Here is a 144,179-nt window from a genome sequence, read left to right as displayed (position 1 = left end):
ACCCAATTTATATCTTCGAAAATTGGAAGTCAAGAAGATTAAACTTGTTTAAATTATGTTTTCACTGGTGTGAACATATGCGGGATATAAATGCTCAAGAAGAATTTCGAGGAAGAAAACCCCAGAAAATTCCTGTCACGAGAAATGAAAGAGTTAATTATGACAGACGCTTTAAAGATCTACGGACACCTATGAAAATATAATCACTCTAATATGCATTAAAAATCATAGAAATAAGGTGCAACTACCGTCAAAATCCATCAAAGACTGACCATTTTACAAGTCTTTTCTTAATTCTGGGTTTAATTTATGAATAAACATTAGCTAATTAAGGACATTGATGATGTCAATGGAGTGACTGCCTAATTTTCTTTTATGTTATTCCTTTGTTTTTGCAACCTTCGTTTCAAGGACACTGAAGACAGGTTTGTGGCCTAAGGCGATTTATTGAATTTGTCTTCTTTGACAAGAGTAACACATTATTCAAATGATATATAGTCCTATACGGGCTTGTAATTACGGGTTAACTTATTAAGGGCTAGAATTGAGACTTTTTTTGAGCGCAACAGTTTATGTCATAATTTGAACATATCTAGTGAGTTTCCCAGATTTATCAAAACTTCAAATGTGTATATCTTGGAAACGAAAAAGAGCTTTCGAAAATTTCAACAGATTTTGAATGAGATTATCAAACACAACAAATAAACTGAATATGGGGCAAATTGGGTAGGTGTTTGTAGTACTTTAATAGGGAAATCCATATCAGTCTCTTATGTGAAAACTATATAAGCTTATGTTCGTGAATGAAATTAATTAGGTTAATGTTGTAAATTATATCGGTCTATTATACGCGTGTTACGCAAACGACATGGGAATCAATGTTTCTGAAGTTGCATACATTAACATGAACGGATGTGTGGTATAGCCATATGATTGTGTGCATGGGTAGGCTGGATGGTTCGCAGGTATATGATGTGTGTTCAGGGTATCTAGGTAATCCGCACATCTCTGGAAAAGGAAAGCCATATTTTCCTCAAATTTAAACTATAGAGAAGAATAAAACTATGGTCAGCTATAATTATGGTGAAACTCTTTCCTCAAGTTTAACTGTTTCCATCTGAAGGAATTATCTGGATCCCTTCTCCTCGGCGTCTTGAAACCTTCTGGCAGTACTGTCGCCATTTTTGTGGTTAAACGGAGCATAAGAAATCGCGAGAAATAATATGTTAGCCATTTCTTAGGTTGGTCGAGTTCGGTGGAATTAACCATACAGGCTTGTTAAAGACATGGGACCTTCTTTTTTCTTTTCTTATTCGAAATAAGTGTCCAGAACCACGGTAGCACTGCCTCCTCAGTTGATTGTTTTTATATTATGCAACTGCAGTTCACAACTTATAGGTTGGTACAGTAACTGCTCTCAACATTTCCATAGTCAGAGAGGTCCAGTTGTTTTGTTTTGTTTTTTGGTGATCTCTATCACATTAGTCAGAAGTATGAAGATGATTTCGGTCGATATCTCTGACGTCACCAAAGCGAAGGTATCGGTTTTAGCTAAGATAAATATTGAGAATAAAATTAAAGCTTAAATGACTTTTCATATACACTTTTTCCTTTCATAGTATACAGCAAAACATTCAAGAGGGTTTTCAATCTAGTGAGAGCGCAAACTTGACTGAATCTTTTCGGAAGAATTTCAATTTCGATTGAAATTTTGCTATGCGTCGAATTCACAACAAATGGCGGTTTACCAGTAAAGGACTAAATGCGGATTTAAAAAAATAATATAGTAATATATAATTATTACCAAACTATCAAACAGGTATTCAACTCAACATATTTTAAATCTAATTTAGAGAAATCAATATCGTGTAAAGAGGTTCTCTCTGAGATTAGAATTATCGTGTTAGTGATGTCACAAATGATGATATCTCAAGAGAAGTATGATTATAGATTAACAAAAACTACTGCCCGATTATTGAGTAAGAATATTATAATTTATTTATTAACTATTTCTTATTAATGATGTTACACGAGTGCTTCAATATAACCTCTGTTTTCAAACTATAATATCACTATTTCGAATAGTTTTGGGTTTGGAAATTTACCTCAGGTTATCTGATTAGATTTGAATCTATTAAATTAAGACGACACATATGCTTAACGCATGTAATGCGTTTCTTTATGCAACAGAACCCTACAGCTCTTTGTTTTTAACTTTGACACCCGCTTCTGTAATATTTCTTTTCAATTCTACTGTGAACTTTGGGCTGGATGCTTTTAGCGAGTTCCCGGTATAACTTACGATCAACAACCCTTTTCTTTTTAATCTCTTGTTCTTTGTCCTCTTAATAAACTTTACCCTCATTGGAGAGTGATAAATAACGAGCCTTCATCCTCTTTTCTTCCCCCAGTTCTCTCTCTCCCTCTCTCATCTATGACTAAATTAAAAAAGATTACAATTCTAGCATAGAATCTTTAAGTTCTTAGAGGGAAGTAGCCCAATCTGCTAGCGAGACAATTTGTCTACCAACAAAGTAATTCGTAAATTGGAGAAACAGATTAAAACTGACAGAAAATTTAGCTTTTAATGGCACTCTAAAGAAGATTACAAACAATGTTAATAACATCGGAATGAGGAAGAAACAGAATGAAAGTTCTATATTAACGAATTATTGCAATATCGGCATGCCTTCAAAATATGCAGAGGTTTATTGTTGGGTGGTGTAGAGGCTTACCGTCAGCACGTGACTGTGAACAAAACAACAGATATACAGGGCGATAACTGCGTAGTTAATATCGATAGTTTAATTAAAATAAATGAGTTTCGATGGTCTGGTATAATTATTATGACTGTTGCAGAAGAGGATCTTGTTTAAAACAAAACACGAAGTGCGGAACACAAGACACTGTACTAGTGAGTAACGTGTACTTTTGGAGAGGGTATAGTGTTATAAAATGCAACGTTTTCCTTTTAAACTGAAAAGTGACTGGTAGGTTTTAAATATGATTTGATTCTTTAACGATCAAGCGAGGATACTAAAATGTTCTTATGATGTGATAATATAAGGTATTGCGATGACGTCATTTTTTAGTTACGTGAGACACAATTCCAAGCATTATCTTTAGCTTATATGATAGAGAACTTTGTGCAAAAACAACTCCCCGCAATATCTTAGTTCCGTTTGGGTGATATCATAATTTAAAAGTCAGTGACAGGGGCGAATTTGTTTTTCCCAAACAGGTTTGCAATTATCTGTAAATCGTCGCTCATGATTGGTCGGAAAAGTTACGTCATCACCATTGAAACCTTCACTTCACGGTTACCAAATGTTTAGTCCTTATATGCACGGTGTTTATTCAATTGTTTTCTATGTATATGATTTACCCCAATGGCGATACATATAATTCAACAGAAACATTGTGTATATTAAGCCTTGATTATTCGCGTATACCATTTTCCAAATTTTAGACAGGAAAATCCAGACTAACTTGAGGCCTAATCTCGTCGCACTCTCGTATTGTACCGATTCAAACTATTGCTGATGTCATGTTTTGTTGCGTACATTCATTCAAGACTCGTGAACTCGCGTCGTGAAGTTGATTTTAGTGTACCCCATTCCACGAAACGAATTCGTATTTCAATTGAATGGCTCACGCATCTTGGATAACGTAAACACGAACCCAATGGAATGTAGCGTATGCATCATAAGTAAGGTCAACATTTTGATCCAAGCATTAAAGGTAACGTTAGGGCGTTTGGATAGGAAACCCCGTATAACTAGACTTAAAAGAATTGTCTGGTAGCCCTTACTAAGTGTAACAAGTCAAGAAACAAACAAAAAATAATTCTGTTTAGCTTAAGCACCATGTTTCAGTGACGTCAATTAACTCATTCATGTTTTGACATTTTAAGACCCATGGACCTTATATCATTCTTCTGATTCAGTGTATATCTTCCAACTTCCAAGCAATGGTCATTATTGATGCTGACGTCACGAGCATCTGATTGGCTGATTGCAAACCAGTTTGGGGGAGAATCGCGCGGAGGGGAGTGGGGGGGATCTCTCATGGGATAGGAAAAAGTGCGTTCTGCAAGTAAAAGGTAACGCATATTCCAGGAGCAATGTGAAGCCAGTGGGGATGCGATTAGCTAAGGGAGGTGAAGTGTTATTATTGATGGCGAGATATCTTAGGAAGGGTGGCGTATTGGGGTGGGGGGGTCGTACTCAATTCGGACCGTGACCACGCATTTAATCCTCATCTCAAATCATGATTTCCCTCCGATGCAATGTTTTTCGGAGCAATTCTAACCTGCAGTGCAGCACAAAATATGGATCGCTTTGGTTGGGATTATTGGGTGAAGGTTCCTCTAGTCATATACTTTTCCCCCATATATTTCGTGTGGAGAGATTTTGGCGGGAGGGGGAGGGGGGAGTCCGGGTAATAGATTTGAGGCCGTTTACACGACACTGTTAGTAGCGATAACATGGCTACAAGCAACTTTGTCTTCCTGTAATACATATACCTAAACTGGCCGCGAATAAAACATATTCTTTGAAAAGTAATACAAACACATGGATAAAAGTTTATGATTTGTTTTTTTCTCGCTCATTTATTCTCAATCCTTCTTTCAACATTATATGAGTATCCGTTCACAATTCGGTACAAACTTATACATTATCACAAAATGAGTACGGTAATAAAGATCTTAACGTTTATGAACTATTAAAAAGTTGAACCAGACAAAAAATGATATAGTACATGTACTCTTGAGCACAAGGCACCTGTAATTTAATTCCTGTTAAGTGTATAGAAATACATCAAAATTAGTCTATAATTTAATAACCTCACAATATACACGCTTAAAACTAATTGTTCTTTGTACACATGCTGCACTTATAATAACAAATAGTGAGAATTCACTCTCTGCAGAGTGTTACTGCTGTAAGGGATGAACTTCAATGATTTCTAAGATTGAAAAAAATCCTGTATACAAATAGAGCTTTAAATAAGATTTCCACAAAAAAAGTTCTATTAAATCTTAGAGCTGAATTTGATTGAAGCCACTCTTCGGTAAAAGTGAAATTCACTCTTTAAAAATGTTATCATTATGTGCACTCTCAAATAGTGATTGCACTCTTCAGAACTAAAAGCGTGAATTCACTCTTTAGAACTAAAAGAGGGATTTCACTCTTTAGAACTAAGAGTGTATCTTATATATGAAGTTATTCGTACCTTCATATGTAGATATATATATATTGCCATCGAATGTATATCATACTTAACGTTATACAATTCTCAAGGTTTTCAAAGATATTGGAAAGGGTTGAAATAAACAATAAATTTGTTCCACTTCCAATCAAATATACGCGGTACCCCTGCTGACGGGATTTTTCCTATTATTATTACTACTATTATTATTATCATTATTATTTACGTTTTTGCTTCCTATATTCCATACATTTTCTGAGTTAAATAACAAGGTAAACTATACAATATTTTTGCTTCATAAATGTGATCCATAAATCAGATGGTAAACCTCGCATTAATACAAGTTAGCCGATCCACAATTTTTTGTTTTGAAGTTTTGAAACTATTTAACGATACTTTAACATGAGCTTATTGGAACAAGCAGGGAAGGAAGGTAAGATAGAAGAAGGAAAAAAAAACGAAAAATACCGTTACATTTAAATGTCAAATAACCTCGCTTTTAATAATAAAGGAGGAATAAAGAAAAGGTCGTTTGGAATAAAAATCAAGGTGCTAAGTGTTAAAAGCCATTAGATGCTTATGCTTTCAATTTTCTTTTAGGCATTTTTTCTCGCTTTTACAAAGTCATGTATGCCTTCTGGGCGACACGAACCGATCATAATATCAAGGTGAATTCTTCCTCTCTTCCCGTTTTTACCTTGTTTTTTACTCCTTTTTTATCTCTCATTTGGTGAAATAAATTGATCACTTAGAAATTGCTCTTATAAATCATTTAAATTCCTTTTCAATTTATCTGCCTTATTTTGTTCTTTTTTTCTTTTTACATTTTCTTTGTTGAAATGAAGATAATAATTGCAGAAGTGAGGGCTAAGGAACTTTGCCCATAAAAGTGATAAAGTCTGGTTGGTGAAATATAATAAATGATGAAAAATAAAGATAATCCTTTTAGTGAAGTTGTAATCTATTTTGAGTCAGTGAGGAAAATAAATTTAATAGTTCTTGGTAAGGAAAGTGATCAAATGGGGGCTTAGAAAAGTACCTTAATAAAGGCGATAAGAATGTTGCCGCATTTTTGTGGCCTTTTTTTTCGGGGTCATGTGGTAGGCGGGGTGGGGGAGGGAGGGCTAAGGATAGAATCACATGTAGTATCTCCTCACTAGTACCCTCATCACATGACAATGAAGAACTCGTCATATCATCCTCAAAAGGCCAAGTTTCCCGTGTACGGGAAGAGGTGGTAAGGGGAAGGGAGGTGAGAGGTGGTAAGGGGAAGGGAGGGGGAGAGGTGATAAGGGGGAGGGAGGGGAGGGGTGGTAAGGGGGAAGGGCGCTAGTGTATCAGTTCGGTGAAATCAGATTCCATTTTTTCGTGCGCAGGCTCAGCATATGTATACTTTAGATTAAGAATTATTTTACTTAAAAACGGCAAAGATTCATCTCATTAGTAGATTTAGATACAGCCAAATCTTGTTGGATGGAAGACCAAAAAAACTTTGAACCGTTCAAATAATTCGAAAAATCTATTAATCAGCTTTTTTTTTCTTCATATAAAGGTATATCCATCAATTTCTAAAGCATATGATAAATGTAACACAAGACTCAGTCATGCATCAAAATCTTGACCACAGCGTAAAACGAATGGAACAAAACACACCCCCGTATTCGAAACTTTGTGGTTTTAAGCGACACGTGGTAATCTAGTCACTTCACATTACCGCAGTATACACACAAAAGTCTGACATGAGCGACTCGACTCAAGACCTACCACAGAATGTGTTTAGGAGAGTTTTCTATTTATAATTTTCGTATTGAAATGTCCTACTTTATCAGTTTCTTTGTCTCATTCTTAACAAAGTAAAAATGAATTCCTTAACGAGAAAGAATATCAACAAGACCGAAACATCGTTTGAAATAATTATGGCGCAAAATAAGAAAATTCATAAAAAATAAATAAATAAATAAATGGTAAACAGTGTTAACGTAACAACAAAACCAAATGAAAATAGTATTGGATATGGATCAGTGCTTTAAGGTCATTGGAAATCCAGAAATAAATAACATTGCACTCTAATCGGATAAGTTTTGTTTTTGTTACTTATTTTTTCCTGAAAATATTAAAGAAAAAAAAGTTGGAAATGGTAAACAGTATGAATGATATCAAAGGATAAACAAATGAAATTACAATTTTGTTTTTTGTTAAATTTGTTGCACAATTTATTCAATGGAATTAATTTGTAGGCTTTAATTTTTGGTCAGGTATATCGTGACGTCATAATGTCACACTTGCACGACCCGTGTGGAATGTATATGTTGTCAACAAAAACGACTTTATCAAGTATAATGAAAAACAAAATAGCGAAGTGAAAATTACCAATACCAATAGAAGAAAGAAACAGATAAAGCAGTAAGAAAAATAATAAAGAAATGAAATGATCAAAAGGAGGGTTTTAAATTTATGCTTAAAACTTAAAACATTAAAATAATACGCCTTCTTTCCCATGCATTCCCTACAAATGTTCCATTCCAATGTCTATTCAAGTTTCTCGATGTTTTCTGACATAAGGCGAATGTCACTTAGCAACTATTAAAACATTTAATACGTTAACAAAGTACAAAAATATTATTTATATCTATATATATATGTATATAGATATATGTATATTCATATTGTCAATAAGAACATGTTACAATCATGTAGGTTTGTTATTGTTACAATTACGAAGTCTAAATAAATACGTACTCATATGTTTAACGTTGAAATTGATGTTTTGTCTTCGATTTTAAATTTTTTTCTTTTATTCGTTTTCCGTTTTTCGTTTTCTTTTTTGTCAACATAAATACAACGCAGGGAAGTTACAATATACATTAATGAAAGCATCTTTTAAATATATTTACAGCTTAAATAACAAAGACTTTATCTCATGTTATTTCTACCTCATTGTGTTGGAATGTACATGTATGCATTTAAGCCAATCAAAGCACTCGTATGTGATAAATAAAAGACAAAAAAAACGAAGAAACTTTACAAAAGAAATATATAAATAAGAAAAAATATGTTACGTTACTTTCTTTTATTCTTGATTTTTTTACTTGTTAATTTACTCCCTGCTAATAGGTGCAACTATTTTGTCTACATAAACCAAACCGTAAAACAATGTTTAGACAAAAGTAACATTAAAGGAGGCAATAGTTTATAATATTGTTAATCAAAACGAGATCTTGTAGACTATATACCCGAGGAACCATTAAATTGCGGCTATGTGTGATATATATATGGTGCATGACTCGGGTAAGGTTCCAGCATTCATTGTGCCAATAATATACACTTTAACATCCTCCGTTTATAATATTACAATTAGTATCACATTTTTTCATCGGTTCGGTTTATTAATCAAGGTGACAAAGTGACTAAGTGAAGATGTTTATGTAAAGACATAAACACCATCCAAAAAAAAAGAAGAAGAAGATAAACAAGAGAACATAAGAGAAGATGAGAAGACCAACCATGAAAACACTAAGACCACCCTAAAAACTACTTTTTGAATTTCGAGTAAAGGCTCCTAGGAATGCCGAATATAAGTCTATATAGCGTGTTAGGCTACAGGGCTCTCATATTAGAAGACATCGAACGTATTAGTATAGGCACTGAATGAATAAACCCAAAGTTACCCTCTTTCCTTCCCTCCCCTCCCCTCCCCTACCCTCCCCTCCCCTACCCTTCCATTCCCTTCCCTTCCCCTCACCTCACCTCACCTCACCGCCTCCATCTCCATTCACCGAATGACTGGCTGATTTAAACCAATACCGTCTCGTTTACTATTTAAAGGTAACAAGGATATTCATAGACTATGAATAATTATTAAACTATTGCTTCATGTTGAGAAACGTTTGATACAGTGCCGTAAAGACACCGTTATACAAAGGATTAAAAGAATCTGGCCATTTTTTTTTTCTCTGTAAGAAATTATGTTGTATGAATATATAATAATTCCAACCACAAGTTAGCCTTATATAAAAAGATATATAGAAAAGTTGCGGACAAGAAACTGTTTCCACCAAGCTTTCACCAAGAAATTATATCATATATTCCCTGCCAATGGTCACTTTGTGTGAAGTTTGCTCAATTGCAGATGATTTTACCCGTTGTTAAACTTAAAAGGGCTGTGCTATACCATGTATGTGCATTTATGCGTGTGTGTATAAAGACGTCCTCCGTTGTCTATGCAATCTCTCTAACACCCTCCCGCCCGCCCACCCCACCCCCCCCCCGCTCTCAGTCTTCCCTCCCACACTCTACCCCTCTCTCTAAATCAGCACCGACTTTTATCCTGGAATATTTTGTACATCATGATAGTGATCAACTTTGGCAAGATTTTTTCATAGCTGATATTAACATTTGCATTTAAATACAGAAAAGGGGGTATTAAAGCTATACATAATAAGTTCGATCAATTGATAAATTGATTGATAGATTGGTGTTGATTTATTCTAAAGTACAATTTGTTATGAACTGCAACTGGGAATGTTAGAAATGATTGTGTATATTTAAGAATTTTGGATCAGATCAAAACGCATTGTGATAAAATTAAAATTTAGTTTTCTTTGACAAATAAATAGAAACAAATAAATAAATAAATAAATAAACAACTAAAATAAATAATGAAATAATTCAAGTAGGGATGGAATGTAATCAAATGAATAGCACCGTAAGGCAAGAGCACAAGAAAACATGATTCATTTACCGAAATGTGATCACAAACAAATATTACATTTTTGAATCTATTAGAGAAATAGCATCAGGTGAAAGAAAGTATATCGCATATGACAACAATTTCTCCCTTCATTATAACTTATTTCGATCATGTGTTTCTAATATTCGTATTAAAAGACAATATTTGGTGAAATAACTTAGCAAGTTTAATGGTTCATGCATGGTTCATCAATTTCGATTATACTTTTTAATACCATATCACGAATCTATTGTACGTTGTTTTGTTGTTGTTATTGCTGTAACGTATACATTACTACTGCAGCAGTGCATTAAAACAATGCAGATAGTTTATTTTGAATTTGTCACGGGGTATTGTTCTTTTAATTGCTTTGATTGGACATTTTTATTTCAAACTTGATCGAAACACTATTTTCACATCATTGTTGTAAATGTCATATTGTTATGAAAGACCCTTAGGCCATGCATTTTAATCCAGATGTCCATATTGTAACAGCGTACATAACTACATTACAATGATTTTTTTTTGGGTGGGGGGGGGGGGGTTGGGGGGCCTCCTTATTCGTCTGTCTCTTCTTAGAACTGAAGATGGTGTTATTAACAAATACATATATGTTCAGTCTACTTAGATACAAACAAAATTTACTAAGGCACAGACTGTAGTAAAGTCAATACCGCTGAATAATCGGTCTTTGTAACTAACAATTCAACTTACTAAACTTGAAAGTTAGTATATTTTCAAACGAACAGAAGAGAAAAACCACACAATTCTGTTTTCTTTTTCTTCTTCGACATGCCCTGAATCGGTTTCGTTTATCTATAGAAATATGCTGCCGGCCTTAGAATCACCTCTTGCAGAAAGATTTTCATAAAATATTTTGCAAGGAAGTAACTCCCAATTATCCCGTCACGTACAACATATACCGTTACATGACGTCATAAACAGGTTTACACATAGTTTAAGATGCTGCTCGCGTGTTAATTTGTTGTCCCTATACCTATCGCAGCGATTTAGCAAAGCATCTTCATCGTTTTTTTTTTAATGTTTTTTCTTTTTTTTCTTTCAACTATTGCCCCCTCCTTTCTTACCATGGAAAAAAAAGATCATTTTATGAAACTTAGTTTAGTTTTATATTATTTGCTTATAATTAAAAACCCTTTTCATTTAGGCCTATTTATGAAGGCCATCGTTGTGTTACTAAATCCATAAATGAATATTAGAAGAAAGTGAATGTATTCTTCAAGTTTTCAAACCGTTGCATGAATTACGCATATTTATATTCTAGTTTCCTTCAGTCCCAGTAAAAAACAACATTTTCCCTCTTGATTATTATTTTGTTTTAACCGACTAGCAACTAATAGGACATGTGTGCTCTCTCGATGATGGTTTTCATTCTAAATATACAGTCAAATTAATTTTCATAACTTTCTTCCAAAATATCGAAACTATTAAAATTCTTGACCTACGAGCATACCTTTATAATCCGACATAGTTTTCAAATTCAAAGACAGAAAAGCCAACATCATTGGTCAATCCTTTCCCGGCGTTCTTTGTCCTTGTTTTTCTCTCTTCCTCCTCCTCCCCCCAAATATTTCTACCCCACCGGCTCGAAATTGATACAGTAAACTTTAAGTTTGGTTTGTTTGCCAAGCTCTCACTAAATGCTCGCTCAAATCACCGAGAGAAACCTATGCCATGGCAAAACGGTACGCCTTGGTAAACAAAGCGTCACCTGTCCTTCTGATGGAATCTTGAGGGTCATATCACCTGCAAGCTTGGTTAAATATTGAAAAATAAAAGGCAACTCTAAAGACAAATTGAAAAAGGAGCGTTACATGCATGCGCCTGTTGGCTTTATATGGAATAGGAGAAAATAAGCACATCCAGCCGACCGTTATCAAGGTTATATATGAGTTTTTTTTCTTCTTCTTCTATTCGCGGATTATTAAACGCTTCGTTTTTCTTTCTTTTCTTTTTTTCCTTTATTTTTTTTATTTTTTATATAAACCCAAACAGTGTCTTTCTATAAAGGAATTTGCTCTTTGCTGTCCGGCGAGGTCAAAAAGCGATCCTGATTGGTTTGTTTCTACCTTCAGTGTTTAGTCTTTTTTTTTGGCGGATTGAATAAAACAAAATTAGATGACCATTATCGCCTTTGTACTATAAGCTACAGGATAGCTAGACTTTTGTGTGGTATATAACACCGTAACTGGGTAATACTCTCTTCGTATATAGTACTAGAGGAATTTGCGACAGAATACAAAAACATTCAGGGGATTTGAAGATGAACAAGAAAGGAATTTAGAAAAGTTTCAAGACAAAGGAAGTCTCATTGTGGTAGAACAACACCATGCATGGAGCGTGATTCCATTGATAAAGTAATGGTAACAAAGATTTACACAAAAGTCGCTACTTGTTGGTTTGCTTGCCGCGGTAACTTTATAAAAACAGAAACAAAAAAAATAAAATAATTACAGGAGTTTGATTCTCAAATTCAAATAACAAGGTAATTTTCCCCGCATAACTCGTCGAGAAGAAAAAGGAACCGAACACAAACTGCTTTTCTGAATAATATTCACAACTTATTTTGTTCCTTATATAGCGTGATTCTTGAGACTGGGTCAAAACCCTGACTTTTAATAGGCAAAAGTTGTTGGTAGAATAGCAAAATTGAAATCGTTTGAAAGAAGTTAAGATGATCTATTTTATTTGACTTATGTTAGTAACGACTAAGTTAATAGACGTTAGGAGAAAGTGCACAAAGTTAATCCCGATAAAATATCAAAATTAAAAAAAAAAAACTCAATCTACAGGTATAGACTGAATAATACCTGCCAAACGATTAGATTGAAATATATAGCGATTAGATTGAATTCGCATGGCTATGAAATACAGAGACACGGGCTTTATTTAAATGTTTGGTAATGTAGTGTAATATATTTCCTTGTGTTTTAACTTGATTGTCCTGGCCTTAAAATGTTTTTAAACAAAGAAGTTGAAAGATAATTTAAATTAAGATTACGCGTTTGCCATTATAGTGCCTTAAGTGGAAACAGTCAAATATTTATTCGGAACTGCTTTTGTGTCCCTATGATGAGGTCTTACGTAATCGTAACGGCAGATCAAGCACCTCTTGAACACCCCCCCCCCCGACCCCGGCCCACCCGTCTCAACCACCACACCCCTCCTCCCCTCACTCCAACCACAAGGCATTGCAAATGAAAAAACGAAGGAACCATAACTAATATCGAGTATCAATATTGTTTTCCCGACATTTTGGAACTTTCAAAGTCAATAGGTTAATAATAATTATTTTAAAAAAATCCTCAGTGATAGGTATGATTTTTGTTTTCTTGTAATAAACTATAGGAAATGACAACGTATTTTACAATAGTAATAATAAAAAAAATGATGATAATAATAGTAATAGTAGTGGTAAGTTATTAAAAAGTTATGGTTTAATTTACATTCTTGTGGGTACATTCAAAAGAAGAGTACGCCTATGTTCGGTAGGGTGTCGCTTATCGATATGACCAGCTAAAGACATGGAATCAGAGAAGATAGTGGAACAGTACTTACAGGGGTACAAATGTGGGCTGAGATTAGGATGATCCAGATTATCCACTGTATGATGATGGTGACGTCTCTCGTGTTGAGATAACGCCACAGCGTCTCCGAAAGCCAGGCCACATATTCGACACTTGACGATCGATGATTCGAAGCTCGGTTGGTGTCCCGAGATTGCATGGGTAAACATATGCTTTGTTCTATGGATGAGACTGCCGAAGACCTTACCGCAATAGTGGCACGGGTAGACATCTTCTTCGTTGTGCTGTTGGAGGTGTTTCCGTAAGTTGGCTGGTCTTCGAAATTTCTTATTGCATTGCTCACAAGGGTAGAAAGTATCTTCCTTCTTCGCTTCCTCCTGATTCGATTCCGGTCCGAGTAATTTCGAGATGCAGTGTTGCTTTAACTGTTGATCTCCAGGCGGGGTGGTTGCTCCTACATCTGTCCTGTCCCTACCTGCAGCGTTTGCTGTCTCTTCTAGCTCAATGTCCGTGAGTGTCCGTTGTGGTCGAGCAACAGGTCTTGGTTTGTGCCAACGACGATGTGACGCCAGGTTGGCAGGACAGTTGAATACTTTATCACATTCTGGGCACCGGTATTCTACATGAACGATACGAGAGCATTTATGTTGTGCTAACGAGAAAGGATCCTGGTACTGTTCTTTACACAACTTGCACATAAAATCACCACCGAGACCTAGACTTTTACCCCCAGAAGATGTCTCTTCCTCGTTTTCGTCATCGCTGAGTTGTTTGATGATTGTACCGTGGACCGGTGAACGATTGTCATCGTCAAACGTTATACGTCGAGCAGCTTTTGGTTTCTTGGGTTTACTACCGATGGATTTACGAGGAGGATCCTGACGATCCATCTCGTCCGCAGGACGCTTACTTGGTCGAGATAGAGGAGGAGCACTTAACGGTATCCTAGCAACAGGAAGACCAGGAGAGGAGGGATAACTTCCTCCTTCAACTGGTAATGATGAAAGTAAACTGTTCATGGCTGAAGAAGTTTCGAAGCAATTTTTCTCGACCACCTCTTCCTCCCCCTCCTCCTCCTTGGAGGGGGTCATAGACTGTGGACACGGACTGTGTCCATAGCCAGAGTCCGGCGAATTAAACGGTTGTGAATAGGTCTCCCTCGCTGTGGACGATAGATCAAGAAGACAGTCATCGTCAATGGAACGGACGCGGTAAGATATGGAAGGTGCGCGCTTGCTGCGCTTGACCAAGAAACCTCGAGGCATGATTACATAAGATATGAATGCGTCGATCCTTAAAATGAAAGATATAACAGCCAAGTATGAAATCAAGAAGCAAAGTTATCATCCGCTTAACATTCGGGGTTTTGCGAATATCGTCTCAGTGTTGTTGTATTGTTCAATCAATCTATCAACCAATCAGTCAATAAATCGATCGTTCTCGATATCAAATAATCAGCAAAATGTTCATATTCATATGGAATCTTAACAAATTTGGTTCCTCTCACGGGTAAAAGATTGAAGGTGATGGTACCGATGTATGAAAGGAGCCACTCTTGGTAGCGTTCGTAACTACAACCAAAAAACAAATGCTACTACATTCGATGTTAAATGATCAGTAAAAGAATCCGCTGATTTAAAATGTATCCAATATTAAGACGACACCAGGCAGGCTGGCGGATTGAATGACATAAATCTTCAAGGATGATCACAAAAAGTTCACAAGTTGTCTTGATCTTCATGTATATTAATTGTTTAGTCGTAAAAATAGAAATTACTGAAACACACAACTGAAACTTGCCTCACAAAAATGAAATCAGCTTTTGATGGAAATTAACAGTCACCTATCCTGATAAACGGCACAAGTGCACACCTATACTTGCGGGTGAAGCCGAAAGAAAATATCGAAAAGACTTGAAATCACGAAAAGAAAAATGATTTCTCATTGTAAGAAACAATAACTCAGCTTCAACTTCCAGAACAAAAACTCCGGAGTAAAAAAAGCAGACGAATTTCTTTCTGTCTCCGAACTCTCTCTCCACCTCTGTGTCTCTTTCTCGGTCGTTCGTGCACCCGTGGTACTTGCACCAAGACACATCTATGAGCGATAACCTCTCCGCTTCATCCTTCTGACACATTTATAATCAAACCACGATCCTAAAATGATTTTTTTTTTCTCTCCCTCCAAGAAAAATTATTGTTGTCTGCCGCTGAATGTGATCCAGTCTTTAACAAAAAAAGAGGGAGAAGATGACTCGTGGTGTTACCGTAGCAACGCGCACGCGATCTCTCTATCGCGATCTCCGATTGGCTAGAGGTGGGATTTCTTTGCCCAGTGGCTGGCGGGCAAGCAGGAATGTAACAGGTCTTTCATCAAATCCGTGCCACGCGCCAGGACAGACTGTAATGAGTTTGCCTCTAACGCGTATTGACTCTTTTGTTAAAGCGACAGGAGCAAAGGGGCTTTGCATTGCTTCAGATGAAGCTTCCATACCCGGTTCACTCCCCGCAAGCTATCCGGTTGCCTTTGTTTGCTGACAACCGGGAGCTGAGGAATGAAAATCGGGCTAATTATTCATTTCTTCATCGTTGTCCTCCTAAAGAGAGTTGTTTTTTATTTTTTTTTTAATTCTTGTCTTGTTTTTTGTTTTTTTTGGTGAGTTTATTTGCCATGCCTTTGAAGCTTAAGACTTATTGAACAAGGCTGATGGGAAAAGAGAAAGAGAGAGAGAAGGGAGGGAGAAAAATAGGAAGTAAGAAGAAGAAGAAAACAGAAAAGCAAAATAATAAAGAAATCTGAGGTTTCTGCTGTAGTAAACCAGGAAGGTCGGGTTAATTTCAAACAGGGATAATTAAAAAGGTCTAGGTTGCTAAGGTGACGATTGAATTTGAAAGAGGGACTGAAGTTGTTATTGAAGGAATTTGTCGATTCTGTCAGTTTGACGATCACGACATAATTTATTATCTCCTCTTATATACGTTTCCAAGATTCTTATTAGGGAATGCAAAAGGAAAAATATGAGCCCTCCTTTATCGTTACGGATATTAAAGATATTTATTTTATTCATAAAAAAGTAGGCCTCAGCGATGTTTAGTTGCTTTCGTTTATGACAATAGGAAGTGGGGCATTTTGTATGAGGGTATCGATCGCTGAAATCCAGTATTGGTATCGTCATATTTAATATAAAGTAATTATTATAAAATAACTTAGGTTGTTATTGGAAGCAACGAAAATATGAAACTATGCTTCGAGGGGGGGTTGTCAATATTTGTTCATCCTTTGTTACACTACTTATCTAGTGACCTTCTGCCCTACATCATTGATTGAAGTTACAGGCCTAGTTGACTTTTTAAACTTAATTAACGGTGAGCGAAAATTATATACGTCTAGATCATATTTTAAATAAGTTACTCGGAGATATTTTTTTTATAGGATTTTTAACAATTTGAGGGGGCAGGGGGGGAGGGATTGCCGGTGAAGTCGGGTGTCTTGAATGACGTCAGTATATCACATTATATTTACACAATGTTACAGATCTGTAGTATACATGAGAACCGTGCAGTTCATTACGTATACACATGCTACTCATAACGCAACAGGTCACTGTGTCATGTGATACATATCGTATTATGATGTATACGTACGAGTCGTACATATATATGTAGCATACGGAAAAGCATTGATGCTGGTTAGGCCTACGTAAACTATGTCATTATTATACATCAGTTGAGTCGGATAAATTTGAATTGGATGCTTTTCGTTGTTAAACAAAGTATATCCAAAATACATTTATACATGTGAAGACTTCATCAAGTTTATATGTTTCGTCACAAAACAAACATTAGGCAAGGCTTGATATATTTTAAATAAATATGGCACTTTTCTGTTCGCACTATATGGTATCACACATTGCACAAAGTGGCATATTCGTCAGTTTTCATTGAATGAATTTATTGATTAACATCTCGTAAACAATGTTAAAATATTACCTAACAGCCTTTGGAGGAAGATTTTCCTGACTTAACAACTCTATCAAATAAGGCATTGGTGATGTTTAGGTCTCTAAATTTATAGCTGCTAGAACTTCCGCCGTCAATAGAAGTTTCTTAAGTCATATAATAATGTCTGTTTTTGTAAATCTGTTTTGATTCCACTATGTCACATCGTTAGAAACAATGCACAGATCCCAATCAAATATTATTTTACCTGTGGGTATTTAGACCTACCTTTATCTTCTTAAACAGGCTGATAATAATAATACTTTCAGCTTCGTCGTTTCAAAAAGTACAAAGCCATTTTCGTCCCTGTTTACTGAAATATTGTTTATGGTATACGAATCATATACGGTACTCCTCATAGCAAGAATTTCAGCAGTCTTAAGCTAGTGCTTGATTAACACACCTATGTCTTTATATACCGGTATATAGGCATATATATATATCTATATATATATCTATATATATATATATATATATAGGCATATATATGCCTATATAGGTCTTTATATAGTCCTATATATATATATATATATATATATATATATATATATATATATATATATATATATATATATATATATATATATATTTATATATATTACTATTATTATTATTATTATTAAAGTATATTTATATATACATATATACTGAATGGACATATTGTTTTTTGCTTATTTGCTAATAATATTGCTAGATTGTTAAGTACAGTGTATAATCAAATACTTATCTGTTCAAGTCATTGTCATCTCCAAAAGTACAACTCCCCCTATATAGTTTATTTTGTGTTCATTACAGAAATAAAATTTTGAAGTACCTCTGCAAGACATGGCTCTTAAACCACCTCACTTTGATACAATTTTGAAGATATTGCTTAAGGCAATTATTTTACATTCCATTAAGCTGACGAGCCTTTTCAAAAATATATAGATATTTTTTTTTCAAATAGGATTAAAAGTTTCTCTTAACAAATACATCTCGATGTATATAGTGTCTAGGTTTTATTTATCGAAATCTTCAATTTTTCTGATGTTTTCTGTTAAGTGGGAACACTTGATGGTATCCTTTTTGATTTTGGCATCGAACATTTTTATTTTCACAAAGAAGAAGAAAAAGAAGAAGAAAAGGGCGATAAGAGCAATGAGACTAACAATAAGTTTACGTCATTCTTGGTATACAAATAGCAATTGATTTGCTTATTTTTTTTTTTATCTCTGGTAAAAGTACAAAGTACTGATGTTAAAGTTTAAAAAATGTTTCTTGGCTTGGCGAGCTTGGTTTTCGTAAGAAATGAAAGAAACTATATAAGAATGGAATTGGCAGAAGTACAGGTGAGGGAGGGGGGGGGGGGGTGGGTGTGCACGGTTCCCTGTATTTGCTATATGAAAATAACATTTTTGTGTAGATAACTTAAGTTTATACTGTCGATTGATATATACCGTATATATTTTTATTATAGTTAAATCGGTATACATCGTATCAAAAAGTGGGAAGATGTAATGAAAACCTCTCAGTTATACGTGAATACGTGTTTGGATAAAACGATTGCTAAATACCACACTTTTCTGAGTTATCAATTTTGAAATAATAATCAGTGCACGCTCTTATAACTCTTGCAACGCGTCAAATGAAATATACACGCCCCTATTCAAACCCTCCCTTCGCCCATGCGTTATCTTTTCTTATGACCCAGCACTTCATGAATGTTCCGAAGAACCACCCATGGACATCGACTCCACCCCCACCCCACTCCCCCCCCCCCCTCTGCCATACTTCAATATATATATCCTTACTACCGTATTATATATACAAGCAATCAATAGATTAAAAGTAGACGTGAAGACCTGAAAGGGCGATAGTGGTAGAGGGGATGGAGGGGGTAAACACGATGCTGAATATATGATAACCCCCTTCATATACAGACTTGAATTTACATCCTTTTCAGTATATTGTTAATGTACGCCAAAGCCAACAATATCCACGTACTGTGTACAGCTACATAACAACCGTTTCAATAAAATACTTTTATTCTGCATAAGATTTTTCATAAGTCACTCTTTTTGTTGTAGTTGTTGTTGCCGTCGTATTTTATTTTTTTCTTTCCCTTTTTTTCCACTTCCTCTTTTGTTTGCCTGTCATATGTAAAACGTACACTAATCGGCTATACACGGTGATAATGTACTACGTCCCTCTCTCAGGCTCTATATATATGCATAGAGATATAGAGAGAGGGAGAGAGGAGTGTTCTATAGGCAGACCCACACAAAGCCCTCTAATCTATAGAACACTTCAGAATGGGCGGCCCTGCGGGGTGTTGTGAGAGGGCGACCTCTTTTAATATAGACTGTTGTAACAGCTTTGTATTCTTTGTGGTACTACCATCCACGCGACTGGCACGCGACTAAACCAAGATAAATTGTTGACTGTAAGAATGCGAACGTTGAAGGCTACAGTCGTTTCAATGACACAAAGGATTTTGTAAACGTAAGCAGGTGATAATAACTTCGCTTGAACATCTCGTGGATGGGGGGATAAAGAGGAACCATGCAGGGAACGTCACAACAACATCCAGTATAGTAATTTAGACGTTTGGAAATGGAAACTAGGTATGGTAAGAGAGGTTCAACACACCCCGTCCTATAATCATATAAATGTATATATATATATATATATATATATATATATATATATATATATATATATATATATATATATATATATATATATATATATATATATATATATATATATATATATATATATATATATATATATATATATATATTATATAGAAAATCCACGTGTACTTAAAAGCAGAGGAAAGCATAGGAAAGCATAGATATGACTCATATTTGACAACTAAGGAGTGTCTTTTTTTTAGAAAATATATATATTGGAATTTTCCAAGACCTTCGTCAGCAATACGTGGCAGTGGAATGAAAAGTACAAAATGCAACAAAATGAAAGTATGACGCTAGATAAGTAAGATGGGCACTGAAGGAATTAATACCAAATAAACTATGACTATACAGGAAGTGGATTAAGGAACGAAGAAAGAACGGATTACATTTGTTTGTGGAACTGGTAGTTGTTTAGGGAACCCAAGTCTTTGTCGAGGCCGGCGATGTGACACTTAGTACGTTCAGTTACGGATATGAAGACGATTAGTCTGTAGTTAAATCGCTTAACGTACCCCCCCCCCAATTGCTAGCTTTTCGTCAACCCCCAACCTTAGATGTCTATTTACTTCCTCCAGACTTCCTTACACAGTTTCCACCTCCGCAGGTGATTTCTGTTGCGGAAAACCTGAGTGCCAAATATGCCCCCATATTTCCCCGGGCACTGTGGTTAAAATTCCCAATATTGACTATTGTCTAACACCTCTTCTCTCCCTCTCTTGTGATTCTAGCCATGTCATTTACATATTCTACAGTGTTCTTTGTAAAGAGGGCAATTATGTAGGTGAAACAGGTTCTCGGTTCCGCTTACATTTTAATAATCACAAAAAAATCAATTCGATGATTTTGCAGGATTCCCCGTTTCCGAACATTTCAATCTTCATATAATAAAAAAAAAATAAGAAAAAATAATAATAATAATCATTATAATCATAATCATAACCATAATCATAATCATGATGATGATGATGATGATGATGATGATGATGATGATGATGATGATGATGATGATGATGATGATGATGATGATGATGATGATGATGATGATGATGATGATGATGATGATGATGATGATGATGATGATGATGATGATGATGATGATGATGATGATGATGATGATGATGATGATGATGATGATGATGATGATGATGATGATGATGATGATGATGATGATGATGATGATGATGATAATAATAATAAAGGCTTATAATCACAACTACTACAGAAAACTGTTTGCACTGCTGTGCTGGGAAACAACTAAATAAATCTCAAAGTAACGATACAAAAGTTAAACCTGGTCGAGATTCTGGCTGAAATCAGAACCATTGACAAATAAATAGTGTTTTAATTGCCTCTTAAAAGTAGCAGCATATTGGACTTCTTTAGTAGACATTCTCTCAAAAACCTAAACTGTATTTTAATTGCCTGGAACTTCAGGAACCTTATCTTCTATTTAAACATAACTTAAGTCTTAACATGTCTTAGTCCAAGAAAAAACGAAGTTTTGAGTGTCCGAAATATATTATATAGCTAGTTCTGTTTTAAGATATTCAGCTTTAAAAATTTATGTAAAATATCTTTAATACTCATTTGAGGCTAAAATGATGATGACGTCAGCTCCTCACTGCAGATTTAAATGTTCACGTTGATTATTTTATAAATTCTAATAATTTATCCAAAATATTTTCTTTTCTTTTCATATAAACGATATATCACCCTTAAGACCATTTTTACTTGGGCGATTTTTTTAATGTATATAATATGTTATTTCAGGCCTTAGAGGTGTTACGGTATGTTTTCTTGTTGAGTTTTGTCTTAAGGAGCTGACCTTATGCGTGTGTTTACAACTTGTAGTCCAGCAACATAAACTTCCAGCCTCAGATGTTTAAAGGGTCGTTTCGGACACATTAAAAGTGATATAAAAATACATCCTGGACTGTTAACAGGTTTTCATGAAGGTCAAAATGTCAAAAGTGATTTTATGCCTAACGTCAGTCGTTTAAGTGTTCGTGCCATGAGATTATGGTAATTCAGTACAAACATACATACAGCTTTAAAGTTTAATATGATAGCTACTTCATTTTGAGATTAATTAAAACCAGTCTGGCTCTTCACGTTCCTTACCTTTGGAATAAAGAATAAACATTTATAGACCTCTCAAACAATCAAAGTAAGTTATGAGAGATGATGTTTCAATTATAAACTTCGTTGGCACACAAGTTATGTACCAATTGTAAATGATATATCATACAAGTTATGTAAATACACATTTTAAGTCAAGTTCTGTATGTAAATCTTACATGATCATATTAAACCGAGTTACCGTTTATATATATATATATATATATATATATATATATATATATATATATATATATATAAATATATATATATAAATATATATATATTTTAAGTCATTATTCATATTTAAGTCAAGTTCTGTATGTAAAACTTACATGATCATGTTAAACCGACTTACCGTTTATATATATATATATATATATATATATATATATATATATATATATACATATATATATATATATATATATATATATATTTATATATATATATATATATATAAATATATATAGCCTATATATATTTATATATATATATATATGTATAAATATATATATATTTTAAGTCATTATTCATATTTAAGTCAAGTTCTGTATGTAAAACTTACATGATCATGTTAAACCGACTTACCGTTTATATATATATATATATATATATATATATATACATATATATATATATATATTTATATATATATTATATATATATATATATATATATATATATATATATATATATATATATATATATATTTATATATATATATATATATATATATATATATATACATATACATAGAAGTAGAGAAAGTATATAATCTAGTATAACTCTACTGTAACTTACAATGTTGTTTCGGATAGAATAAGCTAAGGAAAAGGTGAAGAAAGTGTTTTCCCTTAAGGCAGTAATGCTGTCTACTAATTAATTTTTATACTCATATCCAGGTCTCGCATAAACCCCATGGGAGTCCGTGCACGGTTGGGGGGGGGGGTAACCATTCCCTACATGCGCATGTATACGTTACCTTCGATTTATATCTGTAAATCTGTAAATGTTTACCTGCATCTCATAAAATTTGATTCGCTGTTCTTTTTTATGTAGATAACATTGAAAACGATATAATTAACATAAATGTTCATTGACGGGATACAATATTGAAAATAAATCTTTATTTGCACATAATAAATTATGTTCGTTACAAGTATATATGAGGACGCGATAACTTTTAATAATATTTTATACCTACTTCTTTCTTTTTCTTTCTGGAATACAGACGTCTAGGCGGAAATATTATATTAAAAACTGAAATAATTAGTCATACGATACAAACCATTTAGACACTTTCAAAATTAATCATCAAAAAAGATGATTTGTTTCTGAAAGATCTCTCTACATTTTCCTTCAAAATTTGCTTTGTATACCGTATATAGGCCATACTGAACCTTGCTCATTTTTATTAATAATAGGCATATATGCAAAGCAGTGATAAAGCCATATGACGATAAAAAATATCAATATGGAAACTTTATAAGAAAATTCTAAGAATAGATATATTTACCTCAAAGTATATTTACAATGCTTGTGGTGATAATAATAACAAAAAAAAAATTGTAATAATATAAAGAGACAGCAGAAAACCTCCTCGTTTATACCGTATTATGTTGAGTTAATATATTACTTGTCGAATCACTTGAATGGCCAATTCAAAGGAACATTTCTGTCTCAATAGATACATCTTACTGAGAGTACGAAGGCCGCACACGTGAGTTTGAAACCGATCATCTCTAAACACTATAAAAGACAATTAAAATGAACAACAAAGGTTTTCTTATCGTCATGTGTTTCTTTAAACTGATCATTGTGTACAAATTATCAATCTTGATAGAAGCAACCACGGCTTCGAGATTCTACATTATTAAAAAAAAAAAAAAGTCGCTCGCTTCAAGATTATTACTACCTCATAAAAAATCATAGCCTGAGTTTAGTTCATTTTGTGCGATTACTGATTTTTAATTGTTCCTCTTGTAAACATATAAGACGAAATGAACCATAATCCTCGGCTCCTCGGTCGAAGAGTCTTGTCAAGTCAAAATTAACGTTACATTAATAAATGAATCAATTATTGCTTGCCAGTGTTTAACGACAAGGCTTTCTTATATAGCCTTTTCTGAATTGCATACAAGATGGCGGTTGTGTTATTGCTTATAGGTATAGTAGAAGATGTAGAAAGAAAAGTACCGTATATGAACAAGATTATCGAGTTCGAGGGAGAGGGGAGGGGGTGTAAGAGGGCGAGAAGGGGGTGAGGGGATGTAAGAGGAGGAGGGGTGAGAGGGTGCACGAGGGTGAGAAGGGGTGAGGGAGTGTCCAAAGATCAGTAAAATGTCTGCTATATAATCATTGCATTTATAGGTCTTTATGATCACATTTTCAAACGGTGACGCCCCACCCTCCACCGTATCCCTGCTCCTAGTAGAATGTGTCCAATTGTCAATATGACAATTGACCTAGTTTGACGTCAGGTCGTTGAGTCTATGCTGTGAGACTGAAATTTCAGTTTATGGATTGGGGGGGGGGGGCAAAATACTTCTAAGGGCAGTGGTACACGTAACTTTGGTTTGAAGGGGAAAACCACAAAATCACCCAAAACTGCCCCGACAAAGTGGACCCCCTGTGCAGTTTGTACTACATATTCTAGTATTTGAATGTTTTTCAACAAAAGAACTTTTTTTAAATTGCAAAAGGGCACTTTCATATTTTGTAAAAAGGGGTACTTTTGAGGTTTTCATGACCTGTCCATGGCCCCTACCCACCGGACTCGACTTCATCGCCCTTGTTTATTTGTAGAACTGTGCAATTCTATACAACATTTAATCATTCGAGATCATATATATATATATATATATATATATCTATATATATATATATATATATATATATATATATATATATATATATATATATATATATATATATATATATATATATATATAGAAGTGATTGGTCATTTCATAAATAGCTACCTTTTTCTGCATTATTTACAAATCTATAGACTGACCTGTCTATAAACAATTTATCTGTGATTTCAAATGCATTTGAAACTTCAAACTTCTACGCTAAGATATCGAAAATGAGACAACGTGAGGTAAGAAAAACAGATTTAGGACGGTTGAGCAAATCGTTCGATATATGCCAGATCTTAAATATATATTGAAATGGAAAAGTAGATTATTCCGAGGAGAGGGGAGGGTGGGCCGGGGTTAGCCATAATATTCAGTAATATCGAATTATTTCCCATTGACCGAGCATTTCTTCTTTCTTGTGAACCCATAGGAGTAATATATATGTTGAAAATCACTTTCAAGAGAATGTTTGTTATCCTAAAGATCACATTCGCTTCACGCTATATATACTGCAGTGGTTCTTTACATGTGGGCCTATATGTCATAGCGTTATGCGGTCCTCTTTAGCGTATTTTATGTAGCTTGAATCAATTCGTGCAGAAACATAGATGAATTTTGTCTACTGCGGCAAATATTGAATATTAAATTCCAGTGAACAACAGACCTAAAATTACTTGTACGAGTCAAAGTTCACTGGGTACTTTGCTTAAATTACAACTTTTAATCTTTTTTCTTTCTTTTTTAACAGGCAGTTATTTTTACGACACTTAGCGACTTCGAATGTGGGAGCAGCCAGCAAGGGCTTATGGATTACAACATTCACATCCGATGGCTTCCAATTCAACATTGTAATATCTTTTCAATTTAGAAAGTCAGATGGGAAAACCGTAGATTGCTCTTAAATGCAACAAAAAAAACCCACCTTACCATGACCCGGCCCGGGATCGAACCCCGAACCTCCCGATTGCTAAGCTTCATTGCTTCAGATACCACACCGCCTTTGTCCAGTCGGCCACAGCATTGTTATGAAGTCGTTGAACTATAAGGGGGAGACCCTGCGCATGCCCACAAGACAGTATAAAAACCAATCAGATATTACCTTCCTCCAAACCATTACAGCCGTTAATATATAAATAAATAAATGAAACGAAATTTAAGCAAATAATTCACAAACGTTGTACCAAAGTCACGATCTGAAAATTATTAATCCGTCCACCCGTCCGCTCGTCCATCCGTCCGTCCGTTCGTCCATCCATTTATCTATTTTGGTTCTTTTTTTCTCTTCTCTTTTTATCTTGTTAAAGAGCGTTCTAGAAATAATCAAACCCGACACCGTCTGTTAAGACAACCTTTCATTATCATTATTCCATAATTGCTATATAACTTGACAAATTTCAATTAATAATGAAAAACTTCTTGATAATAACTAGGTATTAAGTTCGTCGTGCATCAGGTTTGAGTCTGCATTTGCATCTGACGTTTTTGTAAATAAAATACTATTATTTACTTTAAATTCCGAGGCTATATCAGAATTTGGAGCCATCCATAGATTGTTTAATTAAAGCAATTCGTATTTCATTATGTGTATGTATTGTTTTTAATGAGACAACTCGACTATGTGTAAGGGCACTAATGAGGGCTCACGGGACATTTAAGTGTTTTGGAAATGAAAGAAATAAAAACATTTCACTTTTGAAAACTACGATTCTTTACACTTTGTTAAAAAATAAATTGAAAAAAATCTTGAAATAGTCGACCGACATATACATATATAATGGTCAAATGAGATTTAACACCAATTTGTTTAGGAGCAGAAGAGAATCTCAAAAAGATCATATTTCCAATTTGTCCGTTTTTGAAAAACTCTTTAAATTTTAATTAGAATATTTATTTTCCTCGACAGAGTTGATTTTTTTTCCCTCCAGTAACGTTATAATTAAAATGTACCTTCATTCAGTTAGAACACTCCGTTAAAGCTTCATAACATTTAATGAATAAAGTGCATCCGCTCCATGGACGAACAGTTTCTTGGAAAGGCTTCGTTAATGAGTGTGATGGATACTTCATGCATTAATTAGTGAACTGTTTATCTTCTTGGGCCGATCCATGCCGAGTTAGCACTATACGTTTGCTTTTTACGTGATGCGCCCGGTGGGGGGAAAACTATAGCACGTCGCGGTCAAATGTCATTGCAAGCACACACATAGTTCCTCCACGCATGTACAGTATATGCCTATATACGTAAGAAGAACGGTGAGTACTGTTTGAATAATTACGAATCTCTGACTAGTCTGTGAAAACTAATCAAAAAACGTCTTCATGAGTACCCCGGGAAGACCCCACCCCCCCCCACCTGCTCTCCTGTCCTTGTCCCTATACCTGCCACTCCACTCCCTTCCGCTGTATCCTCCACACACACACTTAGGCTACACTCACTTACACATATATATATATATAAAAATATATATATACATATGCAACAGGAAGTGAACATCTGAATCTTTGTTATAGATATATATATATATATATATATATATATATATATATATATATATATATATATATATATATATATATATATATATATATATATATATATATATATATATCAAATATCTATTTTGGACACGTCATCCCATACGTACAAGCTTCTAGCTGCAATACTGCCCTCGTTAACTATCACATCTCCGAGCTCTTAAAGTGGCTTTTCAGTTGGGTTTTATAAGCTTTGTGTGTCACAAGTCATTCACAGTTTGATTCTATGCAGAAAAGTTTGTTTCCTACTAATTTAATGACATTTTTCTGCCATTGGTAACCCTGTGATTTCTTTTGCGTTTTTCTGTCGTATTTGTGCATATTTTTCGGTAGTTTAAGAAACACTACGTTCTAGTTCTTTGATCTTTGTTTACCACTTAGTAAACCAGAATGCTTGGTATGACTTTGGTCATAACAATGTAAATACAGGCCAGTAGCAAGGAATTCTGAACTACTTGTGTGTCCTGTAACCTTCGTAGCTAGTGGCACAGATGGGAGGGAGGATGTGGGTGGGGGGGGGGCACAGTAGTCTGCACCATAGGCGTAGGAGCTCAATTTGATTGGGGGGGGGGCTGTAACGACTTGCCCGAAAAATATAACTAGAATTTTTCCTGCGCTCCGCGCGCTTTCAACATGTTAATGTGCATATCATATAAGCATGCATCGGTTATTATAATCGCATGCCAATAACATACAACCATTAGCCGTGTTTATTACCTTTCCATATTGGTTATAATTATTGGGGAAGTCGTTACAATAATAATGGTAATAATAATATCAGTTTAACCATTGAAAAACACATTGCAAATTATTTTTCTTTCAGTAGGTGCCCGAAAAATTCTCAGCATATTGCCCGAATTTTCACATTATGTTTTGGTTGGGGGCTGCAGCCCCCCAGACCCCCCCCCCCGCCTCCTACGCCTATGGTATGCACTGGGGGACGGTCCCATGTGTCCCGGCTTGGTTACGGGTATGCACAAATGTCGCTGGTTAAAGATGAACCGGGGAGATTTGTGTTGATTTCTCGACCCCTCATCTCCATATAATAAATCACATGCATGCATTTCATTTGTACTATCTTTATATTTAAGTTTAATTTTTTTTTAGTCATTTCGTCATTTTTTTTTTACCGGTGATCTATATCACACTAACAAACAAAGAGGGTAAAAGGCAGATTAAGACAGCTATATATATTATATTAAACTTTCACATATCAGTTATAGCATCCTTATTCAAGAATATTGATTGGAAAATATTACCCATCTGTAAACGAATTGAATAGAATGAAGAGTGGGATCAATATGTTATTATCAAAGATATTAAGCCGTAATGGAATCGCTTCACTTTATTTCACGAAAATCTTTTCGATACAATGGCAGATGCATCAAAAGAAGAAAGGAAGAAAAAGGAACAAAAGAAGAAGAAAAGCCACATAGGCCAAAAACTGGACACCTAAATTGAAAGGTTTTTCTTGTGTATGTGGATATGAGAAATTAGGTGTAGGTTTTCCCGATATTAATATGAGTGGAACTTCTGTTTTGCATCTTTTAATTCATCCACAACCACACCTCATAATCAAAACAATACTTCTATTTTTATGACGATTAAAAAAGGAATATACGACGTCTATAACTAAAGCCAATATGAGGATGCAGTGGTCGCACTGTGTTAGACTAAATAGTCCAGCCAATTTCAATGATAAGCCTAAGATGTCAAAAGAAATGTTTCTCAAAAGTTAAAAGTGATAAAACTTATACAATTGACTTCGTTTTTTCGAATGTTTGAATGAATATGCATATGTATATATATGAATATGACTACGAATATTTGTATCAGTATTAGTATTAATATTATTATTAGTATCAGTATACTATTATTAGTATTTCCATCCATTCTAAACTATGTAGTATAAGTACGATATTCAACTATCTCTGTTAGATTATTAGTGGTAGTACTAATTACTCAGTATGAGACTATTAGAAGTTGTATTAAATTACTAACATTAGTATTAGGATTATTAATATTTGTATGATATTATTAACATAAGCTATTACTGTTCATATTAAACTACAAGAATAAGTATTGACTTAAGCATTAATATTATATTATTAGCATTACGTTCTATTATCAGTGATAGTGTAGTAGTACCAGATAACATTCGTATTAGACTACACGCATGCATCATATCTCTAGTATTGCACTTTTAGCATTATTATTATATTGGTATGACAATAAGACTATTACTATTAACATTAGCATAGATCTATTCATATTCGCTTTAGCATTAGTATGAGATTATTAGTATTACTATAAGGCTATAGAATAATCATTAGTATAGGACTTGTAATATTCGTATTAGACTATCCACATTAGTTTTAGACAGTTAGTATTGCTCGTTTAGCATTAGTATGAGATTATTAGTATTACTATAAGGCTATTAGAATAATCATTAGTATATAGGACTTGTAATATTCGTATTAGACTATCCACATTAGTTTTAGACAGTTAGTATTGCTCGTTTAGCATTAGTATGAGATTATTAGTATTACTATAAGGCTATAGAATAATCATTAAAATAGGACTTGTAATATTCGTATTAGACTATCCACATTAGTTTTAGACAGTTAGTATTGCTCGTTTAGCATTAGTATGAGATTATTAGTATTACTATAAGGCTATAGAATAATCATTAATATAGGACTTCTAATATTCGTATTAGACTATCCACATTAGTTTTAGACAGTTAGTATTGCTCGTTTAGCATTAGTATGAGATTATTAGTATTACTATAAGGCTATTAGAATAATCATTAGTATAGGACTTGTAATATTCGTATGAGACTATCCACATTAGTTTTAGACAGTTAGTATTGCTCGTTTAGCATTAGTATGAGATTATTAGTATTACTATAAGGCTATTAGAATAATCATTAATATAGGACTTGTAATATTCGTATTAGACTATCCACATTAGTTTTAGACAGTTAGTATTGCTCGTTTAGCATTAGTATGAGATTATTAGTATTACTATAAGGCTATTAGAATAATCATTAAAATAGGACTTGTAATATTCGTATTAGACTATCCACATTAGTTTTAGACAGTTAGTATTGCTCGTTTAGCATTAGTATGAGATTATTAGTATTACTATAAGGCTATAGAATAATCATTAGTATAGGACTTGTAATATTCGTATTAGACTATCCACATTAGTTTTAGACAGTTAGTATTGCTCGTTTAGCATTAGTATGAGATTATTAGTATTACTATAAGGCTATTAGAATAATCATTAGTATAGGACTTGTAATATTCGTATGAGACTATCCACATTAGTTTTAGACAGTTAGTATTGCTCGTTTAGCATTAGTATGAGATTATTAGTATTACTATAAGGCTATAGAATAATCATTAGTATAGGACTTCTAATATTCGTATTAGACTATCCACATTAGTTTTAGACAGTTAGTATTGCTCGTTTAGCATTAGTATGAGATTATTAGTATTACTATAAGGCTATTAGAATAATCATTAGTATAGGACTTGTAATATTCGTATTAGACTATCCACATTAGTTTTAGACAGTTAGTATTGCTCGTTTAGCATTAGTATGAGATTATTAGTATTACTATAAGGCTATTAGAATAATCATTAGTATAGGACTTGTAATATTCGTATTAGACTATCCACATTAGTTTTAGACAGTTAGTATTGCTCGTTTAGCATTAGTATGAGATTATTAGTATTACTATAAGGCTATTAGAATAATCATTAGTATAGGACTTGTAATATTCGTATTAGACTATCCACATTAGTTTTAGACAGTTAGTATTGCTCGTTTAGCATTAGTATGAGATTATTAGTATTACTATAAGGCTATAGAATAATCATTAGTATAGGACTTGTAATATTCGTATGAGGCTATCCACATTAGTTTTAGACAGTTAGTATTGCTCGTTTAGCATTAGTATGAGATTATTAGTATTACTATAAGGCTATTAGAATAATCATTAGTATAGGACTTGTAATATTCGTATGAGACTATCCACATTACTGAGTTTAAGACCACTAGTATTGCACATTTAGCATTAGTATGAGAGTATTAAAGTATCACTATAAGACTGTTAGCATTAACGTCGGTACAGGACTTTATGTCTACATTTGCCTTGGAAGTAGTTTCTGGTGTCAAGTGTATCGCCTTTGGAAGTACAATAGGTATTGTCTTTCGGTATTTAGTACTGCCTACATTTATCTTGTTACATATACCTATACTGTTTATAGACCTACTTAGCATTGTTATATAGTTCAACAGCACCCCGACACCGATGGTCAAAATGGTTGTTACTCACGGCGCCTCTATATGCAAACTATACGTGCATATGCACGTGCTAAGCAATTGTCTTGAACAAAACTATACCACGTTCGTCTAAACAATGAGGATGCATATCATGTAATTAATACGTCTTCTTTTGAATCTAATAAATCATGACAACAGCTTTATTCCCCCTCCCATTTTTGGGGGTTCTATTATCATGATCATTAAGTATTATTATCATGCATGTCTACCCCACAAGGCAAACTCCCATCGGACCTAGTTTGAATGGATCACGCTTTGTATTCTTAGAATTTTTCAATTTTTAAATGATATTCGCCTGAAATATTTGCTTAATTGTCCTGATTGTTTGCATAAAGTACACAACATAAAATACTCAAAGGGACAAAGGTTTCGTCTCGCGCATAATTTCTTAAGACCGTCTCTTCGTGAGCATTGAACATATTAAAGGGAATAACATGCATGTCAAGAAAAGAAAAAAAGATTTTTTTTTTTTTCAATGACAGCGAAAAGCTGTTCTTGTTCAATGTACGATCACCATCTTCTATCAGTCGATAAATTTGATGATTGAAATGTATACACTCCTATAAAAAAAAAAAAACTGCGATAAAAAAAAAAAGAATTTATAACCCACGAAGAAGTCCTTGAAAAGGCTACAAACTCATTTACTTGTATACCGTATAGCTGTTCTTATATGTTTCTGTATGTGTATATATAGGCCTATGCCTGCCCGAAGGTCGTTGATAGAGTCGAAATCAGTACTTTTAGGCATCAATGAAAATTAAACTATTGTGTGCGCATCGAGCCTGAAAATCTTTTACTTATCGAGCGTAAGGACTCGTTCTTTCACATCAATACAAATGTGACATTTATTCCTCGTATGTAATATCAATTGAAGGAAAAGAACTTTGTTTGTAAGGTCTGAATAAAAAAATAACAAAACGTTAAGATTAATAAATGTGCTACTGCTTAAATTCAATGGACTCAGAAAGCTGAAAATATCAAATGTTTAAAAAAAAAGAAGTTAAACCAGATGAAGTCACTTTAGGCTACAACTATCGTGAACAAGACACTGAAAACTGACCTCCCAATGCACTTTTTTTTTTTTTTTTTGGTGGGGAGTTGCAAAGAGTGAAAATGATCAGTGGAAGAGGGGGTGGGATAGATGTGGCGAGGGAGGGGTAAGACAGAAACAAAAGACCTGGAACGAAAATAAAAAACTTTATACAAACCATCGACTTATATCTAAACTGATATGAACTAACTTAAGTAAAACAATTCCATTCGTTTACCCTGTCATTCCAATTTAGTATTTTTGTGGATGTAATTTAATTTCAAAGACTTCCAGGGGTTAATGACAAACGAGAGTCGTTGACGATTGAATAATGTATTGCAGGATTCGACAGAAGCGGCGTGAGAGGGTTTAATCTGGAGGAACTTCAAAGGGCAAAGGTCATGACATTTGACTTTGAATATAGGGGGAAGGATGGGGAATCACAAAATCACATCAAACCGCCCCACAAATGTAACACTATGTGCATCTTGTTCCACAAATTCTACTATTTTAATTATTTTCCCAAAAAACGGCACTTTTTGGTATTACTATCTTCATCCTTTCATTTTGCAACAAAAGGGCACTTTCTAATCACATTTTTTTTAATTTTCTCAACAACCGGATAAAAATTAAAATAGCAAATAATTACTTTTCATGACTTATATTCTTAAAACTGCCAAAAAAAAATTCGAGGAAATATTGACTGGTTTTGTTAATAAGTGAAAATCGTTTCAATGTCTGTCCTTAATCTCGACGAACATAAATCATTCTTGCTTGGGTCAAGATTAAAAATAAAAGTAAGTTTACTTAAAACATCGATCATCAAAAATCAATCAATCAATTAAAACTAAAAAAAAACCCCTGAAAATCTGATCATCATATTGACACAATCTGTCCAAACGTTTACACTTATTGTTCGCAAACTTATCTGGGTTGAAAGATGATTCGATTTTCTTTACTGACAAACAACCCCAAAACTAACCAACCTTAAAACGATACGAAAAGAAAATACAATTGAAACGTTATTTAGCACATTTTTTAAAGCATTTTCCAACAAATTGATTGACAAGTTTCAATGAAAATGTCTGAATATGGTATATACAAGTATACAATGTAAATTTTCTTTTTAATACTTTCAGAGTTTTCTCGCTATGAATGCTGGGAGATGTAAATATACACCGACGTTACTTCGTTTTCTTTATATCTTTACACATGGAATCGCGACAAAACATTTTGTAATGAAATGCTGCGCACAACGCTGACTTCGTGCCAAGTTTTGTCTTTCTTTATTTAAAATGTCAAAATCGATGAAAAAACATAAATAAAGCTGTCTCTGCGCGTGGTATGAAGTGTGTCGAAGTGGCAGTGTAGTAAGATGACAAACAATAGCATGGCTATTCCAGGAAATATTTTGGAAGCATGCACCCTCATGCCCAGTACGCTATCGATTTGTTATTTATATATGTATGTTTTGACAGGCTTTGTTACCGTTCGAGCAAGAGAACACGAGTTCATCTCTCCTCTTCCTGTGTAAATGATGTTCGATCCATGCGTTTCAATTTTACGTTTGTAGTTTTTTTTTTGTGGATTTTATGGATCCATTTTTATTGTAATTTTTCTTTCTTTCTCTTTCTGTTTTATTACTTATATAGCCTATATGTTTTTTTTTGTAAGAAAGAGCAAATTTTTTTTAAATTTCGCTAAACCGGTGATGCGTATAAGATATACAAAACAAAGATAGTATAATAGGCCTACTTCTCCTGCACGCTGTACGATTTGAAGAAATCAGCCTACTTAAAAAACTAACAGTGCAAATACATGCTTAATGGGCGCTTATTAATAATATGTCCTTAACAACACGTGACCTTTAAAGTACGATTATTATTTTTATTATATTTTTGTAGTGATTTTCTTAAAATATTTATGTTAGAAAAAAGACCTTGTTTCTTAATTGATATCATGATAATATTATATAATCAATGATTTCTCGACACGCAATGTATCGATCTCACATAGGAAGACAGCTTTTGACAAATAATTCATTGCATTTAGCATAATACTTGAAAACATCCGGTCATGCCGTATATCATTACAAGGTTTCCCTATACATAAATCGATTACTGATCACAATTTAAGTGTTTTTAGGTTCACTGATAAATATTGTTGATTCATTTACAGAGGAAAGTACTTTCAGATTGCTTAGTTTGTTTTAGAAAATCATGAACAGAAAGAGAAGCATATTCTGCTAAGTCGTATAGTAAATTAACTGCACACATTGTCAAAACTGTATAAAAGATGATAACTTTGCCTCAACATTCTACCCCCCCCCCCTTACACCACCCGCACCCCCTCTCGCTTTAATACCCACAATTAAATGTCTCTACTCCCCCGCCTAAGTACCCATAATTTAACACCTCCAACCCCGCCTCAGTACCCAATATTATACGCTACTACATGCAGCATTTTGATCATAGAGAACTCAAAGGGATGAAAAATGATAGAAATAGATATGACCGGAGGTGAGCAGATTTGGTAATTCTAGCATATCTTGTGAGACAAGTGACTCCATTGAAGGCTCTTCTTACTCTGCTAAACGCGAGAGCAGTAATAAAATAATAATAATAATAATAATAAAAAAATATATAAAAAAACAAGGTCATTTCATTCATTGTTCACTGAACTTTTCCACTTTGCTTGATCTGACGTCAGATGAAAGTGTAAAACCCCATTTTTGTCTAAATAATTCCTCAATGCTTCGGTCATACACGCATCATTGAAATAACTTTGACATTTGTGAAAGCTACTCAAGCGAGTAACTATACATATCTACAACATAACATATTAACGTTATAGCATATCTCAACTAATTAAAATACGTGGGCTTTCAAACTGTTTGCTTTCTTTCCGTAAAAAGATGAAATATTTGGCATCTCGCTTCTGTTTCTCATATTTTTCGATCCTTTAGTCCAATGAAGCATTTTCGTCGTTACCTTTAACAACATTTACTTTTACAACAGTCAACCTCAATAAATACAAGACAAAAAAAAAAAGAAGATATAATATATTAAAAAAAAAGAAGAAGAAGAAAACTCGTACATTACTTCCTCTCTATGTTATGGTAGATTAATATTATTTCATTTAGAAAGATCGTGAAGTCAAAAAAGGCAGAAGCGAACTACCCCTAATGGTATTTGTGTAGTTAATTTAGTATAGCAAATACCTAAGCGTATTTGCGTTAGAGACGCAGCGCGGTGTTTCCATGATCAGAACATCGATTTTATTTGCGCCCTATTTAACAAGCCTCTGTCAAATTTTACAAAAGAAGCCCAACAAAAAATACAAGAAAAAAAGAAAGAAGAGATAAAGAAGAATATAAATCTCCGGTAGTTTGTCAAGAAGTAAATAGGCGGTGTGCATCGCATAATTGTTACATATTTGTATACACCATCGAGAAGACAAGTACTCATGGAACGCCGATTGCGTGCAGTCGGTTTACTCCAGGCTTACAGCAATTTTCGATATAAAAGGATTCTTTATTAGTATCCTGAGAATGGAACCTATATAAGAGCATGAGTAACTTGATACGAGCTTGTGTATTGATTTTATTGGATCTGACGCTCCTTTTGTTGACAATAATCCATTCATGATCAGTAATCTAAGTTTTACAATGGATGCCTGTCTCTTCAACAGAACCAATAAGAAAATATGGTACCAGATTCATAATGAACAGATCTTGATGAAAAGCAGGAAAAACCAGTCGGAACAACAACAAAATCTTCAATTGTGTCCTTCAAACATTATGTGAACGCCCTGTGTGTCTGTATAAGAATTAAGCCTCAATAAAGAAAGAACTCAATTCTTGTGAAAATCTCGGTTAAAAAAGTTAGGACTCGTAATTTATGATTTATTTGATGATGCCTTTTTTTATTTTTTTTTATATAGTTTTTCCCATCAGGTTAGTTTTTATTAAAGTGATTTTTCCCTTTACTGTTACTTCCTCACGTATTGTTTCGATTCAACGATAAACACTCTGGACTTGTTTCTAACCTTGTAAATATGATACTCAAACCCTTTGTTTGATATAAGTTGAGGGCGGAGAAATATCTGACAGTTTGTATGAACTTCATTGCCAAACTTGAAAGAAAATATGATATAAGAAAATACTAGTTAAAAATACCTTTAAAACGATATAAAATAAAATTAGACTCAAATCAGCAATGTTAAGTCCTATGACATCTGTAATCCATCTTCTTCACCGAATAAGGATTTCTTTCTTTTCTTTGAAGATATCGGACAACTTTTAATTATGACGAAATTGATAAAAACAAATTAGACATTTTTTTTGCTTCTTCTGTCAAAAGAATATTACATATGGGATTAATAACATTCAATTGTGGCACTACTCCACCTATTTTCTTGATCTTTTCATATGATAACAATATCCAAGCATCATCGAACTAGCACTTTGATCAAGTTGAATGTTACAAAACTTGGCATCATTTGACATTTTGAATTGGTTACCTTTCCGAACGATACAAACGCCTAAGGCTAAAGATACTTTGATACCGTAAAGGCTATAGAGTTAAATATATGGAAATGCTCCGAAGAAGGAATGTTTAATCATATCTTCAGGGGTGGGGGGGGGGTGAGGGAAGGAGACCAGTATCCAGGGAACCAACCCTTCCAACTCCACCAGAAAATTAGTTATTAGCACAATCAAGATGTAGGCCTAAGTATACATCTAAATTGGATGACCATTATATGCTTCCGATTACACCATTACACCAATTACACGTGCACATAGTCCCCCCCCCCCCCTTTCGAACCCATCCCCCATTCCTCCCCACTCTCATACCATCACTAGCTTCAAAGTTTGACTTTTTTTTAATTCCATATGTAGCTAAAATAATTGATTGCCTTACTTTTATCAATTTTTTAAATCAAAAGAAATGGCTTACTATACACACGATCGTCTGCCAAAAATGCCATGAGAAGAGATTTTAGGACAACAAAACTCAATAAACAACATGCAGACAAAGTAATAAACATGTACATGCAAACAAAAGCTTATCAAGCCGATACAATCTATAGCCTATACATCTTTTGGAAAGGCTCCATACCTCTCAAAATCGACTTTCCGAAGTTTTATTCAAAAGGAAATTGTATCATCTCCAATTGTACAAAGAATTCGTTGGTCCTTCTTTTGTGTTTGTGTATATATGTGTGTACGTGTGTATGTATTTCTGTCGTTCCCGGTCCATGGTTAATAAATTAAGTCTCATGATTCCGCTATTCGTGCGATCCATACAGCTCATGACTCAGTCTATAATACCTGATTTCTATACGGCAATAAGTTATTACCCTTTCTGTTTTTCCGACAGTTTTTATGTTGTCTTTTGGTGATCTTCTCTCTATCTATCTCTCTCTCTTCAACTCTCTTATTTTTTTCTGCGTTGTAATGCATTTTATCGATTAATTTTTATATCTTCAGATACCTTTGTCAGATATCTTCACAAAGGTATATGACTGAACGATTTCTATTGTAACGTTCTTTTTACTATAGCCATATATATATGTATTGTAATGATATTTTATTATTGCATTCACAATTTATAATAATGTATAAGAAGAGACAAGTATTGATATACGGTTGAATAGTTGGGGTAAACCTATCGATTTTTTTCTTCTGTTTCGATCAGGATAAATCTTCCTCTTTATTCGAAAAGCAAGCAAAAACTATGGAAGAGGAGAAAGAGACAAGCAGACAATATGAGATAGATTGACGGACACGGCCTGATGGCTTTTCCTAAGATCACGCGGAGGCCGATTTGATTACTCTTTATTACCAAAAGAAAGAAAGAAAGATAGGGAAAAAAATCACTAAATCAGGCTTCAGAAATAAACTCATTTTGTGATGTTATGAAAAAATATTGATCTTCTACCTGAAGATGGTGATGCTGGTACGTATAGGCCCCAGTTATCATCATCATCATTGTATGATGGTATTGTAACAACGTGATAAACCGTAGAGGTCAAAGATAGATATTGATGCATTCCGCATATATATGTGCGGAATGCATCATCACATAATGAATGAGCTAGGCTTGTGGGTTTCAGGCTATTGACAATGTTTTTTTCAAATTTGTTACTTTCACCAAATAAGGAAGTGTCGCATTTTATAGAGTTCATCGTATAAACACAAACTAACATAAAATGTAAACGAGAGGAGCCGGAAGGGGGCACCCCCCCCCCGGCCACACACACACAATCATGTGAAAACCGAGAAAATGTTTCCATTTAGAAGTACCGTTTTTCTATTATGATAATAAACCTACGGTAGCTTAAAAGTGCCATCAACATAAGAAAAACTTTGCCCCATAAGTTGACATTTTTTCAGGAAATTGTTTCGATAACAAGATAAAGGGGCGGGTATTGAGGGCAGTGCATGGGACATTGATTTGATGAATTTTGTGGATTGCTCCATCAAATCAATGCCACATGCACTGCACCTACCCGCCCTTTGCCAGCCCTTCATATTGTATAAACATATAAAATATCCTACTGCATTTACGTATTTCATCCCTCGCCCAGACCCCATTTCCCTATAACCCCTCGCGCTAGATACCCCCACTCTCCCTCCACGCTCTCTTCACCTTCAAAATTGCGATCGACAGTGAGTCAACTGATCTTGAAGTTCTTAAGCTGAAACATATTTGTTTCATCCTGTAAAGTTATTACATACATATCGTCTATAATATAATGGTATATAAACGATGTCATTTACTGTATACGTTTCTATGCACGATATCTTTACCAAAATTATATTTTATGTAATTCCTTTGTTCTATATAACCAATCCATTAGATTTGCTTTATTACCTTAAAAAATTGTAAGTTATATATGATTATGACACCATTGCTTTTATATGATATATGATATATTTTATATTTCCTTTATCCACTTTAGGCTCTGATGGTTCAGCTATGCGACGTGGCAAATATTTCCTGATTAACATCCTGCAGTAAAATGATTGATCACGGCAGTGTTTTTGGCCAAGAAAGTTTACCTCTTGAAAAATTGCACTACAATCTTTAATTTAAGAAATGAACTAATACGGCATCATATATGCTGTTTTTGACACGCTCACCTGATCAGAATGTAGGAAAATAACAGTAAGCTTTGTTTAGAAAGAAAGGACTGTACTTTAGATCACCGATGTCGAGTTGGCGACCGATATATAAATAAGAATATTATCTTAAACTTGAAGATACGTCAGCACTGCAGGGGCTTTACTTTTCAGGCGGTGAGGGGGCTATGGCACCCTCGCACCTCCTTCGCCCTTCCCCATCCCCAAATTAGAGTTTCCCGACCGTTGTTGGTATAAACTTGATTTCAAGTATGTGTGTATCAAACAGTAACATTGCTATGTGCTTAAATGAAACAAAATTTGATGAGTGAACAACTAAAGATGGTAAGTCGAAACATTATATACGTGCATTGTTCTGTTTTCAAGGGGGAGGGAGGGGAGGGAGGGGAGGGAGGGGAGGGAGGGGAGGGAGGGGAGGGAGGGGAGGGAGGGGAGGGAGGGGAGGGAGGGGAGGGAGGGGAGGGAGGGAGGGGAGGGAGGGGAGGGAGGGGAGGGAGGGGAGGGAGGGGAGGGAGGGGAGGGGGCACGAAAAGTGCAAAATTGAAATGTCATTGTCATTTGTAAATTCAGTTAATGCAATATATATGTAATATATAATATTTCCATACATATGACGTAATCGAATACAGACTTTTATTACGAACTTGGTTTTGTTGAGGAACAGGTTGCCATACTGCTTGCAGTGGCGTGAAATATTCAAAGCTTTCCAGTTTGTATTAACTTGTGATTAAAGACGTAAATGAGTCTGGGCAACAGAATGTTTTAACAAAAAAGAGGAAGAATTAAAACCAACATTTATTTTTAAGCGAAATGCTACAAAAAACTGTTAGAACGATCATCGTTTCTGGCAAACATGGTTCTAATTAGGGTAGTCAAACTAGCTTCAGACTATATATAAGGTCAATCTAGGGTCACTAAAAGTGTCAGGGTAAGTATTTTGCATGTCTTAGCTATAGCTTAATTTATGAGGGAAAATGTGAACTGTTTTCTTTCCTGCAGGAGTTGAAGGATTTTAAAGAGCCAAAAACTTATCAGCCTTGATCATGCTCAGCAACATATTCAAATAATGCCCTATTATGTTCATAGTTCATTCAACGACTTCGAAAGCTCTTTAATTAACTCTTTTTCAAATCCAACATTAATTTCGTTTCTGATTTAGCTATAAAGTTTTACTATCTCCGTATTTGAGTGCATGTGTGTGTTTTAAAGAGATCTATAATTTCCTTCATAAAATACAATGTTAGTGTTTTAAAATTTACCGACATCAACAGGGGAATTCCCAAGAGTGTCCGACTGTATACTTTATTTCTCCTCTGTGAGGGGACTTTATTCTCAGAAGGCACAATGTAAGTCTAAAGCGCTTCCTATAATTCGCCCTTTGTCGCACGCATTGACCATCGCAATCACTTTGTAATATGTATTACACCAAACATTAATCAGCTAAAGACTCGCAATTCCATGCATCCAAAAAGGCGTTGACAATAAAATCTCAAATTTAATAGTTAAACTTTTTAATACTTTTCCCCCCTTCTTGCATAGTTTATGAAATATCTTTGCACTCGTCTTCGCATGAATGCAACGTACTAACTAGATATATATATATTTTTTTCTTTCTCATATAGCACATAAAAAATGATTGTTCACCAAGCTGTGAAAGTCACGCAGAGTAATCTATTGGCGCTATCCGTGTTCGAACCACCATTTGAAGTTGAAGACGAGTTTTTGTCGCTAACCCGAGGGCGAAATAATCATGCACCGAAATATTGACTAACTTTACGTTCATTTTGACAAGATTTCCAAAAATTTGGATGATTTACAATTTTGATTCTTGGTTGTTTGGTAGGGAAGTCACGACATCTTTCAATCAGATTAAAATCTGAAGACAGATGAAGAAAGAAGAAAACAACGTTGCAAAAGTAATAATTTAATGAAAACGAGATACCTTTGACAGAGATAATGGTGTCATATCGTGAATATAAAATCACTCTCCGTTTTGATCGAGGGCTTTTCTCACCAAAATTATTCTTTGAATTATGAAAGCATAACGAACTGCAATTTCGTTAAAAAATTAATTTCTTTCCGTAATACATAGCTCACACACACGCATATATATATATATATATATATATATATATATATATATATATATATATATATATATATATATATATATATATATATATATGCGTGTGTGTGTGTGAGTCTATGTATTACGGAGATAAATATATATATATATATATTCATTGCAGATTATATGTGACTTTTTCTAATGCATAATGCTTAAACATAGAAACAACAAAAAATACATAATCGATCAAAATGCGACACACTTAGTTCGCAAAGGTTAGAGGTATATTCTACGCCGCTATTCTACGTATAATTTTTGGCTTTTATTATATCCTCTCCACACAACCTACCATCCATTCCCCCTTCTTCTCCCCCAACATGTAAGTAGAACAGTATATAAAAAAATCCTTATTGTAGGTATTAGTATGAAAAGACTGCATAAATTACTGTACACACAGATGGTCAGGTAATTTCCCTACAGTCCTACATGAGTCCTCTGAAGTGGGTTTCCACATACATGTACTGTATGCAGTACAATCGTACACCTATGTGTTACGGAGAAGAAATGAATGTTTTGAACTAAATTGCCGTTTGTTATGCAGTGGGTGTCCCATGCATGTACTATATTTTACAGTCGTACACTTTGTTAGTTGGTCAATATGTTGGCAGAGTGTAATCATCTAACTGCTTGCGAGTTGGCTGCTTCATTCGTTCCCATTAAACTTGCCAATTCGTCTCGGGGGGAATAATGATTCCCATTCACACACCCCACCCCACGGGGAGGGTGGGGATGGTCGGACCACGGTGAGAATTATGTCACCGGGTCTCCTTTTTGAAGGCTTCATAATATATATACACTCTTATAAATTAAGAATAAAAATGAAATAAGAATACATTATTCTTTATCTGATATTTTTTCTCGAGCTCATTCTTAAACCGGGAGTTTTACACAATAACACCGCTGAAAGCACCGATATACTTCTCTCCTTCATTCTAACCAGATAACTAGTATCTCCATGGATGAGTAAACATCACGTTCCGTGATAATATTCAAGTTTTTGCAATATTGATAAAACTATATACAGCAAGTATACGTAAGATTTTTTTTCTTTCTTCAGAGCATGTACATCTATAGCGTCGCATTATTTACAATCTGTCAGAAAGAAAAATGAAATTTTCATAATAATAAATGCAATTTAAAAAAGTTCCAAAAGTTCTTAATAGCTTCGAAAATGAATTTAAATTCAGAACCGTTTAACGTTTAAGAACATTTTCATTTTAGATCAAGTATGTAACGCGGTCATGTGTTGTTTGAGACGTTATGAATTGCATTTGCATATGAGTAATTTTGATATTCGTTAGTGAAAATTGCAACTTAACCCTTACTTCGGTGCCAAAAAAAAAAATCCCACGTGACCTGATATTATTTCAGCTTTCAAAGTATTCTGAAAATATTACAAAAAGAAAAGAAGAAAAAATGCTCACCATGGTGTCAATAAATTTCCATACAAAATACACTCTTTATTCGTTTATCATCCATAACGAAAGCAACTTATAGGCTTGATATCTTAATCTTTTTAACAAGTGGAATATAATTTACATATATTTAGCGAAAGATAAATGGACTCTGTGGAATGTTTGGCCTAATTGCTTTGTTTATAAAAATTAAAGTAGGTAATTTATGTTTACGTAAATGTTACGAATATAGAATCGTACACCACCACGGTGATTATACGTGCGCCAGATGAAGAACCCATTCATATAACAACTTTAGCTCTGGCAGTTAGTATAAAAGCCGAATAGAGAAATATTATATAAACTTCATAATGATGAACATGCCTGCAGTGATTAAGATCTTTAAAAATATACCACAGGGGCGGATCCAGGGGGGGGGGGCCCGGGGGGCCCGGGCCCCCCCTTTTTGAAAATCCTATTTTTTTTTTTTTTTTTTTTTTTTTTTTACCGCGCTCGAGGGGCCTGAAATTGCAGACATGAGATCCATATTTTCAGGCTAGGTACATGCTGCTTAGAATACTCGGGAAGTGCCGTTTCCGGCCATCTGGGGGGTTTGTAAAGCCAAAAATTTTCTTGTACGCTCCGCGCCAACCAATGATGGCGCTCCGCTTAGATATTCTTACGTTCAGGCGCGGCTGGACCAGTCAGACCCCCCCCCCCCCTGTCACAAATCCTGCATCCGCCCCTGATATGTCATTGAATATTCCACAAAACAACTTTTTATGTCCACGAAACTGTCGAAACATGATTTTCACTACTGGTAGAGATATAAAATATTGGGAATTCTGAATTTCCTGCAAACATGCGGCTGTGCCTGTTCAATACTCACTACTGTATCGCCTTAAAAAATGATGAGTGGAAATAGTTTCTCCAGGACCGTATCGTATCGTGGGTATCGAGTGCGTCTGATATACGAACGTACGTAGTACGTACGTCTATGATGATATGCACTGTACTGTACTGATAAAAACATAGGTGAATTTCACTCCATGGGAGTGATCACTGAGCACATTCCGGTATAAGAGTGAATTTCCACTCCATTTGAGTAAATCTTAACTCCTAATAGAGTTATATTCACTCATATTAGGAGTGAGGGTTAACTCCAATAGAGTTAAATTTTACTCTTAATTTGAAGTGCGCCGAGTGATCACTCCAATGGAATGAAATCCACTCATTTGTTTTTAGAGTGTTGCTAGATATATGATGAAGAAATTTACATACCAATACATGTTATCGGTCATCGATTGGCACAAAAAGCCAGATTCTGATGACAGCTGCCTCAAGAAACCCAATAAATGGCCTAATAAGCACCGAGCCATCAATGTGGACCATTACCAAAACATCGATGCGTGTTAGTCTTCCACCCCCTTCCTCTAATGCTATTTAAGTCCACATGTGGGCATATCCTGCAAATCTACCGGTAGCCCACAGGGGTTTGAGTTGGGAGAAAGGCCTTGACAGCTTGAAACGACAAATGATGCCAACTTCCCTCAAGTTAAAAGTCTGGCTGAGTTGGCGAGGCCAGTCAGCATGAAAGAGAAAAAACTTTTTTTGCATTTCTGTCACCAAAGTTGCACATCTTTTTGGTTGCTATTTTGCCTCACAGGTGCCATCTCCTGCGATCTGGGGGGTGCTGAAATCTCAAATTTTCTCTGTACGCTCCGCGCCAACCAAGGTGGCGCTCCGCTTAGATAGTAAACTCCGCCCCCCCCCCCACAAGAAAGAACAGCCCCCCATGGCCCCCCACTCAAAAAATCCTAGCTACGCCACTGTGCGTGAAATTTTTTGTAAAATAAATTTGCAAAAAGAGTACACCATTATTCTGATAAAGTGAAGGTGAGAGGGGCACTCTGACTGCATCAATAGTCTCCATCTGGAAGGGGGCATCCAAGATGAAATGGCCTGGAGTAGCCTGGTAAAAAGTAATTTGCATCACCACCTACTCCCCAAAGACGTAAATCCCAGCTCATTGCTCGAAATTCCCAAATTAATATATGCCCGGCAAACCATGAATACATGATTTATTGGAAATAAATTTTACTCCAAACTTTCACGAAAAGTAGCACCAGATTGCACCGAGGACCTCCATATTTTGTGAAATTTTCCCAAAGGGGAGGGGGGCACCCACTCCCCTTAGACCCCTCCCCCAGGACGACGATTACGCATTTCCCATCTGGGCCCCCCCTTCGGCGAAATCCTGGATCCGCCACTGTACCAAAACCTTTTGTTCCGTTTTAGAGATACCATGGTTTAAAAGAAGTCAAGTCCTAGGAACAAGCCATTTACATGCTATGTGAAATCTGTTACTTTTGCCTTGTTTCTTTGTTCGTGTTTTCAAGATGAACGTCAACAGTGTTGTTACTGATAACAATATCAGGTCAGGTAAATCTTCGATATGTAAAACCAAGCATTTGAAAAAAATCTATCTATAGAAACACACATTAAAAAAAATATCGTTATAGTTAAAGAAAGACGTTATAATCCAAGCGTGAGTGGCGCGGTGACGTCATGTGTAGACTTGCTCAAGTCATCAGTCTATAGGGTCTGAAGGAACGTTGCAATCGAGATGTATATATCTCTCTCGCTGGAGAATAATATTTCCTTAGCTAGATGGGAGTCATGTCAATGTGGTTCTCCAGCCTTTTTTTTTACAGAAGGCACTACTATCATATCTGTCCTATGTAATGTGTACTGTTTATAGTTCTCGAAATCCTTGTAACACGATTGCGTGAAAGCACTCACAAGCAGGTATATCCAACAGTGCTTTTCAAATGTACTTATGATACCATATGTGTGTATGTTGTAAACATCCGGGTAACAAGATGCGTTCATTATTGTGTGCAAAGTTTAAGAATGCTTTCGTTTTTGGTTTAAGTTTCAATTTGATCAATCATGGTAAAGGCCCTAAGTTAGATCTTTCTTAATTTAAGTCTAATCACTTGTCAGATGTGACTTTTGTTAAAATATATTTTGTGACTGACATTCAGGGACAAAACAGAAGCAAACTTAAAAAAGATATCTAGATGTGAGTCCGCCCCCTGAGCCTTCGCAAGGGCTTCGCCCCTGGACCCAAGGGGCGCAAGGCGGGCCCGTGGATCCCACCCAAGGCTTTGCGCCAAGGCGCTCGCGGTGTGCGATACACGCACACTCCTTCGGTGTTGTCCATGCTCAGTCACTTATGTCTCCGGGCCCCCTCCCCCACAATTTTCAATTGGAATTGACGCCCCTGATCCAGTCCGTTGCATTGAAACAAATAAAAAACGAACTTCATTCGAGTAATCCAACTCGTAAATATATAATATAATATACAATTTACAAAAACGCGCGTTGGCTCTGGCGTGATGGCATATACGCCAACGGTCAGGTTTAATTTCGTCACGCGGACTTGCTGATCTTCTGAACGACGATCGTCTGGTGCCGAAGTTGATCGATGACGGTATGCAATGATTTCATGATGTATTTCATCTAAAGTCAAGTGCGGAGAACATTTACATCATGCACCATCTGCACCACATGCTTAAGTCTTTTGCAAACAAGCCGAGCGGTCTCTCGTAGATCAACAAATCCGAAGCAAGTGTTATTGGGTGCACGAGAGGGTCGTTACTAGGAAAATGGAACACTGAGCAAAAACCCCTCGTAAGATAATGATTGGATTCATTGTCCAAATTCAAGCAATAAAGATCATGTCGTTAGGAAGAGAAACGCTAATAAAACCCCGACAAATTAGCACGAAGACTGTGGGAAACAACTGCGCGTTTCCCCCACTTCTATAGGCTAAATGGTGTAAGGTCAATAAGGAGTACATATTTACTAGCAAAGAAAAATATCACATTTCAAAAAAATCGTGTTCGAAAGAGGAAGTGCGTTGTTTACAGAGGTGCGTAGCAATCGCTGTTATGCATGCAACATGTGATACAAGAGAAGCAAATCTGTAGAAGCTCAGCTAATGATGCTCAGCTAAGGGTCTGTCTGAGAAATTTGTTTTGATTAGTAATATTTCTGAGCAGTTTATCCATTTGTTTGTGCGAAAAAATATAAGACATAAGCGGGATAACGGTGTCACATTTGAGCCAGTTGATGTCGAATGACTTTGGCCTTATCTAATAGTAATATATACGGGGTTTGTCCAACTCAGAATGGGTAATCTACATGTTTCCATTCTTCAGATAAGGTATAGGTAGAAGGTTTTCACTGTTTTATATTGTTGATTTCAGATGACTCTTGACCTCCAATAAAATCGATAACATGACGCTAACATGATTGAAAAAGGTTTTCGGTGGGGTTCTACAATATTTAAAAAAAAAGTACTTAGCAAGCGCCGTAGAAACGTGATTATGATAACGAAGACAATATCACACTACACTATACTTGACTTCACCGCGCTCATGCCTTATATTGTTAGATAGGCTAATAATGTTGCATAACCGTCGGATCTCATCATGGCCAGCCAGTGTTTGACAAGCAATAGATCGTTTTAATTATGATTACTGGTAAACTATGCCCATTGCAAAAACAAAGAACCAACAGTATATATAGGTACTTCGTAGTTTTAATTCATGCAATATACGAAACGTACAAAAAAGTATTCATCTGCTAAAGCTGCTAAAATGTTGTGGATATCACGTTTGAATTGTGCTAACCCAAAATTGCCTCACGACTGTTGCACCCATACAATAATAAAAGAACTACCTGCAACTTGTTTACAATCGACGTACCACAGAGAAACGTTAAAGAGCTGAATTCGGAGTCGGCTCCAACAATATAGGTCATTCTCACATGTGGTCCTCCCTCACAAAACCTATTGAAAAGTTCAAATTGCAAATCTGACAAGTAGTCCTTTTACAGAGAACTTGATGACATCGAACTAGATGTGAGGCCCGAATAACTAGTGAATATTTGACTTGTGGAATTATTTCCCAAAACGACGGGAAAATTAAGATAGAAGATCTTTGGCTACTCAAACCAAAACGCATATACTGATCATGAATACTAAAAGTTGATAGACAAATTTCACTGAAGTTCACTGAAACTTAACTCACACAAAACACTCACGAAATTTCAGTCACATCGACTCGGAAGAAAAAATTACGAAATGGAATTCAATCAACGCAGTGGCAAAAAGTGGCAGAATCGCACGACCCCTATAGCTCAGCTGAAAGCTTTCAGCTAAAAATGGGGGGGGGGGGGGTCAATCTTATTAAGTAAAAGTTGCTATCAAAATTGTGGACGAGGGAATTTCGGAGAGAAAGAAACCACAAACAAAATGTTTTGCGGTCTCACAGACTTAGAGGCTTAGAGCGAATAATCTAAACTAATTGTGCAATTTTTTTCACACTATTTTCGTGATGACAGGATATTACACAATCCCCAGTTGGTTAGTAAAATTTGGAAATAGCACACGCAGCCCGGTCCGTTCCACTTTTTCAAGTAACGAAGTGAAAGAAAGAAAAAATCACGTTCTACTTATCTGCTGTCATCATTGCATGGAAAAGGTGTACTAATGTTCTCGATCGACTAAATCATACTTGACAGGTCTTCTTTAACGAAATCCTCTAAAACTGCTTTGAGACGGTTAAATAATTACATTACACGATATGTGTTAGATACAGTAAGTTTTCTCCTATTTCTAGTTATTCTTTGTATTGCACTAGTGCTAGTACCAATGACTGCTCTGTTTACTTGGTACATGACTACTATACTGTGGCAACTATGTACCAGTTTCGCGAATATTGTAGCCGTCTGCTACGTACACTACTACTTCAATGTTAAACTAGACCTATCCTTTGACCTAGGCCTATATCTGTTTTGTATCGTCTTCGAAAACACATATTTTATGTAAAGGCTCACAGTATAACATATGTGGAGCGTTCAGGAAGGTTGCAACCCAGTTATAAAGATCAAGTGTTTATGGGCCTAGGGGCCTACTGTTCATGGGGCTACTGTTCATGTTAATGAGTAGGCTGAGGTCCCTCAACTAGTGCAGAGCTATAGTTTATGTTTGATTTAATGCCAGTGAAGCTCTGTTTTAAGGATAGAAATCAAAACATTTGTTACATTATATCATGCATGACAGTTCATTGATAATTTTTGCCAACATTTTTCATAGGAAAGTGACCTCCTATTAACCAAAGTAAGACTATACTAGACATATCATAGTCTACCTTGACAACAAAAATTTGTTTCCTGACTTACAAGTGGGCCACTTGTGAAAATTGTCCATTAAAGCCATATTATTATGCATGCCTTTATAAAACATGGAAAAACCTAATCATGACAGCCTTAATTGTCTCTTTCAGTTTTGTGATCATTTCATTTGAGAAACATTAGACACAGATGCTTGGTAAAATGTCTGGGTTCATTGATTGCCACTGCCATCTTGCATCAACAGACTTCAAAGAGGTATGGTACAATCATCTCATGAAAAATAACCAAGTCCTTCGTCGCTTGTATCTGCATCAAACAACTGACTCACGTATATATTTATCTTAAAATATAGAGAAGATAATAAAAGACAGGGTTATATCTCTCAAAAGTATTATGCAAGTTAAAACACTCCTGTGGTCTGAAGGAAGTGTGTTTTGGATTGTAATAGATCTCTAACATACATCATGCAAATATGTATGTCATATATTTTTTCAGTTACATTGCTATTAGAATTTGATGAGAAAGACATAGCCGTACGCTGAAATTTCACAGAAATTTTGGTTGATGATCCGATGGCCCTTAAAAATTTTGCCCTGATATTACATTTTAGACGTGTAAACTCTGAGAAAGTCTGTCATCTCTTTTATTGCTTTCAATTTTTGTTTTCAGGATATCCATGAAGTTATCTCCAGAGCAAAGAAGGTTTGTTTTCTCTCCATATGTGTTAAACCAGCTGGTTTACACTTGCTACCGTATGTAATGTCCGTTGAGCACTAAGAAAATATAGATCCCCTTATCAGAAGCGACCGTATAGGTTATCGTCATAAACTGTACTGTTAACACTGATATATTACTGTAGCTTAGTAGGAAGAGCCCAGAACTCTTTGAAATCCTGCTGTTTGCCCTCTCAATGTTATATTTTCATGAAGCCCCAGCCAGTTTTCCATGGAGTGTTTGATTTATGCAAAGCAGATTAACAGGTAAAGGCTGCTGTGTTTACCGACTAGTTGTGTCGTTTTGTTTGAACAAGTGGACACTCAGTTTCGGAGAATACAATGAAGTGAGCAGCTTGAGTGAATTTAATGGGGATATTGTTATGGAACAAACATGCAAGCCACTGCTTAAATAGCTACCATCGGTCACATATCAAATACATAATAAATTGGCAGTATTGGGAATCCTTTAAACAGTTTCCAAGAAATACTGACAGATGTCTATGACATAGGTTAGTTCAACTTCTTAATATTGACTAAGTTATTTCTGCACCATCGCTTGTCTTCTTAGCATAGTTGAAAAGAAAATTGTTATTTACTATATAAAAATATATATTTTACTATAAACTTGTTCATTGTATAGTCATTGATTGTATAATGCAAGATATATGCACGTGCTCATTTTAGTGTGTGAGAATACAAAAGAATCTGGAAGATAAATCAAATAACTGAACAGTCCGTTGATTTTTTAACCCATGTATCTGATTTAATGTCCCACTCATGTCATGGTTATAAAAACAAACTTGTTTAATTCTAATAATATGTGAAATATTAATACATGATTTTTATGATACTGTGAAGTGTATACTATGTAGATATTATCAGTAGGTTTTATTTTAGCTTTATTCTAACTATAAACTCTTTATATTATGTGAGGTTTTAGTGACAAACTCTGTAATCACAAAAATACAAAAGTTTGTCAAGCCTTTAAATTCTCAAATGTTTTGCCACATGCTAAAAAAAATGCCAGTGCTTAAAAGAATACTGGCTTGAATCAAGTTTTCACTGGCATTCTCCCAAATTACAACATATATGACACCCCTCCTCTTTAAAATCTTGGACCCACCCTTGTTTACTTGCCATGTTTGCCTTTTAATTACTGACGATCAACGGATTGATCATACTTTCTGTTTTTTTTACTCTGTAAATTACAGACTGGAGTCAGATGTGCCTTGGTGGTCCCTGATTTAAAATATGAATTACCATTAGTCTGCGACCTTGCTAAGACGTATCCTGACTTCATAGCTCCGGCCCTGGGAATCCACCCTGTCCAGGTAAATTAGAGACTAGGAGTGTTTAGAGTGGTGAGCACTGAGCGGACAGGACTATTTTTCTCATGATATTATATTTTCCATAATTTTTGCCCCCTCCGTTTTTGACAGTTATTCAAGGGAGATGGGAGGTCGTACTCATTTAAAGCCTTTCCAATTCCGAGCTTCTCATTTGATCGTTTATATATGCTACTGGTGCTCCCATAGCAACCGGCCCTTTCTGACCTTGGGTCAATCTTATCTTTGCGTTCTGGTTAAAATACCCATGACAGTGTCAATGACTGTAATGCAATAAAAAAATATAAGGCATTATACAACACCTAATTTTATTCCGGCCATTTGATTGGTCAATTGCTCGTCGATTGCATGCAAAATCCGCTCTATTGCACTCTATGAAATAGAACCATGTGTTATACTTTTTTGATAGCACTTTTTTCAATGGTAAGAGAGCAGAGAAAGCTGTCTGTTCAAAACAATCTGTTGCATGAGTGCATTTTACATCCAACTATATCCAAATTTGAAGGTGTTGTATAAAACAAATAATGAATGGTTTCCATTCGTGCAATAGTGCAAATATTTCATTCGTTGAAAGATGTAATTTGTTCCATTCAACTCGGCTGCGCCTTGTTGAATGGAACATTCCATCTTTCAACGAATGAAATATTTGCACTATTGCACGAATGGAAACCATTCATTATTTGTATAATATCAGATGATTATATTGCAGAATAGTTATCCAGTCACCTCTCTCTCTTTCTTTCATAAGCACCATCAGATGTACTTCCCAAGTTACAAGGGAGTGGGGTCCAAACAACTTAGCCTTTAGTTGTTGTCATACATGTGTTTATTAATTATTTGCAGCTCAGTCTTCTTTGTTACAGTCTTTGTCTTTTTTTCTCATTTGCAATATTTCAGGGATCGTCTCCGGATAACTTGAGAAGTGTTTCATGGGATGATTTTGAAGGAGTGACGGAATTAATCACAGAATACAAAGAAAACATTGTCGCCATTGGGGAGGCAAGTTAAAATCTTTCATTCAACTAGTTCCCCATTTCACTTGGAATTGTATGATAATTAATATTATTCATTTGAAGAAAGTGTGAAATATTTCATTGTATTTGTTACACACACACACATAATTGATTGAATGAACATATATATATATTGAGTGAATATATATATATATATATATAATTATCTATATATATAATTTCAACCCCCCCCCCAACCCAAATTGCTTTATTTGAAAAACTACAAAGCAGCAATTTTAGAAGTTTTGTTAATCTTGAAAGAAGAATTCTCACATTTGATTAATAGAATGTTATTTTAGTTGGCATTTATCCTCATAAATGTAACAACTTCCCATCTAAAGATAATCCTTTCCTCTTGTCTTGTTTCCAGATTGGATTAGATTTCACTCCGAGATTTATTAAATCAGACTCAGATAAACAAACTCAAAGGGATATTTTCAAGAAACAGATTCAGTTGGCAAAGAGCCTTAACCTGCCAGTGTAAGTTCATTCATGAATAATAGAAGAAAAAAAAACAGGGATATATTCGGAAAAACAGATACAGCTGGCTAAAAGCCTTTACCTGCCAACTTGTTCAGTCATAGAATCATAGTAACAAGTACAAGCATTTTGCACATGTTGAACTTAAATTAAACTAAAAGTTTTGTATATTGATTCAATATGATCATTTTATGGGAATTAAAAATGTTAAGATCAATGAATTTGTTTGATATTATTAGGTTATTTGAAGGTTTTGATGTGAATTGATTATTCATATGCTATGAGATATGTCTGACACTATTCTAAAATTGTGGAATTTGGAGTATATTTCATAAGTATATACATAAGTTCATAAGTGTATTCATTTATTCATCAGTATATTCATATTCATAATGCAAACTACATACTAATTAAGAAAGAAAAAGGAAAAAATCATATTATTGTGGGTGGTGTAAACTGTCAGCACAAAATTAATGTTGCTTGCGTTTCTGGAAGGAAAGTTCTACTAGAGCATTTAAAAACAGTGCTACAATGGGTTTTACATCCTAACAATGTAACCTTTGTGGTGAAGAGGGGGAGGGTGTGAGACATGGTTCCCCATGAAGGACCCCTGCTTTGCTCACATGAAGTGAATTGCTGTCTCTCTCATACCAAAATTCTCCAAAATTTACCTCCCCTCTACCCCCCCCCCTCCCATCCACACAGCAGATCTCTTCTCCATCAACACATTAAATTGTTTGTGCCACAACTGAGTTTATACACATGAAGCATACCCTATCAAATCAACTCAATAACAACCAATGTTGATCTATTAATGAGTTGATTCTTAGCTTTGAACTAATTAATTTGATTTGCTGTTCACCTATTAAAAAATAAACACAATCGTTTTGATCATATTTTCTTTTCAAATCCTTTAACCGTGTAGTAACGTACATTCACGATCTGCTGGGAGACCTGCCATTGAACTGCTCAAATCAGAAGGTGATTAGAAGCCCGAAACGGTCGTAAATAATGTTTATAACAATCTACCATCTCCTGTTGTTTTGAACCTTAATATCTCTTTGTCATCAAAGGCAATCTGCCAAGGCCTATAAACCAGAATATAACTGGTTCATAAAATTATGGAAATTGATAATTATTAAATATTAACAAATTAACAGGTGATGACAGGGGGGGGAAGTTATTACGGTGAACATCATTGAATGACAGGCTTGAGAGTTGTGTAGGCAAGTCAACATGTCAACTCCATTCGTTAGTATCATTAGTTTTCAGTTCTCCTGCATCAAGTACATACTTCTTATCAGGTGATACAGACTGTGAAAAGCCAAGTTTTTCGTCCCCATTTTGGGAGTCAGAGAAATGACGTTTGATTTAATAATGCTTATATTGACTCTCCATGACACCATATAGGCTCTGCCCTCTGTTTCACTGCTGAAATTTGCATCAAAGATTAGAACTAAAATGTGCAATTATGCACCTCCTACCCCCCCCCCCCTCCCCAAGGTCATTCCAACCTTTAAATGTTACATCAGATACAGTATTTCATCATTAAAAATCCAAAGTTGCCATTTGGTTTTAAATTTTAGCATTTGAGATAACTTTTAGTCTAAAAACTGTCAAAGTATGTACTTTCCGGCACTTTTCTTTCTAAGTATTGGTGTTTCTTTTCTATCCATTGTTAGTGTCCTTTCTAATGTAGTTGAAGGTCTTGTACTTTTTGAAATATTGATCTTTCAGGAGCTGAGATGGTATTACTTCATGCCTTTGATGGTAGGCCTTCGATTGCAATGCAAGGCGTTCAAGCAGGATATTATTTTTCAATACCGCCCTCTATCGTCAGAAGTGAACAGGTGAGAACAAAACACTTTTGACACACACATTGAATTTATGGTAACGTTACATTGTGCGAAAAAAGGGTACCCAAGTTTGCAAGTGAGTGAGCTGGGATACAAAAATGGGATGCAAAAACAGGTCTCTATATTTAGGATAGCTTTTGATGAGTTGTAGATGTAAATCTTGTGCCCACTATATTCATTAACAATTGTCTTTGTGTGAATATATAACCATCAATTTAAATTCCGTTTTATGAAATTCTGGAAGCATTTCTAGCAGAGTATTTTATGTTTTTTTACATCTCAGTGGCATAAACCCATGGTAGGGAAGGGGTGGGTCGGGGGTTGTAAAATGTGCCATCACAAAATGTTGGTGCCCCTCATAAATCCAACAGTGTCCTTTTATCCTTGAATTTGTTGTAGAAGATGACTATGATAACGAAGAAATGGGGGCAGCAGTCACATTTAGAGTTCTAGTTGTGATGGTAAAACTTCTGCAATATACTGCCTGATTCACAGATTCATTTCATGTTGGGAAATAATGCTTCCTTTTTTGTTTGCATCTTTTACACAAGAAGCAGAAACTCGTGAAACAGCTTCCCTTGGAGAAACTTTGCCTGGAAACCGACTCACCGGCACTAGCAGCAGAGAAGCAAACCAGAAACGAACCGTGCAACATCACAATCTGCTGCGACTATATCGCTAAGGTGAAGAACATAACACCAGAGGAGGTACAGAGGGTCACAACTGCCAATGCACTCAAGTTATTCCCAAAACTGGACAAGTTTTTTGATGTTTGAAAGTAAAAATGGCAAACCAAGATTCTTTAAGATATCACAGTGGTGTGAACAAAACTTCACACAGTGAGTAGAACGGTCGACAAGGGACTGCTGAATGACTAGTCATGGGAAGATTGAAAATTGAGCCATCTGCCCAACATTATTAGCCTCGCTCACATATTTGCTGTTAATGGGGCTTTGAGGCCTTCTGGCATACCTGTCTGGAACTGGTGCACTATGGGTCCAAGGCAAAGAACCAGGGTGAGGTGCCAAATACGCTGATTTCTTTGTGGTCATGAAGAATGCTAGTTTGTCCGATATGCCTCTAAGTCCAAGTCCTCAGCACTGCCAGTTGGATCACTGAGTCGATAGCATTATATGCACCAGCCCCCCCCCCCCCCTGTTGAAAGCTGACCATGTCTTTTCTTTTAAGTGAGGGCGCTATTCTAAATTTGAAAGGGTTGCTGAGCTGCATTTGGACCAGCACACCAAGTCCATCTTCCTGTTGACACAACTCATTAGATTCTTGTCAAGTGTCCTGGGCAAAGCATTTGCTATGACACTAAACCATCTTGCAGGGAAAACACCCAGTAGCAAATTTTGAAAAATGATCGTGATTATCAACGAAACTGAGCAACAAACCAACTGGAAATGATAAGACTGGGCCTTACAAGTCTGCAGTAATGTGGAGGTCCATATGAAAAAAAGCAGATCAAGCGTTCCGCGTTCTTCTTTGAACTAGTTGCAAACTTTTGTGGTCTTAATTCTATCTTTTAAGAAAGATCAAAAATATAGTATAATGGGTATTGAAATTCTCTTTAAGCTGTGGTGTACACTTTAACTTGGTACAGAGTGTAGAAACTATAAGATGATGTGGTTAAGCTACACCAACAGTATCTCTTGTACCTTTATATAACTCCACTACTGCCTTCTGGAACACATCGTAGCCCTTCTGGAGTGTTATTCATTCTTGCTTTGATAGATGGGGTGGGTTCGAAGAGATACCAATGTGGAGTGGAGAAATGTAATTTTTCAACACAGTGGTTCTGGAATATCATTTAAGCCTTTTTTCTTCTTTTATATTACATTTGGAGAGGATAACATTAACGTGCAATAAAATAAGTGACAAACAAAGATCATGTTTATTTTAATCACTCTCGTTTGTTTGAAATAAAGGAATGACAACAAGAATAACATTTCATCTAATTTTTTTCTCATGTATTATCTACTTCAATGTTCATAGTTAATATTTTTTATATAAAGTATACTTAAGAAATAGCACCAATGACAGGGCAAAGAAATATCCACACCTGTCATATCTCATTCTTAATTTGTGTTCAAAAATGTGAAACATGTACACAGCAGTTGAGCAAAGAATTACATCAAACCATGATTATACTACATTTATTACAATTTTTAAATAATGTGTAACTAGGTCAACTAAAACCAACCTGCTATAAAATTTTGTTTCAACAAGATAGTTTCAATTTAGTTGCTAGTATGTGTAGTGATATTCATACTACTACTCAATGACATAGCCTAGGTTGTCTCACTGTACATACTAGCAATGACATAGCCTAGGCTGTCTCACTATACATAAGCAAAGACATAGCCTAGGTTGTCTCTCTTTACATGCAATTTAATAGGTAGATACACCAGAAGGAATGAATTTACAGAATACTGGAAGTTTCTTTCATCTTTAGGTGATGACATCACAGAGACAACCTACTATGATGCACTCCCTGAAAGAACCAAGTGTTTAGACTCAATATAGGTTACATTCAATCACCATATTTCGAGTTAGAAACAAGATATTGAGTGTTCGACTAATAGTGTGGAATTTTTTTCCTCTTTTTCAGATAAGTGTTACATAGTCTGCCACTAGAGTATCCCTTTAGTAAGAATGACATTCAATTCATTAATGATCTTTTATTAAAAGTGATGAAAAGTCTTGCAATTTCATGTTGTGTGTGTTGCGACCATAGCACCTCAGCTGCAATACCAACAGGGCCTCAGTATTGCTGTAAACTAATGATAAGAAATCAAATAATGGTCCATAGTTTTCAGTTTTTCAGTCCACAGCTTGCTACCGTTGGTAATTAAACACTAGTGTACAGTCAGTTCATACAGCTGCGGTCAATACCCACAGCACAGTGTACAAATGATACAGCGATGGACATCTCAGGTCCAGCTAAAGATAACAAGGTATCACGTTTCATTACTGTCTGCATTTTGTAGCGACAAGAGGAAAACTTCACTTGCATGAAAGGTAAAGTTAACTTTTTAAAGATGGCTACACCCTATTTGGGGCGAGTCTTCAATGCCTTTAATAGCAATATGGCAGTCAGATAACTTGGACAGAATTACTCTGGCAAAGCAAAAAATGTGAAATCATTGTTTAAGGAGTAAAGACTGCATACGTATGCCCTATTTTTTATAGTAAGTCAAAGCATTTCAGAAACGCTAGCTGGTGATGACTAGATCAAGCATACACATGAGTAGGATTACAAAGGTTTTCGTACAGTATAGTCAGTATTGCGAAGTTCGGCATACTGCGAAGTTCGGACACCCTAAGAAATACACGATTTCACCATGAAAACCTACAGGAAGAGCCAAATTTCACCAAAAAGTACGAAGTACGAAGCTACAGTTATTTTCTCTCCAAAATGACCTGTGTGCAAGAAATTACGTACATATTTGTCAATAAAATGATGAAGATCTATGAAGTCTGTTATAATTACTGAAAGAGCAACTGCGCCACCAATTTTATCACCAGCGCCACACTGTGGGTTGCGAGTCTGAACTTCCCAATACTCTAGCAAAGAAATACCAGTTCCACAATCACGAAGAATCTTCTTGGAAAACAACGTGAAATCAGTTTGCAGGAAAGAAAGTTTGGCCGTGTATCGTACTATAACACAATTCTCCCACCATATGAAGTATATTTTCAGGTGATTTATACCAGAAGATTTAGTTTTGGGGTGTTTTAAGTCTTAAGTGTCCGAACTTCGAAGTCACCATGCTACCAGTCAAACCTGCAGGATTTATACAAAAGAAGGAAAACCAAATGTTTCTGGAATTCATTTACTTACAAGAGAACAGTCATACTTAGGGAACAGGGTCCAAGTATGATAAGCTTTGAGTATGAGCTAAATTAGTATGAATTCTAATGAAAGAAGAAAACTATAAAAAAAAACTGGAGATTATCAGAAAGAGACATTCTCAGTTAGCATGTTTTTTGGTTTTTGGTTTTTTTGAACAACATGTTGTTAAACACTTACAAATGGCTACCTTATCATTTAAGGAGACATTATTGGACATACAAAGTATCAGAAGTTTATGATCTAATCTAGACTGTCCACGTTCACCACCGACTGAATGCATTCGTTGCTGGAATTTACAAACAAGCTGGCCGGGATGTAGAACATCTCTAGCCTTCTGTAAAAGTGTATGGCCACCACATTTCAGTGTCATCGGATGAAAGATAGATCACATTGCTAGATGGCTGTAGGCTGTGAAATCAAATAAAACAAAATACCTTATAAGCATTATAGGATTATTTTTTCTTGGGTAGTGGAGATGAAAAGAAAAGAATTAATGATACAAAACTTAACAGACACCCCACCCCCCACCCCCAAGATTTGTTCATATGAAATTTGACCATTTTAGAAAAGCACAATCTGTCTTTGGCTTCTTTGAGCAACTGAACAAGATTGCTTTGATAAGCCAATGAGGCTTCTTCGCAAGTTCCTGTTTGCAGGAGGACCTAGTAAAATACATACATACATCTGCACGGTGTAACTTGGTCCTAAGCGTAGGCCTACGTTATTCTAGCCTATAAAAAAAAACAGAAGAAGAGTTACAACTTACATGTTCTATCTGGAAAATGCCTTCGTTCTCTGTGTGTTTTGTCATTAACTTGAAAAGTACATCTTGCCTCGCTCTCTGGTTGGTTATTTTTAGGGTTCAATACAGAACTTTTAAACTGATCAGAGTGATGTTTCCTTTCAGTTCTACACCAGTCTTGTTTGCTGCTCAACTCTACAGTACACCAAGATTCTCTGTAATTATTGGCCTCGTAAAGTTTCTGCGGATCAGTTCCTTTGGCGGACATGATTATGGGATTCAAGATATATCACAGGATTTAAAGGAAAACCAACTTCTCCAAACCAGGAAGTTTAAAACAGGTTTTTATGTAAAATTAATGATAGTGAATACAGTCAGTCCAGTTGGTGCGTTGTGGGCCTAAACTCAAGCAAAGATTGTAATTGTATGTAAAGGTAGCTTAGAGTCTTTGTTTGTGTAAGGGCTGGTCAGACCATCTCTCAGTTACTATGGTGATGGTTGAATAAGAACAACATCGTTACTGTACAGGGCACACGTCTATGGCAAGCCATATGGGACAAACACCGCATAATATATCAGACAACAACTGGCATATCTTAGAGCTTTCACAAATAAAATAACGAGTTTCGATAGTTATCACATTGTAGCCTCGCCAGTGCAATAAATGAGATATTGCAAAGTTAGTCTCTATTGACGTACACACAGGCCAAACGTACTTGATCTAGAATTCTAGACAACAGCATGGCTCGTCCAACAGACAAGGAACAGTATTTTAGAGAGTTCTCGCATTTATCGAGGATATATGTACACAGCAAGAGCGGAAATGTCTGTTCGTGTACATTTGAATGAATCCGGGAAATATATTTGATTTAATCACCATATGTATTCGAATTAATGCGCGGATATATTTAAGCCTTATAGTGGGGTTATAATATTTACGCGCATATATTCGAATTAGTACGCGTATATTTTCAAATTAATATGCGGATATATTATGCAGTGTTTTCCTCACATTGCTTGCCATACACGTCTCAATACGTATACTCGCATCATGGTGTCCGTTACAGATTAGCATCAACTAGAATATAGGTGTCGCGGAAGCAGGACACTTCGCCCAACAACCATTTCGCCCAACTGCCATTTCGCCCAACCTTACCATTTCGCCCAACCAGCCTGGTCATTTCGCCCAACCAGCCTGGTCATTTCGCCCAACCAGCCTGGTCATTTCGCCCAACCAATCTGGTCATTTCCCCCAACCTTGATTAAATATGATATTACTAAAGTAAACGTTAGGGAATTGTTAACGTTACGGGATACGAACAGAGTATTAAGAAACTTGAAGTCGTGGTTAAATTGATTACATAAGTATGTGATTACATATGTGGTTACATTGATAAAGTGGTTACATTGATTAAATATAGTAATTCAATAAAACGGACGGGTTTTATATATTTTTCTCAATTTAATAAGGAAACGTTCGGGAATTGTTAGTCAGTAGGATGGATCAGTGTTTTAGGGGTTAGGTTTGATAGGTTTTCATGAAGACCGATTCCCCTGTGTTTGTTATAATAATATAACTTCCATTGTATGCGTAAACGCCTAAAGTAGTGTAATCCTCCCATTATACCCGAAATAACTGCTCAGACTCCGATCGATATCGAGCGGACCTCACTTTTTTATTTACCTATTACGAAGTAACCTAACCCAAAATAAATCAAATTGAACTAGTGGAAGAGAAAAAGTAATATTATTCTGACTGAATATTAGTAAAAATAAGGTTGGGCGAAATGACCAACACGGTTGGGCGAAATGACCATGCTGGTTGGGCGAAATGACTATGATGGTTGGGCGAAATGACCAGGCTGGTTGGGCGAAATGACCAGGCTGGTTGGGCGAAATGACCCGGCTGGTTGGGCGAAATGGCAGTTGGGCGAAATGGTTGTTGGGCGAAGTGACTAGAAAGCGATTAAATATACTACTTCAATATTACGGACAGGTTTTTTTTTTCAATATAATAAGGAAACGTTCGGGAATTGTTAGTCAGTAGGATGGATCAGTGTTTTAGGGGTTAGGTTTGATAGGTTTTTATGAAGACCGATTCCCCTGTGTTTGTATAATAATATAACTTCCATTGTATGCGTAAACGCCTAAAGTAGTGTAATCCTCCCATTATACCCGAAATAACTGCTCAGACTTCGATCGATATCGAGCGGACCTCACTTTTTTTGTTACCTATTACGAAGTAACCTAACCCAAAATAAATCAAATTGAACTAGTGGAATAGAAAAAGTAATATTATTCTGACTGAATATTAGTAAAAATATGGTTGGGTGAAATGACCATGCTGGTTGGGCGAAATGACCAGGCTGGTTGGGCGAAATGACCAGGCTGGTTGGGCGAAATGGCAGTTGGGCGAAATGGCTGTTGGGCGAAGTGACTAGAAAGTGGTGTCGCACCACAATTACTTGTTCCCATTGACTTACACACTAAACTCGTCACATTCCAAGGCCAATAGAGCATATATATATATAGAAGTTTTCAACTGACACGTCCTACCCACCATATGATAGCTAATGGCTTGGGTTATCATAAAACGGCCTTGCCAGCTGTCGCTGCGAAATCTTCTGGTTTCACCCAAGATTTTCTAAAATACCTTAAATCACCTTCAATCCTCCAGATTTTTTTGACCATCAGTAGTTTATTTCATCCTCTTCAACATCCAAGCACCAAAAAGAATGGTGATGACTCAGAAAATGCCAACAAAAAAAATCAATATAGTAGGGCACTTTAAAGCTATTTTCCGACAATAGTTAACCTCTAAGGCGGACGTGCACTACTCTAATTGCGGTGCGATACCTATTATAGCAATGTCGGTGACATTGTTATGGTCACGCCTACTTGAACATTGTGCTGGATTTCTGTGACCCATTCGCAATTAACGTAGCCTAAGATCCATTGACAACACAGCTAGTCCTTTCCAAACATCCCGTTCGAGTGCGAGATTCACTAATGACTACGTACGAACACATCACTTAAGTCAGATGGCCCACCGGAAGCAGGTCACTTCGCCCACAACCATTTCGCCCAACTGCCATTTCGCCCAACCTTACCATTTCGCCCAACCAGCCTGGTCATTTCGCCCAACCAGCCTGGTCATTTCGTCCAACCAGGATTAAATATGATACTTTAGCAGGGGCGGATCCAGGGGGGGCCCGGGGGGCCCGGGCCCCCCCTTTTTGAAAATCCTGATTTTTTTTTTTTTTTGATTTTTTTTTACCGCGTTCGAGGGAAAGTGCCCCATGCGTGATCAGTGGCGTAGCTACGGGGGGCCTGAAATTGCAGACATGAGATCCATATTTTCAGGCTAGGTACATGCTGCTTAGCATACTCGGGAAGTGCCGTTTCCGGCCATCTGGGGGGTTTGTAAAGCCAAAAATTTTCTTGTACGCTCCGCGCAAACCGATGATCGCGCTCCGCTTAGATAGTCTTACGTTCAGGCGCGGCTGGACCAGTCAGACCCCCCCCCCCTGTCACAAATCCTGCATCCGCCCCTGATATGTCATTGAATATTCCACAAAACAACTTTTTATGTCCACGAAACTGTCGAAACATGATTTTCACTACTGGTAGAGATATAAAATATTGGGAATTCTGAATTTCCTGCAAACATGCGGCTGTGCCTGTTCAATACTCACTACTGTATCGCCTTAAAAAATGATGAGTGGAAATAGTTTCTCCAGGACCGTATCGTATCGTGGGTATCGAGTGCGTCTGATATACGAACGTACGTAGCACGTACGTACGTACGTCTATGATGATATGCACTGTACTGTACTGATAAAAACATAGGTGAATTTCACTCCATGGGAGTGATCACTGAGCACATTCCGGTATAAGAGTGAATTTCCACTCCATTGGAGTAAATCTTAACTCCTAATAGAGTTATATTCACTCATATTAGGAGTGAGGGTTAACTCCAATAGAGTTAAATTTTACTCTTAATTTGAAGTGCGCCGAGTGATCACTCCAATGGAATGAAATCCACTCATTTGTTTTTAGAGTGTTGCTAGATATATGAAGAAGAAATTTACATACCAATACATGTTATCGGTCATCGATTGGCACAAAAAGCCAGATTCTGATGACAGCTGCCTCAAGAAACCCAATAAATGGCCTAATAAGCACCGAGCCATCAATGTGGACCATTACCGAAACATCGATGCGTGTTAGTCTTCCACCCCCTTCCTCTAATGCTATTTAAGTCCACATGTGGGCATATCCAGCAAATCTACCGGTAGCCCACAGGGGTTTGAGTTGGGAGAAAGGCCTTGACAGCTTGAAACGACAAATGATGCCAACTTCCCTCAAATTTAAAGTCTGGCTGAGTTGGCAAGGCCAGTCAGCATGAAAGAGAAAAAACTTTTTTTGCATTTCTGTCACCAAAGTTGCACATCATTTTGGTTGCTATTTTGCCTCACAGGTGCCATCTCCTGCGATCTGGGGGGTGCTGAAATCTCAAATTTTCTCTGTACGCTCCGCGCCAACCAAGGTGGCGCTCCGCTTAGATAGTAAACTCCGCCCCCCACAAGAAAGAACAGCCCCCCATGCCCCCCCACTCAAAAAATCCTAGCTACGCCACTGTGCGTGTAATTTTTTGTAAAATAAATTTGCAAAAAGAGTACACCATCATTCTGATAAAGTGAAGGTGAGAGGGGCACTCTGACTGCATCAATAGTCTCCATCTGGAAGGGGGCATCCAAGATGAAATGGCCTGGAGTAGCCTGGTAAAAAGTAGTTTTCATCACCACCTACTCCCCAAAGACGTAAATCCCAGCTCATTGCTCGAAATTGCAAATATATGCCCGGCAAACCATGAATACATGATTTATTGGAAATAAATTTTACTCCAAACTTTCACGAAAAGTAGCACCAGATTGCACCGAGGACCTCCATATTTTGTGAAATTTTCCCAAAGGGGATGGGGCACCCACTCCCCTTAGACCCCTCCCCCAGGACGACGATTAGGCATTTCCCATCTGGGCCCCCCCTTCGGCGAAATCCTGGATCCGCCACTGCTTTAGTAAGGAAGCGTTCGGGAATTTTTAACGTTACGGGATACGAACCGAATATTAAGGAAACTTGAAGTCGTGGTCAAATTGATTACATATGTGATTACATATGTGGTTACATTGATACAGTGGTTACATTGATTAAATATAGTACTTCAATATTACGGATGGGTTATATATATATTTTTTTTTTCAATTTAATAAGGAAACGTTCGGGAATTGTTAGTCGGTAGGATTGATCATGGACGTGTTTTAGGGGTTAGGTTTGATAGGTTTTTATGGAGACCGATTCCCCTTTGTTTGTGTAACATTAAATTAACACTATGTAGAACTAGATAAATGCCTAACTGCTGTGAACAATACCCTTGATTAATGCCTGGCGGACTTGATAAACGCTTGACCGAAGTCATCAAGCATAACAATAGCTGTGGATTAATAAACCAAGTTGAACTAGTGAAATAGAAAAGGTGATATTATTCCACACCGATTCCCCTTTGTTTGTGTAATAATATAACTTCCATTGTATGTAACCGCCTATAGTGTAATCCTCCCATTATACCCGAAATAACTGCTTGGACTCCGATCGATATCGAGCGGACCTCACTTTATTTACCTACCACGAAGTAACATAACCCAAAATAAATCAAATTGAACTAGTGAAATAGAAAAAGTAATATTATTGTGACTGAATATTAATATAAAAAAAAAGGTTGGGCGAAATGACCAGGCTGGTTGGGCGAAATGACCATACTGGTTGGGCGAAATGACCAGGCTGGTTGGGCGAAATGACCAGGCTGGTTGGGCGAAATGACCAGGCTGGTTGGGCGAAATGGCAGTTGGGCGAAATGGTTGTTGGGCGAAGTGACCAGAAAGCGGCCCACCACGTACGGCCTATGAGAAAACTATGCACGTTACACTGACACATAACACTGAAAATTCGAAGGCAAGACAATTCGACGTTTCGCAAAGCCCTTTTACTTTGCACACCAGTCACATGAACATTTCGATGGGGTTAAAAAAGTGGGCAGAGATGGACAAGCTTTATATGTATATATCGTATTATACTTGTTGTCATTTGTGAGATTCGACCGGATAAAAGGATGGTGAAAGTTTGGAAGATCTGTGCATGATTACATGATATTATCTGTTGATTATTTTATTATGATATTATCTGTTGATATCTGTTGCCAATTTATAACGAAGGGCCAAACAATATGTACACAGAATTCTCAGAGATGTTCATGCAATGTGTTGACATTGGACAACCCACAAAGACAAACAATCTACCATAAGTAAGTTTCTGTGACAAGGATGGGAAAAGGAGGTGCTTTAAAGCACGAAATTTCACCAGCAATATTCAAATAGACTTGTAATAGGAGATAGACAATCTGCAATGAAGAGGGGGAAAGATGGAGCAATTTGTTGGATTGTACAACCCCCTCCGCAACCCCCCCCCCCTTCTTTCTCTCTTTTAATACTGCCAAAAGCTTTTAACCATACAGCGCCGTGCGACAAATTTCAGGACCAACTTCAAAAATAAATCGAACAAGACAGGCAACAAGATTATACGATACTCCATGAAATATCATTTATTAATATACAGTTTTATGACAGCTGATATTTACGATATCAAATACAGATAGCAGAAAATAACAGGGATATAATATAAACAAGGTAAATAAGTTAAATTTAGCAACAGAAAGCTTCACAAGCCAGGGGAGAAAAAAAAATTGTCACTTTTCATAACTTCATTTTGAAACTGTCCATAAATCATACTTTGTTAAATGTAACAATAAGAGTCTGACTATCATAAGAAAACAGTGATATTCTTGAAAGTCACAGACTGATGGCGATTCAGGACAATTTAGTTTGCTGGCTGGACTATATAACTTGCAACATATCCGATTTATTGAGAAGTATGGTAACCCTGCTGTTGCCACAGGCAATGTCAACATGTGCAGAAGACTACAAGAAAACAGATTTGTAGGGTTTTCTTTTTTCTTGTGGCAGAGCATAAATTTGTCTCATGTTTCAGTAACTGCTTTGATAGCTGCTGCCTTAATTGTGATAATGAGATTTGGATAAGTACTCAGAATCAGAACTAATCAGAAGACATGCCTAGAATCCATATTATGATTACCTTTGTTTAGGTTACACAATTGATAGACTGGTAGGTCATATTTATAATACCATGTTTTACATTCACTTTTTCTGAAGAAAAACTGTTCCAAGCGATGGAAATTTACTCATAGTTCCGGAGAAGTTTGTAATCAAATCTATGAACAAATTGATGGCACAAAGCAAGGATCAGGCCTTCATCCAGCTACATCTAGTAGATGAGTAGAGGCTATCCACTGCAAAGTGACAATACGTTGTATCTTCAGTGTGTAGGTCAATATAAGACAATGCCATTTAAAACTCTGGAATAAGTAATTGTTAAGTACAAGCTCATTGAAAGTGCAACATGTTGGCAACTGTGAGAATATATTAGCTTTTGTCAGTTAAGTTTTGACAAGTAGAATGATATAATAAAAAGAATGATAAAAAATACCCTCCCACCCCCCCCCCCCCCCCCAATGAAAAAGCCTTGTTTGTTAAAGGTACAGTTACTTGCCTTCAATCGTTATACTGACCTGATTTCAAATAATAAACATTTATGTAATCTTTCACTCCAAGATCAGCCATTTTCATGTTGTTAATTTTTTATTCTGTTTCTTTTTACAGTTTACATACAATCTAGGCAGCAAATATAGGAACAAGACTCTTACCAAACGTTTTGTTGAGGTGTCCTAGGAACTTGAATCATAAATTGAAAATTAAGGCATGAATCAAGGTATTAGATGTGAAGAAGTTAGTTTGACAATTCTGCTTTATAAAAAAACATCCATTTTAATTGTCTCTTACAGTACAAACAGCTCAATGTTGTTCATGTTGCAACAATACATGAATAGTAAAATTTCCATGTACTCACTTCAATTTTATTATATATTTCTTTATGAATTTAAACAATATTCCTGTTTTACGCTGCATCCAATCCGGTGTATGAAATTATCCTCAAATATTAAACCAAATAATAGAGATGTGTATAGTAGAGCTGGATAGTTTGAGCAAAACATTTAAAACTTACTCACGATGGGATGCACAGGACATATTTAGATCACAAGTAATGTACCTGTAACCTGAGAGTCGTATGTTAGGATGCTACACTTTGTAACAAGCACACAATTTCTACAAAGTATAAAACCCGAACAAATACTCTATTACAAATGTAACCAAACCACTGGTTTTTTTGTTTGTCTCAGTATGCATACAATAGGCAACCAAAATCGTATCTATTTTCTAGGTTTCGATATGGCAATGTTATTTCAGGATCAGCAATTTTGGAGATATTAATACTTATCACTTATACAAGTTTTCGTTATTGAATTCAGTTTTGTTTACGATTTTTGCGATTACTTTAATTCTAAACTTTAATTCTGCAAAGAAGAAATTTTTGCATAATTTTCATGAATTTCATTGATAACAAAAAAATATAATACTTCATCACATTTCATCAGATTTATTGAAGAAGAAAAATAGTTGTCGGATTTTTCACAGGAGAAAACAATTTTTTATACCAATAACTACATTCTTAATGTACCGCATCCTCTGATAAAATAATTTCTTGATACATGATCAAAGATTTTATTAGTCTCTCTCATACGACTGTCTCGTTTCATGTTTGTTGGCGTATCTTCCATTTATTCATGACATAAGTTGACTATTTCCAATCTAACTGAAGGGAACTTAGGGCTGACTAAAAACATTGAGAAATCATCTTCTTCTGATTAGTTTTGCATCCAGGTTTACTTCTTAATATTCCCTGCTATGTCTTTGGCAAGTTCACAGATAAAATTACAAAGCCAAAATATCGCGCACCAGTGCACTAAGTGAAAGGACTGGTTAAACTTACTTTACAGAAAAGGGGAAGGAAAAAAAAATTATAGTAATAATAATAAAAGAATTACTCTATAAACATCTGTTTGTTTATTAATTTACATCTTAATCAGATATACAATCTTGTCAATATTTTACACCTAAATAATTCTCTTTTTATTGTAAATTCGATTATGAGACAAGATTTAAAAAGTTGCAAGCATTGCATCCATCATACAGTAACTCCTCCTTCCCAAATTAACACCTTCCATCCTCCCCTCCCCCACAACCAAACCCTACCCTCCCTGCCCCACCCTACACCCACAACCCTCCCCTCCCTCCCCCACCCTACCCCCACAACCTAACGCTACCAACTCCTTACATTATCTTCTAACTAATGTTCCATGATAAAGTCAATCTTAATACACTATACGAGTCAGTAGCTGTTTGGTTTGCATGAAGATGTGCCCATACCATCAGTCTCTGGATGAAGCACTCTGTACCTAATTGGCTAACGCTAACCGATATCCCTTTTTTCTAATGCGATAACCGTACTGTTGAACCTTGCACGTATGACCTGATATTTCCCAAATAGAAACCATCTTGAGAGTTGCATAAGGCCAAAAATGTATTGTGACTTTATAAAAAAGAAAAGTTTCGAGTCATTATGAAATTGAAATTAATACTTTCATCGTAATATAAATGTTAATTCAGCACCGATGATGCATTATGAAATGAATCATCAAATGATGGAAGCTGTAGAGTTTTCTAACTCTCTTCTAACTAAACACAGACAGTTAATAAATCTCATAGCATTCAACATCTTTCCAATATCTTCTCTTCAATTAAGTAAATAATATCTCTCTCAAAGTTTTTGCCCATCATCCACCTCCCTCCCTGGCCCAAGTCCCCACACATTAGAAATTCAAAAATCTTACCACCTTGTGCGTACTTCAAGCGATCCTTGACACTTGGAAATAAATAATCGTAACTCTCCCTTCGCCAAAATGTAAATTGCCATGTTTTGATCTGAAATTTCATCAACACAGATCACTTTAGAGTTTAACCACCCTATTTGATCAACCACTTACACTCTTCAAAGAAAAAGGTAAATCCTGCATAATATTTTCCGTCCAGGAATGAGCCTCACCCGGTAAAGTTACTGAAGTCCATTTTAAGTTTGATGCTCGGGGCTGCGGGTAATGCCGACTTCTGTTGCTGTCGTAACTGTTGTTGCTGTTTAGCCTTCATGCTGGATGCGCTCTGGGCTCTAATAGCCGCCTCCAGTTTGTTCTTCAGGTCCGGGCTGGCCGTGATGACCGTCCTGAAAGCTAATTGGTACTGATGACCGATCTTAATCACCCTTTGAAGGACCTGATCGTGGAGAGCCCTGGCCTGTTTCGAGCAACCGGCGAGCTGCGAGCTCTCGACGATGCACGAGACCATAATGGGCAGGAGCAGGGTGAGAAGTTGGGCTTCTAGGTAGCAAGAACAGACAGACATTAGCAAATAAATATTATTTTATATTCATATTTCATAACAATGAAAGAATTTCAGGCTTTTGTTTTGTATGTTAGATAGAATTAACCATTACATGACTAGAAGGTTGGACTTAAAAAAAAAAAGGGGGGGGGAGAAAAAATGCAATTTACAGGGGATTTTGGAGGAGGTGGAAGGGAGAGGATTTGTTAAGTCTAGTTGCATCTCTTCTGTGAATTTGGGTTTTGACCTTTTGGGATGAAATAAATATGAGAAATACAACTTTAGTTAGGTATGTATTAAATTCCTATTTCATTACAAATAAAAAATCGACCTATTAAGGCAGCTAATATGTGTAATTAGCCAGTGACATGATTACATTTCATCAATTTTAATATGTTCTCAAGACTTTTCACCACATATTAGACAAAAAAAACTATAAATAAGGAATGACTAAATACAGGTAATTCCATCTTCTTGTTAACAATATTACTGCTATTAACCAGTAAATCACACTCAATCCCCCCAAAAATATGTTTTGAAAAATTCAAACTTGATCGGTATTTGTTTTGTTTCAAGTCTTTCTGCTTATTATTCAAATAGAACTCTACTCCATTGATCTACGAAGGAAAAACAGAAAAAACTGAAATTACAAGAGACAAAAAGTCTATAACAAACTCAAGATAATACGCTGCTTGGTAAGTGTCAAACTAGGATCTCTAAATGAACACAGAGTCTACGTTTAATCGATCCTCTGATCCTGGGTACTTACTGTGGGAATCGTCCGTCAGTGCTACCAGGATCTCTAAACTACGAATTCCTTCCAGTATAAGGGCTACCTCCTCCAGCGATTCTGGACTCCTACTAGTAATAGCTTGTAGGTGTTCCACCAGCTTGGGTCCGATGGCGTGAATGAACGGAGTAGAGATCTCCTGATGAGGACACTGGATGATTGTACAGACTGCCTGCAGACACTTCAGTTTAACCTGGAAATGATCAGTCAGGGATATTTCATTTTATATTTATGACAATTTTTTGTCAAAGACAACATTAGAAAGAGGTGGTTTTCGTGCCTGTCCAGATATAGTCAATATTTTAGTTCAGTAATTACTAACAGGGAAACCATTTACACAGCACCATAGTCAGTTATTAACCCCCCCCCCCCCCAAAAACAAAAAACAAAAACCCAAACAGAAACTGTCACTCCTTGTAAAGTGAAAAGAACAGAGACAATTTTGAAATGTAATTTTATTCAGCCTTCAGCCTCTTTCAATTGTAACTTAGACTCACAAAACTTGTATGATTTAAATACGGGAAAATAATGATGTGTAATTACTGATTACAACTGATAGGATGTGTAATTACTGATTACAACTGATTAGAGATAGCAACATACCATGACGTTTCCAGTCTGGAAGGAACTCTTGAACAGTTCGAGATTTTGCTCCAAGAGTTGAGGCACGCAGACTACTTCGGGTGGAGATGAAGCCACATATACTGCCACGGATAAAAGCACCGTACAAATGTCCATTCGTGGTCTATCCGGATCTGTTAAACAAAAATGGAAAATATTCCTTGTCTTGAGGATCTCATTCAAAGCGAGAGGATTTTATCTGAGGGAAGTTGTGGAATTGTACAATAATCAAGCCAATAGAACGTTAAAGGCAGGTTCGTTCCCAAAAAGGAAGAAAGGAATATAGGCTTATGGTGTGCTAAAGGATCTTGAAAGAAGGGCCACGAATTAAGTGAAATGCATATAGATTGAACTTTTGATTTGTCGCTACCATAAACCCACCTTCTTTGCCAAATTCAAGTAAAGTAGCCAGCGTGCTGCGTAGATACTTCAGCCAATCATCTGAGCAGCTACTCTCCAGGACAAACTTGGACGTAACCAGAGCCCTGAGGGCCTGGATGCAAGCGGTCACACAAGCAGAAACTTTTCCATCTGGGGATGTCTCGGCCGTCTCTCGGAGGACGTTGGTCGTCAGGAAGAGGATGGTTGGAAGAATAGATGTGGTTCCTAAGCAAAAGAGTGGAATGGTTTACTGTCATTTGATTCAGTATGACTGGTTTCTATTATATTTTCAAGAAGAAAATTGAAGAAGAACACCCTAATTTAAACGAATTTTTATTTCGATTTAAATTTATGCTTCAAGTAGAGGAATATCTACAAACGTCTAAATTTCATGCGCCCCTTTCCTATAATACTTTACATAATGCATTTAAGAAATGCAATCTCTTATTTTCGTAAAGACTTCATCAATCGTATAAATTATTTTCATGTTATGTTCCTTTATAATTTATGCAATGAAAGAATGTTGAAATTATAATTTATGCAACAAAAGGATGTTGAAATAAAATTTGGAAAAAAAAAAAATATGACTGGTTTTAGTTCATTCTGCAATTTCTGTGATGATTTTTGCCCTGGGGGCTCGATAGCTCTACCCTGCTTTGATGAGTGACATCCAGTTATGTAGGAATAAATGGCACGTCTTGGTCAGAACAACACAAAATAGAAACTGAACACAAAAATGTTAAGTCGACTCTGAGAACGGCATAGTCATCACATGACATCATTCATAAGAAAGATCAATTTGTTTCATCCACTTATTTGATACCTTTTGGTGAGCAAAGAGATGGCAATTCTGTCAAGGTTCCAATCGTCCCACAGATCACAGCACTGGCTTCCTCCGATAGACCGGCATTCTTAGAGTAATTCTGCATGGCTGCGTGACTGGTGACTGAAACATTAATACAAAATGGGTATGTTTACTGAGTCTAAAACTTGAAGCATTACACCGAAAAAGTGAACATTCAAAGAAATAAGTCCTGCTGATTGCAAATCAAACACAACACAGACGATACTAATGTGGTATTTGGTAATTTTTTTTAATTTTATTTATATTTTTTTGGCGGGGGGGGGGGGCTTTGGTCTAAATAGTCAGCATGGAAAAAATATCTAACCTTAATAAATGAACTGAATTTAGAATTTTACATGTGGTAGCAAAACCGCTAGAAATTATGTAACTTGACCATTGAATTCAAAATGACTTGTTACAACCATTTTCACTCACAAAACAGGTTATCACTTAACACGATTGGAGGTGTAACAGACATGGATGTCTGGAGCACAAAGTCAGTGATTTCATTAACTCAACAATATAATACTTACTGGAGGGGTTGAGGGCCGGTAACTGTCTGACCAGGAGGCATAGACATACCTCCAATGCTGCAAACACAACCGATTTACCGGGGGCGATCTCTCCGCTCTCGCCTCCTTCCCCGAAAGAGGACGAACTGGAACTATCGCTACTTGCAATTTCTGGAAGGCAAATAATGTTTTTGAAAGACTCAAAGGTTTGCCCAAAAATAATGATAGGGTTGTTGCAGAGAAACTGTGAAAAATAGTTAAAAGAGGCCATAAATATAGAAAACCTTCATAAATTAAGGAAGTAACTCTTAGACAATCAACAACCGGTTTAGTTACATTGCATGATGAAGTAATACGTACCTTTTGAATACCTACACGACTTCCCTCGGTGAGAGTCCATCTTAAACAGATGCATTAATAAACTGCAAAGCTTTTTTATCAATATTTATCAATAAGATAATCCAACTATGCAGCAAGGAGCGAACACATTTATCACTGATCTAAACCAAACAGTGTCTACTCTCGAAAAAAAATGATGAATTTTAGTTTTAAAGTATTCCTCATCCATCCCCGTTTCTTACCTTTTTCTTTACCCTGTCTCTCGAGGTCCTCCTGGATAGATCTGATGATCTGTCTCACCACGTTCACAACCTGAAGGTGTGTGCTGAGGGTCTCCCTGGTTAACAGTAATCTTAAGGAGAAAAAAAAAACAAAATAAAAAAACAATTAAATTAATATGTATTTCATTTAAAGTTTCAAATGGTAAATTCTGAAACAACAATATTTTTTAGATAAGAGAGGAGCAGTTCCCCTACAGAGGCTAATATCAATAACTCTTGCAAGTAGAAGTCTTCAATGTCTAGCCCCCCCCAACATCCCCACCCCTCTAATCCTGTCTTTTTCCACCTACCCACCTCACCTTTCACACAAATTGAAACAACAAACACAGAATCAGTTTAAAAAATTGCCCCTTACAACTGTTAATGTTGGCAACCAATTTGCCACCAATTTGAAAAATTATGTTTACAAAACCCAACCTATCCACATACAGTAAACCCCTTGGTTATCAGTACAACTTCTGGTCCCAATGTGTCTGGTATTTTACTGTACTGTAGTTAATGTCTACCCTTTGTCTTTTGAATATAGATGTGATGATTGTAAGAAGCATACCTGTGAAGGACATTCAGGAGTTCCATGGTGACAGCTTGATCCTTGGCCAACTGATTCCTTGGCCAAGGGGAGAGCAAGAGGGTCTGAAGGGCCTCCAGACAGTGTGTAACGTGCTCTATAGGGGCGGTAGTCCTGGGAGACGAGAGGGACTCGATACAAATACCTGCAAATAAATGTGACAACACAGAAATATGACAAAACAGATATATGATAAAATAGAAATATGAACAAACCAAATTATCTTATACCTTACAGAACGGGAGAACTTGTTTAAGACATCTAAAATTTGTACCCTCTGTGATGACTAGAACCTTGTATTATTTCAAAACTGTAATGCAAAGGACAGTAATGTTTGTTGTTCCTTATACTAGTAATGTTGGGAAGCTCAAAAGTTTAATCATTTTAGTGTTATTTCTTCAACCCATTCCTCATGTTGAAATATCTAGGCAGATAGAATAAATGTATGAAGAAAGACAACTAGTAGCTGAATAAAAAAGTCACAAAAAGAAATTTATCATGATTATGTTCTATTAATTCACTAGAAGTGAGCAATTTGTAATTCAAGAGCAGAACTCAGGAACTACTAACAATGATCATCTCTAGTCTTTTTATATTGTTGGTGGGAAAAGTCAAAACCTTTTCAAACTTGATAGTTACCTAAAACTAGATGAAAGTAGTCACTCTTTAGATCCTCTGGGCTCCTAGATTGTGTCTTTGGCATCATAGGGGCCAACATCCCCGGCAACAGCGGCCCACCAAATGCTGGGCTGCCATATTCCCCTTCGGCATTATCCTCAATGATGTCGAACCCACCGTTATTCAACCAGAGTGCTGCCGCGTATACGATGGGAGCCCACGCCTTTTGATAATGGGGCCTTGTGGTGGCTGTGGCCTCCGGATTGTAGAAGGCACCTCCGTCTGAGGGTAACTGGCCCTGGAAGTCGGGCGGTAGGGCCAGGAGGGCGTGGTCTCTCAGGGCTGCTAGCCAGTACCTGCTGAGGGGGCGTAACTCATTCTTGACCAGGGTGAGGAGATTATCTGAGGACCTGTAAGGGTCATCCAGCTCGTTGGTCTTGTTGTTGGATGGCTTGGCGGACAAATGCTGCTTCATGGCGACAACGTACACCTGCGAACAAGAGTAGAGATTCATATTTACTTCTAATCGGCAAGCTGGCAATAAGGAACACCATAGGAGCAAGAGAGAGAGAGACTACCAAAACATGAATGTCAAACAAATCTAGTAACATTATGCAACTAGGAAAGACATTATGCTGAGTTTGAGGAGACTCGTAAGTGACACCATTCCAACCAGTGAACTGATAAAAACTTCTGTATTGCCCTCAACTCCACTGTCCTCCTTTACCAGCTCCTCTGAAACACTCAATAATATGATGACAAGTACTTGATCTAGAGCATAATCAAATTTGTTTCATTTCCAGTTTGGAGTATTCACATGAAGGCAATATGGTCAGGTCATAGTTTGTGCATACGCAAAAGGTCTACTGTTACAACAAATCCCAACAATATATTCTAAGAGTGAAAAAAACTGTTGAACAAACTGCCCCTCTACTGCAAAAAGCCTGTGTAGGTAAATATGTAAGAGTACATCAAAGAATGTTGATGTAAAACTTTAATTTACACCCCTTTTCTCCAAAAGTTGTTTCAATTTCATTATCCTTGGGATGAATTTCAGTCCCTGCAGTTCCTACAAGAATAAGACATTCATTTCCCTGTTGGCTGACTAATGCATTGTCTTCAATGGTAAGTGCTGTCTAATATAATGCTGCTTTATACAAATACATTTGAGGGCATAAAAATATTAACAACAAAACAAGTAGAACATTGAGCTAAATTGTGACTGACCTCTGCCCAGGCTTTGATGACTGCTAATTTTTCCATGGTGGAGGCGCTCTCGCTGTAAAGCTGAACCGGCGCGCCCTTACCGACCTTTAACTTGGCCAACGAGGAGACTAGCAGCTGGTGGACCCTTTTGAGGTCGTTCAGGTCAATGGCAGCACCGGAACCAATCCACACACTAGAAACCTGACAAGAGATACCAACAGATAGTTAATACAATCTTAAAACAATTGTTATATTCAAGATGATTGAATAGTGAGTAAGTTACATGCAAATCCAACAGGTAAGATTACTTGTCACCCCAGAGGCGAGTCTTACTGCAAGAAAAATTGACTGAGCCGCACCTAACCAACGACCTGCTGCTGATTTCAAACCTTTGATTCCGAGGACTTTCGAGCAATAGGTGGGTGTACTTAATCTGTATTCACAAAACAGTTGATAATTAATGGGGATAATAGGCCTACCTGACAGCATCATTAGTGTCGATAAATTCCAAGCAGCTAGCTCGTTTTTGTGATGATGTAAAATAGATTGATTTTTTCTTTCTCTTGAGACATCTCATTGGCCGCAAAAAAAATCACTTGCGGACCGCATGTGGCCCAGGCGCCGTAGGTTGCCCAACCCAGCATAAAAGGATATCTCTAGGTTAAGGGTTGTTGTGTTACAGAAAAGATTGAAAACAACATTCTTCAGACCAGGTCAAAGCAATTTTTTATTCTTGCAAAAGTAACCTTGTAAACAAAGAGAGATGGTGAATAAAAAACCATCAAAAATGAAACAAAACAGAGAAGAAAATTGTCAGTTTCTTGAACTGTCACTTATCAAAAACTAAAATAATGTATAATCTGTGAATTAATTCACCTGACAGGCCATGGCTGTGACGTCAGATGGAGTATCGGCTGCAAATGCCGGCCTTAAAGCAGCCCCCACCTGAATGTGAAAGAAGACAAAATAGCTGGATAACTATATCCTTACACTCGATAATATTATAAATGTTACTGTATTACAAAGAAAGTGTAAGATAAAAAAAGAAAAAAAAGAAGTAAAATAAAGGAGAAAACAGGGCTTCATTTACAGTGTGTGGCCAGCATTAGGAATAACAACAACAATTTCACATTTGCTTTGTCCAATAATTCCTCACACGATCCATAACAAACTCAACTCTTCCTTATTTCTTCAATATATTTAACGGGCCTTCCACAGGGGATCTATCACAAAACCACAAATCATTGTCACCAATACAATAAACTATCCCTTGCATATAAGGGAGCCCCCCCCCCCAGGTATTTGGTCAGTTTCTGTTTATGACAAAAGAAGTTTAAGATTGTGATTTCACAATCACTGTTCATACAATACATAGTTGTGGGATGAATGACTGGGCTGGGGAGGGAGGGGGGTGGTGGGGTGGGGAGGTGAAGAGGCTAAAGAAAAATTTTTGCTCACTGTCTCCTTACACATCCTGAGTCAAAACCAACTTACCTGTGCTTGATATTGTTCAAGTATGAAATGACCCTCAAATTCTGGATCGGGGACTTTGGCAAACTTGTTGATGACTTCCTGGAGCAGCAAGAGGCCGGCATTCCTGAGTTGGGTGCTGTCGGATGTAGCGGCTATGAAAGCTATCCTGACCAGGTCTGAGAGATGTAGGACCAGGTAATTATCTGACGAAGAGGCAAGATACGCATGAATACACACCCCCATGAAGATCACAAAGTGACTGTGTGTACTTTTAACTTGAGCTGGCCACACGCCGCCCAATCGACACGACCTGAGTCGACCCGATCCCTGTGACATGGAAACTTGTTGATGCTTGGGAATGCGCATGTGACTAAAAATAGGACTGATTAAATATTTTGCCAGTTTTTATATACTTCAGATGTAGTGTTTCTCCTGGCAGGCACAGTCGACAGTGTGTATTGATTCATGGCCACAACTGCCAAGTGTTTAAATAAATTTAACCAATCACAGGGAAGTGATTTCACATGTGACCTCTGCCGTTAGCTGATAACCAATGGCTGTTTGCATTCATCGGTCATTCAGTGTGAGTGCATCAGTCATTAGATTGTGAGTCTTGATGACGAGATGAAACTAGGTCACCAGAGTTGAGTTGGGTCACATGCAGTCGGGGCACCAGCTGACTGACTTTACAAAACAACAAACCCCACTGGATGAAAGTTACTTTATCAACACCAGAAAACCAAAACTAAAAATAAAGAAGAAACTGATTGCATTTAGGCTGCTCACCTCTACCAGTTTTCCTTCTCATTTCTCTGGCCATAGCGAGATCAAAGTGAACGGTGTTTCCTTCACAGACTTGGATGACCCTTCGAACACTCTCGGCTGCAAAGACTCTAGTCGACCATCTTGGTGGAACTGAAAAAGTGAGGAAGGATTTACATCCAGTCATAACAAAAGGTCTCCACGATTTCTTTCAGAGGTTAATATAATCTCTTATGGTATAATTTATTAAGATGAGTGGTAAAAATACATATCTTAAGACTTACTAACAGTATGCTTCCTTTGGCATATGACAAATCATCCTATATAGTATTTAATTTATGATGTTATGAAGCCACATGTTCCCATAGGGGGGGGGGGGGGGGTTCTGACTTGTGTGTAGATGTGACTTTACATTGATGTGCGACTCAATAAGCAATTTTTTGGTACCTCATTTCTTTTGGACCATTTCACAGTTTGGAAAGTAATTCAGATGAATGCTTTGTGGTTGTAAAAAAAAAAAAAAAAAACACCTCACTATACTTAAACCAGCCAGGGCACAACCCAATGGCTTCCCAGACACTGATTTCAATGGATCACATGCCCACAAGCAAAGACAAAATAACATGAAATAATTATAAAAAAAGTAATGATTTCAAACAAAACCTTTGTTGCTAGGTACTAAAGATTACTTCCAATTACTAATGATTAAAATCAATTCTGAGCAAATAAAGACTGGAAAATGAAAGCCCAAGTCATAAATAATCCATAGCAAAACAAAACCATAAGATGACTGCCAGAAAGTTCACCTGTTGGATGGGTGATGACTTTCTCTCCTGTTTTGAAAGATACGTCATCATCATCTTCATCCTTCTCCTCCTTGTCCTCTGCCGTCTCTACTTCGGGACTGGGGTTAGCACTGCTAGAATCTAATAAAAAAAATAAAACAAAAAAAAACCCCTTTCAATCAAGAATTTTTGTTGTACGTTGCTCTGTCTGCAAAAAAATCCACAAGAGGAGGGTTGAAACAGGGAAATGTAAGGTTGCACTATGTCCTTTCTAAGACGGTAGGGAGCAAAAATGGCTAGCCAGTTGGGTCTTAAAAGAGAAACAGGGGTAGAATGAAGGTGATAGTGTTGGGGGTGAGGCCAGGGAAGGTAACAGTATTCAGAATCACCAGACTGAACTAGTCTTCTTAAGTAGACATGCATAATGAACCTGGAGGCTGTTTCAAGATGGTTTCAAATTTAATACTTTTGTTACAAATTTTTAAAATGATGTGCCTCAAATAAAGAACTGTACAAATATTCTTCTTTCAAGATTTACTACAGAGCAGTGCTGTTCTAGAAACGACCAGAAGTCCTCCATGTTTGAGAGAATCTGGACAAATTTACCCAACAAAAGGTACATACCTGTCTTTCTTAAAACTGATAACATTAAAATTGGACCAACCTGTTGAAGCAGAGAGAACGACTTTACAAAGAGAGAGCCATCTGGCTAGTTCTCCGGCAGCGAGCTCCTGTAACATACTGGTCAGGGTGTCATGGATGGATGACCTTAGCTTTGTGTCATTCTCTCGGTCCAACATGGCAAACAGAGCTCCTTCTAATCCACTTTCCGCTAAAGGAGAAAAAAATACCTTTATTCAGTTTTTTATCGAGTAACATATATATGTCTGACCATGAACTCAAAACGCTTTAGTAAATGCCAGAAAGATCTGGGCTGTTTTTCCTCTGGCTGCTTACCTGAAATATATTTTAGACATTTTCTCATATTCGTCGCATCTTTGCGACACACTGTGGAATACAGACAGCACACTGTAGAAGACTAGTTTATAATCTAAAGAACTTGTTACTGGTAGGTATTTGTGGTGTGTTTTCTGTTTTAGACACACCTTACTGTTTGCATCAGCCAGGGTGATGCCAGAGTAACTGACTTATTGATGAAACTAAGGGACTAGTTGCCTCTTACTATTTGTGGTGCTTGGTCTATTTTTGAGTAACATCTTTACTCAGTGCTATAGCCAGGGCCATTTAACTTACTTGTTACAATTAGCTGTGTGTGGTCTCTTTGGGTTACATCTTTACTCAGTGCTATAGCCAGGGTCATTTAACTTACTTGTTACAATTAGCTGTGTGTGGTCTATATTTGGTCACATCTTTACTCAGTGCTATAGCCAGGGCCATTTAACTTACTTGTTACAATTAGCTGTGTGTGGTCTCTTTGGGTTACATCTTTACTCAGTGCTATAGCCAGGGTCATTTAACTTACTTGTTACAATTAGCTGTGTGTGGTCTATATTTGGTCACATCTTTACTCAGTGCTAAAGCCAGGGTCATTTAACTTACTTGTTACAATTAGCTGTGTGTGGTCTATATTTGGTCACATCTTTACTCAGTGCTATAGCCAGGGCCATTTAACTTACTTGTTACAATTAGCTGCGTGTGGTCTGTTTGGGTTACATCTTTATGCAGTGCTATAGCAAGGGTCATTTAACTTACTTGTTACAATTAGCTGTGTGTGGTCTGTTTGGGTTACATCTTTACTGTCCACAGCCAGGGCCATTTAACTTACTTGTTACAATTAGCTGTGTGTGGTCTGTGTGGGTTACATCTTTACTGTCCACAGCCAGGGTCATTTAACTTACTTGTTACAATTAGCTGTGTGTGGTCTCTTTGGGTTACATCTTTACTGTCCACAGCCAGGGTCATTTAACTTACTTGTTACAATTAGCTGTGTGTGGTCTGTTTGGGTTACATCTTTACTGTCCACAGCCAGGGCCATTTAACTTACTTGTTACAATTAGCTGTGTGTGGTCTGTGTGGGTTACATCTTTACTGTCCACAGCCAGGGTCACTTAACTTACTTGTTACAATTAGCTGTGTGTGGTCTCTTTGGGTTACATCTTTACTGTCCACAGCCAGGGTCATTTAACTTACTTGTTACAATTAGCTGTGTGTGGTCTGTTTGGGTTACATCTTTACTGTCCACAGCCAGGGCCATTTAACTTACTTGTTACAATTAGCTGTGTGTGGTCTGTGTGGGTTACATCTTTACTGTCCACAGCCAGGGTCATTGCATACTGAGATACTTCCTTGGCCTCACGTTGGGCAAGCTGGCGAAGACAGGCCATAGACGCCCTCCTTAGTAGTAAATGAGGACTACCAAGGGTTCTCTGGAATAAGAAGCAAAACAATAAACTTCCTTTATGAAATAATCTGTTGCGAATAAGCACAGTTCTACAAGAACAGTTTGGCAAAAAATCAAAAGGGACACACCATTGAGGTCTCAATCTTTCAAACCATCATTAAATACAATAAAGTTTATGCTGGGTCTACATTATACAGAGAAGCATTACACCATTAACACACAACAGGCAACGTATGGCTTTAGAATTGACAGGGTTATCTGCACTCACCACTAAATGTGGAACGACGCTGGACAGGTTGACATGTCTGGGTGCAAACATATGTAACTGTTGCAAGCAAGCTATCGCCTCAGCACCAACCAAAGAGTCAGGATGGTCCTGCATGATAGCACACGCTACCAGACAGGACGTACGAGCTGTGGGAGTGTTGCCACGGTTACCTGTAAGACAAAAGCAGATATAGATATTAGAACAAAATAATATCAAAAAAATGGAACTGGTTGGGGAGGACTAAACTGGTCGGGAAGTAACAGATAACTGGAAAGAAAGAAGACAAAGACTGAAATTGAAACAATTTCTTTTGAAAAGGAACTTACTTTCTTGTAATATTAATATATGTTGTGACAAAGAGTAAGATAACCTTACATCATATTTTGCACTTGCAAGGCGGGAGGGATGCACATGACAACAAAAATAACCAAATGCTTCAAATTTGGAATTCTTTATGCCCTGTCTACCTCAGTACCTTTAAACTTTAACAGTTTTCAAAGTATGTGAGTGTTCAGCAGGGCAAAAGCCATCATAACAACATATTTAGATGTATTTCAAAAGTTGTAACAAACAATTTGCATGTCTCTCCTGGACAAAAATGCAAGGAACCAATCAAACTCTGTCCCCATTAGCAGCTTCCATCACCCTCCTACCCCCCTACCCCCTTCCCCACCCCAGCCATACATTGTGATTTACCTTGAAGCTCTGGTCCAAGAGTTGTAATCAGTGATGCCAAACAGTGACCTAAACATTGGTGAACTTCTGAGTTAGCCGGTGGGACACTCAGTAGGAGGGTCAAGACGAGGGACAGAGTAGGTTCCACGTACGACCTAAACATAGGACCACCTGAGTCTGCTATCAGAGCTAGAGCATGCAGAGCCCACATCTGTATTAACAGAGAAACAAAAGGGAAAAGTTTGTGAAATGGATTAAATATGCCATTCCAAGGATCAAAGTAAACATTTCCTAACCAAATAGAAGGTGAATATGAGAAGAACCTTGAGTATTCACCACTCCTAGTATCCTTTGGCATATCATTCAGATGACAGTCCTCATGCCATCCCTTCACCCTATCCCCCCCCCCCTTTGCCCCCTTTATCACTTTGTTTCTCAATTACCATCAAGGTAACAATGGGGTATAATCTGTAAACTGAAAATACTAACCTGAACTTCTGGTGAAGTAGCATCTTGAGCTAGGGCGAGTAAAATACTGACACTGGTATTAAGGTGCTGGCCTGCACCCATTCCACCCACATATCGATGGAGACAGCCTAAAGCTAGTGAATTACCTGTCCTAGATACCACATCTCTGGCTGTCTTTAATCTGGAATGAAAATTAAAACAACAAAAAAACAATGACAAACAATTTAAGCAGACTTTAGTTCATTTGCAGCGTGTACGACTAAATCTGAACAATTTAACAAGACTTTAGTTCGTTTGCAGCGTGTACGACCAAATTTGAACCACTTATTTTTCCGTCTGACTACCGTTACCCCCACCGTTTTTCTCTGCCCTGTTTCTGAATCTCTCACTGCCTATAGTGCAAGTACACTGAAAGAATAAAAATTGATGCATCGACTTACTTATCAAAACACATCTGAGCTGTTTGTGCGATGAACGAGGTTTCACCTCCGACCTGAGCCATCCTGCCGACAGCTTCACCAGCGGCACAGCGAAGAATCGGGTTAGGATTATTAAGAGCACCCTGAAAATTGAACATGAATTCACTGGAGTTTACAAAAACAAAAACATATATTGAAAGGAAGATATAGATTAGTAGCAAAAGCTTTCCATATGGCTAGCATATTGCAGTTATATTTCAAAACTGCTGTGTTAGTTTGAACTTCACAAAGGGGGGAAAAAATACAAAAACAAGTTTCTTTTTTAGTGAAGAATTCTAGGGGAGCGGAAGGGGCCTTAACTGTTGTGCAATTAACTAATGTTGGGCAAGAGAGGACTACCAATTGCACAAAAAATTATAATAATATTCAATACATTGCTTTAATTTATGAAAAACCATCACAGTTCCAACAGGAAACCCTCTTAGATCTACAGTAACACACCTGTCTTTCTTTGAAACATTTTGATGGAATGAATTATAGTTTGAAAAGATAAGATCATGAAAAAAGAACAATATATATATTTATCAAAGATATATCTCTCTGAACTAGTTAACCATGTAACAACAGATGTTTTGTTCTAACAACACTCTAACAGATATATATATATATATAGGTATAGATTAAGCACCTGAAGCACCCAGCCATCACATTCAGATACTAAGAAAGATCACTTTGCGAAATGATTTGTTCAATTTATCTGAATAAACTGATTCTATTATATATACATGACAATGATGCATTAAATTGATCTGCAGCTAAATGATCTCATTCTTTAATCTACAGATCAAACATACCATGATCAAACCGTTGGCAACACTTCTAATTTTAGGATGCTGCAAGTGGTGCTTGTTCTCGTCAAGAGCCTATGAATGAAGATAGAGGGAAAGAGACACAGAAATCAAGTAAAAGTACAACAACACAAATTTAAAGATTGGGTCCATCTATTACGTTTTATTTTCACCAGCAGTGCTCAAACATTTATTCATTTAGAATGTTACAAGTGAATGGGGGCTTTGTGTGACTCAATCTACTATTGCCAGATTCATCAACAACATTTCAAAAATTTAATTTAAAAAAAATGTCCACATTTTCTTAATGAAACATAGTATTAGGGATGCAGATTTTCTATCTATGTAAAAATGAATTTACACAGATAAACTTGAATTAAAATGCAACATTCAAAAACCTAACTTTCAAAAAATTCCACATTTGCATAATAAAACATAGTATTAGGGATGCAGATTTTCACCTATTTATGTTATAATGAATTTACACAGGTAAAATCGAATAAAATGCCAACTTTAGTTTTTGCTAAATATGACAGAACCAGGATTTAAACATAGTATTAGGGATGCAGATTTTCACCTATTTATGTTATAATGAATTTACACAGATAAAATCGAATAATATGCCAAATTAATCTTTTGTTAAATATGACAGAACCATGTTACTGACCTTAAGAGCACTAAGTACAGCTGCAAATACATTAATCTGGATGGCTTGTTGTCTGGCTGACTTGGCCTGTCGTATGCATTCGCCAAAGTGATCCATGATTTTTAGTTTGTGCTTGTCGGCGACGTGAGGGATGATGTAACCAAACAGGATGACCGATGCATCTATCACAGCCACACCGAGGGGCAGAGGACCAGGTATCTCACCCTTGGAGGAAAAACAGAACAATTGTTGAAATATAACAGTTTCGCGTCTCAGGTCTCTCTTCCTGATGGTACTCATCAGGGAAAAGACAGAGAATACAAAGATGAGACTTTACCGGAGCATATGACTGTGATGTATTTGGAAGCTCAGTCACTAACAACTTTATGTAAACAAAACTAATTTTTAAAGTTTTTGAAATTTAAGTGTTTAAGGCCTTTTACAGAAACTAAGAAAAGCGATGAAAAACAGCTACAAAGTTGTCAAACTTTCAATTCAAGGTTGATTAAAAAAATAACCCAGCTTGAACTACTAAGAAGAAAGTAAATCTAGTTGGCATGTAGTCTCTTGAATAAATTACAAAAGCAGGAGGGACGTCAAACATCTCTATAATAGAGACTTGAAGATCAAAAAGCAGTGTCAAAGGTCACCAGATCAGCAATGCTCAGGGTCGATAAAAAGAGAGAATAAAGTGATGGGTACAGTAAATACCTTTTCCACGATCCAGAAGAGAGATGACGGATCATGTTCCAGAGCTCCTGATCCTGATGCGCTGTTAGGCTGGAGTTGTAACTCAACTGACTTATGATCCGTATCCTGGATCCAGGACTGCAAGATGATCGAGTCGTTCTCATGGCAGAGCGAACGGAGGTACGACGTAGTCGTGTTTGCTGGATTGTCGGTGAGCGTGAACTCGGCTACGAGTTCTCTCAAGAGGATCGTGAATGATCCTGGAAGTAGGAGAAAATGTATCTGTGAAAATATCATCGTTTTTATCTGTAAAGGTTTCCTTCCTACAGGAAGAGGAGGAGGAGAGAGGGAGGTATTCAATTCGGTTTTTTATGTTCATTTATCATTCAAAATTGTCTAAAATGGGGTGGTGAAGATTCTTTAAAAGTGACAGGAAGTACTTCTGTGAAATCTGTTGTTGCAACAAGTTTTTTTCCTTGCAGGGGAGGAGGTTGAGGGGAAGGAGAGGTGAGGGAGCTGAAACTTTTTCTTATTAGATCACAGCATTTTAGAAATGATTATGACCTACACCATTTCATCTCAATCATTACATTCATTTTCCTATCCTACTGGATTAATAACCAGACAGAACTCGCTCTTACCTTCATAAGACCTTGCTGGTATTAACTGAAGGACCTGATAGAGACGTAACCTCACCATCGCTGCGCAGGCTTTCAGATGAGCTCCGTTTGCTCGGATAATTTGATAAACCCTGGAAATATAAGGTACAAGATGCTAGAGTACAAAGTTATGACTATGGGCTGACGTAACTGAAACTGAAGGATAACGTTTTGTTGAGTAAAGTTAATATTCTCTTACGGTAACACCAGGAAACAAATAAATACATACTTCAGGTCTAGGGTATACATACAGGATTGTATTACTTTTACTAACAGTAACTTTCTCTTAAAAAACTATCACAGGAAACAAACCAAACACACATACACAGTATAATAACCCGTGAGTAGAATAATAGTGCAGTACTTACTCTGCAAGCATACACAGTGCACACTCTAGAGGAGGTGTAAGTCTTCTAATTACATCATCTGTCACTAACTCTGGACAATTCCTGATGAAACTTTGCATAGCTGGAAAAAGAAATCATTAAGGTAATAAACCAGGCTTGCCAACTCTATAGTCTTACAGCATATGTACCAGGTGCTAAGCTGAATTAGCATATAACACTCTGGGCTAAAGTCACTACGGTCATCAATGGAATAGGTCAAATCCAGCTTATTGTATCAATTATTAACAAGAAGTACTCTGGAAGATGTCTTAGATTCAGAGGTATACATTACTCATTGGGATGAAAATGTTGGGAGGTGCAGTAGAAATACAGAACTCTGAAAGAACTACAAATCATCTTGTTGAACTTACCACACAGAGCACCAGCTCTCCCTTCCAGGGTAACCTGCCAGGTGAATGCATCACCCCTGGCCTTTTCTGATTCGAGTTCCTTCGAAGATCTCGGGAAAGCATTCCGCCATAGAAGCAGTAATCGCGGTAAATGATTCTTAACTGTAGGAGTGCCTATTAAACAAAAGAAGAATAAGAAAACGTCATAAACAGTGAGATCACATTTCCTGATTGCGGATACAAATAAATGTTTCACACCGAGAAGAACCGAAAACTTTCACTTTGGGAAAACTTAAGCAACATTTCTAAACCATTACAAGACAATTATGTCTTAAATCTCCAATAAGAAGGCAAATGGGAACAGACAATGCTAAGCTCTCTTAAGATTTGAGGGCAGACAATATTTGCTTGTGCATTTTCTTAGTTTGGGAAGCTTCAAAGCAGTAGGGCTACCTACATCAACTTGCTATCAGAGCTGTTAGATACATAGAGTCCTGAGGCAACTTCATAACAAATAACTCCAGATTGATACCCATTGAATACATACCTAACGTCATAATGCCCCCGAGAATCAACCAACTCGCTTGAGTCCGATGAAGAGACATCCTGCTATTTTGCGATGCTGTTCTTAAGAGATCCTCGGCAAGGCCGAAAATTTGCTGAAGAAGTTAGATCATATAAATAAACATTTAAAAGTATTGCAAAGAGTTTAAAATGTAAAACTAAGAAAAGAATGCAAACAATCATTTTCTCTGTACCACCTTTATGTCGCAGAGTCATATTTCACTTTTAATACCATTATTTGAGACATCACCCTGAGATCCCAAAACAGCAGTCAAGAGTAAGGATAACCTTTGCATTTACTTGTAGTTATTTCTACTTTTATCTGAAATGAATTGATTACTCGTCAATCAAATCCTCCTAAGCTAATCTAAGCTATCAACTTCAAAGTTTGTTCCTGCATAAACCATTTAGTGATTCCATACCCGAAAAGGTGACAGGGCAAAAAGCAGTGAAAAGCTGGTTTTAAGCATTACCCAGCCAAACTGTCCAGTCTTTACCCAACAAATTCAGTACATCAACAAATAGAGTACATCATAGGTGGGAAGAGATGCAGTCCAATCCATGAGTTTTTAAGTTCACAAATAGGTCCACAATTCAATCTTTCCTCTTATTCTGATGGACTTCATACTTTCAAAAGCAGCATGCACATTCCTATCATTACGTGTTTGAAACAGCCGGAGGACAAGCTCTCACCATGTCCATTTATAGAGGTATATTTATAACATTTAATCTGTTGAACACTTTCACAGACTTTCAAAATATGTATCTCTCCTTTGACGTGGAAAGTATCCAAGGGACCACCTCTGCCTGAGCCAAACTGATGGTAGTTCATCTATTGCATATGATAAGCTGAGAACATTGATGGACTTTTCATATTTTTCATAAGCAATTAAAATACCTACCTTCCCTTTGGTGTGTGGAATGCCCAATGGACAATCTCTGACAGATCCTAAAAGAGCAGCTATACCAAAACTGTAACCAGACACGGCATCTGGAGAACTCTTGCAGTTCACCAGTCGACTGATGCAGCGGTCAAGCATCGGAGTGAGTTGAGACGGGAGGGCTTTGACCAGGCAACTTAGGCACCAGGCTGCTGCGAGTCGAGCAGCAGATCCAGGGTGGAGAAGGACAGAGAGGACAACATCGCAGACGTCTGAGGGTAAAGGAAGAAAAACAAGTTACCACGGTGATGACTGAATGCCATGGTGATGACTGAATGCCATGATGATGACTGAATGCGAGATAATATTGTGAGGGTAGAAGAAAAATGGAATTATAATGTGTAATGTATCATTTTTTATAATAATGTGGGATAATACCACACACATCTGTGCATATCAAGATAGGAAATAGAAGGGATGATTACACACGGTGATGTATGTATATGTTATACACTATCAAGCTGTATTCAAACAAGTACTCTTTCATATCATTGCAGTAACTGTCATGAACAACCATAAGAAGTGCTTCTCTGTCAATCTCAGTTTCGGTCTGTGACATGAACAATCAGAGTCTGGAAAACAGTGTTTAATGATCTATTTCCACGCCAAGCATCAATCAAAGGAAAAAACACACCAACCATTCAACTTCCAAAACACAAGAGATGGAAGAATTTTGTTGTTGTTGAGATAAGACAGTAACAGTAATAATTTATCTTGTGTGAAGAATGTGAATTTACCTCTTAAATTCCATAGCAGTTTCTGTCAGCTAGACGATCAATCTATTGACATTGTGAACTATGTAGCTTTTCGTTATTAATTCTAAAGATTAGAGAGGAAAGCTGACAGTGAATAGTGTTGACGTTTAAAAAATCCATAATCCACAGTGGTTTCTGCTCAAGATTATAAAATAGAATACATCAGAAACAGAAGGAGAAAGAAATGGACGATTGTGAGCTTTTCCCCGGATGTAATGTGGCTTTTATCAATACATAGACAAGCAGGTAAGAGTGAGGTGTACGGAAGCAGGTAAGAGTGAGGTGTAAAGGTGGCAGGTCGTTGGAAGGGACTAGAGGTATCATGGAACCTGGACTATCCTAGCAAGTGATTAATTAAGTGATTAATTATCTCTTCAAATTTGATCTGGCTGAAAATGAGAGTACATGTGATACTCACTGTTGGTAGTTTCTGAGAGTAGAGGCAGCGCACAAGTGCTGAGTTGTTTGAGTAAACATCCCAGTTCATGTAAACAACAGATCAGGGCATGCTGAGAGGTTGCATAACCATTAGCCTGACTTCGACTGTCAGAATCCGATAAATTAGCTGTAAAAGAGAAGAAAATAGAGAGTTTTAGGATCTGAGAGATTTCTAGAACAGCTTTGATAGGTTTGCATAACCGTAAGCCTAATTTCTAATACCAGTAGCTGATAAATGAGCTGCAAAGTAGTAACAAGGTCTGCAAAGTTATCACCTTTGAGCAGGTTGATGATAAGTCCTGAAACTATAAGCCAGATTTCTATACCTTTCTGGCCACAAGAAATATGCTGTAGGATAATTACACAACATGCCACAAGTTAGAGAGTGGAAAAGGGTGATGTAATTATTGTAATGAATCAACTCTGTTGTTTTATCTAATGAAGGAAATTAAATAATGACAAACCTGAAGCATTCATGCTTTCAGCTATGATTCCACAGACATCTTTACCGGCCGACACCTGAGCTTTCTCTCCTAGCATGCCTCCCAGCGTTGACCTAAGTATAAAAGACACGCATCTCCTGGAGTAGACAGCATCCACATGACTCTGAGTGGCCCTGGGGTTTGCGACCAAATCCAGGACGCTTCTGATCAGGAACGACAGGTTACGCTCCAACCAAAGACCTCCAAGATTCTGGACGAGTTGTACGTAAGCCTAGAGATGATGAAACAGCCACAAAAACAGAAAGACTTGTACGTAAGCCTAGAGATGATGAAACAGCCCCTGCCCCCCCCAAGAAAAAAATCCTCCCTACGTATCTCGGATTTAAACTTACTTTAACTAACAACTGTATGCAAACTGATTCCTATCTGGGATAATAACAGTCTGTTCTGTAAAATTTCTCGCATCATACTCACATGAGTGACTCCAACCCGGACATCTCTGTTACCCTTCTGAACTTCTCCACTGCCCCCTCTTAGAAAACCGGACGGCCCCCTAACGAATCCAGCGCTTAGGAGGTTGAACATTTCATCTCTGGATATCTTCTTTGCCTTTGGATCTGTCCAATGAAAGTTTTCAATGTCATTTGGTCTGCATTCTTTTAAATTAAGTCGACAGAGATCACTTTAAGAGCCCTACGGTTTATTTAGAGATGTCAAAACGACATCTACCTCGACTGTCAGATCTGGCTGCAGTCTCGAGGTCTAACTCTTCACACCGATATGACTTACACAAGTAAAATCAGAAACTGACAAGGAAATCATTGTCAACGAAAGAACCAGTAAAGAAATGATTGGCTAAAAACAAGAATCAACAACCTAAAGAGAGAAAGTCTTGTGCTCTGCCAAACTGGGCTCTCCGGGCCTTAGTTGATGGCGATCCCTTCATGACCATTTCCTAGCGAGGAGTGTCAATTGGTGGGGTCAGTGGGATATCGCTGTATCACGATTTTAGTACCAATAATATTAATAATAATAATAATAATATTTGCTTTTTATATAGCGCTTTATACCGGCGATAGGTCTCAAAGCGCTTTACAGACGTTATATTACCCCTGGTCAATGATAACCTGTCCCAGAGACAATCCCTCCAGTCGGCAGCAGTTATATACTGTGCCCAGTGACAAGTTACCTCACAAGTACCCATTTAACCCCTGGGTGGAGAGAGGCAAGTAAGATAAAGCATCTTGCCCAAGGACACAACGTAATGAACTAGGCAGGAATCGAACCAGCAATCCTTGGATCACGAGTCCGACGCCTTAGCCATTTGGCCACCACGCTCTACCAGAAAGCAACTACCTGTTTCATATCTTGTACATTCTGGGGTAGTAAAACGTTACCTTGAGGAGGGTTCGTCTGTGTCGTTGAGAGCAGGACGGCCAGTAGCTTGGCAACGCTGCTGCGTACGTCGTAGTTTGAACCGTCAAGAGACCGGAAACAAGCGGTCACGGTGTTGTCTAATTCAGATGACTGAAGGAAAGAGGCATTTACCACCAACTCTTGCAGGCTCTATATAGAAACAAAAGAAGAGAATGGAATATCTGGTTAATAAATAGACAAAATACAATAGCAATCAATGGCAGAGATGAGACTAGAAGTAAACTGGAATTTATGATGAAACAAAGATGTTCTCATATGTTTCTCGTATGATTCTTGTCAATTTTAGCAAAAAGCATACCAATTCAAGAACTTATTTAAAGTAACATATGAAGGACACTAACAACATCAAGCAAGCTATTATTCAATCTACTGATGACAGATGATAAAAACTAAAAAAAGTCAAAGAAATCCGCTTGAAAATAACGATCTAGACACTTTGGATGGTAGAATGAGAAGGAAGGGCAGTGACCAGAGGAGCCGGTCGTAGAGGGTGCACAGTGTTGAAAGGTTACCAGGACATTCTAGGCACAGTAGAATGAGGGTGCTAAGGTTGTGGGGAGACAGGTAAGCGAGGAACAAAGTAAATTACAAAATTGTGCAAGAAAAATATATAAAGATTTCAAACAGAAGAGAGAGAGAAGAGATAAGAGAGGATCAGAGGTGGTAAAATATATATTTTCGCTCACCGCTGATGCAGCACATCTGACTGCCATCGATCGATCCTGTAAGGTACTCTTCAAGGCTTTGTTGATATCTCTGTGGTGAGATTGGGCGGCAGATCCCAGACCTTGTAGGATCATCTGGAGACAGTACATGATCTCACATCTCCCAGTCGACTAAAAATCAAAATCACAATATATATACCAATCTCTTTTAAAAGCTATTTCGTATTGTCACCAAGTGTAAAAGTAGTATTTTGTAACACGAATGTCTCTCTGCCTCGTTCAGACCGAGCCGTGCAATATTGACATACACTTTGTTCTCTGCTAATTTATCTCTTTAAGGACTGCAGAACTAAGTCTTTTATCGGACTTTTTCTAAACTAATCTCACATCTCCCAGTTGACTGAAAATCAAAACCACAGAGATCAAATTTCTTTTAACACAATTTGATATTGTCAGAAAGTGTTAATGGTGTATTTTGAACCGGTTTGTCTCTCCATAATTCTCCATAATTCTGACCAAGCCAGGTAATACTTACGTATACTAAGTTTTCTGCTAAATTATCGTCCCTACAATAGATGAGTATGGTAAGTATGAAAGAATGAAACTGAACACATGAGGACTAAATGTGTGGTATATCAGGATAGTATCCCCACCCCTACCCCATCCCCCCTTGGAGTGGAATATGAATGTTAAGTACTGACAATAAAATTGACTGATACAAAATGTAATCCAATTGAAATCCTCAGATACTAAAACTGCCTTGCTATTTAGAAGGCAGCTTTCATTCTGTTGTATCATCTAGTAAACCATGTACAGTGGTGCAATGCAATAAACAACTTTCCCTCATTTATCACAGTCTACGAAGTACGAAGAAAAAAAAAACAAATCATATGCACCAGTGTTTTCCAAGACAACATCAAAGTCGGCCTACAGGAACCGTTCTTAAGTTGTTTTGAAGTAATCAGATTTGCGATAGAATGCACGACCAGACACTCATATGATAGGAATTTTAATAATGCTTTGTAAAGGAAGACAAGAATCCACTCATCAATGTTAGGGCTGTGGTAATGCTTATCATGTTATAAGCAGACATTGGAAACAGAATCGGATGCTTACAGAGCACAGATGTGAACTTAAGAAAAGACTCGTCTCACCTCGGCATTTTTCAGCGCTTTGATTAAATTCTGGATGGTTTCCGGGTAAGAGCTACCCATCATCCTTCCCAACTTCTCGTACATGCAGCCGAGAACTGCAATCGCTGCCCTGAGTCGGAAAGAAAAAAACAAAAACGTTAGAATAACATTCAAAAAAAAAGATAACAAACCGAGGAGAAGATGCAAAACGAGATAATGAATTGAACGATGAACTCAAACCCCTCAGACGAAGATGGAAAGCTGTATAAACGTTTCTCCTTGGTTTATTCTTGAGTGTGACTTGTACTTTACAATAATGAAAAAGAGCAATTCCAGCATCTACTGTCAATAAGATTTATTGGTTGAAAATATCAAATTTTTAGTCATGATAGAGCGGCCCAGCACACTTTTAATATCGCTCCAGGTGATCTGTAAAGGTCTCTCACCGATTGAGATATTGGGACTTTTCCTAATTACGAGAGAAACACATTTTAAAGATGGGAGGGAGGGAGGGGGAGGGAAATAGAAACATTTATGTTCAGACAGACAGATGAAGATTGGTAGACTAAAGCTGAAACTGCTGCAGGTGTTTTCATTCTCGCTAAAGAATTAAAAAAGAGTCTGTTTGCAAGACTTTTAATTTAGCATCCTCTTCATATTCAGAAGTTGGCTGAGATTAATTCTGCAGAATTGCCAACTAATCAGAGATAATTTCATTTGAATGTTTCAAGGAATATTGTTTTGGTCTTTTTGATGTGGAGAGTGAAGAGTATAGAATTATCACCATGGGAAGGAAATTTTCAGAGGTCAACTTTGTTCAAAGGTCAAGTTTGTTGATACAGTAGTCTCATGTTGATAGAGACCTCCTACAATAGCTAATGAGGGACAAAGGGCTGTCTAAACCTGCTGGTATCATTTTGATTTCATAAAGTTCCAAATAATACAGCATTTCTTGGGTTTAGCTTTTTTTTATGCAGTGTAAATGCATGGTTAGTGGTCTGATTTTGACACATGCTTAGTAAATATGTTTAATACCACTGGTAATCAATGTAAAGTGGAAAAATTGTTATGCAAAATTTGCAAATGTAATACCATTTTAATCTATTCTGTTAAATTGGCATTTTTCTCTTTCTTTTGTACAAATTGATCGAAGCATATATACCCAGAGAATATCAAATTGTATTCCAACTGCAGAACCCTTGGAATTTAATCACAATTATATAATGAAAGTGAATGTAATAAATACACTTCAATGGCAAAAAAATGTTAAGATTATCATCATCATAAAGTAAATTTATACTTAACATAATTATTTTCTATATCAACAAAAGTCTCATTTAAATTGATATTGTATTGTTGCAATTCACAATCCCCAAACACCTCTATCTTAGCGCTGAGATATTTAACTCTTTTCTTTTCAATGCTTATCTTTCCTTTTTCCATACAAATTGTAGTTGAAGGCTAGATGCAACCATTACATATTATGGACTGATGCGAAGCCAACGTAGTGAAAAGCTCAAACGTCGATTAATGGGAAATGAATTGCACATTTTTCAGGTGGCATAGGCGGAAAAAAAGACTTGAAAGCTTACAACTTTGATGGCAGAAAACTAGGCGAGTCATCTCTGCTCTTGATGATATCGTTGCAGAGATTGACGGTCTCGAATAGTTTATAGGTATCTCCGATGCTGTAGAGGTTCGCCAGACATCTGCCCAGGAGCTTCCTCGTCGGGGGACCTGGAGACTGGCTTATCTGATGATTCAACTGCTTGACGAGAGTCTCCTGGGACTGCTTGATGTCCGACTGAAAGACCAGACAACGATATAATGAACAATTAGATGATTTCACTACCAGCTAGAGTAGTGTAAATCAGAAAAAAACATCACACTAAGTAGCCAGAATATTCCGGGGGAAAGTGGGAAAACTGTTTAAACTAGATCAAACCAAGAAAACCAATGCAACCTACTGTACATACAAGCTACTGTAGGGTCATTCAAATTGTGACAGTTTAAGTGATGCTATATATTATATATAGCATCATTAAACCTGGATTTACAACCTTTGAATACAGTATTAGGGGGTGTATTTAAAAGAAAGTCAACGCACCCTAGTTATCCCTGGGAAAGTTTAGGTTTACAATAATCACCAGCTTAAACTTATACCTATCATCTCCAACCCCCCTCCCTTCCAGAAAAAAATATAAAATAATTACAATGTCTATCCCCCTTTCTCCCATCTCCCCCCTCCCTCCCCTTCTATTTCATAATGTACCCATGACCCTGGCAAACAGGAGTGACATTACTTTAATTGCACCCAAGTATTTGGTGTACTGCACCTAAATATTGGGTTGTGAGCAGATAATTAACACACTAAAGGACCGATTTACAGTTTGTATGTATACATGAACTATACAGAAACAAATCTTATCTTGTTCTTTCCACAGATTTGTAAAGTTCTGTCAACTTCAAGTTTACTTTCTAAAGTAGATTTGAAAATTACTTTGTTAGCTGCTACCAGCACATTATCCAAGAATCTCAGCCATTCGAATACAAATATTGGTTTTTTAGGGTCTGCTATATGACATTACCTTGTTGGCTGCTACCAGCACCTTATCCAAGAACCTCAGCCATTCGAATACAAATATTGGTTTTTTCGAGTCTGCTATTTGAGCTAGAGCTTCTTCATTCAGTAATAGACTATGTGCTAACTCCATCACTGGTTCCTCATCAGAATCATGATCCTCCTCAGAAGATCTGGACCGGCTCTGCTGGTGGTGGCGACCTGAGTTAACACCTGAAGATGAAGATGAATAAAACGTAAACATACAAATAATTTACTTTGTGACGAATCTTAGTACTACAATAAACTGGTCAGCAGTCTTATAAATTATACTTTGCATTTTTATTGAAGTTTTGAATGTAGGACACAGCTCCTCTGATATACAATACAGGGGAACAAGTTATTAGCTCAACCCAGTTTCTTCCCCTCCCCCTCCCCACACAAGCATCACCCTTACTAACTACTCTAAAGGGACAGTAGTTCAGTTTTTCTGGGGACAAGCAGCAAGCTTCCTTATATATAATCAGCTCTGACTTCTCAGAAACAGAACTGTTGGTTAGTAATTTTGCAAATGTCAACCCACAGTTGCAAACTCGTGCAAGCTACGAAAGATAAATTGCATGACTCACTCGTAGGCTGACATTGAGTTAGACACTTGGATCAAGAGGTGGAAAACCTCGTCAACTTCAATTATTATAATAACTCTGGTCAATTTCTTCCTTGTAGCAGAAACAATTGTGTGTGTATAACTTTCAAGTGACTTCTCCAACACTGAGTTTTTTCTAATTAGCTGTCAGCATCACCTCCCAGGAAGTAGGTTGTACTGACGGTTTTAAATGATTGCAACCTGGTTTTAAACTCCCTTCAATTCAAGGCTGTTGAAGTTCATCAAAACCATGCACAACTTAAAGGATACATAGTCCAGGTTATAAAAAGAAGGGCTTATAGTTGATGAAAGAGGAACATATTTTAAACATCTTGTTCACATTTTTATTCAATTCCATGTATCATTTTTGAGATTTTTCTCAACATTTGAAGTAGACATGTTTTGTAACAACATGTAAATTTGAAGCAAACAGGTGTGGTGTCATTACAAGAGGAGCAAAGTAAATCTACTATATATTTCTTTAGTCCACCATAAATCACATCGGAAATGGTAGAAAGTAGGCAAAAAACCCTTCAAAGGTTTGCACATGTATGAATTGATAAAACTTTACAATGATGTTTTAAGATACAATAAGTCTCTGTAATGGAATCAATGTTTAACTCAATAATCTGCCCATTTTAAATAGTGGTTAACATATAAAGTTAAAATTGATGATTCCATTACATGTAAATTTAACATGGCTTGGCCAAAATTAAAACTCAACAGGAATTACAGCTTTAAGTATAATACATATTTGCAACAAGAAAACCAAGTGGGTTAACCACAAATATACCCAAAGAATTGCACATCAAACCAAATTTCCTTTAATAATGTTTTAATTGTTGTTTATTATTGTCAATTAACCTGCAACATAGTGCAAAACCCTATGCTGTATAGTTAGCTACTTTGAAAGATGTACAAACTAGTTAGACACTTATCTTTGTTTCTCTGTCTCTTTTTGTGGCATAAGAATAACTCTTCAATGACATACGAATATACTTTCCAGTCAATATGCTGGTTTCAGAATTTAACTATTTGTGGTCAATCTTTGGTACAGGTTCTGTAACCATGGTGATCTAATGTAAAACCCTGCTTCCAACCAGGATATTGAATTGATCTGTGATGCTGTGTTCATTTTCTTCTATTGCACAGTGAGTGTCACTAATCATCATGTTTCCCACACACACAAACAGACATAAAATGGTACAAACAATTCCAAAATATCAATTTGTTTTTTTTTTGCAATGTCGGTTTGTGACTGCCTTTAGAGGATAGAAAAATAATTTTTGCTTAAGTGTTAATTGGACTGTACTTCTCTTACAGAAACTAAATAAAATCATTTTCTCACTTCTCACTAAATTAATCTTAGTTCAATGGAATGTAAGAAGAACGACGACAAAAAGTTAAACATAAAAAAATAACAAGCAAAAGAACAATGTAAAGCTAAAGTTTGATACAATAAAAATAATGCTACCAACAAAACAAATTATGTTGGTCACATTAAATCATGTAGTAACAACAAGCTTAATGGGATCTCTTGAGTTGGAAATTGTTGGAAATTCAGTTACTTCTTAAGAATAATCAAAGCTGTATGGAATTATGCTTTGCATTATGCATCATTATTTGAAAACACAAACTACAGTATTATTCCGTATGCTCCAGAAATTAAACAACCCTAACAGCAATACTGTAGTCCTATAGGGATAACAATATGTAACACTGTACAGTATGCATGTGACGGGTCTGATGATACTCTTGATTCGTTAATCATTTCATTTAATTTACATCAATAAATTTTTACCTTCATGCACTGTGTCCTGCCTAGATTCCTGTTAAGTACATGTACGACGAGCATAACAGTAAACGGCCATCACTACATCTTAAGTGGAGACTGCATCTTAATTAAAACAGTTTCAGTGTACAGGTAGCTGGAGATCTGAAAGTACTAACCACCGGTACCCCTAAGTATGAATTTTAAATCAGTAATTCACAGAAGTGACTCATGCCGGCATAAATGTCTCTCAAAGGACGTGGGCAGCCTACTACTGTAGAGTGTAATGGATGTTACACGCAACTGCTCTTTCTCATTAGTTAATTTTTCTTACATGTAGAATGTAAATGGTTTCCTGGAAAATGCATCCCTCATTTTCATTATTTCCATTAATCAACGTCATACAGAAAATATGCAAATTTAAGTTCCAAGACTTGCTGAATACAATTATTCACCTACCATTTTGTGAAAAGTGAATGTACAGCAGTTTGTTATAAAAAATATATATATATATGGTTAGTATTGATAAAGTGTTGTTAACACCCTCCCTCCCCCATCCCCCCCCCATTTCTGACCCCCTGCATCCTCTGAAGTACAACATGGTGAACATCCTAAAAAATCTAGGGAATAATTTATCACCATATATGAGGTCAAATTGCTAAGCAAATTATGTAAAGATCTACAGCAATTTTTTTACACAGAACCCATAGTATTATATAGACACAAAATTATGAGCACTCAAAACTGTTACTCAAAATGTCTACTACTTAGCTACTGACTCTTTAGACAGCCAAACTACTATATAATCAGTAGTATTAGAGAATATGGCTTTCAGCAATGACAAGATTTACACTATAATGTATGGTACCAAGTACCAATTGTAGAGTGCTATATATTTCCCTCCCCCACCCCATTCCCACCCTTTTCCTTCCCCCACCTCCCTACATCTCTCACCTCCATCCCTTTCTCTTCCCATTTTTTTTCTCCCACCACCCCCATCCTCAGTCTTCCTATAAAGTGAATATTAAGTATTTCACTGCAAAACAAAATACATACGAATGCCTCGATGCTTCTTTTTCTGGATAGTCCATAGAGGCAGAGGAAGCAGACATCCTCAGTGGTGCAATTAATTAAGATCATGCTTTAATTACATGTATGTACAATTAGGTAATCAAGGAACTCATTAATTAACATCTCAGAGAAATAAATAAGACACGAGAGAGAATCATGAGACACATACATCCATCAAAAACACATTTCTATAATATTAATCATAACCATTATATTAATCATGTCACACGATTTCCTACTATCATTTAATACTGGATGTTGTTAGTAAATGCCATGTAATTAAAGTGCTTCGTTATTCATGGCTTAGCTCACACTCTAAAATCCATGTGACATACCATAGAGACATATCCTATGACACTAATCAGATCTTTCCTAGAATCCAAGAATTCCGTTGCTCCTTACCAGCAAATTATCTACTGTTTAGTTCAATGCAAAACAGTTTGTTTCCCCAATTTTGCAATATATATGTTTCAAAATTTCATTCATAGCAAACCTTTCAAGTTTTTGTTAAACTTCATTTGGTCCTGTAGCAATTTTGCTCAAGACCAGAAGAGCTGTTTGTTTGTGGATGACCACACCAGTTTATTACTCACTAATACAGAATGAATCTTTAATAGGCATGAAAACTGTTAACAATCAAATAATCAATCTTCACTCAAGCCTGATAATTTACTGCATGGTGAGAAGAAACAAAAGAAAATTATGCCCTAACAGACTCTGTCTTCCACACAAAGATATCATTACCTTTTACAGTAACAAGGATATATTTTTAATTTAAAGTCTATTGAATGTGTTGCAAAACCTCTCCACTCTCCACGTCTCTTTCTCTCTATCTCTTTCTCAAGAAAGGAATTAACAAGGTTTTGCTCCTTTACCAGCATCTTCATTTTGACAAGTTTTAAGAAAGTCTGCAACGCATTAAGACTGATTTGTCATATTAACCTACTTCAGGTGGCATTTATTACAGTAACAAAACTCTTTCAACTTTTCCATGAAAATTCCCACTAATTGCAGAAAACCTTTAAACATGGCCTTAATTAGATTCAGATTTTAAACCATTGTAAACCACCCATTCATACAGATGACTGTACATGTATACCAAAATGCGAGACTACTCGAGATATTAAATTAACGATACACAATATCTACAACTGACATTACAGTGCGCAGAGCTGTTCGTTTATTCACCTTAGGGCTATAAGGCATGCCATACACAGTAAACTGAACATACAGACATATGGCTGGTTGAGTACACACGAGTGGTAAGGAACATGTGTACTGTTGAAAGACGATTTCAATCAGGTCAGTAGCTCATAACAATCTCGTTTTCATTAAGCAGACCAGAAAACAACTATCAGTTAATAATAAAATATCAATTTCATGTTCAAGATGAAAGCGCAGGATTATGAATAACACAGCAAAATTGACGAGAAGTGAAAAGGCAGGGAAAGATATACGACATAAAGTTTTTCAAGCATCACATACAAAGAAATTCAATGTTGATACCGTGACTTGGCAGGTTTTGTATAGAAGTCATGATTTACATATATATTGGAGCCTAAAGTAAAATTAGAATAAATGTGGAATATTCTATATTAATGTGCCCATGCAAGATCTGATAACAGCCTCCTGATTTCTTGATTTCAAATAAAAATCTATATGATGGGGGGAGAGGGGGGGAGAGGGGGAGGAGGAGGGGGAGAGGAGTGGGAGAGGAGGGGGAGGAGGAAAAAATGGCAAAGGCTTTCCATCATATTATTATTTTTCTTTTTATATATTTTGTTCTTACCAAAATAACCTGTGAATGTAAACAGATAGCGGATAGCGATTCACCTGACACTATGTACAGTATGTAATAGAAGTGTGTGTGTCACTTCCCATACAAGAGGATGACAAATACTATTTCGTATCTGTTTTTCACAACTCTTATTCTACTCTGAAATGCACAATCACTTGAACTATATTGACGATTCATGAAATGTACCGTATTTCGTGTCCAAAAGTAACAAGTTTTGGTTAGGACACGACTGGACAAAACTGTTTCCCTCTTATCAAATGTTGCAAAATCACACCATGGAATTTAAGTATTTAAGCTTTGGATTGTCCTAGACTTGACTAGTTTGTGTCTTGGAATATCCATAATTCATTATCCAATCCATCATTTATTGTAGGATACAGGATGGGCATCATTTTCAACTAACCAAAATGTAAACCTAAAAAGCCCAATATTTAAACTTGCATAAACTATAAGTTAAAGCACAAAATGTTAGAAGAAGAAAAAAAAAACAAATTGAGGGTACAATATTTCACATTATAAAACAGATTGCATTACAGACTTCTGCTGTAGGTAAACTTGCCAAAGAATTTAGAATCAATTTACCATTTGGGCATTGAAAATACCTAACTGGCCACCCTGGTCTAGATGTCTTTGGTTCAGACATGTTCCGATGATCCATGTTTCACTGTACTAAGGCATTACACATTCTTTTCATACGCAGCAATGCACCATGATCACAAGTTTTGAATATGATAGTACTTGCATTATATTAATATATAATAAAATATGCATTTAGTAATGAATGAATGAATGAATGAATGAATGAATGAATGAATGAATGAATGAATGAATGAAAGAAAAACTAACATACATTTGAAAAGATCTATTACTCACACAAATATGACTAGATTCACTTCATGCCAAAACTACGTACTATGTAATGTTAAACTACACTTACTGTACAGTAGGCATCCTACTATATACACAGATTAATAATGTACCACTTGTGTGTGTCAACGTACGGCCTAACCAGAACTTAGGCCTACACTAAATATTTGATAATAAATTTAACATGCATCTAGATATATATATATACTGTACATGCATGTATATTGAAAAGGACAAAATGCAAAACTTGCCACGCCACAGAAACTGCAGAGGTTTACTCCATGACTCCATTAATCATCATAAATTGTACTTAACAATTAACTGAGAGAGAATTAAAACTGCAAGCCAAGCTCAGTCAGACAACGATCAGGAACAGATGGATTTAATATAAACCAGATCGCCAGTCAACAGGTCATTTATTGGTTTATAGGAAACCAGTCATCCATCCTATATTATCAGGTGTTGTTACCTTTCAAGTGCACACATGTTTGTTAACACCACACTACAGCACATTAGTTACAGACTCCTCCTACTACTCTTCCCAGGTACTCTGCTGTTGGCCACTGATGGAAGACATCATGTCTCACAGCTGGAGGAATTCACCAAGTTTCTCTCACCCAAAAACAAAATGAAGTACAGGCAACACTTTCCTGAAGGTGCCTGCCTGTATTTACCAGAGCTTGGTTTATCAAAAGGTTCTAGCATATGATGTACTGATTCTCCACAGACGAAACTCTGTAACTAGCAACGGTATTATACTGTATGCTACAAGATGCATGGCAATCAATACTGTAGTTCATAAAGTATGATTCATCCAAAAACATCAGAACAGGATGCTTTCAAAATTCCAGACTTGCCTTGAAGGACTACTACCTGGCCTGCAGATATTGATATAATGAATTACTGATGTCAGATGATTTGTCAAGTGGATGGGAATCAGTTAAATGGAAACTGAAGCCTCACTTCAGAAATACAACTTTCAAGTCTGTTGCATAATGAAAGTAAAAAAAAAGATTATGAATCTGTGTATGTAAATGCAATGTACTGAAGGAGATATCCTTCCAAGTGCAACGTGGCAATATTATATGAATGTAGTAGGATATCATGCTACATCTATTTTAGGCCTACAGTACTGTACTATACAATAGCATATATACAATGAAGGCAGACATTGTTATAGGATACAAATATCAGTCAACAAAACAAAGAGGCACAGCACAATTAGTTGGCATTGACTTTTCATGGGTAGAATAAAAACAAAGAAAAGAAGGTATACCATCCAAGCTTCACTAATTTGGAGTCGAGTACTGTATTTATATATTTTTTGGGGCTTTCCCCTCTGCAATCTGTTGACCTTATACGACCTTTCACCTCAACATAAAGCAATATATGTATTTTATCCACCCAAGTGGTCAACAGCACATGTATGGAACGCGAAAAGGACCACAACATATGATGATGTTAATGATGATCTATTTTTATACGTTCATGTACTAAAAAACTTACGGTCATGTACTAAACATATACGATGATGTACTAAAAAGCTAAGATGTACATCAAAACATATAGGATGATGTACTAAAAACTAAGATGTACATCAAAAAAAACGTAAGATGTACATCAAAACATATACGATCTTGTACTGAAAACTTGTGATGATGATGAAAAAGAGCAAGTTACAAAAAAGTGGCGTATGAATATCATTATTGTCGTTTGAATACGCGTATGAATATCCATATATAAGGAATAAAGTAATATCAAAGTTGATACCGAAGCCCCGGCCCTAATGCTTCTTAATGAGTTTACACTGAACATTCATACTCGTATGCATACGCCACATATGAATATACATACGTGTATGCAGACGCCACTTTTTTTTTAACATAACACTAAATGTACATGATCGTATTTATTTTGATGTACATTGTACGTTTGTAGTACATGATCGTATATGTTTAGAACATGATCGTATACTTTTAGTACATGATCGTATATGTTTGGTACATGATCGTAAATTTTTAGTACATGATCGTGTTTATCTAGTACATGATCGTAAGTTTTCAGTACATGATCGTATATGTTTAGTACATAATCGTAAGTTTTTTAGTACATGAACGTATAAAATTAGATCATCATTAACATCATCATATGTTGTGGTCCTTTTCGCGTTCCATACACATGTACAGTATACAAAATGTGGTGTTCATCCATGATCCATGCTTTACTTGTAAGGAGTTTTTGCCTTACAAGGTTTTCAGAATGTGACTTCTTATCACCTCAGATGAGTTTTAACTTCACAAAAACAAAGGTGGATCCGCATATCAAGTATAAATTTTAACCACCTCGTAGGTTGAATTTGTGTTTGTGAAGCAAGAGCATCACATAAACTAACTTGCACACATGTGGATACACACACACCCACACACAACCATCCCACACATGTGGATACACACACACACCCATACATCACCATCCCACACATGTGGATACACACACACCCACACATCACCATCCCACACATGTGGATACACAAACACCCACACATCACCATCCCACACATGTGGATACACGCACACCCACACATCACCATCCCATAGCTTCCTTTTAGCCTCTGTCAAGGAATCAGAGATTACCTTCCACAAATCTGCTGAAAAGGGATGAAATCAGCATCTTAGCATCGACTAGTTCATCTTATTTTCTTCATCGAGTTTAAACATTGAGTTTTCTACTACGTTTACCCTGAATGCAATAATGAGCCTAAGTGCAACCTGTTGTGAAAATTGGCTAATGTGCGATTAGGTTAATCCCAGTAATCTGATAACAAATGGATGAGACCTGTTGTGTGATAAGTGGAGAACCATACACCAAAACACTCCATTTGTACCAAATTTCAACAAATTGTTTTGGGTTTGGACAACTTTACTTTTAGCACTGTGTACAGAATGGATGAAGGTTAAAATTCCGAGACTTTGCAAATATACCAAGCATATCAATCTGACACTCTTCTCCACAACAAGCTTACAATATATATTATAAATAATGTATTATAAATTCTATTGTATAACAAAACCTTTGAACATTTTATCAAGAAACATAAAATTCTTCTAAGTAGTCTTTCCTCTTTGTGGACATTAATTTACATAAATATAATCAACAGAGGTGAAAACTAACAGGAGAAAACCACCCATATCTCTCTACAGTAATACAACGTCGCTTTGTGGCATGTGTTTTTTGGCTTTAAATTGAAGAGCAGCCTTCCAACATAGGCTATGTTTATCTGTAATGCAATTAAGGATACATTTTTGCTGTACTGTAAATTGAATTATGATTCAAGTACTTGATGCAGTGAACAGCAAACATATGTAATACTTTAATACCATCATTCCTTACAATGTGTTAACTATATGACACATCCTCAATGGTAGATGGGATGAAATAACTGACTTTACTCATTACGCAAGTGTCAAAGTGATGGAAAATGCCAGGCAACCACAACTGTTTATTTTCAAAGCTTTGTAGTAAAGTTCTTATTTTGTAGGATTTGACCTTTAGCTGAAATTGCTGACACTTTCAATTGGGCCAGAAACTTTCAAGTAAGTGAAGTAACAAACTAGAAAATGGATTAAAAGATAGATGTGGATGGCAATGGGATAAGGATATATATATTTATCTGTCAGCTAGAACAAAGGTGATCGTTTGAAGCAAAGTTTGATATTATTTGCCTCAAATCAGGTACAGTACTCTATTTATAAGTATGACATCATCACACACATTGAAGGAGGTTTACATCAATTCCACCCAGCCTTTGGAAACAAACAACATGAATAATGTGACCTTGAAAGGAGGTGAATGTTTACTTTCCATACAGTACTGCTTTACCACAATGTTCCCCTTCTCCTTTCTCCACATATCAATTCAGATTACACTCAATCAGTCTCAAAACAAAACGAGAAAAGCAACATTAACAGAAAAGAAACATTTTATGAGTTGTGCGAAAGCCTTCATCAAGATGAAAAGACTTTCTGTTGGTAAGCTGGCAAATCTCTATAATCATGAAAATCACAAAATCACACAGTGACATATATAGTAAAAGACTATAGTACTGCAATTGGATACAAAAGCTAACAGCAAGGAAAGTCCACAAGGATGGAGTACACATATTAGAGGGCAGCATGCGACAATGAGTACCACGTGGGGTACATGTATCCATGCTTTCATACCTCTGACAAATAGTACTTTGAATACCATGAGTAGGCGACATAAGCCAGAGAGGGCAGCACTTCGGGTAAACTAAACTACAATGTAACGCTACCACTGAAGGAGGAGGAGGAAGAGAAAATTGTAAAACAATAGCATTATTGTGTTAAATCATCATCAACTACAAAAGATACAAAAGAAAGTGAGTTACGTGAAGAAAACAACTTACATGCACTACTTAGAGTTTCAGACATATTAGAGAGGCAGGAGTACAGTAGACCAGTAGAGGCTTTTCACAGGGGTTGGGGTGGGGGGTGGGGGTCAAGTGTTCTAAGGACATATTAACAGACTAGGGCTCTACACATTGTACATAGCATCAGAATGTAGTACTGTTAGTTGTGTCAAGACATTCAGTAAATAAGTACAGTATTATGACTTTTATCCATATATCACTGGGCTCCACAATATTGTGATTTTCATTTCTTTTTTAGGGATTGTAAATGTGTCCTTTTCCAGAAAGTTCTGTTCTATGAATAATAAACAATTAATGCCAACTAAAAGTTTACACTATATCAGAGACTACAAAATTAATATGGAAAAGGCCCTACTTCTGTGACAACTTTCCACATGTATAAAACAGTCAACTATTGTACTAACATATCTATAATGTTTTGAAAAAATCCATGTACATGTCAATTTTTTGTCATAATTTTGACATGAACATGATGCAACATTTCTCCTGTCCTGATTTCAAAGAACAGGAAATTTGATTATATGTTAGATTACTTAATGAGACAGGTTGGAGGTCAATAAAATATTTTTCCTATTCTTCAGCATCCCCTGAAAATGAAATGAAATCAAAGAGACCACAAATCAATGAAAATAATAAAAATCAAAAATTAAAATAAGAAATATAATTTGGGCTTTTGCTACTAAGTTGAATCGACAAAACCCTACCTTTTTGACAATCAACAAAATCCTGCCTTTGTTAAAAATTATATATTTAAAATGTGACTTCCTAAAGAAATTTCTTGTCCCCAGTAATTTTTACTGTTTACTTGTCCAAACCATCAGTTGTCATGTTAACACTAGTATTGCTACATTTCATTCCCCCACACAATACAGTACATTTATTTCTTTTATACATGGTCAATACTTAAAATGTACATGAGTCTATGTTCACATACAGTTTATACCTAGAACATATATTATCCTAATATAGCGCCACTCTCCTGTGACAAATTCTCGCCCACTGTCGCCAAGTCCTATAAAACTCTTTAAACTTAGTACTACAGTACTGTAAGATTGCAGATCTTATATATGTAGTAGACTGCAGGTGAATTTCCAAGTCCTATTTAAGCAACATATGTACTGTAGACACAAAGAAACAAATCTGGTTTAGAAACTGTGTCACTCTCCCTACTAATCAATGTCGGTTACCAGGAAAATCAATCTCGATTCGCACTTGGTATTGAGTTGACTAACTGTGGAGATATAGTTCTACTTGAACTTGTTCAAAATACAGAACAGTTTGATCTCCTGTTGGTGGCTTTCAAGTGACCAGCAGCAACAACAACAAAAAACAAACAAACAAAAAAACTTTAAAACTCACAAAATGTTGCATCTTTTCATCTCCTCTTTCAATACAGTGATCCAAAAGGCAATCTGATTTTCAGTTTTTTTTATTTATTATTTTTTTTTTTTTGCAATACAAAATATATCCCATTCAAATGGACTACCTTTTCATTTGACTGATCATAACAATGATAACACACATTATCTAAATAAAATTTATGAACTGACAGAAGTATTATATCTAGTCTTTTATGTAAGGTAAAAAGGGTACAGCATGCCCTGTAACTTACAAGAAATTAATTCCCAAACATGCCCTCTTTCCTTATCTCCAGCAATGTTCATGACCCCGAAATGAAAAATTGCTTTAAATTGTCATTGACATTAACGTCTTACATATCACTGTAATAATTCACAAGAATCAGAGCAAAAATCAAATGATAAATTGAGACACAAAACCCTGTGATTTAATCTTCTTTATCTAAAACAAGTTTATCAATTCAAGCTCATATCCTCCTTAGTCAGCCTCTAACAAAATTTGATTTTTTAATTATTTTACAATTTAGGCTCCAATTTCCAATACCCATATCTCAAGTGAACCCAAAATCTTGATTATCTGTGAGTGTACATAGCAACAAGGGTGTCCTAGTTATACTCTTAAGATTCCAATTCCATTATCCATATATACTGTATACTGCATGTATTAGGCTAGCAAACTTTCCAATTGAAAATGGTGGACAAATATATGATCTGATGAACTTCTAATATTGATTTCACAGTTCTGGCAGAACCATGTGTTGTGACCTGGAAATGTCATTGAAATCCATGATTTGTTTTCTCAACAGCACTAATGACTCTCCCTGATAACAAGCCCATCTTTCTATACTAACAAATGCAGATATGTTCCAGGTGTCGACATTCCATCTGACGATGACATTAGTGAATATTACAACGGCACCAACAGAAATACTTCAGCATACTTCTCTCTCCTCTCTCTTGACATAACAGTGTAATATTACAGGTGATTTTAGTGCCGACTGGCAACAGACAAACAAATCCATCGTATTCTATTAACCAGCAGGCAATATTTACTCACGACAGACAGAGAAGTATTGAGTACGGCAAATTTTTTCTTAAGTAGTTTAGACTGTGTAGTTTTGGTGAATAGAACACCAGCTTTGGGAGATTTACCAATTTATCATTTTACCTATTTTGGAGGTATTCACTATAGTTACTATGCAACCTGAACTTGATATGTATACACAAGTAGTCGGACAAATATAAAATATGTAAAATATCTGCTGTTAAACAAATTTTGGGGAATAGCTTTTGGAACTACAAATTTTCACTGTCATAAAATACTAAGCAAAATCTGTTATAGATTTTGATATAGACTATATAATATTCAACAGTATACCTAAATTTTCTTTTGTGACATATATACTGTAGCAATCTGCTCATTTTGCTCTGTGATGCCAGATGAAAATACTCTCTGATGTCTGGTCACTATGTGCCATGTGGTCCATACCATGAAGTAACAGAGATATTCGCAGTTAAACACACTACACTCCACATACAACAACTTTCTTCATATTTGCAGTACAGTGCTAACAGGGTACTATACATACTGTAGCACAGGAACATGTTATGTTCTACATACATTGCTGAAGAGAAAAGTGTACAAGCAAATAACCTGCCAGATATGAATACTGTACTTTATAAAGTTCCACTCATGAACTTGCGATAAAATTTAATATGTTTTGTTTTTGGAGGCAACAAAGAATGTGGCAATATAATAATATTATCAATAAGAATAAAAACAATGTGAATGGTATGATGTTATCCTGGTATACTGTACAAGTGTACTGTGCAAACTTGTGTACGGTATAAGTGTACCAGTAATGTTACTAGAGAAAAAAAGTTTGCATCCCAGGGACGCAAGCCACAGGAAAAGTTTGCGCCCCATAAAAAAAATCTTGCGTCCTGATCGAACACCAATTGTGTTTATTGTATGACCTACTTTTACTAACTAGTGTGTAAAGATGTGATCGTATCACTGCCTATACTTTGTGGATGCTATGTACAATATATAGGGCAGATGCCTCAGTGCCTTAGCTAAGCTGTTTGACAAAGGCAACCCAGCACACCCTCCTCTCGCCCACCCTGCCGTTTCAACCAATTTACCCCAAGCCCCCCCCCCCTTTCACCCGCCCTTGTACTTCCCTACTTGCCAACGCCGTAGTAGCTCCATGCTTTGACCTTGCAGCGATTTCAACAACCAACTATTCAAAAATCTCTGTACCTACAGTGTGCATATCTCTCGCTAAATTCCAAATAGTTCACTGTACTACTGCATGTACATAGGCCTGTTCGAACTTCAGTTTCAACTACACATGCGCAGATCCTCAAAACCTGATCCAATATCTTCCTGGGCTCTTTGCAAACAATCATTTATACGAAAATTACAGTAGGCCTATGTGAATAGCTTTTTACACAATGGTGATTAAAGAAAATCAAACTTCAATGTTCTAAACTTTCGGTGATGCACCAAGTACAGTAGTTTACACACGTATGTTGCACTTAAATAAAATTTACTGAAGCATGTGGTCGATTGGACCGCGAAAAATTTTGCAACAGAAACTACTGTGGTATTCATGAATGCACATTTTACATTAGCAACTCTCAATGCAGAGAGAAGAAACATACTGTGCGATGAAATATCCTTTTCAGGATCAGAACTTTCAGAGATGTAAGCTTCCCACACAACTCATAGATTGTCTCAACCCATTCATTCTTTGATCAAAGCAATGGTTCGAATATAATGTGATAGTCTCAGAAACAATTCAAGTGCATCTTGGTACCAGGAGTGAATTTTGTCAAAATGTACATACTGAATGTGACAACAAGGCCTAACATTATGATATTTGAGTGAACACACATGATAGCCTATACCACAAACTTTGTTATCACCACACAGGGGAAGCTAACCTTGCAAGTAATTGTTGTCAAACAACAGACTTCTTGCTCATTGAGCACTACCATGCAAGAATGTCTGCAGACAATGGATAGGGACTATTAGCCAATCAAATCACAGGAATTTTGGAAATGCATCATTGTCAATTTTTAGCATGAAAATCTCTGTAATGGAGTGTTGTTAACCCTGTACCTTGAGGTTGATTGTTATGATATATTTATTTTCATACAAATTCAATGATCTGTAGGAGTGGGAGTAATTTTGGTTCTTGTCAGGAGAAGTTGTTTTTTTTTTAAAGAAGAATGAAAGATTTTCATTCAAAAATGTGATTCGTTATGTTATCCATTGACCTAGTTGTGAGTATGTACTTGGGGTTTGTTTCTTGAAAAAAAAGTTTGCGGCCCGGACACAAGCAACTTGAAGACTTTACATCCCTGGCCAAAACATTGCGTTCTGGATGCAGAATCCTGCGTTGGTAACAATGCTGTGTACTATGCAAGTGTTCCATGCAAGTGGAATTGTTATATAGAGAAGTCAATACTATTTGTTTCATTCCCACATAGTTTAATCAATGGCAGTCTAATTTCAAGCAGCACTAGGTCTTACTCTGTCACTTTGTAATCCTGTGATGTCATAATGGGTATATATACCTAACGTTCTGGACCACCCATAGTACAATCTGTTTTATAATGTGCAATGGAAGCGTCTCTGCATTTACTCTTTTAGTCTCCCATGTGCCTTATCTTGCTAGAAGTATATGTGAATTTTTCAAAAAATAACCCTAAAACTGTAATTTCTGTGAAAACTATTGTACCAAAATGTACTATTGCCACTCCACATTACGTACGTTCAAGCTGTGTAAATGCTTGGTTATATACGGTAAAATGTAATTTGTACAAGTAATAACTGTGCTGTATCAATATACATTGAACTACTACCAGTCATTTTCTCTTCAATCTTTAAAATATTGTACATCTGTGATAGACTGAATGTTGACAAAATATCGCAAAAGTCATCACACTTTGATAACTTTATAAACTAAAAAGTTAACTTTTACATTGCTTGCCATTTTCTATCATCGTAGTGTCTAGTGATACAACTTCACATCCAACGCAGTGAAACCTTTCAGTCAACACAACAGAAACTTTACTGGTAAAATTGTGATCTGTGCTTCAGGCTAATAAGCCTTAATGTTTTACTGACATACGAAAACATGACATGTACTAACAAAAAGTGACATTTGTGAATTAATTTGTTGTGCTTTTAGGTAACCTGCTTTGTAAAATGACAGAAACTGGCTTGGCTAACTTGCCATCATAAAGATACACTTCAATATCAACCTTTAGGGATGCACTATTTCCAAAAAGAAAGAAGAATGTCAGTGCCATTAATTTTGTAAGAAGGAGAATATTTTGCTATTCATTCCCAAAAGTATTCAGCTCAATATATGTTTCAGTTCTGATAGCACGCTGCTGTTATATCTATAAATTCGGCTAAATGTGCTGGGTACGCAACTCACAGAAATTGCCACCATTGCCTTGATTAATTGGCTTAATATGAAAGATAAAATTCTCAGCAGTGAACACATAGTTAATGGAACTAGCACAAATATGACCTAACATTTCAAAATAAAATATGACACGCTAACACTAATAGGTTATCTGTTCAATCAAATTCTGATCAAATGGGGAAAAATACAGCTTGAAATTAAAGTTTGGTTTTTCGAGATACGAAATGCAAAAGCTGCCGACTGGTGGTCAAATGCATGCCTAAAACAGTTCAGAAACAATCTCAATGTCAAACGTCAACCAACAAACTGTTCAACGCTTTAATACTGTGATTAAAATGTACAGTATGACACATCAAACCAAACCTTGGGTGCCTTATTTCTCCAAATAAGGAATCAAAGTAAGTCAAACAACATTTATTTTACATGGAAGTTGTCTTCTTGGATTATCGTAAGTGAATTAAGTGTAAGGTATATTGTCACTAGGCCAACTGGAACATTAGTAATGGGCTAAAGATGATTGAACATACCATTATAAACTAAGGGGTCTTTAAAAGGCTTTTACATATATGCATTTATGGTCTGTCTTCTGTAAAATAAAGACAATAAAGACAAAATAAAATTCTGTAAAATAAAGATAAATACACTTCTAGTTTAAGATATTTGTGACCATTAAATAGTTGTGCTCTTCACCCTACTTGTAAATACTGATGACGTACTGTTAGAAGTAGTCTCCAGGCCTACATATCCTTCTTTCAATTACAACGGAAGATAGAGCTAGTATAAACTGAGATTATTCATTTAATATTAAGGTTCACTGACAGACTGAGCCTCCATTCTGTGGTGGCTCAGTTGAGTAGCAGTGGGGGATTAATGTTTAATTTTGAGAAAGAAACATTTTGTACAGGTTTCAAAAAGCCTCCATTTTGGGTTGGAGGAGCAGTTGCAGTGGTGATAGCCTAGTTATATTTTTTATGATTGCGACCTCCGGAGAAGTGAGGTTTCAAATCGGTGGTGTATTCTATAGCCTAGTTGTACCTTTGAGCCCTACTTCGCGCTATCTTAGCCCACACTAGTAGGAAAGTAAGTGCTAGGCTATGCCTTCATTTTGGTTATGAGTAGACAACGCTTAGGCCTAACATTTAGGCTGTTCAGTCCCATTTCACAGATCTACATGCCTAAGTTAGGCTAAGCTAACATTAGACCTAGGATGACCTAGCCTGTGCCGTTCCGTGGACTTGCAATGGAGTTATATTGGTGCCATAGTGGCCCATACTTCGATCAGAAGTAGGGATGTGAAATTTAGGAAACATGGGTTGAAGTTACCTGAAAGGCGTTAGAAGGCAGATTCCTGGTAGACGACAGATGGCGTCGAGAAGCAGTTAATGTATTCAGTGATCGTACAGTGCCGGTGATTTACTGTAGTGGGCTGTAACCTGACATTTGGCAACATAACATTATTGTACTGTATGACACATGCCACACGTATATCGTAAATGCTTGTGAAAGAGACACGAAACGGTCAGCTAGGAATGTAACATTCTTTAATACCGCCACCGTCAATACTTCCAGAGTAATGAACATAGAATGGATAAAAAAAAGGTTTTTTGTTGACGGAAGTAAATTGTACACTAATGACTTTTGACAGACACGTTATGTATAGAAGATTAACCGTGGTTTTCAAGTCAATTAGTGATCAAGGACCGAAGTACATGAACGAGATGTTTAAACCAGTTACGAACATTCATAATCATAATTTAAGATCCTCTACTGCACGTAACCTGCACATTACAGGCGGACACACTAACTTTTATAACAACCGTTTTTCATGCATTGCCGCAAAAGACTGGAACAAACTAGATCAAAGAGTAAAATCAGCAAGAAATCTTAACCATTTTAAACGCCTTGTATCTGATATTGTTTAGGCCTACTTCACTTTTATTTTTACCAAATTTCTTAAGTTTCTTTACTCTGTACACGTTTCTTAAATATTTAAGAAAAAACTATTTTATTAAGCATTATTAATGTATTTACGACTTCTTAAATCTTCATACTTTTTATATTATTATATGTCTTTTTAAAAATAATTTTTTAATATTTGTCTTTTTAAAAACTATTTTTTTAAAAACTATTTTATTAAGCATTATTAATGTATTTATGACTTCTTAAATTTTCATACTTTTATATTATTATGTGTCTTATCAGAGGGCCTCGTGGAAGATTAGCTATTGCTAAACGAGCTACCCTCTTAAAATAAAGTTGAAATAAATAATGCAGTGAATACGTCACCCATGATTGGTTCCTGCGGTTCGCAGAGTTTCAAAGTCATCTCATTATGTTGAAGTCTCCGAAAAGTGGTCATGACTGATACCTATGTGAGACTTACTGAAAATCTGGGTGATTATTTGATGGGTGCGAAATATAGCGGAGGAACGATACCAGCTATGTAGAACTTTCTGCTCTTTTTTTTATCTCCCATGTCTTGTAAAATTTCCACTTTTAACGTAGAGGAGAAGGTAGCTACATCGATCGGTGGCCCGATCCCCATGGTTCGCAAGATCCATCTCGAGCCCATCCCTCCGTCAAGACCTGCAACTTAACACAGATCGTTGGCCTACGTACGTATAGCTGATGTTTAGAGTGTCCGATAGCGGCTACCCGACCTACCTGCCTATACCACATCACTTCTCAGTGGCCGTGCACAGCAATTCAAAGGTGTGGGACTTCATACATTCACCGATGAAGACGCGCTCTCAATCTGAGGCTCAATGAAATTATGCTTTAGCACAACATAATACGATCGCAATTTCAGCTGCGGGAATTCACCATACACGGACTGGGGTTATCCACTGAACCACACTAACAAACAGTTATAATGATGTCCAACAGGTTATATCCCCCTCCCACCCAACCCCACGCGGCCTCGTCCTATAAACCATATTTCTTCGAGTATAGGAGACGACAGACTTTCAAAGAAACTAGGTTAATTCAATTCAACTTAGACTATGCTGCAGAACACTATTTCAGAATATATTCGGCGTACCGTGCCCGGTCTCTATACCCCAGCTCCCCAAGGCCCTACCCGACAAGTGTAGCTTACTGCACAATTGGGTTTTACGTAATTCTATTAAAGGATGTGAAAAAGTTGGTGAGTGTCAAATCCCATTGTTAAAGTATAATCAAGTCACTTACTTATTGTTCACTTCTGTTTAAATTTATTACGAAACTTTTGTGTTGTGTTTGTATCTGTGCTCTCTTTGGACATCAGCACTATCAGCACTTTAAACTTTAGACAGTGTCTTGTTTTTAAGGGAATAAATTTGACAGGATTGAAATTACCTGTTGAGTACTCCCCTATTTATTAGCTATACCTTTAGACGAAAACAAAATTTAATGTAATATTTTTTTAATTCCAATATCATATTTCCATCAATATTACTCGAAAAGTTTTTGAAACTTGTCGATAAAGGGTAGTGTTTGTTGGTTTTAATACCGGCGGTAAGCCGTTGACTCGTCCACTAGCTTCATTCCTTACACCGACTATCGATTGACTTCCACCGTATATTGTCGATTTGCAAGGAATAAAAACATCGGTCTTGATGTATACCCGATCCAGCCAATCCGTATACTTTCCGATACGATATAACGATATTGCATAACTTTAGTTTATCGAAGCTTTATATAGACCAGTAATTACAACCTGTCAAACATATATTATTTCAGTGACTCATCAGTGTGAAACAAAGTCTCTGTTTGGATCATTTTATATAGTTATCATTCAATTTTAACTTGCATGATTGAAGTTGGAATGGAAAAGACCACATCAATTTATGGCTAGAGAACGTGATTTGAACCATGAAGTGATTTCTAGATTACAAATCCAGTCTAGGTCTATCCCAACTCTGAGCTATCCAGTCCTTAGATACACAGTGCGCCTTAGTTACCGATCCCTATATAGCCAGAGCCGTATATATATATTTATACGGCTCTGTATATACCATAGAAATTGATCAATTGCTATGGTATATACACATCTCTCAACTGGGGGCGCCATTCAGAAACCGTGTGGTCTGGGATTCGCCCACATACTTCATTCGATCTGTAGATGTCAGTATGTCGCTTTTGCGTTGTCTCTATTTATAAATACTGCCGTCGTTTTATCCTTCTTATTTTTCTTCCTTTTAAAATTTATATTTTCTGACATATGAATTATTACAAATAAAATTAATTTTATCAAATGAAATTGATATTTATCAAAGTAAGACAGTTTTTACTAAAATGAACTTCAATTGGTGAGTAATTAAAAATATGTGTCCGTTCGGTTTTGCAACTGTCATCACATTTCCGTATTAAGTACCGTATACCCTTATTAAGATAAATAGGCAAAACAAGCAAGGAAATTGCAAATTTCCGGCTGCGATCGATTAAAATCCACGTTATGAAGTTGAAACATCACAAATCCCACGCTGTGTGAGTGTTCTATATACACCCCTTCCCCCACCACCCCCACCCCATGTTTCTACGAGCAAATCGTACAAATACATCACAACAAAAAATGCAATTCAATAGCTGAGAATACATCAAGTTGTCAAGAAAATATCCTTATTGAATTACTAAAAGAACATTGACCACTTTTCTTATGTTTAGAAGAAATAAGGATATTATAACATGTACCTTAAAGTTGACAGACAATGTTCATTCAGTATTTTGTTAACCCGCATATAGTTGCCCTCTATTTACGAATGGCGCCCTGAATTATATCTCTTGGGTTGTCTTCCTTTCCTTTTTCTTGTTCTAAGCGTTGACCGAATTGCACACGATGACTTATACTCTAAGTAAGACTTATCATCCAATGATTTCGTATAAAACAATTAATCGATTAATTACAATAATGCGATATACTGTAGACGATCGCGTCGGCTCTTCTTCTTGTCTACAACCCAAACGGCGGCTGTATAGGTTAATTTGGAGTGCAATTGAAATTTTAATTACACTTTTGAACAATGATATAGCTGCATAGATAGACCTTCTCATCGATATGATCAGTACTTTCACAAGGTCACAGTTATTAATTACCCTCGAAGTCAAGTGTCGCTTCAACTTCTGCCAATTCTCTTTCGCTTTCTCGTTATTACTTTTTCTTTTTTCTTTGCACTTCACTTTCATATTTCAGCATAACTAAACTAACAAGAGGGAAATCCATGTAGTGGTAGATCTCATATCCCCCATAACGGAAATGATTGGTCTCAATTGACCTTTGTCCTCGACCCTAAACACCAAAATCTGCATTAATTTAACATTATTGTCATCACTCTCTACATATCGTGTAGTGCCTTTCCGCCTATACATGTTGACAAGCAGAACATGGCTAATTTTGTTTAGGTTTCGTGACCTCTGACCTTACACATATGACTTCATCAATAACATAGGCACAAGTTTACATGACCAAGCACCTTTTCGCACACTTTAGGCCAATTTGACCTTTGACCTACATAGACCTTAACAACCACATATTAAGTACTATCTTCAAATTTGTCCCATTATTATCTACATATCTTGTAGTTTAATGGCTTCAACCAAGCAGGTAATGACTAAAATGGTTTTTGGGGTATTTGACCTCTGACTTATGACTTCATAAATCACGCTGGGACGAGGTTTCACGATGAGGCACCACACCCACCAATGTTGAACATGATGAGAATTACAGTGTAGGAGAAGTTCGCGACACACTTTTTTTTACCTCAATTGACCCTTACCCTAAATGTGCCCTATTTAAAATAAGTTTGATCATTCTCAACATATCGTGTTGTTTAATGGAGTTTCCTACATGCTGACAGGCAGAAAATGGCTAAAAACCAATTTTAGGTTCCTTAACCTTTGACCTACAACACAGGCAGGAGTTTACATGGTCAGGGACCTACCCACGAAGTTTGAACTTGATTTGACTTACGGTCTAGGAGGAGTTCGCGACACAAGGTTGTGCTCACTCACTCACGCACGCACACGCACACGTAATCACATTTCTGATGTTAGTTGCAGTATAATATCTAATTTCCGGAAGCTTTTCGACAAATCTGTCAATTATGGGGTATTAACTGACTTGACACGGCAGACGTCCTCGGGTCAGATCCTTGTCAACTGTACTTTTTTGTGGGAACAGAAGAATAAATATTTTGGTGTCGTTTTATTTCTGAGATAGGCCTACTACACATCTGAAAATCGCATATCGACAGGTGAGTGCTTTGGGTTTTCCTTCATAGCTATATCGTTCATCAACTCATTAAGTGCGTTAATTACGAGCCCACAATGTTATGTCACCTGCAATTTTAAGTTTCCCAAAGATGATATCACCGGGAAAGGCTGATTAAACTGACAGTAAAATAGACCCATAGACAGTGACTCGGTACAAAATAATACTTTTGACGAAATCAGTCAAAGTTACTGGAAAACATCAATATCGATGAATGATTTCTCTCTCGCTAAGTTTGGAGCCTACATACTTTACTGACATTGAACGTAAACAGTGACGCCCTAAGGTTGGTTATTCGATTTTGAGTCGGTATCATTGTCATGTCAGTTTTTGTCAACACAGTGCCTTGGTATTGATTGTCCTGAAACGCAATGTGGAGTATATAAACGAGCGAAAATACTAATTCCTGTGTAGACGCGACTCTACATATACAGAGTCGGCCTGTAATCGATGGATACGCTACAGCGGTTGCTCGAACTTGCTTCTTTCCTATTTAGCTATCTAAAGCAATATAATTTGCTCTTACCGTATGAATAAACCTGAGTCAACTGAATACCTAAACGTGTACAACGTGTCTGCAGAGAGCTGGTTTGAAACACAATTGCAGCTTAAAAGCATTATATTGCTTGTGTGTATTAGAGGGGATCGCAGCCGGTATATAGGCCGCCTGTATATAGGCTTAATATGACCGTGGGAGTTCCATAGCAACTCCCTGAGTGGACTCGGCACTATAACCATATAGACTGCACACACTTAAGACTGAAACAAGAGCTACTGTATTCGATGGAATTTATATGCAATCTTAATATCAGAAACTGAAATACTTCATCATCAATAAGGCGAAAACTCTTCACGTTTACAAAGCTAACAGTAAGTTAAATTTTTGAATTTATTTCATATTTTTCGTGACTTGAAAATAAACGTTTTGGTGTCATCATGTGAGCTACTATAGCACTAAAATCTACTAGTGAGTCCGAGTTCAAACGGGAGACTTTATAGCTTACTCCAACTCAGTGCCTGTTAGTTTCCACCGGTCGTACATCTGGGCTATATATGCGTATAATTTCGGACTTTTCCATGCTGTTTGGCAGAAACTACTGCTTTTCTATGGCGGAAACTAATCGTATCGGAAACAAACGGTGCACGGTTCCAATTTGAATAGGTTCCCAATATAGTTGATATGAGAAATTACAACAAAACAGGACACAGGTTAATAATAACCGCAAGACCGAGGTCATGCAGACATAGAAGTTATCTTCGTCTCGCATAGGCCTATATTGATTAAAAGCATCACGGGCCTGTATCGTCGGTCGTTGGCAGACGTTTTCCTGCTACCATCACCGGTGATGAATTATGAGTCGATCGACTTTTGGCGTCCATGGCAGGTCTAATTCACTGTTTGTTTGTCCAAGCTTCAATTCATCCAAAATATTTTATCATATGCTAAAGCAAAAAAATACAGAGAGAGTAATTGTCGCGGTCAAAGGTATAACGTACTATGAAACCATTTGAACCGTTACAGGAGAGTTATACAAGAACGATGTAACGGTCGGAATATATATATATGTGCGTTCACTTGGCGGTATTCTCTACACCATTTATGTGTAGTGGACTTCTCTCTCTATAGCACGTTGGGAGTGCTAACTTTGTAAGTATGACACTGTATTCTTCATTCTTCAATAACAGCTTACGTATAACTCTGTGCAGTCGATTTTCCGTGATAATTATATTGCTGCAATCAATACTAATATGCATATAACAGCGTATTTAGGTTCATTCATTACCACGGCAACGCTATAAGTTCATTTCAGATAATACAGCCTAGCAACTTTTCTTTTTAACGTTTCTTAAACGCTTGATGTTTTAATATTGATTACCGTATTTGACGGTTTCGAAGAATTCTTTCCCATCGGCGTCAGATGATGATGGTCATTTGGGCATTTTACCAGTGTTTTCCCAATTAAATAGTTCTATATCGGTATAACAAAATATACTTTTCGCAAATTCTCTTTCCATATATGTAATGTAATGTAAATAAAATCTTATATAGAGCAATCCGCGCGATGCATCTGCAGTGCGCTTTACAAACAATCTAGAAAATACAATGACATAAAACATTAAATAGAAAAAACAGTAAATACATATACCATCTACAGATATATACAGGAATATGAGATCGAAAACTATTAAAAGCACTGGTGAAGCGTAAAGCGATAAAACAGATTGACTACAAAATCTACAATTTGAATGCTAAAAAGTGTAAATTCCAATTGAAGTTATAACCTAAAAACCAACACGACAGAACAACATAAAATCTAAAAAATCCTAGAAACAAACAATCTAGAAAATACAATGACATAAAACATATATATATATATATATATATATATATATATATATATATATATATATATATATATATATATATATATATATATCAGGTTTGGCAAAGTTTTAGACTTCTCTTTTTCTTAATTAGCCTCTAGAGATATCACAAATTACGTTCTTGGTATGCAAATATCTCTGAATTGACGTTTATATTCATGTATTAATGTGCATATATATTGTTGACCTTCATGACTTAGAAATCACAGATTTACGGAAGAACCAAGCTAATTAAAAGTCTGCTGTATAGAACCCAACTATAGCACACTATCATGGAAAGGTTTCTTGAGATTATGTAATCGACCTGCCTTGTTCGTAAAATGACCTCTTTTTTTACTAATTAGTCTGCAACGCCTGCAACTTTTTTTTTTAATTGTATGAGGGTCTTTGTGTGAACGCTGTTTGATAAACTACACTGTAGACCATGAACATAATTCCACACAGTGTTTGCACAAAAAGCATAATGGTGTTAATATAATAAGCTATATGCAGGCTAAGCGACGTGGTAGGTCGATTACGTAATCACAAAACTTTCCGCTATAGCGTGCTATAATTGGAGCCAATAAAGCAGATCTTTAAACTTCTATTGAAGGCGATTTGTCAGTTTATTTGAGTCCTGTATATATATGAAGCTTTTCTGTTGGTGTCAATGGATAATTTTGTGAGCAATATGAGGATATGTTGGGCCTTTATATAACTCATCGGTGCTCATCGGCAGAATCTGTCCATGGGGTCGTGAAAACTGGGACCAGCAGCCGTTTCTGGCTTATGTAGAGCCCCCTTCTCCCTAGGATATGGTTGATTGTAGCACTAATCGGGATAAAATTGGGTTAAAATGTGTATCAAATGAAATGAAATAAAATTGACCTAAGTTAGCTAATAAATGAGAATTATCATCCATTTTATTGAAAATGATTATCTTTACTTTGGGTGATCAGACTTGGGATGGGGGAGTTTGTTCTACTGGATGGGTCTTACTTTGGGCCAGTGGGGGGGGGGGGCAGTTGTATCGTCATTTAAAAACAGCTACCCGAGTATACGCTGGTGAATAATTCGGTTATAATTTTCCACCATTAGACAAGATTACATTACTATGGTACGCGAGTCCTTTATATTCTCTCATTAGTGGCAGCAAAATGTTCAGAAACCCTAGCGGGTTCAACAAAACCATAGAGGGTTCAACAAAACCATAGAGGGTTCAACAAACCATAGAGGGTTCAACAAAACCATAGAGGGTTCAACAAAACCATATTAGGGTTAAACACCAAAAAAAAAACATGCGAGTTAGTTGTCCAACATCCCACAACATCGACTTGCGACCTTTCAGTTACATCCAACGTATTAATTCAACTTGGGAAACTTCCTATATATATTATAATCATATATACACATGACGATTTAATGTACGTAGGCCTATTAGTGGAATTGAGTATGTATACAGCAACCTCTCCAAATTACATTCGTTGTCAAAATTTAAAACCAAACCGCGTCGACTCATTTCTATAAAACGTCGTTATTGATGAGCGAGTTCTATAGCTGGCGCAAGAAAGCGGAATATATTACGTACAAATATATATATATATATATATATGCTGTACTTGCGAAATATATACATGGTTAACTTAAAAAATAAGTTTTAGACATATGTATATATATGTATACACATTATTATATATTACATTTATTCCTTTAAATTATATATTTATATATTCTCCAGCCTGCGTACAGGAAGTATTTTCTTAACAACAAATATGTATTCTGTGCAAAAATATATATTCTCTTACAGTAAATATTCTCCAATATATATATTTTTTCTCTTAGAGAATATATATATATATTTTTTCTCTTAGAGAATAAATATATTCTTGGCATAGAAAAATATTTTTGTGTTAGAGAATATATATTTTGGACAGAATATTTGCTGTAAGAGAATATATATTTTTGTACATAATACATATTAGTTATTAAGAAAATGATTTCTGTACACCTGGAGAATATATAAATATATAGCCTACTTTAAAGGAATAAATATAATTTTCAGAGAAAATATATGTGTATACGTATATTTAAATATGTCTAAAATTTATTTTGAAGTTAACCATGTATGTATTTCGCAAGTACAGCATATATATATTTGTACGTAATATATTCCGCTTTCTCGCGCCATAGAGTAATTCTCATTCTCCCTGAAACATTATGCAAGAATTCAGTGCGTGTAATTAGCACGCCGTAAACTAATTGCTGAGCCTTACAAGTTGTTTTGTTATATGTCTCTCATGAATAACTGTGATTGACTCTGTCTCCATGGTAACCGTACAAATTAGTCTGCAACAATCTTCGAATCTAAATTTGCGGTGATACATTTTTATAACTGTGAGATGCCATTGAAAACCGTACGTATACCATCCGGCTTTCATTGTGTAATTTAATACACAAAGAAGTATAAAGATAATTAAGTGAATGCCAACCGATATCAATTTGATAAAAAAAAATTCTTATAACGAATGGAGAAAAACTAGCCAAGATGTTTGCCCTTTCAATTAGTTGATTTCTTTTGAAGATGATAGTGCAGAGTATAGTAGCAAAATAATACTAGATTACTTTGCGTAAATTCAATGCAAGCGTGATACAATAGCTAAGTCTATCGCTACTTTACGCCTATGGTTGGCCACAGTGGACAAAATTCGGGAATATATGCCGACCATATACGCCGACGTTTTGTTAACATGTGATGTTTTCGATAGAGTTATTGTACGTAACTACAGAGGGGAGGAAACTGTTTGTGAGAGTTTCTTATAAGTCCTGATGATGGTACCGCTTGCATAGAGATTTTGTTATTCTATTCTGAAACTGGACTTCGTCTGCAAGTTTTAACTGTAATCAACATTGAACTCATTGAGGGTTTTAAAGTTTGGCAAATAAAAGGCTGTTACCTTTGTTTTGTCTCTTTCTTGGACAAGGTATAAGTGTCAATATTTTCGGTATGTATAAATGTTATATTCTTACCCTATATTATGACCTCGATTTTAAGACAAAACTATTGAATATGCATGTTTAACACCTAGATGCGTACCATAACGTCGTTGACATTTGAGAACGCAAGATTAAAGAGGATCAGACAACGCGGGGACGATCAAGATCGTAGTGTGGTCGCTAATTTAGGATCGGACTAGCCCCCCCCCCCCGCCCCGCAATGGTGATCTCCCTTTCGGGGATAATCATTACTCCGCACCCGCCGATCAGGATGGGAGGGGGGGGGGCAGTGTGGACGCAATACGAACATACAGAACAAAGTCCCCACAGTGAACTGTAAACAATCATCGTGATATTTTCGTGATTGTGTAAATGTCCTCTGTTCGTCGTTTGATCCACCATCCGATACACTTAGATACACATATAGAGAACACAGTTACTACTGTACATCTTAGTTTTGTACCACAGTAAAAACTGGATCGTGCTATAGTTCGGTAGCATGTGCTACTAGGATTACAGTAAGAACTGAGGATATGTGTAATTCCAACAAATCCAGTTGTTTGGGATTTGTTGGAATTGCAAATATCCTCAGTTCTTACTGTAAACTTAATAGCACATTCTACCGATTTATCAGATTTGTCAACACGACCCAGTATTTACTGTGGTACAAAACTTTTAAGATTGACAGTAGTTACTGTAATCTCTGTGTGAATCGGCTGGATCCACCTATACGTGGCTTGGTTCATCTTAAGTTTACACTGGTCTTAGTTTCTTGTCTGTCCAGTTTCTCAAAGAGTAGGCCTGTTCACAAAAGCAAATAGATTATCAAACCTCAAACTACGAGTGGCTGTTGAGAAACCAACCACTTCTATCATTCTTAATGTTTATTCTGAGTTTCTTCAACCTGCATGCAAGTGTGCAGCTAGCAAGTTGAGTTGTTCTGCCATTCTTTCTACTAAAAGGTTAGCTATAGTCTTTATGACGTGTGATGGGGGGCCATCATTTACCTATATACCACAATGGATATGACCACAATGTGGAGTAGGCTATATGTTTGCTCTATTCAGTGTGTTTACCACATACTATGAGTGTTGGTGTAAACTTGAACAACTGATTTCGGGTCAGCTGTTTCATTTTACTAATAATAGCCAACTTGATTTATTGGAGAGAGTTGACGAGCTTGAACCCGATTAGTAAGTTGAGTCTCGTCTATCCGACATGCTCAGTGAAAGTTTACCTCCGCCACGTATCACGATCTTGCGCAAGGTTTATTGCTTCCTCGAAATTGTTAATATTAATGTCCTTGAATTGCGACTTTATTTTTACAAGCAAGGTAGTCACGGGCCTTCCAACTGGTTTAGCAGTATGTCTCAGTGCTTCTCTTAAAGCAACCTTTGCTGAAGCGTCCTCCTGAAGTCTTGCTACATGACCGAAAAATCTCAATCTTCTATGTGCGACTATCGATGACCAAGGTGTTTGGTTGGTTTCGTTGTATAGCTCATCATTTGATAACCAATTATTATTGGTCCATCTAATGTTGACAATATTTCGAAGTAGTCTCCTTTGAAAAGTGTCAATTTTCCGATCAAGATCCTTCGTTGTGCCCCACAGTTCGCAATTGTACAAAAAAATACTCTTTAATAAAGTCTCAAAGATCCTAAGCAATTTTTCCGGCTTATGTTTTTGCTTTTGAAAATGCTTGACAGTGTGTTGAAAGCACCGTTGGTTATACCAATTCTTCTGTTAATGTCTTCTTCGGTCCCCAGCAAGCTTCCAACATATTTACATTTCTTCCAACTGTCATTTCCTTTTGTTGTGATTGTAAATTTCTCAGTTTTTGTGCAATTGATTTTCAGATTTCTTACTGCCAGTTTGTCAGAGACTCGTTTTTCGATGTCTTGCAGTATATGCTGACCAGTTGATGCCCAAGAGATATCATCAGCGTATTGTTGGTCTACTGTGAAAAAAGAATTAGTGGTGGTGGTAGTAGGTTGAACCCGATTGTTTCCCTAAATTGATGGCAACGTTTGGTCATACAATTCCTATAGGAATTAAAAATTGATTGCCACAAAAATAAAACTTCTATAACTGATACGGTTTTAATTAACTGTTAGATCTTAAAATATTGCAGTTATTAATATTTTTGTATGACATTCATGAAACAAATAGGCATACAGCTTTGTATCTACATGTTCTCTATATCACTTTCAGATGTTCCAGTACTATGCCGTTGACAAACTGGCCTACCGAATTGACAAGGCTGTCTAAGAAGGTAATGATGAGTTAAATTAAAACAGCACGGATTGCTTTGAGAATGCGAGGCTTTGTCATTTAGTTTATATATAAATTGAATCATACTTCACACCTCACTTTTACCGATTCCCATTCTACATAATTCCATCTCACCCTTGACAAAAGTTGACTTCAAAAATTTACCAAAATTTTACAACCAACGAGATGTTCGTACTAGGTGATGCTATAATTACGAATTGAAAAGTTTTCGTGTGGGCTCATCATCATCATCGTTATGATCATTATTATTGTTATTATTATTGTTATTATTATTATTATTAATATTATTATTATTATTATTAATATTATTATTATTATTATTAATATTATTATTATTATTATTATTATTATTGTTGTTGTTGTTTTTGTTAATTGGGGTTTTTTGCTTTCTTGTTTCTCCTGATTTCGTTTTCAGTGGCTGCCACGAGCCTTCGTAACATGTTTGATTATCTGTTTGATGACGTCACTAAACTCCCTCAGGAATTACAGCTTTCAAATCACAGACGGAACATATAGCAAACCTTTATTAGCAAACCACCACGTATTCAACAATGCAGCTTCTAATTTCCTTTTACAAAATGAACACATGTGGCAGGGAGAAAGATTTATAATACAGAGGAACATAACCGCCGCTGTTAGTACGGTTGGCAGAGGCCATAACACGAGTCAATGGCAAGATCACGAAAGCACAGACATACCTTTACATGGAATACAACAAAAGCCGACTCCAGAGATATTAGAAGCCATCAATGGTGGAGACGTACTTCATAACAGTAACTTCCGACGGATACCTCGTGATATGGTCCAGCTTATGGCTCCCGAGGTAAAAAAGAAACCTTAACTCTTGGCTGTGAAACTTTCATCTTCTTTTCTGATAAGGTTATTGTTTCAGGTTAATGTTTCATTAAGGTAACCTTATTACCGTTATTTTGATATGGTTATTAAGGTTAATGTTTGTTTGACACTGTGACAATTCTCTTTCCTATTCTGCAATTTAAATAAACCCTCCGCTACTGTACTTTTTTCGTTTTCATTTCTTTACTCTTTGGTTGGGGGGTGAAGGGCATGGGGGGGGGGTTCTAGATTACTTGTTATGTTAATTTGGCCAGAAAGGTTTCATACTTGCAATACACTTTTAGCCCTTCTTTGTCAGTTTTGAAAAAAAAATATATTGTTGGAGGCTATTCATTATATTCTGACAATCTTTATGAATGTTGGTGCTATCAAAAGCTGCCATACTGTTTGTTTCAGCTTATATTCCATTTAAAAAATAATGCTGACAACCACAACTCCCAGATTCTTTCGCCCATATCCTGATATGCAAAGTTATAGGCTGCCAAGTTCTATAGAGACAATTACTTTACGGGGACATCCGGAGGTATAGTTCGAGTTCAGGGGACAAATACAGCCCCCATATTGAAAGTTTCCAGTTTCTTTTATAAGTATAATAACAATTGAGAATAAGTATTCTTTATCTCATATATTCCTGGCACCCTAATTAAGCCCTCGGTCTGTAGCCCCTTCTTACTTCCATATTTCATTTATTTATATAGACATACACACATACTCGCATACACGCATACACACACCCACACACATTTACACACATTACGAGCAGCGTTTACTTACAACCTTTAAGTTCAAATGTGGCAATAGTTTTACATTCAGAATATGCACACAAAAAAAGATTTGTAAGTGACAAAATATCATTTGCTTGCTATTTCAGATTTCGAACTTTATCGGCAAGGAACGCCTAAAAAATTATAAAAACCCTTGTTGGGCAAGGACACCCCTTTCCATCTCCTGCGTCCCATATTTTTTTCTACTGGGTGTCACCAAATGTGGTACTTCTGACATTTATGAAAAGTTGATAAAGCATCCACAGATTGTAGATGGTGTAAAGAAAGAAAGTCATTGGTGGACCCAACGTAGACTTGGTAAGTTTTTCGACTATATATGACTGAAAGCGGCATTTTGCAACACATGTTAGGTATATAAAAGTCAACTTTGACGGTCGAAAATGACCCTTACTTTGATTTTAAGTTACAGTATTCCATTATATTTATTAATTCGTGTATATACGGATGGCAACAGACTTGAGGAAACAAACACAACCTTATGTCTCCTTTCTCGAAAATGGGACTGCTGAGATGACAAGACGAAGATGAGAAGAAGAAACAAGTCTACTGTGTTATTAGACGCTGTAGGTCTGTCTTGAATGTAAATTACAACATGCAGCTATACGAATAGCTTTAGTAATGTACACGCAAGCATTTGCATGTGGAATAATTATCACATACAATAAAATGTCACGAAAATGACCAACAGCCGTGTTACTAAATGAGGGTAAGAATGGGCTAGTGAAAAGGCGAGGGAAATACTGGAAGGAGGGGAAGGAGGGAAAGGGGGTGTTGGGGTGTGATGGCATTTAATTACTTTGTTTAGATTCTCTATATTTGTTAATGAGACTGACGAATGTATTTCACCTTCTCTTAAATTATTTTACTTAATATAACCATTTCTGGTTATCTTCTTCAAGGGAGACCATCTGTGGCATCGTTTGAAAAGGAACTAAAGAGGGGCGCTCAATTTCTTGGTGTGCCAAATAGGATCCAAGAGAAATCCATGAAAGGTAATTTAAAAATATATATATATACACCTTCGATATGAAGCTCCGACAGGAACTTTTAACTAAATTGTATCGAGTTATCGATCATATGTAAGTCACAATATCAATTGTAAAAAGTTTTACACCTCTGTAACCTCCGCTCCTTCCCCTTCCTCGTTCATCAATATATTGCACTGGATTAACGAAACGGCTGTTAATAGGAATAACCTTTGTTTTTTGATATGTTGGAAGTCGATTGCATTTTTTTATATGCTTTTAATATTGTGCTAAAAGATTTGACTTTACATGCAATTTCCAATGAGGTATAAATGCCTCTTGTTACTCATATGACACATCGTATCTTTGAAATTCTTCGGTAAGTTCGCACGAGCGTGCTTACAATGATTACACACGATGCGTAGACTCGTTCCCGATCATTGGAATTACATGGCAGTATATAGTCACATCGGTTGAGAGGGAGAGAGAGATTGGGGGGGGGGGAGGTGGAGTTCATACCGTGAATGACAGCAGCCAAGTCCCCAGGGCACAAACACGAGTAAACCATCAACAGCCATTACGTAATCCCGGTACCAAGGTCATTTCGTACAGTTTTGCTCCGATCCTAATGTTATAGCCTATCATGAAGCTAAAAACATCTGTGTTTAGCTCCATGGTATGTCACACACGAGTCTGCTTTGCAATAAAAGACGTAGCCTAAATATCGAATATACACACTTTAAAGTAATAAATTATGTCTTCATCATATAAAACACCGTACATATTACATCTTTTGGAATTAGCAATAACAAAAAAGGTTCGCAAAACCGCTTCCGCTCCATTGACCTTTGATAGGTTGCATTTCATGTATCATGCTTTTCACTGCAAGCTATTTATTGAGTGAGGATATTTTGAACGTTAGGGTACTGAGGTCAGGAAAACTGACATTTCCTGTACAAATTGATAAATACACGATCATTCCGAAAGGTATCTACGTCTAATGTGTTAACTAACCACTTATCTATACGAGATGCTGTAATACACACAAGTGTTATGGTCGAGTGAATAAAGGCGATGGCATTAGAAACAATTGAACCAATAGCATTCGGATGTTCACTTCCGATATATATATATATATATATATATATATACATATGTATATATATATACATATATGTATATATATATATATATATATTTATATATATATATTATATATATATATATATATATATATATATATATATATATATATATATATATATATATATGCTGCTTCTGGGGACAGTCCTCGGATTGCGTGTACCACCCGCGATTGAAAGGGCCCGTGTTGTTGGGCCTGGATAAACCGTCCGTAAATGTTCACAAATTTCAATTTCTACCTATTTGGCCTTCCGTTCCGGTAGAAACATCAGCTTTAGCGTAAGCTGCGACCGTGATCCAACTACAAATATGATGTGGGTGACTTTTCTTAAATGTCTCCGGTAATTGATATCTCTTCTGGGCATTTTGGCTTAGATCATGTGTATAGTATCTGTTCCACTTCTACGGGAATCATGATATACACCTGACGATGATCACACAGTCACAGTTTCCATGCAAGGGGACTGGGGTTGAGAGTGGACCAGTCGTTGGGATTTCGTGCCCATGCTCTTTCTAGGGTGACTTTGCTTACAAAGAATCATTTTCCTCTGATGGCAAAGGTGGTATTACCGATTAATTACTATAAGTATAAACTCAGGAAAGATCAACCCTATTAGAGCAAGAAACTTTGCATGAAGACGAGTTGTTAATCAACAATAAAATAACGACTAATGTCGCACCGTTTTATCACAAACCGTCGGCTGTAAAATGACTTCTTAGCGCAGGCGTCCTGCCGGTATTCTACCGTAAAATACACTTTTTTTTATAACAATGTAATGACAATATAGGATGGCTTTTTTTCTTGCACCCTGTATAGTGATCGGTGACGGATCACCATCAACATTCTGGGATAACCACAACTGGAGAAGTATCTTCCCAAATCATCCGGAGGGACCGCCTTACGTCGTAGCGGATCTGATACATGCTGTAGACCCAGAGGCTAAACTAATTGTATCTTTACGAGATCCTGTTGACAGGTCAGTTCCAAGTACCCCTGAACTTCCTCAAGTCTTCCGGAAGCCAAACCTGCCAGTTTGTGGAAGAAGGAAATATTTTAATTAATATATATTATAATATATACAGTATAAATGATAGTATTTTTGTGGTTGAATTAGTTGATGATTGCCCTTAAAACAACTGCTGTAAATTGTTCCTGCATCGTTAGGTCAATACCACATCCTCATAGCATTTTATATGCTGGCGAAGAAATGAATTTTTCAAATTTGGTAGTATTTTGTCAATGCATCTGACAACAGCAGATTGAGTGATGTCATCATGGCATTTCAATTGAAAACAGTTTTTTCTTTATAATATTAAGCTCACCTATGTGCGCAGAGGCAAACATTGTTTCTACAACAAGAAAAAAATCTCCATTTTGATTAAATTCTAAATACACAGAAACTTGATAGCTAAGTAAACATTCCGAATGCCATGAGGTATCAGGAAAATTTCTTCCAGGAGATAATAAAATGATATAATAGTAAATATACAGATTTTGCCGATATAACATTAACATGGCAGACCATCCTACTGTGTTGCACTGCACGGAGGAATGCAGGGTTTAGCCAGCCAAATAGGTTCCACTCAAAATATATCTTCAGTGAGGGACAATTGGTATTGGAGACGGGGATTTCAACTACAATTGCAGAAGATGTTTTCTTACCCATATAGGGTGTCACATTGTCTGCAACAAGAATATCCCTTTAATTGGGGAGGGGGGCGGGGGGATAAACGCATAAACCTTTAATTATTGTTTTCTCCTCTTTTGTTTCTATTAAATCTTTAATCTTTAATGTTAATATATTCGAATTTCGATTGTTTTGATTTTTTATTTGGATTAAGAAGTCAATTCTCTCGTCACACCACGTATTAACAACTTTCGTAATAATATCTTGACAATCGCGTTGTTTTTGGCGATGTGTACTTTTAGAGATATTACTAGATAAGGCATGTGTAATCAGCATATGTAAAACAACAAGAGCAGTGGGAGTCTGAGCGTATATTTCGTCAGCATAAATTGTGAATAATAAAGCTGATAGGGGGGACCTCACTTGAATCCACACTTGAATCCAACAGTCCATTGGATTGACGGTACTCTATACCAATTTTACGTTGAAATTATTACACCACAGTGGGAATGTGAATTTTAATTAGTTTTCTTAATGCTCTTGATCGTTGTAAACAAATGTGTTTTTATTCTATGGGAGAATAAAGGTGCAACATGTGTTTTCTAGTTATTTTATTTATTTATCCTTTTTTGGGGGAAGGGGGGGGGGGGGGTTAAAGTGGATGCCAGAGTTGCAAAGAGTCACTTCAATTTGCGCTCGAGGAGATGAGTCACAGTCAGTGATTTTCCTTGACTCATGTCAAATCATTGCCACGAGCTACTTTAGGGGTGGGGGTCGTGGAGGGGGAAGGGGAAGGGGGAGGGGAAGACGTCTCCGAGTTATTTTTCTTTTTAAATTGAGTGATTCGAGTCACGACTCGTTACAACACTGATTGATATACTTATTTTTAATTTGTTTGTTTATTTGTTTGTCCATCTACAGAATGTACTCCGGTTATAATTTCTTTACATCGCGACATTCCCCTGAAGTCTTTCATGAAAAAGTTGTTGAACGTCTGGCCATTTTTAACAAGTGTTTATCCGTTAACAGTCTTCGAGCCTGTGCATACCAAGACATATTGACTTTTAGTCCAGTCGGTAGGGACAAGCCAGCGATGGTAAGATACGTTATTTCATCAAGTTTACCGACGCTATATAGTAATTTTTGAAAGTCCATCATGTTCAATTTTGAAATTGAATTTCTCCTACCATTGCGGAGATGGTTTATTTCTATTAGATTATTTGAACTGCTGGAAGAGCGTTACATGGAAGGTCTGAACCTATATAGTGAGCCTTACCATATATATAACCATAGAGGTAGATTTTACTGGTTAGTACATTGGGGAATTTCATCGAATGACTTATCATTTCGTGAAGTTGTTACTGACAAAGATATACAGCGAAACCGTGAAAGAGTCGATGGAGTAATAAACTGATTTGAAAATGACAAAACAAGAAAACTTGTGAACGCTATGCGTATACTCTTTCGTTATACTGACTTCCCAATTAAACTATTAATGGGAAATTAATGATCAGTTCTTCAAATGTTGAATAAATGTCATTTATAATTATTTTTGCCGGTCAAGCCAATTCCTATACTATACGTTAAAACTGATGAAAAGCAGTCCTCGAACATTGTAGCATTTGGCAAGATTCGCCATTTTATTATAAAGCGCCATGTTTGTCACAAGGTATTATCTGACTGTTGAAAACCACCAAAACATATTCGTTTGCAATATTTTTGTGGTTTACTCATATTTGCACAGATTGACTGGACTATATAAGGCCTTTTGTATTATCGGCCTCTATAGTCGTTGCTATATCATATTATTTGTTTTCCATTTTACTGTAAGTTTCTTGAATCAAGAGAGAGTGGAGAGAGTGGGAGGAGGGGGGGGGGGCGCTGTTCAAGGTGTAACGTCTCCCCCTGTCCCCCTCAGTTAAGTCGTGAAAAGAACACACAAATACTTTCCTTTTCCATTATATAATTTTCCTTCTTTCTTGATTTGAATAATAAAGTGCTCCCTTGTTATTTGAAGAAAGCATAAACTAAGATTGTGAATACAAAGTACCCCTGTCGTGGAAAAATGAAAAGAAAACCTGTAATCAAAAAGGTAAAGAGGTCCCCCCCCCCAAAAAAAAAACCCGCTTTTGTCTTTCCCCCCCTCAAATCCGAGTCACTACACCCCATATTTAGCCCTCTTCCGCCCGCCCCTGGTGTATATCCTCCTACAATTCCCTCAATCGTTTACCTCTGGTCTATTATTGCATACATCTTGAAAGTTTTACATTTTTTAAAGTTAACTATAAACAACTTATTTATCGTTTACCTTCTCTTTCTCAGCAATTACGTATGGGTATCTATCACGTATTCTTACAAGATTGGTTGGAAGTATATCCCAATGAACAACTCTTCGTCCTGGAATTAACAGACTGGCAACAAAATTGCCTGCCTCTACTACGTCAGTTATACCACTTTTTAGAACTCGGTGAGTTAAATTTGATGCGTCTTTGATGCAGCTTATATATATATATATATATATATATACATACATATATATATATATATATATATATATATATATATATATAAATATATATATATATTTATATATATATATATATATATATATATATATATATATATATATATATATAAATATATATATACATATATATATATATATATATATATATAATATTATGTGTATGTGTGTGTATGTATATATGTATACCATTGGAAAGGCCTAATATGATCACATTAACATTGCATACAATAATATGAAGTACGATTTTATGCCATCTAATCCCAACATTACCCCTCCCTCCCCCTTCCCCACATCGTTTGCAAGCCTTCTCCCCTCCTCCCTGCACAATTACACCATGCCAGAACACCACGCACGAGCATACAGTATGGCTCCCGTTGCTGCATTATACCGGGCTTAATTTGAAGCAAGTGGCTTAACTAAGACGTATAACCACTCGAGGTCCAGGGGCCAGCGGTGACAAGTACCAAAGAAAGGGGAAAAACCCTACCATCTAGTAAAGCCTGTCACCGGCTAGAGAAGCGGATAGTATTGGTATTATAACTAAAATATTGATATTATTGGTTTTTCCCGATACCTACTAGGGAAGGGAATTCAAAAGAATTCCTGTCCTCATCAGAGTAAGCCTGAGAATATACCATATAGGCTGGCGTCTATAGTAGTACCAAATATAATTACTGCTAAACCAAACCTTGCAATAGTTGGGCTTGGATGAATGTGGACTCTCCTTTGGCTCTCCATTTCTTTTGTTGCACCGGGGTCTTATTGTTCTTTGCTACGCCACTGCCTATTAATATTAAGGCCTCAGAACAGATCTTCATCACAGGACCACGAATTAGCATGGGCGGCGATCATGGGGGGGACGGGGGGACATGTCCCCCCCAATATTTTTGCTGGGGGGGATATAGTATCTAATATCCCCCCCAATATTTGGTGGCATAGTTTTTTTTTAAGCATATGTTTTGTATTTTTTTATGATATCGCTAGTAATTTCAAAATAGAAAATGCTTAGATGCAACTTAAAAGGCCTGGGAAGTGCCATTTCCAGCAATCTGGGAGGCATTTTCGGCCAAAATTTTCTTTTGCGCTTCGCGCCAACTTATGGTGGCGCTACGCTTAGATAGTCTGGGTACAAGCTTTGCCCCTCCCTTGGCAAATTCCTCACAAGGCGCCTGTTTAACCGTGTCACAATTTGTTACTATATATGACCGAAAGTAGTTTTTACTTTTTTTCGAAATGAATAGCTAGACGGACCGCATCCGTAATGAAATTTGGTTGGAATCTTGTGTATGAGTGTAAGTACGTACAATCACACATATGATCCACATCGATATGGGTTCACTGGGTTTCCATTTGGCCTGTTTCCTACAAGATTTCTAACCGCAGGTGCTTAGCCAAGGGAGGGGGGGTGAAGGGTGGAGACCGCCCTCCCCCTCGAGCATATTTTTTTGGTATTTTCTATGATATCGAAGTTTTATAGTAGCCGTTATAAGAGGTTTCAATATTTTTACACCAATGATTTAACTGTGTCTGAATTTTCGAAAATTCTTTGAACAACATTCTTCATCATACTTCCCTCTACTCGTGCAATTTTGACGGGTCTGTTAGGGGTTGAGGGGGGTTTTCTATACTGGTTGTCCATAGATTAAATTTTGTGCAACATTATGGGTATGTTTTGAAGTGAATTTATTATTCAAATTCTGAACAAATAATGGGCTTAAAACCTTGAAAAGTGGGGCTGACGGGTATTAAGGGGCGTTACGTAGAATTACCTACAAAAGCAATGATCCACAGGAGATGCAATGAGGTCGAACATGATGTGTGACTGGTGACAATCTTGAAAAAAGGTATGATGAATGAAGAGAAAAATCTATTGATAGTAATTCGCCTGCATCCAAGCAAATGTCCCCCCCAATATTTGAAACAGATCGCCGCCCCTGCGAATTAGTGTAAATGCTTCGACAATTCGATCAAAGCTCAGATCTTTGATTAACAGTCACGGTTTACGGTTATGTGTGTGACAATAGGTGATGAACAAAATTACCCGATATACCGTAATACTATACGTGATCGTCGACATGGAGATCTACACAAAATAAAGTGTCACTGCAATATAAGTACGTTCGTGCATAATAAGCCACCTCTCTTGTGCACGGTCAAAGTTCATCCTAACGGGCATTCTCGGAGGACACACCTTTTATGCTCACTCACACACGCACTCACACTTCCTCACATTTTCGATGTGGGTGAAGTACAATATCTCACTACATGTAGTAGAGAGATGGACATAATTAATGGCCACTACTATAACTTTTGTTGGTTCGCATTGTATAAGGCACAAAACACACGTGTCAGCAATGTACTGCATACCTGTAGGAACCTAACTTATATCAATATCGTTGTTCTTTTTCGTCTGATATTTAGAACCACTTCCGGAATCACGGCTCGCTCAATTTTGTAAAGCACCAGCCAGAAACAAAGCAAAGCATAGGACTAAACCGATGCTGGATAAAACCAGGCTACTTCTGGAGGAATTTTACAAGCCGTACAATAAAAAGCTATACGAGATATTGAAAGATCAAAAATTTAACTGGGACTATACTTGAGCGCCAAACAGACATTTCGATTTTATTTTTTTATAACGAGTGCCTTGTAATACAGTTAAGTAAGTATAGTTGAGTGTGTTGTGTTGTTTTTTTTTAAACTGCTAAATATTTTATTCATCACTTTGTACTTCTTAATAGACTAACTCGTTTATTAAATTTCTTTCATTATATACAGTGCATTATATTACGTCGCCACTACATGACATTCTTTTACTACCACCCTTTTTATACTTTTTTTTGAAAATTAACATTATTGGTATGTTCATTATGTTGGATATAATGTGAAACCTCTTTACATGAGCCTTGAAATGAGGAGATCTGAAATAACGGGAAAATTTAGCATGAACATTATTATTGGTCTTTTTCATAATGGTGGATATATAATGTGTGAACCTCATTACATGATCTTTTAAATAAGGACATGACATATCTGAAAACACGAGAGAAATATAATTTTAAATGCTGAATTGGGAGTCACATAAAGATTATAATTTAGGTCTGTAGACGTAGCCCTAAACGTAAGATTTTGGAAAAGGAGGGAGGCGGGGGGGGGGGGCATACACTCGTAGTAGTGGTCAATTCCTTACCCGGCTCAATGCAATAACTCCTCCGACTAACAGTCTGAATGAAACGCAAATCTCCCGCTTTTTTTAAGTGTAATTTTCAAGCTCATTGAATTTGTAAATGTTACAGGTGCCTCAACTTCTTTCATGTGTTTTAACTTAATGCCTACAATATCACGTTTTATATCATCATTTTACGCTTTCACAGATTTTTTATTCTGAAATTTTCTATGATACTGTGTGTCTTTCGATCAATTTATACGAAATCAAGTATTTCATTTTAAATCATCACTTTACTTGATCAGAAAAATCCAATCTCATGCCCGTATCCAGAGTAACCGATTGAGGGGGGTGGGGTACATCAATGCAGGAGGGTCGCCGTCAAATTCATGATTATTTTCGTTTATTAAATTTTAGAATAAGTGCTATAAGTGTATCGAACAATGATAATAATGACCCGGTTAATATTGACCGTTACTGTGGCCGAGTGGATAAAGGCGGTGGCAACAAAGCAATGAGGCTTAGCAATCGGGAGTTTCCGGGTTACTCGGTCGCGTCATGGCGAGGTGGGTTTTTCATCCAAGAGCAATAATTTTCCACCTGACGTGTACGTTGTAATCCATACAAGCCCTTGCAGGTTTCTCCCACATTTGTGGTCGCTTAGAGGCGTAAAAATAACTGCTGATTATTATTATTATTATAATTTGTATACAACTTCTACCCTTTTTTATTGAGTTATAAATTTTGAAGAAAACAAACGAATCTATTATTTGTTAAATCTTATTATTCATTTATTACTTTACAATTCCTATAATAACTCAAATAAAATGTCATCTTTAACAAATCCTGGTGACTCCCCATTTTCACATTCATCACCTTGGTGACCACCCCTCAGCTTTGAGAAATTTATATGAATAAGGGTGCTTAGTTGCAAATGTTACTTTTTAAGTACTTATTGTTCAACATTTTCCCACTCCCCCCCCCCCTAAATAAAAAACAATTTATTTTTCTTCTTCTGATTTGTTTTTGTTTGACGACCCTAAAAAGGGTCGCAATCGCCACTTTCAATACTAGGGATGTAAACAACATATCATACACAATTGATCTATTGTGCATCGGTCGAGTTGTGAGTTGCAACTGAGAAACACATGAACTTACAGTTTGGAGTGCTAGAGTATCGTGTGTTAGAATATTGCAGCCATTTTAACTGATGGCGTCAGATATTAAATTGTAATTTTAATAGATTTTAAATGGGCAAGTTTAAATGGGTATATATATATATATATATATATATATATATATATATATATATATATATATATGAACTGGATTGATAGCAGTTATTATTAATGCTCTAAACATATCATAATTATTTTTGTGCCTAGGGTCACCCTTTTAATTGGGAGACTTTAAATTGGTGTACTTTAAGTAAATGTTACGGGTAGAAAATACACATTGTAAACCGGTATTAATACTGTGAAAACTAGCTAGAGCACTAAACCGATAAGTGAAAACAATTTTAGTTGATCGATCACACTGTAATAAACGCCTTGAGTAAGGCATATGAGAAACCAATGGCGTGTATTATTTCCCACCAAGTTATGACGGTCAGGGTCTCCGTTAGCATCGCTTATAGCATAATGTAGAAAATGGCAGGACGTGCATGTGAAGAGTATAGCAAGAAAAGAATGGTGTGTGTCTCTTTTAATATTTTTTTTACAGTTTAATATTTACATCATCTTATGGCCGTGGTTATGAGTGCGTCCACTATTATATATTAAATCAATGGTCAGAGGAGCGACGCCGCATTCTCACAATCGACCTTCCGATCCGCATCTATAGTCCCATTCTCTATTTACTGAGCTGCAGTGTGCAATCTATAGCAGTAACCAATTCCTATAATAAACAGCTAAAATACATGACAGAGAGTATATGGGAAATATATTGTAGTATATACCATCAACAGTGGCGGACTGGCCACAAGGGCATTTGGGCAATGCCCGGTGGGTCAGTGGGCTGGTGAGCCTGGTAAAATTTACGGCCCATTTTCACAGTAGTTGATGGAATACAGACGGGCTGCAGTGTAGAAATATATTTTTAACTGTGACGAATCAGCTCATGAAATCACCATGTTAGTTAGTCTGTTAGTTCGTAACAAAGAACGTGCTATTGGCAACCCGTCCGTGCTAATGGACTTGATTTAGGTTTTTTTTCCCATTTGTTTACAGCATGTTGTCACAAAATGCTTGAAAAACTAAATAAAATCCAGTCTCAAACATACATTTTTGTCTATATTTGTTTACGTTTTGAACTTTTCTCAGTTTAATCAAGTGTTGCTTCTGGAAAATTATTTTGGGGTCTTTTTTAAAGAAGTATTGTAACCTACAAAATTGAGAAATATATCACCATTTTGCATCTAGGCATTCCTTAACTTCAAACAAATCTCAATCCCCTTAGACCCCTCCCCAGCACGGCGATCACTATGTAAGCAACATATCAAAGAAAAATGGGCCGGTCTTAGGTGAAAAATGCCCGGGCCGGTTTTGAGACCCAGTCCGCCCTTGACCATCAACAAGGATGAGGGGGAGTGGGGGTATCTCCTCTTCCACCACCCCCCTTACTCTATCCCTACCACACTCCCGTCCTCCTGACACATGAAATCTGCAGCAAAAAATGTCAATACTACAAAACAAAATGAGACCCCAAAAAATGGAGTCGATAAACATCAGTTTCTTTAGAGGACGAAATATATTTATAGCAAAAAAATATGTTAGAAATTCAAAAATATTCCAACACAGAGAATTTTAAACTACAAAGAAAACGATGAACTGTAACATATACACATATACCATTTGGAAAACTATTGAGTTGTATAACTTAGCATGTTTTATTTAAACGTTTAATAATCAAATGATTTGACCAATTGTTACCGATTTAATCACAATATATCACCTAAATTTTCTTATTTAATAAAAAAAAAAAGATTTACACACTCCATAAATCCACTAATTTTTACCGAACGATATCACAAAGAGAGCAACATAAGCCATTTGAGCACACACTGCTGGTTTTGATCACAGACATTTTAACAACAGAAGACTTTTCCAAAAGCCTACTTTTTTGTATTGACAAACTTGTAAACAAAAGGAGCGTGCATGCAGCGACACGAAAGTGCAAAAGTTACTTGAATGACCAAAATCAAAAGACTTATTCTAAAGGAAGGAGTCGTTGCGTCTTAAATTTTGTTTGAAGAAAAAAAATTGTATCAAAATGTAACTTATTTACGATGACATCCAAACCTTGTCAATAGAGACGACACTTGTAGGGACTTCTATGAAAAAATGAACCCATGATCCTGTGACTAGGTACCACTTCTCAGGGGTACCAGGGAGAGGAGAGGACAGATATACGACTTAAGAAGCAGTATGTTTGTAAAGTATAAGGCACAATCAGTACACCTGATCTTTGACCTTTTATTTTGTGGTTTTCTTTCCCTACAAACAAACAAACATAAACAAAGATAAAAAATAATACATGTATAAGACAAAGAGGAAAAAAATGGTACATGATACTGTGGAATGGTCACAAGCCCAGTTGTAAGGTAATACCAAATTTCAACAAGCAGCCATAATTAGGCACAACGGTTTTGTGATATAGAGCACGACAATATTTTGTCATGCGCACAAGGTGTCAGGTAGAACCATCTTCAATGACTATTTGTTGGAAGAATTAGAAATACTTTTTTTTTAAAGGAAATGTCGCCCAGGAAAGAACCTGGCATGAAAACCAAAGTACCGAACGACTGATCCGCTCTCAACCCCAGTCCCCTTGCATCGGGACTGTGACTGTGTGATCATCGTCGGGTGTGCATCACCATTCCACTCGAAAGAGAACTTATACTACACAATGATCTTAGCCAAAAGGCCGAGAAGCGAATTAGAAATACTACTTTATCGATAGAATCCCATCTAACAATCACTCATGGCTACAACAGTGTAGTCAGGGTCGGACTGGAGCATATATATTGCTACCGGTTCCGTGGTCCAACAGTCAGCGCTGGGTCCTTGAAATAAAGGGCACCATTGTGGAAATTTGGCGTCTCGAAGATCGGCGGCGTCCTCGGCACATCGGATGCAGCCGTGCACCAGTTCGTCCTTTGCGTATTATCCTTTCCAATAGTTATTCATATGTATACAGGCTGGCGTAAAAGCTGTCTCCAAAGTTATTCTTATCATAATAACAAAGACACAGAACATTTTCCAACACCTCTTGTTAAGTACAAGGTCTAAGATGTCAGAGAACACATGAATGTTTCTGCTGCCAGCGGATGATTAGACTTCTTCAACAACAAAAATGGAAACATTCCGCGAGTGTTCATACAACAGTGGAATGTCTGCCGTCATGCAACATTTTCTTTTTGGTGTAACTCACCGACTATTACATACACAAAAAAATATACCCGAAGGCAATTTTAACAATCTCTTAAATCCCTCGAGAAACATTCCGTGGAGTATAGAGATTACCTTGTCGAGAGCACACCCTTCTCCTTATTGTTGTTATCAAAACTTCATTGCCCAGCACCAGACACGTGACTTGATCCAACACACACAACCACAACACAATGTAGGAATGTTCTAGTGATTGTGGTTCCGGAAGTATGCAAAGTGATAAAGAGTCATAACTGTAATAATACAAGTTCCAAAAGACAAACTTCTTTCAACCTATTTCTTCGATTTTCAAAGTTTCCGAAGTTAATGAAATATTCGATAAGTATCAGAATGAATAATACTAATTTTATTTACTAGAAAGTTGTTTGATCAGAGAAAGACTTAGACGGATAGATTTCTGAAAATACTACGATAATAACACTGATATCATGAAAAGTAATTTGTTTTTTAGGTAAAAAATTTAAGCAGGTTAATGTATAATGAAAAATAATTTGGCACATTTAAAGATCTTAATTCATTACTAAATATTTCAAATCATTTAACACAACAATTGTACTTTTGATTACAAAACAGTTGTCACGGTAGCCAGATCAAAAATATTCAATCAAACTTTCAAAATTACAAAAAATAATATTTTGTTAAATGAAAAAAAAAAAATCCACCTTGTTTACCTTTGACAACCGGATCTAAAATTAATCTTAGACTTGCGAAAATTTAATCTATGATATAAATAAAAAATATATGAGAAGTAATCACAGCCTGTTTCTCCTTGCTGATAGTGGATGGAATGAAGTAAAATGCTTAGTTTTTCACAGCATTTTGAAGATACCCCGAATTTCATTGATCGAGGGGTAAACTCTCCCGTGGATTAAAGTAGCAGATAACATTCCTGGGAACATTGTCTTTGTTTTTACTACATTGTATGATAACACCATATTGCAGCTGAGTAAATGCAACTTTAAACCAGATTGAAAAGGCTAATATAACAAATGCTGACTAATTGGCATTATTTAACATCATAAGCATTACTTTCTAGAAAATATTAATGTCTTATTTTTCAAGAAAAAAAAAATAGTTATAAATAAACTAACCCTGAACCATCTTCATAGTCCCTAGCCTTACATGTCTTTTATGGAGCTTTTGTTGGGGGGGGGGGGGGGGGATAGCTCAGTTGGTTAGAGCCCGAGACTTGTAATTTTGAAATCACCGTTTCAAATCCCATTGTAGTCAAAAATATCCAAAAAAATCTTTGCCCTTTCTCTCCCCCCAATTTCTTCTCATAATCACAATTTTTTTTAATTCATTTTAATGCACTGCATAATCTCCCTCTTTGCCAAATTTAATCCAATCTGATTATTATTACAATATTTATGATTGTCACCAAAATACCCAAAAAAAAACCCCAGATCTTACAACATGAGTGAAATTTGAACTTAAATTGTTTACAGCTGATATCAACAACCTTTGTAACTATGACAAATAAGCAAAACAAAAGAAAATCATTTCTGCTTTATACTCTCATTACTCCTGTCAGTTTCAATCTAATTTTCTGCTTTTTAAGAGTAATTTAACATAAAATGCAGCGCAAGAATTGAAATAATGGAATTGAACTTGTAATACCAAAAATGTACATAGAAAGTTAGCCAAATCTGCTGGAAACAACTAAGAATGTGCGACTAAATCGCAGTAGCCAAGACCTCGCAATTTGTTTAATCACCAAGAACATGAGGTAACATCGACATTGTCAGATCATCCTGTAAGATGGCGGGCAATCACCCAACCCCCCCCCCCCATCACTACTGCAGGACGTTCTCTTCAGTCATGGACCTATGGATCACTCTTTTCTACAGTCCTGTCAAGATATTTCTTGTACAAAGTAAGCTTACTAACAGAAAGTGTTGACCAAATTTCTAAGTTTAAGATAAAATATTTCTCAAACGAGCATCAGTATTTCTTGTGACGTTGAGCCTGCATAATTTCAGCAGACAATTTGCAAACATGTGCAAAATTCGGATGCATTCTGCATCATCATAAGCTCTGCATAAGGTCACAAACAC

General features: G+C 36.4%; 4 protein-coding genes and 1 long non-coding RNA gene across 12 annotated transcripts; 3 read left to right on the top strand and 2 right to left on the bottom strand.

The window, feature by feature from the left end:
- Positions 1 to 11,945: 11,945 nt before the first annotated feature.
- On the bottom strand, positions 11,946 to 15,709 carry LOC139971488 (insulinoma-associated protein 1a-like). The gene has a single exon (XM_071978014.1). It carries the CDS (start codon positions 14,751 to 14,753, stop codon positions 13,404 to 13,406), a length of 1,350 nt encoding a protein of 449 aa, XP_071834115.1. The 5' UTR covers positions 14,754 to 15,709; the 3' UTR covers positions 11,946 to 13,403.
- Positions 15,710 to 34,399: 18,690 nt separating this feature from the next.
- Positions 34,400 to 42,298, top strand: LOC139971913 (uncharacterized). Its single transcript, XR_011794534.1, has 4 exons — positions 34,400 to 34,629; positions 38,764 to 39,024; positions 40,031 to 40,535; positions 41,834 to 42,298. It is a non-coding gene; the product is annotated as an uncharacterized lncRNA (long non-coding RNA).
- Positions 42,299 to 49,062: 6,764 nt separating this feature from the next.
- LOC139971486 (putative deoxyribonuclease TATDN3) lies at positions 49,063 to 58,592 on the top strand. Of its 3 annotated transcripts, none has more exons than XM_071978009.1 (9): positions 49,063 to 49,401; positions 50,090 to 50,192; positions 50,607 to 50,639; positions 51,865 to 51,984; positions 52,897 to 52,998; positions 53,383 to 53,492; positions 54,418 to 54,473; positions 55,230 to 55,342; positions 55,906 to 58,592. In XM_071978009.1, the coding sequence occupies exons 2-9, from the start codon at positions 50,127 to 50,129 to the stop codon at positions 56,122 to 56,124; spliced, it is 819 nt and encodes a 272-aa protein (XP_071834110.1). In that variant the 5' UTR covers positions 49,063 to 49,401; positions 50,090 to 50,126; the 3' UTR covers positions 56,125 to 58,592. The 3 variants fall into 3 exon arrangements, with proteins under 3 accessions (XP_071834110.1, XP_071834107.1, XP_071834109.1); XM_071978006.1 differs by having other exon boundaries at positions 49,067 to 49,401; positions 55,900 to 58,592; XM_071978008.1 differs by having other exon boundaries at positions 49,078 to 49,401; positions 55,903 to 58,592.
- A 10,694-nt stretch (positions 58,593 to 69,286) lies between these two features.
- On the bottom strand, positions 69,287 to 114,190 carry LOC139971484 (HEAT repeat-containing protein 5B-like). 3 transcript variants are annotated; one of them, XM_071977999.1, is made up of 38 exons: positions 114,032 to 114,183; positions 106,676 to 106,769; positions 96,331 to 96,536; positions 95,335 to 95,546; positions 93,764 to 93,872; positions 92,631 to 92,780; positions 91,905 to 92,073; positions 90,982 to 91,124; positions 90,529 to 90,778; positions 90,045 to 90,191; positions 88,833 to 89,083; positions 87,914 to 88,025; positions 87,388 to 87,540; positions 86,999 to 87,098; positions 86,613 to 86,722; positions 85,993 to 86,231; positions 85,303 to 85,506; positions 84,642 to 84,710; positions 83,809 to 83,930; positions 83,390 to 83,549; positions 82,922 to 83,111; positions 82,226 to 82,395; positions 81,820 to 81,982; positions 80,260 to 80,427; positions 79,617 to 79,736; positions 78,835 to 78,963; positions 78,070 to 78,251; positions 77,452 to 77,520; positions 76,597 to 76,776; positions 75,391 to 75,859; positions 74,734 to 74,896; positions 74,145 to 74,254; positions 73,585 to 73,734; positions 73,031 to 73,153; positions 72,208 to 72,432; positions 71,809 to 71,960; positions 71,185 to 71,398; positions 69,287 to 70,411 (listed from the first exon to the last, which is right to left on the bottom strand). In XM_071977999.1, the coding sequence occupies exons 2-38, from the start codon at positions 106,701 to 106,703 to the stop codon at positions 70,080 to 70,082; spliced, it is 6,243 nt and encodes a 2,080-aa protein (XP_071834100.1). In that variant the 5' UTR covers positions 106,704 to 106,769; positions 114,032 to 114,183; the 3' UTR covers positions 69,287 to 70,079. The 3 variants fall into 3 exon arrangements, with proteins under 3 accessions (XP_071834100.1, XP_071834101.1, XP_071834099.1); XM_071978000.1 differs by lacking the exon at positions 106,676 to 106,769 and having other exon boundaries at positions 114,032 to 114,190; XM_071977998.1 differs by lacking the exons at positions 106,676 to 106,769; positions 114,032 to 114,183 and adding an exon at positions 102,707 to 103,463.
- Positions 114,191 to 118,695: 4,505 nt separating this feature from the next.
- On the top strand, positions 118,696 to 138,436 carry LOC139971487 (carbohydrate sulfotransferase 15-like). Of its 4 annotated transcripts, XM_071978013.1 has the most exons (10): positions 119,287 to 119,825; positions 126,170 to 126,299; positions 126,525 to 126,585; positions 127,021 to 127,428; positions 128,332 to 128,542; positions 129,145 to 129,237; positions 131,171 to 131,330; positions 132,903 to 133,077; positions 134,304 to 134,448; positions 136,930 to 138,436. In XM_071978013.1, exons 3-10 carry the CDS (start codon positions 126,538 to 126,540, stop codon positions 137,109 to 137,111), a joined length of 1,422 nt encoding a protein of 473 aa, XP_071834114.1. In that variant the 5' UTR covers positions 119,287 to 119,825; positions 126,170 to 126,299; positions 126,525 to 126,537; the 3' UTR covers positions 137,112 to 138,436. The 4 variants fall into 4 exon arrangements, with proteins under 4 accessions (XP_071834112.1, XP_071834114.1, XP_071834111.1 ...); XM_071978011.1 differs by lacking the exons at positions 119,287 to 119,825; positions 126,170 to 126,299 and adding an exon at positions 118,696 to 118,938; XM_071978010.1 differs by lacking the exon at positions 126,170 to 126,299 and having other exon boundaries at positions 119,298 to 119,825.
- The last annotated feature ends 5,743 nt before the right edge of the window (positions 138,437 to 144,179 follow it).

This window comes from Apostichopus japonicus, chromosome 8, assembly GCF_037975245.1.
Source record: "Apostichopus japonicus isolate 1M-3 chromosome 8, ASM3797524v1, whole genome shotgun sequence".
In the NCBI taxonomy this organism is placed as follows: domain Eukaryota; kingdom Metazoa; phylum Echinodermata; class Holothuroidea; order Aspidochirotida; family Stichopodidae; genus Apostichopus; species Apostichopus japonicus.
The sequence above is the reverse complement of the archived record's forward strand: the minus strand, read 5'-3'. Positions and strand labels throughout refer to the sequence as shown.

What these genes read in the sequence shown, in the direction of transcription:
- LOC139971486 (XM_071978006.1), top strand. Translation starts at nt 50,127, where the DNA reads ATGCTTGGTAAAATGTCTGGGTTCATTGATTGCCACTGCCATCTTGCA. An exon ending in CATCAACAGACTTCAAAGAG is followed by an intron (nt 50,193 to 50,606) that starts GTATGGTACAAT and finishes TTTTGTTTTCAG; the next exon opens with GATATCCATGAAGTTATCTC. An exon ending in CTATCGTCAGAAGTGAACAG is followed by an intron (nt 55,343 to 55,899) that starts GTGAGAACAAAA and finishes CTTTTACACAAG; the next exon opens with AAGCAGAAACTCGTGAAACA.
- LOC139971484 (XM_071977998.1), bottom strand. Translation starts at nt 102,746, where the DNA reads ATGGAGTCATGGAGTAAACCTCTGCAGTTTCTGTGGCGTG. An exon ending in AGTCATCACCCATCCAACAG is followed by an intron (nt 78,964 to 79,616) that starts GTGAACTTTCTG and finishes TCACTTTTTCAG; the next exon opens with TTCCACCAAGATGGTCGACT. An exon ending in CTACTTTCATCTAGTTTTAG is followed by an intron (nt 74,897 to 75,390) that starts GTAACTATCAAG and finishes ATTTATTTGCAG; the next exon opens with GTATTTGTATCGAGTCCCTC.
- LOC139971487 (XM_071978011.1), top strand. Translation starts at nt 126,538, where the DNA reads ATGCCGTTGACAAACTGGCCTACCGAATTGACAAGGCTGTCTAAGAAG. An exon ending in CCAAGAGAAATCCATGAAAG is followed by an intron (nt 129,238 to 131,170) that starts GTAATTTAAAAA and finishes CACCCTGTATAG; the next exon opens with TGATCGGTGACGGATCACCA. An exon ending in TTACGAGATCCTGTTGACAG is followed by an intron (nt 131,331 to 132,902) that starts GTCAGTTCCAAG and finishes GTCCATCTACAG; the next exon opens with AATGTACTCCGGTTATAATT.
- LOC139971488 (XM_071978014.1), bottom strand. Translation starts at nt 14,753, where the DNA reads ATGCCTCGAGGTTTCTTGGTCAAGCGCAGCAAGCGCGCACCTTCCATA.